The sequence below is a fragment of the Cryptomeria japonica genome, chromosome 2, assembly GCF_030272615.1.
Source record: "Cryptomeria japonica chromosome 2, Sugi_1.0, whole genome shotgun sequence".
NCBI classification, from domain to species: domain Eukaryota; kingdom Viridiplantae; phylum Streptophyta; class Pinopsida; order Cupressales; family Cupressaceae; genus Cryptomeria; species Cryptomeria japonica.
Window position 1 is genome coordinate 600,788,328 of NC_081406.1, and position 116,145 is coordinate 600,904,472.

A 116,145-nucleotide genomic window follows, 5' to 3' on the forward strand; every position below is an offset into this window, starting at 1 on the left:
CGTTCCTCTTCCTAGACTCAAACTCTCTTTGGATACTACCTAACCCTTCAGTGTCCTTGGAATGCTTCTGCTTCTTCAACATCTTGTCCAAGGCATCACTACTGCCATCAAACTGGCCTTGAGCTCATCCGAACACTTCTCAAGGTCATTTCAGAGAATCTCCATTTCTCCAACTAGCTGCAAATATTATTCATTCTTTACTTCTAGCCTAGATGCTAGATCTTCACACCAGCACTCCTTGGTGTTATCTGCCTGAGACTTCAACTCTGAGATGCATTTCTCAGATTCCTCAAGGCATTTTGTCAGCCGATTCTTCTCTACTATAGCAGCATTCTTGAATAGCTTGTATTCATTTCTCAAGTTCTCCCTTTCACTTTCCTTAGAGTCCAAGACTAATTTCAAATCATCAGTCAATCTTTTTGTCTCTTCTAGTTGAGAGGTCAATAGGCCAACCTTTTAGTTTGACACATCAAGGTAGGTTCTCAACTGACTGCAATCCTCATGAACTGATCTTTTGTAGATTTTAAAATCATTTCTAACATTTTGAATCTCTTCTAGAGCACTTACCAGTTCACACTCAAGATCTAGTTCTTCATCTTCTTCTTCTTCCCCATCACTATCAAATAGGTCTTGATGGCTAGATCTATCTGCCTTGTCTCCTTCTTCCTCATCATCACTGCCAAACACATCTTGTCGATGGGATCTATTTTCCCTATCACTTTTAGATGTGTGCACCTCATCTTCAGATTATTGATCCATGAAGAGGAGGGGTCCTTCTTCATCAATGGTGCGGCTGCTAGTGGATCTGCCTTCATCATCTGCACATGTATCTACTACATTGTTCTTCTCACTTCCACATACTGATCCAGTGGTGCAAGGTTCATTTCCATAGAGCTTCCTTAGTCTATCCCATAGACTCTTTGCCAATTCACACCTATCCATCTATGAGGAGACATCACCGGTGAGCCCACTGAATATAGCCTTCATGGATTCTTCATTGCACATGCATCTTCTTTCTTCTTTAGATCCGGTGGGAGGAATGACATTCTTAGGGAGACCATTAATAATAGACATCCATACATCAAACCATAGAGAGGATAGGAAGACTTCCATTCTACAACTCCAAATAGAATAGTTTGAACCATCAAACATAGGAGCGGGGATTGACACTAAACATACCATGTGTCCTTAAGCCATAATCTACCCAAGCTAGAGAAAGACCGTTTAACTGGGAACCTACGCTCTGATACCAATTGTTAGACACAATGCAGCACTGAGAGGGGGGTGAATCAGTAGTTCTCAAACATTTTCCCTTTAGCTATCCTAGGTGTGTATACTTGTTATGAGATCTAACACAATGCAGACTTACAGGTTAGTGGGGAGACCAATACAAATGCAATCACACAAGAGAACATCACATAACACCAACATATGCAAGGAAAACCCAAGATGGGAAAAACCTCGGTGAGCAATGTTGTTGGAGTCTACTGCTCCAATCCAACCTCACAATGAAAAATTTGTTACAATGTTTAGGGCACCAACCCAAGGAGCTATAACCCCTGATTTAGAGCACCAACCCAAGGAGCACCAACCCCTAACTTGTTTATGGGATACAACTGAAAGGAGCACCAACCCCTACTAGATTTATGGGCCACAACCCAAAGGAGCTACAACCCCTGCACCCAACTTCAACTCAGTGGTCACAAAGATAGCTTAAAATACAAAAGTAATTATCCTGTTACAAGTTAATCTTGTAACCATTTCATATACCTTACTCTTCCAGTGAGCTACCTTCTCTTCTGCACCGACTCACTCTTCTATTGCTCTCATCTACTGATTCACTATCGGTTTACCTCTATTCTCCTTCTTCTTTGTTGGATCTCCTCCTCACTACTCTTCTCTTTATCGGTACTATGCTCTGTCGGTTCTCTACCTACCTTCTCTACAACTTCCTTCTCTTCTGCTCTGCTGGTGTGAACACTACTGGTTCTACTCTTCTACCAGTTGAAAACTTCAACTTGATTCACCCTCACACTCAATCTCTTCTTAGATATACTTTGTGCACTTGATTGATTTTCTCTCACATGCAGAAGTAATACACTTTGTAGTAGCACAATATTCTTCTATTCAGCAGCAACTTAACTATGTCTTTGACCTTCATATTTATAGCCTGGTTTTCCCGCCAAAAGCCAATTCAAAAAAATGGGCGATTAGGGTTTCCTCATCAACCTTGAGGCAAACCAAATCCAATCAGATCCTTCCCGATCTGATCTCCCAGATAGCCAACTGTACGACTCTTCCATTAACGCGCCTTCTTGATCACGTCTTCCATCTTTGGCGATCTGGTTTTTCCCTTATCAGCTGATTTCTTGGTCAAACAGCAAGATCGGTCTTGTTGTTTCTTTCATCCACCTCGATCTCCTCAATCACTCTTAGTTGGCCCTAAGTTGTCCTCCAAACCTCGAGCCACAAACCTTTGCAACAACTCTGCAACACGTCCCATGATTTGTGGGATCTTTCATTAATGTCGACCAACTCTGCAACTACCCCATCGGTGTACATTCCCTCTTCATCCAAATGCAGGTCCGCCACCTTGACTCCATGTGGCATCCATATCAATCAGCTGCTAGCTTGACTCTTCATGTCGGTCCAAATAGGATCACCAACCAAACACTCTACCGGTTTCTCTTCTCTATCGTTTTACTAACCCCGTTGGTATCTCACACTCTACCAGTTAACTCCTCATGTCTGCTCTTTGCTGAACTGTCGGTGGAATACCAAAACTGGTCTCCAGACATGTCTATGCATAGAATGGTCATTCCCATCAAGTGGGAGGTCAATTGTATCTGCACCTTGTCCCTAGTACCGGTGGACTTACATATCGGTAAGCACTCTTGATGACACTATGCCATCAACCTTCAACAGACGTCATTTTCAGTCTTGCCATTCTCCTCTGACTACATATTCTCAGCCTTGCCTTCTCCCTGATCAGCTCTGACCATATCACAACCAGTTTGTCAAAGTGACAAACACATCACTCTTAATCTATACCAGCATCTCAACATGCCTTGTATGTTGGTCAATGTATAACCCTGATTTCATGCACTTAAGGCATTCCTTTGTTTCACCGATAGATCCAGTGTGGGCACAATCACTGTTAGTCATTGTTGCTCATGATGATTGCATCTTCATCAGGTGGAAGTCCTGTTGTCATGCAACCTTACAGCATACATGTGACCTGTTCATTCTTCTCTTCTAGTGTTCATGTGATTTAGGTAACATTCTGCCTCTTCATCACAAACAACATCCAAGCACCTTGCTCATCCTGCTTGTCCACTGGTCATGACCTTTGCAGGCTGACAACCACTCACTTGGTTGATTTGACTTCCCCATGACAACACATCACTTACCAGTTGACATCCTTTCCTTACCAGTGATACAGTGTACCGGTACCGATCACCTTACCATTCCATCCACAAAAGTCAGACACCAACTTGTGTACGGGTGACTCTCAGGGCCATCTTCCTTACCTTACCGGTGTTCTGCAACACAAGATGATATCAAATATATCTCAACCTATACTCCTGCATGATAGTGTTGCACATTCATCTCTCATACTGGTAGTCATCCCATATCGGTTGACATCAATGACAACACAATGCCAACAGAGACAAGGCCTAATCCTATTGATGACCGGGAAAGATTAGCAACTAGAATCTTTTAGAAATTAAAGTATGATAAAAATTTTGTTTTTCCTTTCATAAAGTTTAGCAAAAATCATAAAGAAGGGAGTGAGAATTGTCTTTTTCATCATGGTGGTTCTCCTTCTCTTGGAAAATGTAACTCATTTAATGAAATTGTTCAAGAACAATTTGATAAGGCTCAAATAAATCTTTCAATTGATATTGCTCTCTTTCTTGGTGAGAAAGTAGTGCCTTATCACTCTTCTCACCCTTCATGTTTCTCCTCACCCTATGACACTTGTCATTAACTTAATTAGTGGGCTCTTTTTCATAAGAGGTGATTCTTTTTTAATATCAAACATCTTGGGATAGCATGTTCATCATTCATTCTTCCCTCTATCTTATTTATTTTCTTTCTAAGGTTCACTATTCCCTTTAGGGATTGCATTTTTCATGTTTTGATATGCTTTCTTTGGAATGCTATGTCTCTTATGATTAATCTCTCCTTAGGTGAGTATGTTATCTTTCATTCTGATTCTCTCTCTTTCTCTTTGAAGATTACCACTTCTTTAGAGTTGAATTTTATATATCTTAATGTATTTTCTTACATTGGATACGTATTCATGTGAGTATATCATACATTGGCTTATGTCTAATCTCTCCTCAGAGGTTGTGTAATTCTTCTCATTTTCCCTACACTTGGGGGGCAACGATTTCTCTATCTTGTTCTTTCTATGGATCCACTTTTCCTTTGTTGAGTGGCATTTTCTTATGATTTGATGTCATTTTTTGTGTGAAGTTGTTGTTTTCTCAAGGATTCTCTTTTATGCAAGAGGTGTATGTCCTTCATTACAACATCTTCTTCACTTGGAAATATATATCTATTATATAAAATTACCCCTCACATTGGGTCAAAAGAGTGTCATCTGTCATCAAGAATCCCTTTCACCTAGCAATAGGAGGAAGGTATGCATTCTTGTTCTCCTTCCTTTCTTTTGGTAGAATATGTTATGTTTGTTTAAGAACTCCTCTTGGAAGTAGATGTCTTTTGAGAAAATATATCTTCTCCTCCAAGGATCCTCTTTACACTTGTTACAAGATATCTCTTTTTCAATTATCTTTTCCTTGCTTTAAGAGTATTCCTTTTTTAGCTTGGATAAATATGACATTCTTGCCTAAAGGATATCTCCTTATTGTTGAAGGTGGGTATCCTTCTTATATCTTTCTTAATACATCAAGATAGGTCTATGTTGACATTTTAAGGGGGGTGGGGGGAGGAGGGCACCTATATTGCCCTCTTTGTATCATATTGAACCATATTTTTGCATGTCTTAAACAGGGTGTTCAAACTCGAAAACGAAGAAAAAAACCTCTTATATGAGATGTTTCATGCCCAAAACCAAATGAAGCATTTGATATATGTCTTGGAAGGGGTATACATCATCAAAACTAGAGGAAAAAAACTCTTACATGGGATTTCCTCGAAACTAGGCATGTGTCTGTCTTGTATGGGGTTACACATTCTTGAAACTAGAGAAAACAAACTGTTAAACGAGATGTTCCTGGAACTTGACCTGCCCCTTGGCATTTGCATTTACATTATATGTCTTAAATAGGTTGATGCATGCTCGAAACCAGAGGAAACAAACTCTTATACAAACTCTCCTCCCCAACATGGACCACCTAGAAAAACACATCTAGAATGTGTATCCATGTCCTCTCTCTTTCCTTCTTCTCATGAACTCATAGCTTTTTTATTAGTGGTTCATGGATGATGCATGCTCTTTCTCTTTTATGTGATCACTTGTGTTCTTGAGATGGCATTTTTCAAGAATGATATTAGTGGTTGAGACATTTTGATATTGAGGTCTCTTCGACTAGTTGACTTGAGGTCTTGTTTTTGGTTTTTATCTTTTGTGTCTTTCGTTTGTCTTTTTTATTTTTGATTTGTGTTCCCTTGCATGCATTTGAGTGTGTTAAGATCCTAAGATTGGGATCTTGGATCCTCAAAATTAGTGATGTCTTATATTCCTTGTGATTATGCTCCTCATTCCTCTCCTTCATTTCTCTTTCATCTACTTTACCACGAGTATTTGTGTAGGCTCATACTCCTGCTAAAGTGGGCACTAAATGTATCATTTTAAATTGTCACCAAGCCAATTTACACCTCATGTTTGTGCCCCTACTTTAGTGTATCTCCTCTTCATCTTCTATCAGGGTTCATTCAGTATCTTAACTCTAGTTTTTATGCCACATACACCTACCAAATGATCCTCTAGGGCCATGTCCTCCTTCCTAGGGCCAATTCAAGGTCCCTGCGGGGGCTCTGGTCCCCCTCAATGGGACTCAATTTTTATGGGGAGGATAGGACCTATCACTCTGGCAGGAAATAAAATTGGAGGCTCTATGTGACCATTGTCGGTCGGCCTAATCGGTAAATTGACATAGTTAATCATATATAAAGGCATTTGATCAACTTAATTTCATCCAAGCATCATAAGCATTCAATCTAAAGCACTCAAGCATTGAAGTGTTCATCATCAAGCATTTCCAGAGATCTGCAAGGCTGCATTTTCTTCATTCAACCATTGTGGAGCAAGTTACAACATTCATATGCAAGCATGTATGTGTGATTAGGTTTTTGCCATGTTTATGCCATTTCATACAACATACATGTGATTACATTTAAGAAGCAAAGCATCATTATCAGTCATTGCAGATCTGAGGTATATCTTTCTATTATTTATTTCAGTATTTGCAATATTTCATTCAAAGTTAATTCCTAAACCAGGGCTTGACTTAGGCAAACCCCTTTTCCCTACCTATTTGCCTTCTCTAGTGTGCCTAGGAGCATGTACGGAGTTGCGATCTTCAAAATAAATTTTATTTACAATGGCGAATCAATCCCCCATTGGACTGTGAAAAGTGCGGAGGACCAAGGCAACTAGCACACCGGTCTTGACAAATTAGGAGCTCCTTTCGGGAACAGGTCTAAATCCTCTTACAATCCTCAAATCCAGGTTCATGGCTTGATCCGACGACTGTAGCTAACTATTCATGCCTTTTTACATCAAATCCAACACATTTACCCTAATTTCAACATCTTCAATCAGTCAATTCAACTCAAGGGAAAGAAGAGGCACACTTAAACCCTTCGAATATGATCAACATTTAGACCTCTTAGGTTTAGATCTATTAAATTTCTATCTTTCCCCAATGTAATGGTCCCTAAACAAAATTAATGGTTTTCATCCCTCTTGTGGTGGAAACCCTAATTTTCCATATTACATTCACTAACATTATTCACTTCTTACTAATCATTCTTCACTTTCATCATATTTCATGATTCATCTATCATTTGTCTTAGACAGGATGTATCCTTCCTAAAACCAGACAATCACCTATCTTTGTCTTATGCAGGATGTGTCCTTCCTAAAACTAGACTCTTTATCCAATCAATCCAATCAATCCCATCAATTTAATCAATTCAATCAATCTACAAATCACCCCAACCATTTCTTCTACCTAATCAAGCCCATACATGTCATCAACTAACCACTCTTCTATCTTTCATATAAAATTCTTCTTCTTTCAAGAGATTATCTGTGCCTTTAATGCACAAACAATCTCTCAAGGGGCCATTATACCCTACAATTGTTGGGGCATGCTTGGGCATAATTTTTCATTTTTTCTTTGAAACAATGTTACTTCGAATGTTGTCTCAAAGAGGGGAAAAATGTAGACACTTAAAAATGTCCTATCACTAACATCACTATTTATTTCTCTTCATTAATTAAATAATTCTTTAATTATTTAATTAATCTAATTATGTTCTTCTGAATTAATATTTCATCACTTCTTATCACAAATTAAATATTCAATTTCTCTCTAAATCATTTAATCATTTAACCTTCCTCTTTTAAAATTAATTAAATAATTTTATTATTTAATTAATTATTCTTTAACTACTTTAATTAAAATAATCTTTATTATTTTAATTAAATTCAATTTCTAATTCCCCATAATTAAATAATTTCTTCAAATTATTTAATTATCTAATTTAATCCTTTCTAATTAATTCAAATTTTCAAAAATTTAAATTCTCCCAAATTCTAATTTCAAATTAATTTCATTTCTCAATAATTTGCATGTCATTTTGTATACTTGAAAACCAAGTTCAAAATTAGTGCAAATTCATGCCAAATCTCCTACAACACATGCCTAAACTCTAACTGCCACTGACTCTAAGTTCAACCAATTAGCTTTTTTCTGATTAGTCAATCAATTTAGTCAACTGATCAGTTAATTCAATTAGCTCTTCAATGACCTTTTTTAACTCCTAATCAGATTTTTCAAACAAATCCATCAATTTTGTCATCTCCTTAATCTAATCAGTTAACTGATCAATCAAGCCAGACATCTCTCAATTAGTTCTATGATGCAACCAGTTCTCATCGTAATCATCTTCAATCAACTTTGTCTCATGAAATCTCAATCGTTGACTGAATCAACTTCCAAAACAATCTTAGTCATTCAATTTCTCTCACCAAACTCTATATAAATTTAACATTATTCTCCCTTTTTGAATAATTATGATCTTTGAATTCTTGTTGTCTTATTGCAAGTTAGCAGTGCAACTTTGAGAGCCAGCACTTCGTAGGAAAGAGAAGAGCAATGGAAGTGACATGCATCAAATTGATAGGGAGCTTAATTTGATTGTTTATTTCATTTTCTTGTTGATTTGCATGTATACTTTCATTGATGCTATGTTTGAAATTCGTTAATTAGAATATAGGGCTTTTGTGATTCCCCTATTGATCTAACTTACTTTGATTTTAGGTGTACAACACCACCAACTCACAATACAAGCACTCATTCAACTACATGCAATTACTAATAACAACATGCACCACAACATGAACCAAAGATCCTAGCGTTGCGACATGGGCTCTAATACCAAATGTAGTGGGCCCCATTTGAAGGATCAAGGAAAAACTTAGTTGAACAACACTTTTTTGAAATGACAACCAACAACACACTAGATATGATAAATTTATTTCACAATTTCATTACAATTTGCACACAAGTATCACAAGAACACTACAACACTAAAGAATGAGTACCCAAAACTACACCAATGCATTATCAAGGTGGCACTAGTGGAAGACTAAAATCCATGGGACAACTCACCACAATGTGATGCAGTCGAGGGAGGGAGATCCAATGAAGGACAACCCAACCTTATAGCTTACACATAAATCATGCACAACATATTGGTAACCAGTAACATAATGCTAGAAACTGTAGAAATAACAACCAGTAACATAACAGAACACAACCGGTAAATAACTTGAATAAATCTTATTACAATCTGAAGAATTACACATACCACATGTTGGATCGTAGTCCAAGATACAAATAATTCTCAAAACATAATTACAAGATCCGCAAATCATCCTCATATCAAATAAACTTTCGGGAACAATCTACCACTTCTACCCTAATCCGGACTTCGGCCTTTTGGCTTTAGTCCAACCGGATCAGAATCCTGTTGAATCTACATCTTCGCTCGATCTCAAAACTCTATCTTCTATCTTCTAAATTTTGTCTGTCCAAATGATTCGCAAACCTCCATATATATGCAGCCCACAAATAATTATAACTTAATCAAGCCGGCCCAAAGACCAACCGGATCATGAAATGTGCAACGGTAACATTACGACTCAAATCACTAAGAGCAACTCCAAAGCATAAAATGATGTACGGGCCTCCGAAAATACCAGCCAAGGCCCAAAGAAACAGCTCCAACGATCCGCAAGTCACGGAGATCAACCGCAACCTGAAATCATCTTCACTCAACACACTGCCAGACTAACCGGTAAGAATATATCAACCAGAAGAATACCAGAATCCACATCTCACCGAAAACAAAGCCAAATGCTATGAAACTCGAACACGAAAAGGATCACGAACACAAGGGAATAAACCCAAAATCACAATGCTAAAAACTCAAACCAAAAGAAATGCCACGCTCTCAAGCAGTTCCACTAAAAATTGCCCAATCGACAAGAACTAGACCGGTGCTCCTGCATCAAACTCTCAGGGTTAATTAAAAAATGAGTCCCATCACTTGATTTGGTTCGACGATTTGTCAATAGCTACTTGCACCTACCTCAGGGGGTTCGACAATATAACTATAGCTTTCGGTTGCCTCTCCACGGTAATCTAACAGTCCCAACTATGGCCTACCTCAATCGACAATCTGTTCAAGTCTCCACCCACTAACTGCCTCAAGCTCAAGCTCTAGGATCGGTGGTCTACCTGTGAACAATTCTCTACCTCACATTCAGTGATCTCAACAAGCCCACAAGTTGCCTCAATCTTCTCTCCAACCAACCAGTGCATAACCGGGTCTTCCTCCAACAACAGGTTCACAAACAAGCTCTGATACCATTTGACGTAGTCAAGGGAGGGAGATCCAATGAAGGACACCCCAACCTTACAACTTAACACATAAATCATGGACAATACATCGATAACCGATAGCATAATGCTAGAAATCGTAGAAAGAACAACCAATAACATAACAGAACACATAACCGGTAAATAACTTGAATAAATCTTATTACAATCTAAAGAATTACACATGCCACATGTTGGATTGTAGTCCAGGATACAATTGATGCTTACAACATAATTACAAGATCTGCAGATCATCCTAATATCAAATCAGCTTCCGGGAACAATCTACCAGTTCTACCCTAATCTGGACTTCGGCCTTCCGACTTCAATCCAACTGGATCAGAAACCTATCAAATCTACATCTTCGCTCAATCTCAAAACTTTGTCTTCTATCTTTTAACTTCTGGTTGTCCAATTGATTCACAAACCTCCATATATATACTGCCCACAAATAATTACAACTTAATCAAGTCAGCCCAAAGACCGACTAGTTCATGAAACATGCAACGGTAACATGTCGGCTCAAATCACTAAGAACAACTCCAAAGCATAAAATGATGCGCAGACCTCCAGAAATATCGGCCAAGGCCCAAAGAAACATCTCCAACGATCCGCAAGTCACGTAGATCAACCGCAACCTGAAATCATCTTCGCTCAACACACTACCAAACTAACCGATAAGAACATATCAACCGAGACAATACCGAAATCCAAATCTCATCGAAAACAAAGCCAAATGATATGAAACTCAAACATGACAAAGATCATGAACACAAGGGAATAAACCCAAAATCATGACACTAAATACTTAAACTAGAAGAAATGCCATGCTCTCAAGCAATTCCACTGAAAAATTGTCCAACCAGTAAGAACTAGACTAGTGCTCCTGCATCACAATGAAACAACAAGAGAGAGAGAAAGAGGATGACACCTCAATCAAAATTAGCAAAATCCATGATCACTTTCTCTAACAAATGACAATACGGTGGGATGAGGGAATCATCAAACTCCAATCTGCATCAACCACACTAACCAAATTAAATCCAAAAAAATACGACACGCTCAAAATATCAACACTGACAAAGGGAGTCTAGGAGCCCACATTGCTTAATGATGAATCTATCAATTTTTGTGACAATAAGTAGGATGAGGGCCTAATCATCTCTATTCCACTCAACAAGACCATGTTACTACTTATCAAATTGCCATTAGTTTTTATATTCAAACTCATACTATATATTCTAGTCGGTTAGCACTATCGAATCATGCAGTCGGTACACATAGAGAAGTCAGTATGCACAGTCTAGTCGGTTACAAAGGAAAGCAGTCACAGAACGCAGTATACACCGAGCTGTCTACCAAGTATCCTTTTGTGACTACCGAGCAGCAAAGTTGACACACCGAGTTGATATTCACCGAGTGAAACGTGTTACCAGATTCATTGAACCTAGACATGCATATGAAAACGTGTTACAAGATCGAGGCACATCTAACCGTTATTACATTGGAAATTGCACTAGAAGATTGCATATGATTTTGAGATCAATCTAACCAATGAAATATTTTATTTAGTTATTCATTCGAGGAATCTTGTTTGTAAGATTGAAGCAATGAATTGGATCACCATTTTAAGAGATCTATTTATACAGCATGAGTTAAGTGTATGAATGCATGAAAGAAGACTGTTACAGAGACACAGAGGTCACCGAGAAGGTTTTCAGAGAACAGTCAAAGAACAGAGTAAACAAAAGGGTTTACCGAGTTACTATATGGGTTACTGAGGTATGCTATAAGCAAGGTAATCTTATTCTAAGCACATAGAATCTGCTATAACATTTCAGATGTAAAGTTGCAGATATTTGTAATGATTTTATTGTAATATTGTGAAGTTGAAAGAGAAACCTTTAACAGGGTAAAAGACTCTAATCAAGTCTATAAATTGTAAAGCCTCTAACCAAGTGCAGCATTCAGAATAAATGTTGTAAAATTCTTTAGCAAGGTAGATCTAACAGATCTTGTTACTCCTAACAGGGTAAGCTATCAGAAATAGCTAAAATTTAGCTCTAACCGAGCATTCTTTATTATTGCAGTAGTGAAGTTGTGGGTGCCATCCCCACTGCAGTTTTTCTCTCTAACCAAGAGTTTCTGCGTAACCAAAATATATGTGTTATGGAGTGAATCATGTATGATTGTTATCTATGTGTTTTAACTTTATTTTATGTTACTGCACTATTCTGTTTATGCATAACAGTAAAGTTATTATTCAAGAAAAGTTTTGGAGTACTGATTCACCCCTCCCCTCTTAGTACATTAGCTTTCCATATTGGGCCTAACAGACCAAAGAAAAGCATCCAACATGATGTTCAATCTACACAAGAGGTCACTCAACTAGGAGGCAATAACTCTCCACTGAAAAGAAGAATGATGAGTCACTTCCAAGTAATGACACACTTTCCAAGGCATGGAGATGTCCTAAAATTTATTGTAGGACACTCATCATCATAATTATCGCCCAAGAAGCCTATGGAGACTAAGGAAACCAAGTCACACACTCTAGGCCACCTTGAGGAATGGTCAATAATAGGTTTCGATCATTTGAATAGAAAAATTGGACACCCTAGGGACACTAACACCCAAGTAGGACACTAGCATACCATATTGGTGTAGCATCCTAAATTGTACTCCCTTGCAATTTTGACCACATCTTCAACCTCACCTTGGCATTCGCGCTCTGAGGCCTGAATAGGACTTGATTATGCTCTTGCTTTACACATTTATCAATATTTTCACTAAATACATCATCTTGCCCCTTTTTCTTGTGCTTGATTGGGCAGGACCAGGGTGCCATGCCTTGGTCCCCTCTCAGGACTAGGATGTTATTCCTTAGTCCTCCCAATTAGGGTCTCTTAACGATCTTCAAAGTTGAGCGGGAAATCTAGCTTTTTGTTGGCTCATATTAAAAAATTAGTTTGTTTTTCAAGTAGGCAAGTTAAAACGAGGTCTACCCCTCTCATTTTATGATCATTTGATGAGGCACACACATGATATTGAATTCCACATCAAGCAATCAAGCATTCAAGTTCAAGAAAGCAAGAAACTAGTCTTCATTCAAGCATTAGAGAAGAGATAAAGTCAAGATTCAAGCATTGGAGTTGACATTCATATTCTATGTTATTGAAGACTTCACGAAACCCTAATTCTGTGTGGAAATAAGCAAAACTTCACAAGGAGGTACATCATTTTTTTTCATTCATTATTTAGAATCTTCCTCAAAAGGAGAATGTTTCCATTATTGCAATTCAATCAGATTTCTTTTCTATTTCATGGTTAATTCCAAAGTTGGGGTTTGACCTAAGGCAAACCCCTATTCCCAACCTATTTTCCCTCTTTTCTATGTAGGAAGCAGGTACAGAGATGTGATCTTAAGGATAAGCTTTATTTATAAAGACGAATCGATCCCCCATTGGAGTGCGAAAAGTTGGGAGGACTAGAGCGACCATCATACTGGTCTTGAAAAATTTTGAGCTTCTTCTGGGAATAGATCTGAATCCTCTTATAATCCTCAAATCCACCTATTCATGGCTTGATCCAATAATTGTAGCTTACTGTTTATGCATTTTTTACATCAATTCCAACACATTTACCTTAATTTCAGTAAATTTAATAATTCAATTAAACTCAAGGAAAAGAAGAGGGCACATTCAACACCCCTGGAATTATATCAACATTCAGACATCTAAGTTTAGATATATCTAATTCCTATCTTTCCCCAATGTAATGGTACCCAATTAAAAAATAGTGGTTTTCATACATCTAATGATGGAAACCCTAATTTTCACCAACACAATTGGTGTCTGGTTTGGGCGTTGGAGTCTTTGCAACATATTGTATTCTTATTTATGCACTAATGTATTGATCAACACAAGAAATTTGGAGTTAGGGATCGGTCAACAAGACACCCTAAATGTAGATAAGACACCTAGCCTACAACACCACAAGATCTTCAACACAACATGACTGACTTGAGGGAAGAAATTAAAAAATGACTTCCCTGAGCACTAGACACCACCAAAACATGAATGAGAAGATGGGAGAGTTTGTAGTGACCTCACTATTAGTCCTAAATCTTTCCCTAAGCTAGAAGATGCAAGAAAACAAAACTACAATGGTTTATGAAATTCACAACACTTTACAAGACACTCCAAAAGGCCTCAAACAAAACAAAAACTTCACTTCATAACATAGTTTGACACTAGGGGTTGACACGTTGACATGATGGATCTATAACACCATTCAAGACAACTGTAACACTCACTAGATTTATTTTAAACCCAAAAGAATATCCCTACGCTCAATTTAACCATTTGGTGACATTCAATATAGAAGGAAAAGATGCAAGTTCCTTATACTCGAGATCAACACTAAAACATATAAACTAAACTTATCATTTTCATTTACATTTGATTAAAAATTTCTCTTGAAAGAGGTCCAATAAATAATAATATAAATCTACATTGCATAAGACTCAAATGTCTTTGAATTATGCATTTACATGACTTTAACACCAAAATTAATGAAAGGAAAGATGATAAGAGAAAGTCCAATATTGACTTTGATGTCAAAGTCTTTGGTCCCCAAATATGGTTACCACGCTATCCAACCATGTGAAACCTATAGGTCCACCCCACTAGTTATGGAGATAATCACATGTCCCAAACACATACAATCACATAATACACATGGGGAGAAAGGCTTGCACTGACACCCATCATGAACAATACATGGCATACAATAACATGGAGTAAACACTAAAAAATGAAAAGGGATCCTACATCTCTTAGGTGCTGCTCAAGCTACATAGGTGTTAGATATCAGAGACCACAAAAGGGGATTTTCATCAGGTACCACAAAGGAATGGCTTATGCATAATCAAGTGGTCCTCTCAAAGGGACAAGGTGACTTGATCATATGACTAGATCAATGGCCCATGAATGGCCAAGTCTTCCCAAGTTATTTTTAGTCTTTACGAGCACTCAGGGCATGAGAGGGGCACACATTATCTTGGTTCATTATTAATCATGTTTCATTAGTTTTCACTTTTTACTATACTCCCCAATGAGTTATCCTAGTTGTCACTCTATGCTTGACCCTCATTGGAAGCGACCCTCATAACCAACTCTAATAGCTACACCCTATGCTCTTCACATTCTCCAAGGAACACAATACCAAAATTAAACAACAAAATTCTCACAAATTTTCACAACAAAGGTGTACTTTTCTCAAATCTCAATAATCACATGCAACATGGATCCCAATGGATCCAAATTCATAATTTACACGATGTAACTTTCATTTCACATTACAATTCAGCATAATTTTTCAAAAATTCAAGTTTTTCTCATTTTCACATTTTCATTGAAACCAACAAAATTGTCAAAAATCCATTAAAATAGCTCAAAATTCATCAAATTTTTAAAATATCAAAATCTAAACTTGAAATATACCCTTTTGGTTCTAAGGTTCCCAACATTCTATCATAAAATCAACACTTTGACCAATCTCTAAAAAATTAGATAGGTTGGGAAAATTTACAAAAAAATCTCAAAACAATTGAAATAGTTTATCAAATGCAAAACTTTGAATAAAGGAAATTATTTTCCTAATGTCTTAAACCATTTACAAATAACTAGAAATAACAGTGGACCTATATGGAGGAGAAATGAAATTCCTACTTCAATTTTATCTCAAAATTCAAACCTCAAGCTCTTCACACACACAAGATGACAACTCAAATCCACATAACAACAAGAAAATATTTTGAACTCCTATCCTATTGCCACAGATTTTAGTCCAATCCATCCACAAATGAAAATCCAAGCAAAAGAGCATTTTTCTTTATCGATATTTCTTCCAAAATTGACTAAATATAGAAATGAGCTAATTTTCTTCTTTTTGAAACCCAACTAATTTTCCTTTTTGAAAACAAATAATAAAATATAATTACTTTTAAATTTCTAAATGATTATACTTTTCCCTAATTATTGTAAACATATAAATATGAATATACATAAGCCACATTTTGATTTTCAAATATTAAATTGTCATTTAAAAACCACAAAACCTATTTTCATATTAAATTTAATGAAAAAATATAAAAAATATACACTCGAACTTTCTTTATGGGTGGAACACTTAGGGGTTAGGGTTTCTAGATCAAATATTGATCACTATATTTGGGGTATAACACTAGTCGCAATACAAGAAATTATACCAAAACTGAGGACAGCGTAAGGTATAATAGAAATTGGCCAATGTGATATCTCATAGTAACCACCATCAAGGTATGATCAAACCTGTCGAGCCAAGTGGATTTGATACCCTATACTTGTAAACACTCAATACGCACATGCCAAGCATATCTTCTCAACAAACATAAAAATAATTGAAGAAATGAATGATCACCTAATGGGGTCTGACATCATATCCAATCTTTTTATATATTTGGGTGGTTGCAAGAAGTTGAGTCCCACTTTTGGGCAAAAAGTGGAAGTGTTTTCTCTGTTTTTCAATTTTTTTGTCAATTGATGTCAAAATTTGATCCACTTAAAGATTGAATCTCAAAAAACTTCACTAAAAGAAAATGTAGTGCTCGAAGTCTACTTTTCAAATATGTAATATATTTTAATACCCACATGGTAGAAATCGCTTTTTAGTAGGCATGTTTTAAAACCGGTTTTTCAAAATGCATGTTTCAGGACCATACCACACGTGTACGACCACCCTTTTTTGATGCAAATAAATGAATTTTTGCAAATCCTTCTAGGAAACGATACCTAAGACACCAAATGTTGATGATAATATTTTTGCTTTTTTTTTGTATTAATTTTTAATTGACAATAAAGTATATTTTCAAAACATCGGGTGTACGACCACCATAATTTGATGAAAATTTCATATTTTTCAACTTTTTTTTTTAATATTCAAAAGAATTGTATGTAGATCGATAACACATAATTTATTTATTTTTAAATTCTAAAAACAAAAAAGTTATTAAATTTTTAGTGAACCTCGGTATTTTAGGTTTAGGTTCTATTTTTATTAATAAATAATACAAAAATAGTAAAAATAATCTTATCACTATGAAATTTACATTTTTGAAATCGAGACATTGAAAACTCTAATGGGTTTTCGTTTCGTCAAAAAAATCAATCAGAAAGGCCCTCAAAAAATTAAGCCAAGGTAGAAATCTGATGTCGTTTTACCTTAGCCATTTTTTTGGAGGTCCAAGCATAGGCTTGGTGGGACCAAGCCTATCCCAAAGAAAAAAACAATGCTAAGGGTTGTTTCCCGCCCCTAATTTTAACAAACGGGCGCCTGTTTCGCTTTGTACCGTTGAAAGTGAAACGAGCACCCGATTCTATAACGGGCGCCCGTTTCTGAAAAGATCTGTTGGACAAGAATCTGGCCCACAAGCACAAATCCCAATGATTGAATGATTTTTCAATCATTGCCTGACAGGTACGATCTGCAAAGAGAATGTTTTGATTAATCATTTTCTTTTTTTGTCTTATTGTCGATTTGGTAAGGAGATCGATTCAAATTCAAAATTTGGTGCATCCATGGGCTCAAATCAATGCAGGAAGAGGCAAAGGAGATTGCAGCAAATAGGGAGAAGGAGGCAATACGTCAACGAGAGAGAAGATCAAGAATGAGACAAGGAGCTTCAAGTTCCACAATCATTTTAGAAGAGGAGAACATCAATGAGACCATAAATGCTAACGAAGGAAACACAATAGAACCATTTAATTTAGGTGCATCTTCTAATCCATTATTGGATACATGTGTGTCTTCAAAGCCCTATGTTTTTTCTCATGAAGAAATTGGTGATTTAGTAGAAGCAGGTTACTTATTAAATCAAGCGCCAATTGAAAATCAAACCCCAAATGAAATTAGAACTCAAGTTGAAACTGAAATTGAAATCCAAATTGAAACCCCAAATGAAACTAGATCTCAACTTGAAACTGAAATTGAAACCGAATTTGAAACTCCAAATGAAATTGAATATCCACCTGCAACTAAAACCAATAATGTGGATGTAGACATCGAAACACCAATTGAAAATGAAACATGTTTGAATGATAATCAAACGAATGAAAATTTTGAAATTAAAAGTGATGTACTAGACATCCTTCCTGGCGTGGTTTCATGGAGACAGATTAGGACACATGCAAATAGATTGTTTAGACATTTTTTATATAATAAGAAATTTGGGTTTCAATGTCAATTAATGGTACAACTTATTAAAATGACTAAAATGTGAAAAGTGATGAAGAAGTTAGGCTTTTATGTCAAACCCAAGAAGAAGGATGAGTCTTTAAAACAAGTTGTATCGACTGTTGCTAGTGCCTTTGATACAATCGAAAAGAAAAATCATTCTAAAGATAAAAATGCGGCACAATGGGAAATAAAAACATCTTTAGTAAGCCAAACAACTTATGATAAAAGAATGATGAGTAACATAGGTAGATATCTTAATATTCATTGTAAAACTTTGTCAAGAGTTGTAAAAAGAAAAGTTAATTTTGAAAGTGATCCGACAAACAATTTGCAGACTTTTAGTGGTAGACTACCAAGGTCTGATATGAAACTTACTGGTGAATTCAAAACTTTGATCAAAAAATTCTGGCACGATAATACGAGATTATCACCTAATGTTAGAGATGTTCTTAAATTAAGAGTTGGGTCAAAAATTCATGGTCCACATCCAAAACACCTATTGGACATGACTCAAACTGAATTGTACAAGAAAAAATTGGATGATAAGGTGTTGACTATTAGCATTTGTCAAAGGTCTTTTGAAAAGTGTAAACCTTGGTATGTTCGAATGAACAAGGAAAGAGACACATGTTGTTGCAAAACTCATGTTCAATTTCGCTACCATTATGATGTATTTCGATATATACGTGTTACCATGCATAGTAAAGGAATGTTACAAGAATGTGGTATAAATATACCACCTGAAACTATAAAGGAGGTTATATGAAGTTTGTTTTGCAACCCACCAAATGAGCAAAAAAAAAAATTCAATGCATGTGTTTCCAGTGTATGTGATATATGTGGCAATCTTGCATTGTTGGATGAATGTTTGCATGAAAATATTTCAAATGATTTTGGACAACAATTAGTTGATGTTAAAAGATTTAAAATTGTTGAGTATCCACTGAAGGATGGAAAGGTTGGAAGACAGTGCGATCTAATCACTGAAAAAGTTAGTGTTCATGCATTTACAAATGAATTTAAGAGTAAGATTGTACCTTAATATGTTAAACACTCTCAAAATGCTAGATGGCTCGATGGTCAGTTTCGAATATGTAAGGATACGTTTCCTGTTGCTAGTATAATTTCAGTCGTTGACTTTGCAGAGAACTACACGCTTGCACCACAAGATGAGGTCCAATCACAATACTACAATTCAGTGCAAGTATCGATTTTTGTCCATATTGTCTATAGGCATGCACCAGATAGTACAAAAGAGGATCGTAAAATTTTGAGAGAGTACCATTTCTATATGAGTGATAATAAATTACACTCCTCTGAGTTTGTCCAGTATTGCTTCAAGACCTTTTTTGAGAATTTGAGGGAGAGAGAAATTTAGATGACACAACATCTAATATGGTCAGATAATTTCACAGGGCAATTCAAGAATGCTAGAATGTTTTATTGGTTGAGTAGGATTCATGAGAAAACTAATATTGAACACGTGGAGTTTTTTTGAGGCTGGACACGAGAAAGGAGAACATGATGGTGTCGGTGCATGTGTTAAGAGAGACCTTTGCAGAGAGCAACTCAAATTCGAGGAAAAAGGCTAAATTTAAAAATGCAAGTGCAATTGCGGATTGGTGTAGTGCAACTTTATCCATAGGATCAAGTCAGAACTCTACAAGTAGACATTTCTTCTGGCTAGTTAAAGAGGAGAATATCCTTCCAAGATATGATTGTGATACAATCAATGGGTCAGCTAGATGGCATTCATTTAAGATTTCTAATTCTAACACTTGGACTATATGGACTAGAGAGCTTGCATGTTTTTGTCAATTTTGTGTTGCAGGTGAATGGGAAGAATGCAAGAATACAGAATGGGTTGAAGAATGGCTACACAAATCCTTAACACCTAGTGAGACACAATATCAAGATGTTAGAAAAAATGAAGACCCAGATCATGCATTTACATCTGAAGATTATGATCATGTTTTGGACCTCATACAACCTGTTAATTTAATTCAATTTCTTGTTTATAACTTTAAATTATATATTTTTATGCATTGTCATATAATTTATGATTGTATTTGAATTATAAATTCTAACAAGTTTTATTTCTACATGTACTTAAATTTGTTTTCTAGGATATGTGCATGTTGTTGTTGCACCTAAGGATAATGATGAGAAAGTTGAGTATTGGCTAGCTAGATGTGTATAACCTATGAAAAAGTTGATATGTGATCAAGTAGATGATGATGGTTTTCAGTATCCAGTTGGGTTTGTTGTGGTAGTTGGCACATGGCTACGCAAATACTTAACAAGAAGGAATGGCTTACCAACTTATGAAGACTACCAATCAAAAAAGAAGATTATACACTATTCTCATTTGGTGGTGGCAACAAACATCAAATTATAAAGATACAAAGGTAGACCTGCTAATAAGGTATTGTGCACACTTTCAGTAGAAGAGCATGAGGCAATCATAAACGCATTGCAGAAGAGAGAGGATGCAAATGGTACATTAGGTTGAATCAAATTTATATGTATGTAAGTTTGTGTAAATTGTGTGAACTCTTTTATATTTAATTATGATAATTGTTTTTTTTCTTAATGTTATTTTGTGCACATTGTAATTGTGTTAAAATCATTCTAATTTTTTATGATATATTTATTTTTTCGTAATCTCTTCATAGATTAATTGTAAGTTCTTGATTTTATTATTATTTTAAGAATAGGATATTATTGTAAATTGGGATAATTACTGTATTGAATTATAAACGGTTGCACCATAAGATGATCAATCACAATGTAAAAATATAAAGTCATAAATAGATCATATATAATCACTAGAGGGCACCAAATCACAAAACAACATCACATATATAATCACTAGAGGGCAACAAATCACATAACAAGACCTGATATCATAATAGCAACGGAATAACATAATAAAAAGTCCTATATATAATCACATAACAATTCCTGATGACATAATAACAAGTCCTGAAAAAATAATAACAAGGAAATGACATTAAAACAAGTCCAAATAACATAATAACAAGTCCCAGGATAACATAACAAGTGTCATCATAAAAAGTCCATAATACAATAACATGACATGATCTAAAATATATAATCTAAGAACTCTCGTGCATCTCATTTGCAGTCCTCTTCACTCCACGTGAAGGTGGTTGAGATGAATCATCCTGTTGCACGTGGTCCTGAGATGCACCATCTTGTGTGTGTGTGTAGTATCAGTGTCTCCACCCTCCTGTACATTATTAAAATATTTAACATGAGAAGAAGTTACTTTCATAATTCACTTATAAAGTAATTAAATACTGAAAACTTAAAATAAATTACCATACGACCGTGCTCTACAATGCCCTCACTGGTACGTGGAGGTCCACTATCATGAACAAGAAAAGTGGTTGTAGTCAAGTCCTATAAAAAAAACATTGTACATCAATTTTGATAATCCTTATAAAAGCCAAGTACACAGTACAAACAAATTAGAAATTATTTTTCTAATCATCATCGCAAATGACAATGTCGACGGTTGCATCTAGCTCAATCTCATAGCCATACCAATACTGGTAGTGGTATCGACCTGAACAACATATATAAAGCATGAATAAAATTTTTATATATACATAAATTATAAAGTATATATATATATATATATATATATACACACACTACAAGTTTATTGCAGAAAAGCATACATATGGTGTGTCATGTGCAGGCAAAGTAACTGATGGGTGAAGTCGTACATGTGATGCACCATCAAACAATCCAGAAGCCTACAATTGCAAAAAATAATGAACATGAATCAGATTGTACATAAATTAGTAAGCATATAAACACTTCAAATTAATGGATGAAAAACATACTAGTGGTATATGAGGCTGAGCCTCAGCGGTCGACGGGTCACATGAAGAACTACCCACCTCAGTGCTACACGAATTACCTTACAAAATTGAAAAAACATATACACATCATTACATTAAAAAATTTATTGCTTATTTTAAATGTACATATCAATACAAGGTATCTAGATGAAAGTGCATACCGTAAATGGGGCACCGACATCTCTAGGTATCAAGGTAACATGATGTTGATTCCTCAATGACGTGGTATGATCCATCCTCTGTTTAGAAAAAATTGACTCGTGTTATGGTTCATATGTGTATATATAAGGAATTTAATATTGTATTGTAAATTATATAAATAAATTTGTACCTCTGTAGGTTGATCATCGTCTGCCCACAGGGGATCAACATATGAAGAGATGGCATCAGCATGTGCAGCCTCCTCGGCATCATCATAACTAGCATGGGCAGCATCAACATCATCAAAATCACCATCTCCTCCAAGGGCAACTTCACTTTGTGGACCCGTACACACATTCCCGCATCTCGTGCAAACATGTGCTAAGTTGGGGGCAGCCCTCACTTCACACAACTGATGTACCAAATTGCCTAACAAGACACTCGATGAACCAAGAGAAGAATTCAATGCTTGATGATGGATAGGTGTTGGAACAACCAGTGCAGGAAGAGGAACCAAGGGATCATCACGCACACGGTTTCTAACTCTGTCGCTCAATTTGGCCCCCGGCCTATCTTGGGGCATGCCTCTCCCGACCCCCTGAAATGATCTAATATCAAAGTAATTGGGTTTTTTACCCATTTCAAATTCGGCCCACAATTTTTTCAAAAAATACACGGGGACCTCATGATTGGAGTGTAGCGGATAGTCAAAGAACATCCACCACCGCTCCCAAAAGTGTTTAGCTATGTCTGGGTGCCTACACCATCGAATTCAAATTCGTGGCTTCTTTGGATCTATCTCTTCACCCGTCTTAGGGTTCACAAAATATTGTTTCAAATTTATTTTTATTATTTTTAATTCATTGACTTGTTTGTATGATAGGCCATCAGGGTAAAATGCATGCAATCCCTCCCTCCAACTACGATAGCTATCCAGCTCGCTATCTAAATCCTGTACAAACTGTACAATCCCTTGCATACTATCTGCAAGGCGTAACAACTATGGAGGTGGATGAGGCTCACGTCTAATGGTGTGGATATCTCTAATCAAAGAATCAATATTCCTCGTAATGGTCTGCCTCAACTGATCGGGTGGAGGTGGAGGTGGAGGTGGAGGTGGCACTAGACCTAATAGCTCATCTATCTCAAACTCATCCATTATGTGAAAATAATTGCATATATATACAAACATGAAAAATTTACAATTACTATTTAATTTACATTTCACCTTCCAAAAACACTTATATTAAATAAAATTTACCAACTTAAATATAAAAAAAGGAAACTCACATAGATCTATATTATTAATAGGTGGGTCTATTTTAATAATAAGCATCATTTAAGAAATATTATCCACTTAAATCAAAGTATAAGAAATATTCTACAAAATAAAACATCGTAATTCCCATGCAACTCAAACAATACTTTTTAACATCTACAGATGCATTAGTATAAGTTCCATCAAAATCATAAAAATAATCATGAGAGAGAGAGAGAGAGAGAGAGAGAGAGAGAGAATACATAATGAATAAAATGACTCCACTGATTTAGATAATGAATAATCATCTCCTCTAGACTCCACTGAGGGCTCATTCTTGATTAAGATTTTTTTTTAGTTGGCATTTTGGGCCATCATGGTGCATTTGTATGTTTGTTATAGAGAGATGGATGATTAAAATACCAATGATAGTTGTACTTTGGTACCCATAATAGTTGACCATCTTGTCATGAGAGGCTTCTAATCATAGTTTAATGGTAGAGTTGTGTAGTTCATCTTTTCAAAGAAGGTAACTTCCATGGAATTACAATTTAGTGCCCTTGCAATATTTAACCATTATCTTCAATTAGGCTACCACTATATATTTTCAACTTGATAGGAATCGATTCAACTACTCTCTTTTGGTTTTAACTAAATCCATTAAAGTCATAAGTTATATCTATGAACTTGTCAATACATGTACTGCTTTGTTGTGTTCTTTGCTAGAATCATGGGATGATTTAGTGATCGCAACTAGTAGTACTACACTAAGTTGAAGCTTGACTAAATAGTAGGTTCTCTACTCTTGGAGGAGTTAAACAAAAAAAAAACTAATTTTTTAAAAGGATGCATTGGTTATTAGAGGAAGATAAAAGGATAAAGCAAAGAGAAAAAATAAGAAAAAGGACAAAGCTCCAAATCTAAAGTGAGATCTAAGTATCTAAATAAATCCTATGTTAAACTTTATAATTATGTCAAGAAAATCCACATAAAAATGAATGCAAGAAAAATATTACAAGAATGAATTAAATGATGATTTAGATTCAATAAATTATTAGGATGACAATAGTGATATAATTGTTATATATTTGGAATGCATATATGTGAGGATACATGGATGATTAAATATAGAGATTCTTTCCACATGACATTCTATTTCTCATTGAGGCATAATTTTACATTTAATGTAATATTTTTTAAGTTCAAAAACATCTTTAGATGCACATTGCAACATTGGTAGAAGGTGGACTTTAGGAGTAGCTGAAATTTAGTATAATAATGTCATTTTAGAAACAATTGGGATACTTCACCAATAATGTCACTTTGATGACAAGTTGAAACTTTGACAACTTTTTATGACACTTTAACAACACTTAATGTTACTTCAATAAGAGCTAACATTTAGTGGAAATCTATCACTTTGGTAGCCATTGGACTTTATGGACATACTACCTCTAGGTTGGAATTTAATATCTAGCATCTCAATTACTCAAATTAAGAAAAAATGCTTTCAACAACCATGTTTTCAAAGCAAAATAGGAATGACTACAATTTTTTCTTTGTTGAGCAGTATAAACAATTGAAAGCATTGCGTCTTGGAAAGGATAGGGAGATCACTAAATTGATTGGTGATTCGTGGAATAATCTAAAAGAAGAAGAAAAATCCATGTTTTCAACAACCATGTTTTCAAAGCACAAAGTTTGGAAAGAAGAAAGTTTAGTAGTAGGAATGTTCCACATGTTATTAAAAATATAGGGACTTGTAAACTCAAATTGGATATGGGATGTTGACATTAGGAAGTCTAACATTGACTATGTATTTAGTCTATGTGGTGGTGCAATTAGTTGGATGAGTAGGTGACAGGTTGTGGTTTCTCTTTCCACTATTAAGTCAAAGTATATGACATGTTATCATGTTTGTAAACATATAGTATATCTTTAGAGATTGGGCTAAGTTAGGAAGTGGTGAGGATTAATAGTGATAGTTAGAGTATTATCAAATTTAAGAACCCTATTTTTCACACACACAAAAAAATCACATTCATATTTATTATCATTTTAAAGTTTAATTTAAACATAAATTAAACATCAAAACATAAATTAAACATCAAAACATAAATTAAACATCTAACTTTTACAAAAGAATCCTATAATTAAATACAACATTTAGAAATATAAATTTAAACATTCAAACTTTTACGCATGATTAAAATAGAGAGAGAGAGAGAGAGGGAGAGTAGGTAATTTGAGATACAACGAGTTAGAGAGAGAATAGATAATGAGAGATAGAGAGTAGGTAATGATAGAGAGAGGGTAATGAAAGAGAGAGAGGGTAACATGTGAGAGAGAGAGAGGGGGGGGTAATGTGTGTGTGAGAGAGAGAGGGAGAAAGAGGGGGTAATGTGTGTGTGTGTGAGAGAGAGGGGGTAATGAGAGATTGAGAGAGAGAGCGTAATGACAGAGAGGATAACGTGTACGTGTGTGTGAGAGAGAAGGGGGGTTTATTGTTGATTTTCATCTAGGATTTATTGTTTGTTAATTTTTTAGGGTTTGTTGTTCGTTTATTTTCTAGGGTTTATTGTTTTGTTTTTTTCTATCTAAGGTTTATTGTTCATTTTTTTTGTTCAGGGTTTATTGTCTATTTTTTGTGTCTAATGTTTATTGTTCGTTTACGTTTTTGTTTTTTGTTTTTTTCCTACGGTTTTAAGTTTTTACTATTTTTTACTTTTCATGTTTTTTGCAATATTTAAAAAACTAAAAACTATTTTAAACATGAAATTAAATAAAATAAAAAATGTTTTTCAAACTTTAAAACACTAAAATTAAAAAATAACAATAAATTAACATTTTTTTTTATAAAAAATAATAAAAATAAATAAAAAAGAATATAAAAAACAAAACAACGTACCTACGAGCCCCAAGAACATGAGAGGTGTGGCTTAAGGGGGGGTGTTGGTGTTGGAAATAAGCCACACCCGAACCGACGATGGACTGGTCCAAGAGGGGCTAGTAGCTCAGTGATAGAGCACTCTAGCAGTGTATGGAAGGTCTTAGGTTCGAGTTCTAGCTGGTCCATGTCTCAACAAGAAGGAGGTAAAAAATGGTCTGGGGGATCAGCTGGGATGAAAAAAATAGGTACCTGTGCTCCTCTGAAACATTTACCCATTTTTGAAACAGTGAAAATGATGGAAAATGGTTTAAAATAAATAAATAAATACATTCAAGAAACAAGGGCCCGTTTTTTTCAAATCAGGCGCCTGATTTAAAAAAAATGACAACCCGTTTAGCTTCGGGAACCCGAACCAAAATTGGCACACGTTTCCAAAAAATGTGTGCCTGTTTTTGAATGCCTCGAGCATCCGAAGCGAAAAGGGTGCAAATCGGGCACATGTTTCTAGCGAGCTCTTTTCCCAACCCGCGGACTTCCTCGAGGTTGGGACCCAACTTTGTGAATTTACCCATTTATAGGATAAAACCATGGTAGCATTTAATTACAACATTGTTATTTATGCACGTAACCATGAATTGAAGCATGATAATCATAGTTCAAGAAATCCGACAACACTTACATGCACATTTCCCAAAACATATCCATAATGAATCGTACTTAACAAATATCATCAAAATACAAACATTTAACCTTACAACATTCACCATAACATCATAACACTTAGGCAAGGCTAAGTACTCATTACAAGGAAAATAAGATCAGGATCTAGTTCATAGATTTAGAATGAAAAATTGTAAAGTTGTGTGCATACCTTTAAAGATGAATGAAATTAGTTAAGGGTGATGGTTCAAAAAAAGTAAATGCAACATTTTAAGGGGTTTTTTGTTGAATTAAATATTGAGCTCTGATACCATGTTGAATTTTGTAACACAAGCACCTGCAAGATCAAACGACAAACAAGAACACCTTCCACAAATGAGAGATACACAAATGAATGTTATATTACTCAAAAGCAAAGAATACAGAATAAGTTACAATAGTACAATGAGGTGCCTATAAAGAAAACACAAAGCTAAATTTAGGAGAACTAAAGTGCAAGAATGAGGAGCTAAAAAAATCTCAACTCTAGCTAAACTATATACATAGAAGCTAAACTAGGTGCACAACTAAAATAAGAACTCCTAAGTGAACTTAAGCAAAAAAGCATAATTAGTAAAAAAATAACTAATAGTTAAATATACTCTAACACCCTCTCTTAAGTGAAACTTAAGGTGAGTTAAAAAACTCTAAATGCATGAATGCAAAAATGGGTCTCGGCAACAAAAGAACTGATTAGCTACCCATGTACAAAGCAATGAAGTCTCTCTAAGTGGAGAAAAAGAGAAAAACCAAGTGGGAAAAAACCACTTTCCAAAAGCGAGAGATGCAATGCATGAAAAGAAACATGAACTACTAAAAAAGGAATGAAGGACTAAGAAGCCTCCAAGAAAATGTCTCAAAAGAATACGAACATTAAGAACATTCTCAAAGCACAAAGAAGTTGCAGACAACTGTCGAATGATAACTACTATAGTGTTGAATGAAGAACCTCTCTGAAACCAAGATGATGATTGGGAACAAGAAGACAACAATCTACATGACTGCCCCCAACAACACTACTCAAACAATCAGATAGCAAACAAAGACAAAACATCTAGCAATCGAAGATACATATGGCACATGAATCTACATGAGTTACCTCGATGACACTACTCAACCATGTAAGAGAAAACTACTAGTTGAAAATACATGTGCCAATAGTCTGAATACATTAATCAATAGAAGATGGAACATCACCTCCACAAAATTGGAATGCAAGAGTGTTTAACTCCAAACCGAAACCAAGGAAGCATTAGCACCAATAGTAGAAAATAGCACTGATAAGGGAGAGGCATGACAGGTCCACTGAAACTATAGATTTTTCACCATGAAGTACATGAAGGAGAATTTGAATGTGCTCAAGAAAGTACCTGCAATTGAAAAAAGGGCATGCAACTAATGCACACACTCATGGTACAATCTAATCTCTAGGATTTGATGTTGTTGTGGAGGGACACTCACCAAATAAAGGTGTGATGGAAAAAAAAGGCACTACACAACCCCCCACGACACTTTATAATAAATTGCATGTACAAAATAAGACACAACAGAATGTGCAAAATCCCCAAAAACCATACACAAGAGTGGCACTTTATCTCAGTGTGTGCAAGAAAAGAAGTGCTTGAAAAGGACGTTCAAAATGCAAAAATAGTGCATAGTTCTACAGATACATGTAGGACAACCCAAGAGAAGCCATCCACTACAAACAAAAAGATTCCAAGAGCCAAAAAAAACCAAGTAATCAGCCATCAGGTGAAAAACACAAAAGATTAAATAAAAAGTTACCTAGAGAAAAATCTAGAAAATATAATAGCATACCTAAAGAGATTACTCAAAGAAATTTTCAATGATATCCAGAAGTCAAAAAGTGGAGTCCGTTTGTCCAAGTTATGGCCTTGGAAGCACAAAAGAACAAGGTTGACTTTAGAGACCTATAGCAGACACCGGGAGAAAAATATGATAAAATCACCATCATGAGCCAATGATATCTTGGTTTCTCGATTTTGACTCTACATGACGAAGTTATGGGCAAAAAGCTAATTTCTACTTTTTATGGTTTGGAAGGCTTGAAGGGTTTCCAAAAATGGAAATTTTCCAAAAATGGTAAGTTTCCAAAAATAGAATTGATGAAATGACAATCGATCTTAGGGTTTTTTGATGTTGTGGATGCGATAGTGATGCCCGTTTGGCTCCAAAGCTGATAAAAATTTCAATCACAATTAGATCCATAAAAAACAAATATGTGACCCTACAATGCTTCTAAGCAAAGAAACCCACAAAACTTGAGAAGGGGCTTGTCGAATCCATGCTCTGAAACCATGTTGAATTTTCAAAGCTCTAATACTATGTTGAATTAATGATTGAGCTCTGATACCATGTTGAATTAATGATTGAGCTCTGATACCATGTTGAATTTTGCAACACAAGCACCTGCAAGATCAAACGACAAACAAGAACACCTTCCACAAACAAGAGATGCACAAATGAATGGTATATTACTCAAAAGAAAAGAATATAGAATAAGTTGTGTAATAATACAATGAGGTTCTTATAAAGAAAGCACAAGGATAAATTTAGGATAACTAAAGTGCAAGCATGAAGAGATAAGAAAAATCTCAACTCTGGCTAAACTAGGTGCATAAAAGCTAAACTAGGTGCACAACTGAAATAAGAACTCCTAAGTGAACTTAAGCAAAAAAACATAACTAATTGTAAAAATTTAACTACTAGCAAAATATGCTCTAACATTTTCTTGGTATTATTATGGATCTTATGGTTACTAAAATGGATATCATGGGCTCCTTCCAAACTTTGCAAATCGCTAAGCAACCTATATAATCCCAATAATGAATTAGTCCTATATAATCCTAACATTTCATTTACCTACAAGATTTCTAAAATTGCTAATCCTACCACCTTGCTGAAGCCATAGGCCCCTTCCAAAATTTGTTGAAGCCATGGGCCCCTTCCAAACTTTGCAAATCACTAAGCAACTTCGATGCAGAAAGGTGTGGATTGAGGGAGATTCAAATAATATTATTCAATTTGTCTTAAGGGGAAAAGTTCACCTTCATGGACGATTGAAAATATTATTAATGCCTCCAAGAATATAATCAATACTTTCAAGGAGTTTTATATTTCTCATAACTATAGAGAAGGTAATCCCCCCTCCCTTTAGGTGTGTGCCCCTGGTGATGCTTTTGGGTCGATGCCTAATGACCTCATTTCTCGAGCGGGCGGGTTTCCTCTATCTGATGCATTTGGTGATCTGAAGGTGGATGCTTTTGTCGATAATGGTGCAGACGGTGGTGTTTTGGTGTCTGCCATTGAGGTTTTGGCACCCTCTGCTGCAGATTGGGTTGCCCATGGCTTGGTGCCTGCAGTTGTTCCCGTGTGCAACCCCTTGGCTTTCAGGGTGTCTACTAACACTGAAAAGGAGATCATCCACAAATCCTCTGTGTTTGAGTCGCATGGACTGATTTGCAGGTTTCGGGGCTTTTGGCCAAGCCTTCCTCAACTGCACACTTGGATTTCCCAAAGCTGGGAACCAATCTTAAAGGGTACAATAAACATTAATCCTTTAGCCAAGGGTTTTTTTATTGCTAAATTTGAAAAGGCAGAGGATAGATCAAAAATTTTATGTAACAATCCTTTCAGCTGGGAGGATAAATTTGCTTTGATGGTTAAACCCTGGTTCTCAGATTTTAACTCATCTACTGATTCATTTAATAAGATTCCTATTTGGTTTAGGCTCCCTAACCTTCCCCTTCATCTATGGATGGACTCTCTGCTGGAGGAAGTGGGGGAGGCTTTAGGCGACTTCCTAATGATTGATAAGGATTCTTAATATATATATATATATATATATATATATATATATATATATATATATATATCATTCTACTTATGCTCGGATTTTGGTTGACACTGATGTTCCTAAAGGGCTCCCAGCTGAGATAAAGATTGACTCTTCTTTGGGATCTTGGGTCCAACCGCTCGACTTTGAGGGTATCCCCTTCAGATGTCAAAATTGCTTCCAGATTGGGCATGTTGATGCACGGTGTTAGTCAAATAAAAAGAAAAAAAGATATGTTTCTTGGTGGAAGGGTGCCTCTTCTGAACACTACTTTGTTCGAAAGAAAAGCTTCTCTCAGGTGGTTGCTCAGGTTCCTCAGGCCAATGTGGGTGAAGGTATTGTGCCTCTGGTTGTTGCCCCTAGTTCTGGTGTTGCTTCGCCTCAGGTGTGTGTGGATGCTTGTGGTGGCATCTCGGCTGATCAGTTGAAGGATGTTGGATCTTCTTCTTTGGTGGATGACCTTCCCGCTTCCCAGATTGCCGCTGGATATTTGTTTGGTCCTTCTGATTCTTAGATTTCTATTGTCCCTGCCTCTCCGGATGCCACCTTTGTTCCTCTTGGTGGTGGGAGGTCCCCTATTCTGGACCTGCCTTCTTGGCAAAGGACTGCTGCTAGGGTTGAGGAGGGATGGATTACCGTTAAGAGTAAGAAATATAAATCGTCTCAGTCCTCTTTTGGTATGACCCTTCGATCCCACAAGTGTAGATAAAATCCTTGAACCATTTGGGTTGGGTTGGGGTTGCTTGTTGGTCTTTGGTTTTTGCACCCCTTTGGTTCTTGTTGGGGGTCCTTCTTATGTTGTCCCCCATCTTTTGTATGGTTTTTCCATGTCTCACTTGTGTTCTGTTTCATTGGGTGGACTTCCAGGCTTATCTTAAGGTTCGGGTTTCAAGTCCTTCCAAAACCTATTTTGTATAGGGTTTCAGGTCCCTTCAAAACTTGTTTTCCCTTAATCAAAAACTATAGAGAAGGTAATTGTGTGGCAGACTATTTCGCTAACACAAGGGTTAGAATTAACACTAGGAAGGTGTGGTTTAATGAAGACACCTTGGATTTTGAGGTTCGATCACTCCTTATGCATGATCGAACACATGGCAGATATGAGGAGATCCCTACTATTTTCGATGATGAAATTTATTAATTTTATCATCATTTTATGGCAAGCATTTGGCTTGGATGCCTTAAGTTGCTATTATTACTGCCAAACTTCGCATGCTTTATGGGCATTATTTGATTTTGAAGTCGTTGCTGCTTTTTCTACTGCAAACCCTGTTCTTCTGAAGTTGGTTGTCTTTGAGCTGAGTTTTAATACTATGGGGGGTCAGCGATGTCGGGTGAAACCTCCTAACTGTGCTAACTGGAAGAAGAATCCTACCATTTGGCATAGATTACAGAAGGGGGGTGTGGTGACTTTTCTGGAGAAGTTGCATGGGCACAACCAGAGTGCTACGAGACAATTTGTGAAGGGATGGAAGGATGGTAAGGTATATCTGTTTGGTATGGTGACTAAGATTAATGAAGAACTTATTGTTGAAGTGACGGGGATGTCTACGGAGGGGATTAAGTTTTACAGAGATAGAAAAATCTCTGATGCTGTTGTGAAGAGATTCCCCAAGAAGGAGAATGAAAGTGAATGCCTGGTGAAAGCCAACAAGACATATTTTGAGCTGAAGCAGATTAAAGCCATATGGCGAGGGCTTCTGAAGGTGATTATGGATTTCTTCACTCTGGACGACAGGTTCACTAAAATTTACAGGTATCACTTTGTGTTCCTTAACCATTTCCGTCATAATGAGAAAATACTGTTCCCGTTTTATTTGTTGTCTTCTTTGAATGCAAGTATTGCCGATTTCAAGGAAAACCCCCATGTTAATCTTGTTTTACACCAAGTTTTAATTGCTCTGTTTTTTTAGCATTTGAAAGCTAGGGCTTCTGAAAACCCCAGTAAGCCATCCCCTGTTTCTACTGAAAATATTGACAATAGTGAGGAATTAGAGTCGAAAGGATGGGAAATTGATAGTGATGATGGGGATTATGCCCCTCATTCTAGCAAAAAGGCCAAAACCGGGGTGAAGATGGTTGTTGTGGGTGTGAGTATGGGTTCACGTGGTGCTAGTGGGGAAAGCTCGAGTAAATGTTGTAAGGGTAAATCTCGAAAAGCCACTTTGAAGGTTTCTAATAGCTCTGATGACCAGGATTCCATAGACCAAACTCAAAATGTTGAGGTATCATCTTCTTCTCATGGCTTAGAGAAGAATTCTCAAGATTCGGCGGATTTTTCCCCTCAGGATTTTCATCCTAAACAGGAGATACCATTTGATGTGCTTAATGTCACCAAAAACTGCTCTTTGGAGATTTTCCGTCTTTTCAGATGGGTATTCTATGAAATCAAAAACATCAATCTTAAGAAGTGGTCTTTATCTTCCAAGATGGAAGTAATGCAGGCTAATGCTAAAGATTTGCTACATAGTACTGTGAGAGGTCACCCTATCAATGTCGTTAATTGAGGGTACTTTCGTTGGTGTTTTGTGGACTGAAAGTGAAAAATAAGAGATGACAGATTGTTTGGCCAAGAATATGGGAGCTACTCAACGTGTTAAGGAAATATCTGACAAAAAAATTATGGATATGGAGGCCAAAATTGCAAAGTGTGAGACTACCCTCAGGGGAATTATGGAAACTAGTCAAAACATTATGAAGGCTTTTGCAAACACTATGTCTACCATGGTCAACAAGCTGGAGAAATCTCACACGGACAAGGTTGTTATGGACATGGATAAGGAGATGGTTGATGGTGTTGATGATTCAGGTCCTCCAGGAAAGCGCACTCGTGCCAGTATGAAGAAGAAAGCCATTGAGTTGCCTCAAGACATTATGGACTTGAAGTATGTTGCCATGAAGATGCACCAACTTAGTGTTGATGTTGAGGAGAACCTTAAAAATATGGGTTATTCTTTTTCTGTTGCTGGTTTTGTGGTGTAATTTTGCTGGCCTTTTGTTGTTTTTGTGGGTTGAGCAGTCTTTTGTTTGTCTTCTGCTGTCTCTCAGTCCTATTTGGTTTTTTTTGTTGTAATTTTGTTATGACTGAGCTCTATTTGATCTATCTTTTGTAATCTTTTGTAAAGGGTTTCGGGTCCCTTCAAAACCTTTTTTTTCCCATAATAAAAAAACAATGTTTATAGAGTTTCTATGTTTAAAATTGACTACATATTTAGCAAATTATCTTCCATATGAACCACAAAAACTTTTAGAAAAAAATTTTGTGTCAAAATTTTGTTTTCATTATTCTTTATGGTGTAAGGTCATTAAACTTAGTAAGATTTGATTTGTTGTGAGCTCTCTCTAAGCCAAACAATCGTTAGAAGTAACACAAGACATTAATTCAATAAATTTAATCATACTTTAATTGAAATCATTTGCAATTTTAGCATTTTCATATTACTCATTCCTCACATATATAACATTTAATATTCTTCACTTTGATTTTCAATCTTAAAATTATGACAATCAACTTAATTATATATTTAATTCATAATTGTAAAATCAAAAATAATATTTTCATAATTTTATATATATATATATATATATGCATCATTTAATGCTTCCTAACTAATTCACTTTGTTAAATGCTTGTAATTGTGATAATTTAATTGAAATAGATTTCAAATATCAATGAATACTTATTCCCCATATGATAATAAAACTCAATTGTCTAAAAGAATCATTTATTCTATTTGTATTAATTCTATTTGTATTATTTTTTATATTTGGCATGGTACATTATTGAATGACATGTACCACCTTAGGTTCCATGATTCAAACCTCCAACTTAATTACAAAATGATGTGAGAGCCCATGATTTTGTTGACCACTCTAATTGACTAAATGAATGCCCAAATAAATCTTGCATGACAAATTTATTTGACTCTTTAAGACTAAATGAAAAATGCAGAGTATAAACTACGATTGGGTAGTAGGCTGATGTGTGGGCTTTGGTGCCGGTAACTCTTGGTTTGCTATAAAATATTTAACCATGGTTAAAGATCGAGCAGGTTGGTAGCTTGGTACTTCATGCCCAGCTCCTCTCACAGTTGCAAATGTTAATCCAGCATTGTAAACTGTAGAGTAGCCACCTACATCATTATCCCCATTCATCCATGGACGCCAACCTTCTTTGATCTTAAGCTTTAGTGCATTTAGAGATAATCTTGTCCCTGTCACAGGTACTATTGAATCTACATCACCACTGCAATTTCAAAACCAATCACATTAGTTTATTTAGCAATTTGAAAATCCGTATAAATAGTATATTTTAAGTTTCGATTTGTTGAGGTCGTTCATTTGAAACAATGATAGTTTTTCTAATAGAACTAATCTAAGGTTTAGGGTTTAAAGTTTTTCTGATACTCTAAAATTATTATGATTTCAGATGAACCATCTAAATAAGTCAAAACTTACTATAATTTACATACGACTGACTAACGAGATTCTCAATCATTTGAACAACCATCTAAGAAAGATTACTACGATTTCAGGTGAACCATCTAAATAAGTCAAAACTTTAATATAATTTACATACAAGTGACCAACAAGATTCCCACTCATTTGAACAATCATCTAAGAAAGATTACTATGATTCTGGATGAACCATCTAAATAGGTCAAAACTTACTATAATTTACATACAACTGACCAAAGAGATTCTCAATCATTTGAACAAACATCAAAAAAAGATTACTATGATTTTGGATGAACCATCTAAATAAGTCAAAACTTACTAGAATTTATGTACAACTGACCAACAAGATTCTCAGTCATTTAAACAACCATCTAAGAAAGATTAATATGATTTTGGATGAACCATCTAAATAAGTCAAAATTTACTATAAATTACATACAATTGACCAATGAGATTCCCAACCATTTGAACAATCATGTAAGAAAAATTACTATGATTTCAGATGAACCATATAAGTAAGTCAAAACTTACTATAATTTACATACAACTGACCAACAAGATTCTCAGTCATTTGAACAACCATCTAAAAAAGATTACTTTGATTTGAGATAAACCATCTAAATAGATCAAAATTTACTGTAATTTATATACATGATCAACGAAATTCCTAATCATTTTAACATCATCTAAGAAAAATTTGAAAAATTTGAAAGAGAAAAAAAGAAAGAAAAAGAGTTCAAGAAAACGGTGGAGTTTTTTGAGCATTATCAATCTTCACAAATAGGCTTAGCTCCTCTATCCATGCCAAATTCCTTGTTGTAAGATCAGTTTCATTCCTAAAGGATAAGGACCCATTGAGATATACCTGTAAACCAGCATACGCAATCCTTTTGATAAAATTTCTTTATATATTGGAAGCACTGTGCGAACTGAATCGAAATAGGCAATCGACCTGTTTATATCACAAACATAGACTAGGACATATTTTAGTGACATGAACCTTAATTTCTATCAAAAGATAAAAAAAGTGCACTTTTATATGTCTCACAACATACCCGCATAAGCTGTATTTCTTCATAGGTATAAAATCACGGTTTACGTGCATTGCATGCTGAACTTCAAGGAGATTTAAGTAGGACTCCGTATAGAGTTCACTACATGGATCATACAGTCCATCCAATCCATTTGCCTGCATTGTCATTTGTAACAATAAATGAGAGTATTATATTTCAATTTATTCTTTGGGATAAGATAAATTTGTTTTTAAGTGATCGTAAGTTTTGTATTGGTAAGTTTCCACAGGTTTTTAAAATCAGAATAAGTTAAATTGGTAATTAAATATTTGACGATTAAACTGATATCTATTTTTAGAGAAATATATGTAAAATACACTGAGAGATATCTTTTTCTAACCTTTTATAAATGAAATACAATAACAACACAATTGCATTGGATGACCAATGAAAAACAACTCACTCAACCTACATGACTATGCCTGTTCCTTTCCTAACAATCCACAATTCCTTGACCCATGAATGGAAACTAAAATTTCAATCAGTTACAGTTACAACTCATAGATTGCTGATTTATTAACAAATGAAAAAAAATAAAAAACTTACCGTGGAAGTGTTCACAGCCTTGGAATTGGATTCGCTAAGAGTACACAATGGAGCATAAATATTATAGGGATCTATATTTCCATACTCCTGAGAAGCTTGAATGGAATAATTAGTGCATAGATTTGAAGTTGTGGCATATATGCTTGAAAAATCACAATATTTAAGAACTCCATGGTATACTCTATCAGAGATCAATGCATGAGACCACAGATAGTCTATAGACCCTTTGTTATCTGTGTTAGAATTCATGATCCCATTTCCAATCTGCACAGAGTGATAAGTCCAAGTTAAGTAAAAAACAAAAGTGAAGGAAAAAAACCAAAGAACAAAAAATTTGATTAAAAGTTTTGAGACAATTAGAGGCCCAACCAAGACTCCTTTCAGCTTTATGAAAGATGTACGTGAGCTATTGTACTCTAAAATTAGGTCTACCAATTGTGGAATATAATTTCCTGCATTCTCAAACAGAAAAAAAGGTGATCAGATATGTATATTGATAATTGTTAAAAGTATTTCAATCAATCTTGTTAGTTTTTAAGAGAGCTGAATGCATCATGTAATAAGTATAACCAGTGTTTACTTACCAGCATAGCTTTCACCTGCTATGTAGAAATCACGATGTTTGTATTGGGGATATCTTTCAAACCAGTTTAAGAGAAAGATATAATTGTACTGTGCTGAAATACATAACATGAGAATAATGAGATTGGTAAGCATTCCTTGTGGGGTTTAGATTTAGGTTTGGATAAATACAAATGGATGTAAAATACCTGTCATTTGATCACCACCAATATCGTAATCAGAGGTTGTATTGGAGTATGAAAATCCAACACCAATGGGTGAATCCAAGAACACCACATTTGCAACTGTAGATTGACAAGCAATGTGAGTCTACATATCAAAAGTTCTGTCAAGTGTTTAATCAATGTGTTCACCTTCTTCTTGTCAATGTATGTTGTGGTCAATGTGTTGATGACACAATTTAATAAAAATTATTGATACAAAATAAATGAATATGAAGATTTAGAAGTTTTTTCAAAATATAGATATGCTAGTTATTTAATTGTATCTTTATATAGATTTTTTAAAGATACCTCGAGGTATCATTATGAAGATAATTATTCTATTTATCTATTATTCTTATAATTAATATTAAAACTATGATTATTATATGATTATATTATTTATGTCAAATGTCATATCTAATTGACCTTAATAAATATTGTTTTTATTTCCTACTTTCCAATATTATTAATTATCTCATTCTGTTTTTTAATACAAATTTCATTCTACTTTCTAATATTTTTCACATTCTAATAACACTAAAAGAAAATGATTTATTTTTCTTTCATGACTGACCTTGGTTCCATGCGTAGGGATTAGTACTAAGTGTCTTCCTGTCCGAATTGATACGGAAAGGACCCAATTCTTGAAATGCTCCATATCCTAGAGAAGAACACCCAGGCCCTGTTCAACACAATTTCTTTATCTTAACATCATATTATCTAATTATAATAAACTTATAACTAGCATACTTATATTTTTAAAAATCTATGCAAAATATGCCAAAAATTGCATACCTCCATTAAGCCAGAGAATCAAAGGCTTAGAAGAAGGCTCATCAACAGCCTCAGCTAAGTAGTAAAAAAGTGCCCTTCCTGTCTTGGCATCCACATTCACATACCCAGAATACTGTTTAAATCCCACATCTTTGGGCTGCCCAGGAAGAGCATGAATCAAATCTTTTGCCTGGTTTCTTTTGTAGTTCAAGCTTTCCACTCCAAAATCAAAAAAGTGGGCATCAATGGTTGGAGTCTTCCATTCCAATTTCTCCTGGCTCTGTGAAACTGAATCTCTAGCCTTGAGATGGGCTTTCAGAGCATACTGCTGAGTGAGAATGGAGCCATGGCAGCCGAAAAATAACACAGAAAGTGCAAGAATGAACAACACCACGTACTTTCCCATGACTTTTTACAATTTTTAAGCCCACTCTGAAAGGATTTTGCAACGTGATTGCTATTTGAAGACATGGTATTCCGGAAATCGGGATAATCTGATTGCAATTTGCCTTATCAGAAAATTGATTGTTTGGAACGGCCTTCCATGTTTTGTTCCGCAAATGAATGAAAGGAGCTCTGTATCAAACTGTGAGTTTCAACCTTCACTAATTTTCTTGTTCTAAAATCACATAAACTATTCTAGATTTGCTCTTCTGACGTAGGACTCTGCTAATTTCAATACTTCCTTTAAGACGGCGGGCTTCTAGAAGGAAATCCATAGAATAACAAACGCATTGCGTTCCTTATCTGGTAAAATGCGTACATGCAGGGATTTTTCGATGCTCTGTTACCATAATGTTGTTAGTTCAGCCTTGTGATCCACTATGTTTGGAATTTTAGTTTTTATGACAAGGAAAAACTGAAAAGGGATTTTTTCGGCTAGCCTTAAAGAGAACACACTAAGCTCTGACTAGTCAAACGTCCGTCTTCCGTTTCCGTTTCTGTTTGGTCAGCGTTATCACTCATAGTCTGCCTCATGATTACTGTTTTGTGATGTCAACTATATCTTCTAATTGTCCGCAATCTCTCTCACTACAACTTACCATGTGCAGTGTATAATACATATAACTAAAAATTTTGAAAATTCAAACCTATTAAATATTTATGACTATTTATATGCAACAAAGAAACAATATCTAGCAAATTTTTTCAATTATATATATGTAAGTTGTTAGAGTTATCTTGTATTAGCTAATAATTATTTGTTTAATTATTAGTCTATTATACTCTACACTTAAGCTAAACTTAAACATTTAATAATTATTCTAATTATTAAATATTCTTTATCCCTTTAGGGTTTCTTTAGGGTTGCACATCTTTAGGGTTTCATATTCTCCTGTCATAAGGATTGTATTGTAATTTTCTTTTTCATTCCCTCTCTGAATGATAATCTTTTTTTTCAGAGCCTTTTTTGTGTTTTGTCTTCAATCTTCTCTTGTGACAGGTATTTTGCTTATAAATGCTCTTGGCATCTCAGAAGTTGTACTTTCCCAACTTCTTCATGGTATCAGAGCCTACATCTGTTGCTACTTGTTCCTGATTTCTTTTCAAAAGATTTTCTCTGAAGGCAAGGGTTTAAATTTTTTTTCAGAGTTTTTTAGTTTGAAACTAGGGTATCTTTTTTTGTTTTTGGGCATTTTGAACTCAAACAAATCTCACCATTGAGCTTTGAACACCCAAAAAAACCCATTTTCATATAAAATTTGTCCAATTTAGACAAATCTAGCTTTGGAAAAAAAAATGATTTTGGCCCTTACATGCACGTTTTTCGAGACAAAAATAAAAATAAAAACAAAAAACTCAAAAAAAAATCATTTTTTCAGGCTTTTTAATAGCATGCCTAGGCCGTTACCATTACCGCCAGTCGTTGGCGGTTTGTTTAACCGCTGCGACCAGCTCTACGGTCGGTGGTTCTTCAACCGACCCGCCGCCTCCGCCCAGTGGCCACTACTCTACCCGGCCTGCCTCCACCCAGCGGCCAATCTGCTGCCCAACACTCTCTATGCCTCCTGCTCAGTGCTCCGCTGCCCGGGCGCTCTGCCGCCTTGCCTGCCCCGCACCTCCGCTATCGCTCCACACAGACACCACCTCCCTGCCACCAACAAAGAGAGATTTTGTTCCTTGGAGGCGTTTTTTGAGAGGTAGTTGGTTTTTTGGTCATAACTTGAGCAAACGAAGTCAGATTTTCGAAAACGAATAGGCGTTGGAAAGACCTTTCGATCTCTACTCAGATCTGAAGGTGAGATTTGTTGTTTTTTCATCTAGTACCTATTTTTTGCCCTCCAAGTCAGCACTCTTTTCTACACTCCGAGAGCCTTAACTTGGGCAAACGGACTCCATTTTTGGAAAACGTATAGGCGTCGGAAAGGTCTTGGAGAGCCCTTCTCAAATTTGGAGTTATTTTTTTTCCAGAAAAATCGTCAGGTACACAAGATAGTGTTTGACGCATTTTCTTTAATCGTCTTCTTTTCTGGCTCTCAAATTGTACTGGTTTTTTTGTTTTACATATTGTGGGGGGTGTTATTTTTTATACTATTTTTTGTAATTTACTTCAAAAAATTAGAACACCTAAACTCAAAAAAAGAAAAAAAACCCCTTCTGCATCTTTTGTCTAGTCTGAAAGATCACTTAATTAAAAAAATCAAGACCGGTCCAAGTTCAAGTACAGTTACATATGGCAAATTCTTCAGTTTAGCTTCTTACATCCCAGAACTATCACCTCTGAAAAGCTCGTATGACGAGGCTTCTCAAATCAAGAGGGTTGTGGTCTTGTTTGGATGCGGATTAGTCATTGTTGTAGCGTCCTTTTGAGATTCTTCTGCACTGGAATAAGATGGATGAGGCTATGGGTGTCAGTTCCTTATATATTTCAGACAACTTGCTTTATCACCTTGATGGTTTGCTCACTCCTCAGGCAATGTGGTCTAAATTTGAAACTCTCTTTGGTACTATCAATGAGTTCAGAGCATTACAGATTGAGGCAGAGTTTTTCCTTGTTACCTGATTCTTTTCCTCACATTGAGGACTTTCTGAACAAGTTTAAAACCACCAGATCTATCCTACACAATTGTGATAAAAACAAGACAGACCCAGAGTGTATCTATGGGTATGTGCACAAAGATGGTGGTCAAAAAAGTGGACACCACCCAAAAAAAACATGGAAAAACAAGCAGCGCCTACGCGGTTCTAAAATTTGAATTCACCGCGTACGCGCTTAGGTTTGTTGTTCCCCAGCCTAGAGAAGGTAGCACGTACGCGTTGCTTTTAGGAAAAGAAGCGTGTATGTGCTACCTATAAGAAAATGAGCGCATACGTGCTACTTATAGGAAAATGAGCGCGTACACGGTAACCCAAGAGAACCGCGTACGCGGTGCCTGTCAAAAAAAGTTTTTAAAAAAAACAAGGTCTTATTTTCCCATGAATAGCGCATTTTTACTTTGTTTTTCTTCATTTTCTCTCCTAAACCATGAACGAGGTGCTAGATTTATTCTCTAGACTATGGATCAAGGTTAGTTTTTGTTTATTTTTGTCTTTCTTTTCCGTTTGTTCAATTTGTTTTACATTTTGAATTTAATTTCATTAATTTTGATTAGGTTTTTTCATTTTTTGTTTCAAAAATCGGATTCTTCTAATCCACAACAAGAACAACCAAATGCACCTCCTAAAAACCCACAAGATACACCCCCAATTCCTCCTTTTGACCGCACACCCGAAACATAGGAGCAATTAATTAATCAATTAGGACAAAATATGTCTAAAATCAATAGACTGATTGTTAAATTGAAAACATCCAAACTTGAGCATTATCAATCTCTCGCCACTGTCGGTATTTTGGTATGGTTTTGTCATTGATGTCAACACCTACTAAAACACTAGCACTTTGGAGATCCAGCAACATTCACCGGCAAGCAAGTAACTATTGCACAATTACTGGTATATGGTTCACCGACAGGATATAATGTTCACCGGCAGGATATAATGGTCACCGGCACTTGGAATGATATGGAAGACACTTGGTAATGATGAAGACATCATGTGGACACTTTGTTTTGAAGAATTAATCATTGGTATATTCATATTTGCATATTTGTTGTTACCGACAAATAAGTCCAGGGTTACCTAGAGTTACACCGGCAGGTTTATCTTTTCCAGATCAGCATGGCATGCTATGGAGATGATTTATTATTGTTGTAAATGCATTAAGCCGACATGTTCAATCGGTTATTGCATCGGATATTATATTGTTTACAAATAATTTTATTGTAATATCTTGTAGAGCCGACTTACTAAAATTGGTCTTAGGTTATGGTATAAATGTAAGATCTTATTTGTAAGATCGAAGGGGGAATGCGAAAAAGGATTGTGAGAAGGTATATGCGAGATTAAGCAGAGGTATACACGAAGACATCATTTGAAGGTGAAGCTAGGTTTTTGTAGAAGCATATCAGCACTACACCAGTACTGAATCCAACATATGAAGATGTTATTTTGTGCAGTACATTCTTATTGGATTTAACCATCCAACTATAGTCAGTGTGACTCCCATTGTGTGATTGAGCAGTGAGCTCTAGGCTGTTGGCCTTTCTACATGTGTAGACCCCATTTATGTACACTTACTATCTGCAGTAGTATCATCTGACTGTGGGTAAGGTTTCCCACCGTGGTTTTTCCCCTTACAGGGTTTCCACGTACAAATATTGATGTTATGTGTTGTGGATGACTTTATGTTTGTGTTTCATGCATTAATCTTTACCAGTATAGCAATTTACTGTTAACACTGTCTATCGGCATACTTAATTGGTTTACCAGTATTAAGCATTAAGTTGGTTTAATGGTTTTTTATTTGAATTTATTAGACAACTGATTCACCCCCCCCCCCCCCCTCAGTTGTCTCTGAGACCTAACAGCCACTAGCCTATAAACATTAGCTAGTGGTGTCATAGTTGTTTCTACACAAATTACCAAATGGGGAAGCTTTAGGGATAGGTGTCGTCAATTCTATGTCGATGGGCTATCATACGAGGGAGTAAAAAACAAAAATATTAGTAAACAACAAATAAGTGCCCTTTTCATTGATCCCAAAACTGGTCAGTCATTACCTCTTAATGCAAAGAGGTTTCTCATACATTGGTGTACCAATGTGCAAATGAAGAATCTTTTTTGGCAGTGGTGGTGGATGGTCTTTGATGATCCACCTTGTAATAATTATGAGGTGCCATTATATTTTTTGAGAAAAGTATAAGTTGAGTTTGTGCTCAATGTGCGCCCAAACTATTTTGACATGAGAGAGTTCTGTGGTAGAGGTGGTGGCTCTTCCCAAGATAGACCTAGATCCCTAGGCGATTACCTGCGGAGAGTCGCCGCCACCTAGCATCCAAACCCAAGGTGCATCAGGCTATCCCAGTAGAGCTGAAAGAGTCGATGGAGCTACAAACTCTTCAAGCGGACACAGTGTTGACTGGTGCCATCATCCAGCATGGGGCGTTGTTAGCACACCCTATTGTATTGGATGATGAGCCATTAGTTGCTCCAAGTGGTGACAGAGAGCCCATCTAGCATATGTGTGTCAGTTGCTTGGGGATATGCTCGGAGATAAATGATACAGTCGGTGCAAATGGATCCTCATCTCATCTGTGCATGATTTGCGGGAGTAGATGTCAAGCCTGCACAACTGAGGATTTCGCGCTGATAGATGAGTTGATGGACATGGTGTTTGCCCATGAGCGACAGACGCAAGTGTGTTGATTTGAATTCATAGCATTTTATTTATCAGTCACTTAAATTTTTAATTACATAAATGAATTTTCATTTATACATCGATTTAAATTGAGACAAATAATATGCATTTCAGGATGCAGCAGTGGTATCCCATACTTCTCCCCCATTTACTATAGCTGCAACTTCGATGCCTGAGGTATAAATTTTGTAACATGTTAAAATAGAATAGTACACTTTGAATTCAAAAAAATACAAGATATACTATCTTTAATGCTTGGTCCAATTTTTGGTTTGTAGGTGTTGACAAGGGACCAAATGTCCCAGATTGATGACATCACGCTCTCAACAATCGATTTTGGCCTACAAGGCTATACGGTATCATATTTTGTACAACTCTTTTTATGTATTGTTTTGATGGAATATGCAAGTCATTTCATTTTAGATTTTTAAAATTATGTTTAATTTATTATCTATACTAATATCTCATGTTAATTTTGTTTTTTTAGGTTACCCCCTCCGCGTCTAGGGCTCATCCTAAGAAAAAAAAAAATCTCGAAGATGCCAAAACATGGGAAGAAGGTAATTGAACACATTTTTAGTTGTATAATTGTTTGAAAATGTTGAAATCAAGTCTTCGTTAGGGTTTGTAGATTGATTAGTGTTTTTTGTCTATTTTACATGTACAGCGGCCATTGAGCTATGTGGATTTGTTGAATGCACCTGATTCGCCCGTGGATCAAGAGAGGGCAGAGGTATGTATCTCTACTTTATTTTCTTGATTTCATGATTATATGCACGCATACATGTGAACTTGTGATATATTATAATATTATAATTTTTTTCATACAGGAAATATCCATACCTATTTCATCAATGGTGAACCCTCCTCTGTGAACTGGAGAAGCATCTTAGGATCCGGTACACTTTTTTTTATATGTAAATTTAGTTGTTTTTAACCTACAATACTTATCATTATATTAATTGTATTTAATCTTTGAACATTTTTTGTATAAGTAATAGCGACAGTTTCTCCATCGATGGTGAGTCATCCTCAATCCATTGGAGAAGCATCTCAGGCACCGGTACGTCATTGTTCTCTATATTATAGCTTTTAAGTGTTTTTGATATATTTTTGTTAGTACATTGTATTAATTATACATTTAATCTACAATAGATCCCTTCGCGATACAACCATAACGTGGATCCATTTAAGTATGTCTTCAAGAAAACTCCTAAGAGTGACAAGGAGAGGAGAGCGAAGACATTAGCTCCTAGATCAGCCAATGAGGTAATCTACATTTCAATTGCAAAGGAATTATAGTTAAATGTATAGTTATGTTGTTAATTGTGAACTATTTTCTACAAAAGAATTCTAACTTGGTTTTTGAATTGTGGTTTTACAGCCATCTATAGAGCCGCGTACTGCATCGAAGAGGCTTGATTTTGATGATCCCCCACAAGTTTAGGATCACATAGTGTTAGTTTTGGTCATAGAATAACCAATACATGTAGATATATTCTACATTTTTATTGTATATCGATTTGGACATGGCATATGCCACATTTTTGTAATACTTGTATTGAGTAGCATTAGAATCTTTAGTACGTGATTTTGAACCAATAGGTTGATATGCATCAAATAGATTTCTCACAATAGTTCTTTCACTGTTACTTTCAGATGATCTTAGGCCTAGAATTTTCATTGTCTCTCTAAAATTCAAATTTTTAATCATTTGAACAATTAATTGACATCTTGCGGTTTGATTTAAGTTTTCAAAATAGTTTTGCTATATTTTTTTAACCATTCTCCTATAAGTTCGTTCATTCATTTTATTGGGCATTGGCTTCAATATATTCTCATCAATGTCAATTAGATACTTTGGTTTCCTATGAATGATTTTAGGAAGTGTTAACATCGGTGCATTATGTACATTCAATTCATCAAATAGAGAAGGTGTATGTTCATCATTTAATTGATTATTCAACGTGGTATCTTCTTCAATTGCATTAGGTTCATATGGTAAATCAAATGTCTCTTCTTCAATTGCACTAGGTGCATTATGCTCGTTTGGTAAATCGAATTGAGATGTTGAGGATGACATACCTTTTTCTCCCATTGTTCTTATGTCACGTAATTTCTTCATACACTACCTTTGTCTTTCCTTTTCAACCTCTCGTTGTTCCATCATTCCTTGCTTATTCTTTCTCATGGTTGATATCGGTTGTCCTAAATAGAATCATATTACATATATATGTAAACAAAAGTTCATAAACAAACAAATAACCATAAATATGCATCTTATCACTATTTTTTGGAATCAAACTATTAAGCAATCATAATACTATTGACAAAACTAATAAGAACAACAATTCAATTATTTGAAATCATGCAAAAACAAAAAATTCACTTACTTCTATGTATAAAACAATGATAAAAGTGCAAACATAGTTCCAGTGGGGCCTTCAACGACCTCAAAAACTTCTTTTGAGGTCGTTGAGGCTCTTGGGTAACTAAAATTATCTATGTACTGCATACACGCTACATTAATAACCGTGTACGCGTTGTTAGTCCATAAAATGTTGGCAAGCCCAACGGTATTTTTTTCCCATTTTGTACTAATAAGTAGTGTGTACGCGCTTCTAAGCCTAAAAAATGTTATCGTAGTGTAGCGAATAATGGGCTCAATACCCCATACGCACTTATAAGTAATAAGTACCGCGTACGCGCTCCTACGTCTTTAAAAAGTTATGGCAGGGCAGTGAACTAATAGGTTCAGTACCCCATACGCGTTATTGGTAGTAGAAAAAATGTGAATGAAAAGGGAGGGAGGGAGAGAGAGAGAGAGAGAGAGAGAGAGAGAGGGGGGGGAGTAGGGGGGAGGGAGAGAGGAGAGGGGGTGGAAGGGAAGGATGGAGAGAGAGAGAGAGAGAGAGAGAGAGAGAGACGAGGGGAGGGAAGGTAGAGAGAGTGAGAGAAGAGAGGGGAGGCAGGGAGAGAAGAGAGGGGAGGGAGGGAGAGAAGAAGGGAGGGACCTATAACGATACCAAACAGCACACCATAAGACTTATAACGACACCAAATAGTGTCCTAAGGGGTCATAGAACACCATATGACCCCTTAGAACACCATATGGTGTTGTTATGGGTCATTGGTGTTCTGAGGGGTCATATGGTGTCCTAAGGGGTCACAGGACACCATATGACTTCTTAGGAAACAATACGACCTCTAACGACACCTAAGGGGTCATATGGTGGGCTAATAAAATGATATATTAAATTTAAAGTTATGAATAGAACATCATACAAAGAACAGCAGTAATTTAATTTTGATATAGCTAAGTTAGACCATTGTCGGCATAAGAGAGACTCCAAGCGAACAAACAATGAGGCTTCACTAAAAAGCAAGTGTAAGAGCTTGACCTAACCCTAAGAGTACTACCTAATTTCTAGAACATATGATGTTATTAAATTTGCAAGGTTATAGGATTGATCTCGATTGTGACTATAGGAATTATAGAAGCAGAGAAAGAGGGAGGGAGAGAAGAAGAGAAAGAGGGATGGGGTATGGAGGAAGGAGAAGGGGAGAGAGTGAGAGAGAGAGATGGATAGGGTATGGAGAGAGAGAGAGAGAGAGGGTGAGACCATAGGACCTATAACGACACCAAATAGTGTCCTGAAGGGTCATAGAACACCATATGACCCTTTAGAACACCATATGGTGTTGTTATGGGTCATTGGTGTCCCGAGAGGTCATATGGCATCCTATGACCCCTTAGGACACCATATGGTGTTGTTATGTGTCGTATGGTGTCTTAAGGGGTCATATGGTGTCCTAAGGGGTCACAGGACACCATATGACCTCTTAGGAAATAATACGACCTCTAATGACACCTAAGGGGTCTTATGGTGGGATAATAAAATGAGATATTAAATTTAAAGTTATGAATAGAACATCAGTAGTTTAGTTTTGATATAGCTAAGTTAGACCATTGTCATTATAAGAGAGACTCCAAACAAACAATGAGGCTTCGCTAAAAAGCAAGTGTAAGAGCTTGACCTAACCCTAAGAGTATTGTCTAAGTTCTAAAGCATATGATGCTATTAAATTTGCAAGGTTATAGGACTGATATCTATTGTGACTATAGGCATTACACACTTGATTTCTTTCATGGGTATGTACCGTTCCAAGCCGTTTGACAAGTGATGATCATCATATACTACCACTGCCATGCATACAACAAACTTTAATTTCTTTAGGTGACAGGCGTTGTGTAACAACATGGGAACTCTCGCATACCCACCACTATCATTCTCCAGGACATCATCTATGTTACTCTCCCTCTTTCTCTTCCTATTGGTTGTTTCCTTCTGAAAAACATATTGCAGGTACTCTGACTCATCATGTTGCTTTGTTGACACTATTCGCCACATTTGCTCTGCTCATTAAAAACACATTCGATAAGAATATTGCTGTAGGTTTCCTTGTTTGTCACGGTAATGCACCCGTGGTTCAATTTCAAACCCTATTCCTCCTATTCAATATACACACACAAATCCATCAGTCAATTTTCTTAGGAGAGCATACATGATAAAAATCAAAGAGGAAGTTGCAGACAAGAAATAAATTCTCTTACTTCTATAGAAGTGTAGACACAGTTGCAGTGGGGTATGGAGGGAGGGAGAGAAGAAGAGAAAGAGGGATGGGGTATGGAGGAAGGGATAAGGGGAGAGAGGGAGGGATGGGGTATGGAGGAAGGAAGAGAGAGAGAGAGAGAGAGAGAGAGAGAGAGAGAGACAATACACTTATATGTGTATATATATACTTAATATATTATATATTATTATATACATACATACATACATATATATATATATACAATAGCGCGTACACTCTGTTTATAGTAAAAAGAGCATGTACGCGCTTCTTACACCATAAGTACCCCATACACACTTTTGACTGTTTAGGCTTGGAAATAGGCCTGGATGACAAAGCTACTATTTGGAAGTTTGATTTCCCTCCATTTCTCTCATTTTTGACGTGTTTTATTTTATCAACTTGGTTTATCGACTTTGTCATCATCAGGTTTACACTTCATCAAGTGGGCATTTTTAAAATTGTCACTATATTTTCACCCATCTTCTGAGCTTTCTAACCATATAATTTTTTTTCGATTTGAACAACAATAACATATTATTATTGAATTTATTTTACCAATTTCTCCATAGTTCTCACAGACATAGGTGCACCATTTTTTTAATAACTATTGATATAATTATCCAAATTTTAAAACTTTATATATTATTTTAGTGCACTTGATTCTTTACAAAAAAAATTTAAAAATGTATTTTCGATTTGTTTAGTACAACTTATGCTTCACGCACGAACATGTACCTAATTTTTCAGGATGTTCTCGATTGGAAAACTCATTAAAAAAAACAATACTCAACAAAAAAATTATAAAAAAATTACAAAAAAATACACATCTTCTAGTGCTCACTCTTAACTATCTTTCTGCCAAAGGATTTGTCAAAATACTAAATATAACTATGAATTTTTTGATGTGCACGTCAGACACTGTTATGTTTTTTCAGAAAAAAATCAAGGTCTTTTTTTCGTGCGCAAAGGATTTGACCCCCTTAATCTTATCCAATTTTGAAAACATTTAGTAGTTTGGAAACTAGATTCAGAGTACTACAATATTTTTTCTTTGATTATCTTCATATCTTGAGTGGATGACTTTCAAATTTTGCCTCCAAGTTCAGGTTCACCTGATTTCAGAAAAGAAAAAAAAAAAAAAAAAGTGTCCACTTATACCCCCCTTTTTTACCACCATCTTTGTGCACTTACCCCTACTTGATTCTCTCTAAGCTTCGAGGTCCCTATCATAAATTTTCTTCCACATTTTATTCTACTCTGGATTATTTATTTCGGGGCTTCTCACCACATGACACACTCACCATAGCTTGTTACCTCACTTGCTCACAGTACTACTTTACAGATTGCAGTTGGTGACTTAGCACAACTTTCAGTTTCAGGTTCAGGTTCTGTTCCATTGACAGGTGGTTGTTTTAAGGATATTCTTTTGGTTCCTGACATTTCGATGAACCTCCTCTCTGTTTATCAGATTTGTCATTCTAGCTCTGGTAAAACAGTTGAGTTCTCACCACATGATGTGGTTATTAGAGAGCTCCATGATCCTGATTTGGTTGTGGCTATTGGCAGTGTTGATCCTGATTCTCGGTTGTACCGGTTTGATGGATTTAAGAGTCCCGATGGTTCAGGTGTTTCTCTTGTACCACATGTAGATTCAGTGAGCAGACTTTGGCATAAACTTTTTGGCCATGTCAACTACAGATACTTATAGCAAATGAGCACACAAGCACTTGTTATTGGGCTCCCTTAGATATCCTGTACTGATGGTGTATGTCGAGGTTGTGCACTTGGCAAGCATCACCGTGATCCTTTTCCTACAAGCAGAGCCACCTGTGCTAAGGCACCCTTGGATTTAATCCACATTGATCTTATGTCATTTCTGACTCCATCTTTTTCAAGGTCCAAGTATGTGCTCACTTTCATTGATGACTTCTCCAGACGTACATGGGTGTACTTTCTTAAGTACAAGTCTAATGTCTTTGATTCATTCTGAGTCTTTAAGAAATTTGTAGAGAAGCAATCTGGTCTTTCTATAAAGAGGATACACACAGATAATGGGAGAGATATATTTGAATCAGGCTTTTACAGATTTCTGCATAGAGCATGGTTTGCAGCATCAGTTATCAGTTCCTCACATCCCTCAGCCGAATGGTGTTGCTGAGAGAAAGAACAGAACACTAAGGGTGATGGCCAATTGTATGCTTCAATCACATTCTATGCAGCCTTCTTTTTGGGTTGAGGCGGTTAATTGTGCCACTTATATTCAGAATTGGATGCCTCATAAGGCATTGCGTCAGTTGACTCCTGAGGAGGCTTGGTCCCATGTCAAGCCTGAGGTTTCTTCATTCTGAGTTTTTGGTAGTGAGGCTTGGGCATTTATTCCAGATGCTCAGAGGAAAGTCATGGAGAGGAAGAGTCGACCACTCATTTTTGTTGGCTACTATGAGGATGTTAAGGCGTACAGGTTGTTTGATCCTGATTCCTGAGAGGTCCTATTTAGGCGGAATGTCCAGTTTGATGAGCACCTTCCTCAGATGGATTATCCATCACCAGCTTCTCCCTCACTGCCTCCTCCTCCCTCTTCATATTTTGAGGATTCCTTCTTCTTTGAGGATGATGCAGATGATGGTCCACCATCACCACCACCACCACCACTCGTTGCTCAACCTTTGCCCAAGCGGGCCCGGTTTACAGTTGATGTTGTTGGTTCTATGGCAGGTGATCCTTCTGACACTCATCGTACTCGTGCACAGACATCAGGTTCTAGTCTTCTGAGTCATGTCATTTTAGATGATCCTTAGAAATTTTCAGAGGTGACAGGACACCCAGAGTGGGATAGGGCCATGGATGAGGAGTATTCTTCCATGATGAAGAATCATACTTGGGATCTTTGTACTCTTCCGAAAGGAAGAAAGTTGATTCGGTGCAAGTGGGTGTACCGTACCAAGTATGTTTTAGATGGTTCTATTAATAAGTATAAGGCTCATCTTGTTGCGAAGGGTTTTCTCAGGTGGAGGGTATTGATTACTCCTAGACCTTTGCTCATGTCGCCAAGATGAATTCTATTCGCTTTGTACTTTGTCTGGCAGCTTCACGAGGATGGACAGTTTTTCAGATGGATGTGAAGAGTTCTTTCTTGCATGGAGACCTTCAGGAGGAGATCTATATGGAGAAGCCTCAGGGATTTGTGCAAGATTCCTCTTTGGTTTGCAGACTTCGACACTCATTATATGGTCTCAAATAGGCTCCTCGGGCCTGGTATGAGAAGATCGACTCTTTCTTGCTCTCCACACTCTTTACACGATGTAATTTTGATCCTACAGTATACATTCAACATCAGGGGGATGATATAGTTATTCTAGTGCTCTATGTTGATGATCTTATCATTACCAGTAGCTCGTCCTCCTTGATTCAGGATATTCAATGAGCCTTGATGGAGCAGTTTGAGATGATAGATCTCGGCCTTTTGCACTATTTTTTGGGCCTACAGGTTATTCAGTCTTCTGATGGGATTTCCATACTTCAGCAGAAGTATACTCTTGATATGCTTCACAAATTTGACATTCTTACTTGCAAACCTGCACCCACACCGTTTCAGTCAGGTGTTGTTTTGTCTACCACTTGTTCTACACCTTCTGTGGATTCTACCTTATATAGGCAGTTGGTTGGACGTTTGTTGTACCTGACACATACGCGTCTGGATCTTTTTTTTGCAGTTGGTCTTGTCTCTCAGTTCTTCCATGATCCTCATGAGAGCCATTGGCAAGCAGCTAAACGTATTTTGAGGTACATTCGGGGCACTACACAATTTGGCATTCACTATACTTCAGGATCCCCTCACATTGTTAGCTTCCTTGACTCAGACTGGGTTGGTGCTCAAGATCAAAAGTCTACTTTTGGCTTTGTTTTTTGTTGTGGTTCTGGTCCTATCACATGGTCTTGCAAGAAGCAGTATGTTGTTGCATTACCATCTATAGAGGCTGAGTACCAAGCAGCGGTGTTAGCTAGTCAGGAGGTTTTATGGCTTCAACAATTGATGATTGAGTTTGGGTTCCCTCCTGACAGTCCCACTATTCTTTGGTGTGACAATCAGAGTGCCATTCACATTTCCCGCAACCCAGTGGAGCACCAGAGGTCTAAACACATTGAGCTTCACATCCACTTCATTAGACATTTGATTCGGGATGGCTTTCTCATCTTGGAGTACATTCCTACAGAGGAGCAGGTTGCTGACATCTTCACTAAACCTTTTGCATCTTCATGCTATCTTTAGTTCTGCTCTATGCTTGGGGTGAAGGAAGTTGTGCTTGGGGGGTCTCATTGAGGCCTTCCTTCCTTCATGTTTTTTTAGCATGCTTTTTCCCATCTCTTCTTGGAGTAGAGTTTTTCCTATGTGGTTTTCTCTATTTCTCCATTTCATAGAGATTTGGTTGTGATTGGGTACCTCATCAGGCTTTGTTGCCAGGACCCAATTTTTTTTGCCTTCTTCATGTAGTTGCATTTCACTTTCCTGCATTTAGTTTTTTAGCTACTCCCTAAGTTCATCTTAAGGGGGGGTGTTAGAGTTATCTTGTATTAGCTAATAATTATTTGTTTAATTATTAGTCTATTATACTCTACGCTTAAGCTAGACTTAGGCATTTAATAATATTGTAGATATTTAAATACTCTTTATCCCTTTAGGGTTTCTTTAGGGTTTCTTATTCTCCTATCATAAGCATTGTATTGTAATTTTCTTTTTCATTCCCTCTCTGAATGATAATCTTTTTCTTTAGAGCTTTTTTTGTGTTTTGTCTCCAATCTTCTCTTGTGACGGGTATTTTGCTTGCAAATGCTCTTGGGATCTCAAAAGTTGTGCTTTCCCAACTTCTTTAGCTAATGTAATTATAATTAAATAATAAAAACAATACATTCAAGATAATGAATATGTTTTTTTTCAAATTTTTAGACAAATTTCCTCTTGTTAGTAAGTTAGCAAGTTAACTTTCTAAAAGTCAAAAAATCACTTTTCCAATAGTTAGAAATTTTAAATGTTTTTGATTTAAAAAGCAGCGTTAATTGAGGCGCTGACCCTTTACATAGCCAGAGACTATCAATTTTAAAAAGACCAAGCAGGGGTGCAAACCCCAAAAAAACAAAGTCGCATAGGCCAAACAAACCTATCAAACCGGCAACAATCCAACCCAAATCAAGAGTGGGGAGAAACACCCAAAACTTGACAATGGGGGGTTGGGAAAGGGGGAGAATTTTCCTTTCACCTACGACAAACAACCGTCCAGGCAACACTATCAATAGAGATAGAGTCACTGCCAGACTGTTGCTGCAGAACAACAACAAGAGCCGAATCACCATGAGAACAATGAAGGTGTGGAGCAGGAGCAACAAAAGTAGGAGCCAAGGGGGCAGAAGATTCCACCGCAACAATATCATCAACAAAAGTTTCATCAGCAGTAAGGGGCACCTCATCTTGAGAGGAATCAACCAAAACAGAGTCTGAAGCATTAATTGTCAAGTGATCTTTCGTAGCATCCTTCCATCAAGTAGCAGCACCTTTGCGATGAGAGAGAGAACAGTCTGAAGCAAGGTGACCCGTTGAGAAGCAACTTTGACAGCAAAAGGGGAGGCTTTCATAATCTAGCGGTTGAGTCCAAGGCCTATCTCTAACCATTAGAACCACATCCCTGGGGAGGGCCAAAGATATGTCAACATCAATTAATATGCGAGTAAAGGTAGAATGACCCATGGAGAACGTGGTATCATCAAATTTCAAGAAGCTACTAATTGAGTTACCGATGGCCTCAAAACAAGAGGGCTCCCAAAAATGGAGAGGGAGATTGGGGAGGCGAACCCAAACCGAATGAACAGAGAGAGATTCAGTAAGGGGGTTGAAGGAAGGAGTTCAGGGCTTAATAGAGAGAAAGTGATCCCCTTAAGTCCAAAACTTTCCCAAAATCGTATCACGATCATGAGTAGAGGTAAAGGAAGCAGTGAAAAATACTTTAGCACAAGGGAAAAGATCAATGCCATGAGAAACGATAGGCTTCCAAGAATCACTCACCCAGCGATGAAGGTTCGGAATAGAAGACCAAAACCCAACAAATCTGCAGACCAAAGCACTACATTGATAGAAATCAACATTCTCCACAACCTCCTGACCACAGACCACGACAGGAGAGGTCTTGGCACAAGGAAGAGGACGAACCCCCTTAGAAGGTTGGACAACAGATCTAGCCACACGAGCAAAGTTACGCTTCTCAGCAAAGGGTCTAGGCAGAGTATTTTCACCTGTAGAAAGGTCCTCAATAGCACCAGCAGTAGCCTCAAGGGCATCCAAATCCATAACTGGATCACAAACACTAGGTTTGGGAGGAATAAAATCACCAACATGGATCTTTGCACCCAAACCCCCGACATCAAAACCCAGAACCGTAGGAGGACCATCTGCAGCAGCAGAAAATGTAGCAGTCAAAGAATGCACAGTACCAACACCGGAAGCAACAACGAGTAGGGGAAACTCATCGATCCCACCAACAACAAACTAAGGTACCATTGCAGAGGAACACCAAGCAGCAACCGCAAGGGAGGAACCGTTGGGCAGAGCAACAAGCGGAGGGGAGGAGTCGTTGGGCAAAGCGAGAGGAACCATTTTTTTTTTTAAAAACCACAATTTTGAATCACTCTTAGGTGTTTAATGTTAAAAACATACAACATATGCATATTATCATTATTTTTAGGATTTTTAAAACTTTAAAAAGTATAAAAGTTCACTTTGTCAAAAAATTTGTAACACACCAAACTAAAAAAATTGTTGTGTGAATATTTATAGGTTCGAAAACCCTTATTTTATGTGATAGGCCTACATATGTCTAAATGGAAGCTCTAAAATAGTTGGTCAGCATGCATCAAAGCAAAATAGAAGGGAAATTTTTGGTCATAGCTATTTGATAATCATCTATGAAAAATGTGGAAGTGTTAACTAAGTGTGTAATGACTATAGAATATCTATAGAGTTTGATTTGTTGAAATGACATCAAAAAATTTCAAGAAAATGTAACAAAGGCAAATTTTGTTACCTTTTCCTCCAACAACCTCTATACCCATGAAAAAGTGAAATCTTTGGAACTACATATGGACTTCCATATAACATGATGGAAGGGGACAATTTTTAGATGTTATTTGTAGAGATTCTCTAATCAACATAAATGCTAAATTTGGGAATAAAATGTATTAGAGAGAGATTATCTCGTACCACACAATGATTTCAAGTTCTACATATTTAATGTATTTGTTGAAAGGGATTTAAAAATCTGCAAATGAATGCTTTCTATAGGAGTAATTTTAATTTCCATGACCCTAATTATCATCCTCCTACTTACACATCCTATTTAATAGATAGGTTATGGACCTCCATTGAAGAAAAATACAGATATTATTGTTTAAAATTATTAGGGAAGCTTTCAAGAAAATGAAAATCGTATGTGTAAGGACAAATTTCACAACCCTTGCTAGTATCCTCATAAACTATCAAAAATAAGAATTTCAAAACAACATTTGGACATTAATCAAAGATGCAAGAGACTCCTTTTTTTGGAAGGGGTTTTGGAAAGCTTTATGTTTCACTCTCAAAGAAAGTATATTTCATCTTAAATTTGTGTTATGTGTATTATGTGTTGAACATTTTATTCTTTTTTTAATCCAGTTCATATTTGAGTATCTTCTAACTCTAGTGTATATGCCTCGATTTATATTTTTTGAAGTACTACTTAAGGGGTGTAATTGAAAGAATCATAAGTCTTAAGATTATTTCCCTAAGTTTCTATTTAATTCATTTTTATATTCTCTATGGAAACATGAGAAGTGATTGATATCACTCTTTTTGGATTTTCCTCTTTTCTTTCGCGATTTGTGTCCCTTTTCTATTTTTTGTGTACCCTATAAAATTATAAAACCCCATTATTCAAGGAAGCTACCCTATAAAACATAGAAGAAGATTACTAGTCCAATAGCAATCTCTCTAATTACTAGAATACTTTTTACTACCCATTAGGGGAGTCTATGTCATTTGCAATGAAATATCATCATAAAAATTTTAAATTGTGAAAACTTTGTTTACCAATATGATGAAAGGTTATTTAACTTTATTTTAATTTGTAATACCTTAAAACCCACTCCAAAAGCCTTGAATCTTAATTATAAAAAAAAAAAAGATATTTTTTTAGAAAATTTAAATGTTATATTTTAATGAGTTATAAATTATATAAATCTTCTCAAATTTTAAAAGAGCAAATTTCATAAAATTTCACATTCACGATTACTAATATAAAAGTAATGATTTTATATCTCTTTAAATATTATTATATTTATCTTTCATATAATAATTGTTAAATATTTTATTTAAAAATTATTTTTTCTTTATATTTTAATTATATTTATTTCTAAACTATATATGTATATATAAAATTTGAAGTTATTATTGTAGAAGAGATCTTAATTCTCATCAACCTTAAAATGATCATCTTTTTGAATTATGCAGAAATTGCAAACATGACAATTTCATTATTTTTTTACTCACATTGCTACTTAAAAATATTAATAACTAATAAAAATGAATTTTAAATGCATCGTCACATTGAAGTTGATGTTAAAAACCAATATACGTGTAAAAAAAAAATTATAAAAAATTAAAAATAGAAATAAATAAGACCAAGTGCATCTAAAAATAAATTAGTAGATTAAAACAGAAGCTAAGAACAATCATATGATAGAATAAAATAAAAAGATTACAAATCTTTAAAGTGACTCAACTTCTTGGTTCCATTGATTAGAATTTAAGATTGTTTAATATGTTATAATGGTTTCAAATATTTATCAAGCGATGGAAGGTAGTCAAACTTTTTTTAATTAATTGTTTTTAAAATTTTATTCTATTTTTTAAAATCTCTATTATTATTATTATATAGAAATTATAATTTAAAAAATAATAATAAATAAAATTATATAATTTTTTAGTAAGTATTAAATTATAAAATCTCTCATTCTTTAAAAATATATATTTCATTAACTTTTCATATTGTAAATTTATTAATATGAAAGAAAAAATGTATATATTTTTTAATTATATATATATATAAATATAAATGGGGTAAAATTTTTATTAATAATCAGAAACCAACATTACACAAGAAAGCCAGAGCCACAAGGTTCGAAAAGAGAACAACAAACCCAACCAGAAATCATCCAACTTCATAAGTATCCATATCCTCAGCAAAGATCTTATGCAAGTCTTGACGTAATCAAGGAAAAGATGCTCCCAACCCTCAACTTTCCAAACATCACCATGTTCCGAAGCCCACTTAGCCAAATAATCCACAGCTCTATTCCATTCACGAGGAATGTGGATGAAAGACACCCTCTCCATCATAGCACTAATTTGAAAAATTTGGTGCACAATTCCTTCCAGCTACCAATTAATCCCACTCACCTTCTGCTCAATCAACAGATTAACAATAATCTGCGAATCTGATTCATAGATAACCCTACGCAACCCCAGCTCATATGCACGCTCCAGGGCATAGAAAATTGCTAGTCCCTCCATAAAATTAGTAGATTGTTGACCTTTATGTACTAAAAAGAAGAAAACCACATCCCCCATACAATCCCTACCAACACCCCCAATCCCAACAGGACCCGGATTACCCCGAGAGGAGCCATTGGTGTTAATCTTAATGAAGTCATCCTGAGGAGGCAACCATCTTCCCACCCTTTTAACCTTCTGCTTAGCATGTCTAGCTCTCCTGACACAAGTTGAGACAGGAGACGTCTCCTGCAAACCCAACCTACTCACAATATCAGCCTCTCCTCTATCCAAAGGAAAATTCACCTCACATTTAGCTTCCACCATCTCCTGGATCATGCCAATGATTCTATTCCATACGTGTTGAACTAACAGTCTGACTTCCCTAAAGATCCTCCTATTCCTCTTTAGCCAGATTTGCCAAAGTATGAAAATTGGCCCAATGTGCCAGACAGTCTAGAAAAAAGAGAACAAAATAGGAGGCCTGCCCAAACTACTCCAAAACTCCACCAAAGAATCTGCGTGAACACAGGGGTGCTTCCACACCCCCCACCAGTAATGCCAGAGTAGCAACGAGAAAGGGCATCTGAAGAACGGGTGAGAGGAATCCTCCTCTCCATTACCATAAAAAACAAAGATGGAAGGCTCGTGGAACCCAGGCTTGCGAATATTGTCCCAAGTTAGACATCTATTCAAAGCCAAAAGCAAAACAGTTACACTTAAGCCAAGAAAAATTGTTCCAAACATATTTCCACCAGTGCACCTCCTTCCCCTCCAAGCGACAGAACAACAACTCCTGGTACCCAATGGCAACAGTAAAAACACCCTTAGGATTCAGGGACCAAGCAAGTCTATCACTATCTTTAAGGGAACTATAGTGTCTATTAGCCAAAATGCCATGAAGCTCAGTGCAGTCTTCCTCCATATCAACAACCGGCCATTCATTATGAACCTTCCACCGCACCATCTCTAGTTGCCCACACCTATAAATAGACTTAAAGTTGCTCACTCTAGACCACCCTGCCTCCAGGAACCTTTGGCAAAGATTCACTAAATTAGGAAACTGATCAATAATGGGGGGATAGCCATCCCAAGAATCAAACCAAAAAAACACCTCTTCCCCCCTCCTACAGATCCAAAAAAGACCTTTTATCAGTGTAGCCCCTTTCTTGAGAGAATTCCAAATCCTAGAGCCTTTTCCCGCCAGTAGATATCTTGGGATTTCCTCCTTCGGGATCCTCTGCATATACTTGAAAGACAAAATCCTAGCCCAACCTCGATCTCGTTCAACACACCACCTCCAGTACAATATAGCCGCCAAAGCCTCCCTAAATAAAGAAGACTGCCTTAAGCCAAGCCCACCCAACTACTTCGGGATGCACACCAAGTCCCATTTGACAAGACTCCATTTATAGATGGACATGTTGCCTGCCCATAAAAATTGCCTTGCCAAAGCATCCAAATCCTTCACAAACCACTTTGGGGCCACTTGGAGTATGCACCTATAAATCGGAAGAGCATGGACCACTGATTGGATCAGTTGAACCCGCCCAGTAAAGGATAACCATCTATGAGTCCAATGCTCAACCTTCATGCAAAATTTGTCCAGAATACCCTGCCAAGAGTCTCTGGGAGGATTACCAGCAAAGATAGGTGTAGACGTATAAAAATGACCATATTCCTAAATGAATATTTTATGTTAATTCCTCTATTTAATTAAATCCAATTTAATTAAATCGCCCACATTCCTCTATTTAATTAAGTAAATTATTCAATTTATTTAGTTAAATTCACTTAAGCCCTTTTTGCATCATTTAATTGAATAAATCATTTTATTTAATTAAAACCCTTTTCTCTACTTTTAATTAAATTCACATTTAATTAAATAGTTTATCCCAATTAAATAAATCTAATTTATTTAAAATCTCACTTGCATCCTAAACCCTATTCCTAAATTCTTCTAGAATCCATCTAATCCTAATCAATTAACCCAAACCCATCAATTATCCCCTTTCCCTAAATTTGAGGAGGTCACTTCTCAAATTTGGAGTAAAGTCTTCAAAATGCATTAAAGCCTTTATCCATTCAACAAGATTGAATGCCCCCAAATTTGGAAGGACTCTTACAAATTTGTCCCCAAAGTCTTCAAACCATTAATGGTTAACAAACCCTTAGTGGCATGGTTAGAGATTTTCTACCTAACTTAACCTCCATCTAACCCAAGGGTCTCATCAAGCATTTATTGCTTTGACCATGGTTATTCCTTTAACCCTTGCACAAGAGTTTATCCTTTGGGTAAAATCTTTATCTAATGGATAACCTTAACCTAACCTTAACCCTTACCCCCTAGGGTAACCATGAGGTCTTCTCAAGCATTTAATGCTTCTTACATCTCCTCTCAACCAGCCTTATGTTGACAATTGTCACCATTTCATTGGTGAGAATTGTAAACATGGATTGATAGCTTTCAATCTTGGCCCTTGATTAACTCTTTCAATCCTGACCATCCATTGCCCTATTTTTGCTATAAATAGAGCTCTCCTTCCTCCATTTTGGGGATCCATGAATCTAAGAAATCTATTATCTAAAATCCATGCAAGATTTAGTATCTCATTTATGCTCAATTTTAGCACATCTAGTCTCTCTTTGCAAAAGGAATTAATCTAATAAACATTTTAGACTACATCCTTTTATCATTAGCTTAAATCATATAGCTAGTATATCATGTTAGGATAGTATTACTACTAATCTTGTCATCTTATAATCTAGTTTATTGCATTTGTAAGATCATGCATAGATAGGATGCATTCTCATGTTAAAATCAATCAAAAGCATCCCTTGTTCTTGCATTTGTCATCCCTAAGCCACTTTGCTCAGTGATCTGAGAGCAAAGGCATTGGCTTGAGGGACCTTGTGAGATAGAGAACCATGGAACCATCCTTGAGAAGTTGAGTCATTCTTCATGACTCCATAACTTGCACCAAGAAGTCATGTGGGTGTGTGGACAAGCCTCTTGGAGCTTCATTTTTCACATTTTGAGTTTCATAGCCCCACTTTTCCTGCATACATTTCTGGCTTCCACCGCGAGGCTCTACCTCATTAATCAAATCGGTTTTCAAAAATAAACACTTTTGCAGGTACGCGGGAAACAGGAATTAGCGCGTAGGGAACATCCCTTAGCGCATTTGGTGGATCTTTTAGCGCATCCAGTGTATTGTTTAGCGCGTGGGATCTATTCCCTAGCGCATGTGGTCTTTACCTTAGCGCATCGTCCCACACTAATACTTTCCTGTAAGTCTCGGTGCGGAAGAAAAATAGAGTAGCGCACCTGAAACACAGTTCAGCACGTCAAGCCTTTTTGATAGCGCATCCGGATTACTTTATAGCGCGTACAGTTTGTTCTATAGTGCATCACAAACTAAGGCAAAAAAATAAAAGCTGTAACCGAGTGCGAAATTAGACTTGTTGAAGTCCACATTTATCTAACGATTTCGCTTATTATTTCGCAGGGTTCTAACAATTTTCTTGCAGATAGGAGCTCCATTTTCAGGATCATTAAGATAGTTTAGAGTTTTTACTAACTTAGATAAGTTAGTTAAAATTTGAACCTTTTTTAATTTTTCTTAAAACTGAACTCACATTTCGGTTGGGTACCTAAAAAGAACCACAATCAAAATCTTTCTTGCTTTCATAGGAGAAAAACTTTCCTTTTTGGGTTGTTAAAACGAACAAGACAATCTTTCATTTTGCAAAAAGCTTTAAAAACAACTTCACCATCCTTTGGTGTTTAAAAGGATCAACTTCAATTTTTTGCAAAGTAAAAGAAACCACATTTGTCAAAAAAATTTCAAAGAGGGAAGTCCTTCCCCTTTTATCGATTTCTTTTGTTGACCACCAAGATCGAAGTTCTACTTTGTTGACCAGGTTCTTTTCCCAGATTAGAAAATCATTGCTTTGAAAGAATTAAAATAAACACCATGTTTTTGTGGAGCAAAATCTCCATATAGATTTTAACAGATCATTGCAATGAAGAGTTAAAAAGAACACTTGTTTTCTTTGCTACGAAAGTGGAAGGAATATGCTCTCCCCTTAACTGGGTGATAAAAAATCCAGACCACTCTTACGCTTTCAACATTTATTGCATTTAAATCCTTTAACAGGCTTGCCTTCTCGAGGGGTTGAAAAACTCTTAAAGCCATTCTTTGGCTGATGTGAAGGAAATGACCTAAGTGGGAAACGACTTTGACGCCAAGTGTTCCAACCCACTATAATCAAAAGTGGAAAGCAATGAAAGTCCTTTTCAACAGTTGCGTGCAGCGATTAGCCTTCCCCCAGTATCCTTGAGATATGTAAAGCCTTTGTTCTAAAGGTTGGGAAGCCTCCCAAGGGAGTTTATCACTGATGGCCGAACAGGAAGCTTGATTACGAACCTTAACATAGAAACTTTAAGCCGAGTCAGTAACCAGACATTTGTAATATCATAGTGTAAGGGTGGGGAAGAATCCGCCCCCAAGATCACTCACCATATATCTCCCAAGATAACTATTCAATTGTGAAGCAATTCACTTTGAGTTAATTTCTGGCAAAAGGCAAAAAAAGGGGCACCCTCGAGGGGGTGACACGGTTGTTTGAGCTAACGAAGTATCGAGACTAGTGGGCTATGGTATTACTTATGACCCTTGAATAAAGAGTCTTTTTGAAGTGTATTCTTTGTATCCAAACCTATTGAAACATTGGGGATTTGAAAACATCCTCGCAAAACATACACTTATTGTTTAGATTAAGCAAAAATGGTTACTTCTTTGGTGTTGTGTCTTTATTTGTTACTTCAAAAAATCATCTATCATCACTGACAACTCAAGGTAAAACTCCAAAATTGCAGAAAACAATCAAGTCAAGACAGTTTGGTGCATAAGAGCAACATCTTAGCGCTTTGGAACCATACTTTAGTGCATCAAATCCTATCTTTAGCGCATAAAGTCTTAATAGTAACGCTTCACCAGAATCTAAAATCAGCAGTAGCAGTTAGCACGTTCTGAAAATAGTTTAGTGCGTTGAAGCATCAGCTTAGTGTGTGGAAGTCAACCTTTAGCGCAGAGAGTATAAACAGTAGCGCGTCAACGGCTCATATTAGCGCATGATCTTTTAAACCAAAGCTGAAACAAAATTTAACCAATGAAACCAGTTAGCACATAGCAGGGGGCAACATAGCGCGTGCGGTCTTTTCCTTAGCGCTTTGAGAACATTTTGTAGCGCATAGCGTCTCTATTTCAGCACGTGGGCAAAACCAAAAAAATAGGGGGCAAAACAGAGGTCAAATTGGAAAATTTTCAAAACATTTTCGGAAACCTCCTTTCATCAGCCTTAACTTCGTCAAATGAGAATACCAAAAACAGAGTATCAAAAGCTATTTCCAAGCAAATTTCCATCAAACAAAAGTTGTCTAAATCTGAAACTGGTTGCATGATAAACATATCTATCCTATCAAAATCAAGAAACATCATCACAAGTGGCAAATAGGTCTTTTTTTTATCACACGGATTTTTATCCCAAAACACACTTGTTTAAAACTCCAAGTTGTCAAATTGAATTTCCATATCGGGAAAGCTCTATTCCATATCATTTGACGCACTTTGTCGTGAGGGGGCATCTAAACCTTCACTTTGATAAAGTAAAACTTAAGTTTCCAAAACAAGATAAACTGAATCCAAAACAACTCAAAAGGAAACCATTGACCGCTTGTGCATGACTAATCCTTATATTCTGAGAAGAAAGAATATTTATCATAACACCAAGTTGAAGAAACAGCAACCAAGTTCTTCAAAACTTGCCAAAAGAAATAAATTTTTACACATCAATCGTCAACTCTTCAAATCTCATTGAACATTCCTTCGTCATGTGCGATTGTATATTCAGAACAAATCAAACGAATTTGACAAGGAACCTTTGAAGACTAGAGAAATCTATCAAAAATCCGCGTTCAGTCAACAAATAAATCGTGGAGGAAAGATCAATCCAGCATTCTTTCCCGACGAGTGCATCACTTATAACTTCCCAAGGTTACCCCCACCAACCCCCGAATATTTCTAAAATGCCTATTGTCACTCGCTCTCAACAAAACCAACAAAGAGAAACACCACCAGAATCAAGCATGAATCGAAGATTATCTAATCCTTTTGAAGGTCCACATCTAGAGGACACTAAAATTTCTGAAAAACTTCTTCAATAATGACAAGAAAGCGCTTCATTTCAAAAGCTTGTGGAAAGACTCATGGAAAATGACAAAGAGAAATACCTACTCATGCTCACAAGAAAAGGAGTTAAACTTCCGGAGGACTTTGATACAGACATTTTTCGAACAAGGTCTCAACATTACGAATATCAAGAATGACAATGAGAGGAAGAGATGTGTGACCCTGAGCAGGATATTCCTAAACAAAATCTACAAGAACAAAATATACCTGAGCAAAACATCCCCGAGCAAAACATACTATTCCATACCCCATTTTAGCCTAGAATTAATGCAAGAGAAGAATTATTCCCTTGGCAAAACAATGTACCTTTGATTGCTCTTACTCAGCAAATGAAAATGTTACAAAGACAAATGCAAGACATGCGACAAGGTAGAACAGTATGGTACTCCTTAAATGAAATTTGTCCTTATCCATTTGACAGAAGATTGAACATGATACCTTTTCCTCCAAACTCAAATGTTCCCAAATTTGACAAATATGATGGAAAAAGCGATCCCCGTGATCATGTTCGAGAATTCTGCATAATGAGTCTTGAATTCGCTCATGATGATACCTATTTGATGAGGTTATTCCCAAGAATCTTGGGAGGGCAAACAATGGAATGGTTATCTAAAATCACACCTCCCGTCAGATCATTCGATGAACTAGTCAACAAATTCATAACTCAATATTCCTATAACATTCAACATGCTATCACCATGTTAGACGTTTGTAACACCAAACAGAAAAACAATGAAACATTCATGGTTTTCCTTCAACGATGGTGGTGTATGGTTTCAAGATATCCTCGAGATATCCCTGAAAAGGAGAAAATGGAAATTTTCATTGACAACTTGAATGGTGAGATGAGTTACAGGTTCAAACTCCAATGCATACCATCTTTTGCTAAATTAATTGAAAATGGCATTCAAGTGGAGGAAGCATGTGTCAAGAAAGGAACACTAAAGTTCTTCAAAGAAGGAACAAGTTCATCGCATTACAATAACCAAAACAACAACAATTTAGACAAATCCAGATTCCGGACCAGAAACAAAAACAATGGAAATGAAGGAGGCAATGAATCACATGATCCAAAATCTAAGCAGCTCGTGCTCGCATTATCAGGAAATCCTCAAGCTACAAAGAATCCCAAAGGTGCTAACCCAGACACTAACACTTACACACCGAATACCAATCAAGGTCAACCCAACATCAACAACGCTAACAATGCTCAAAACAATCACACAAATCGAGGGCCTAATAACAATTCATGAGGTAACACCAGCAATTTTCAAAAACATGTCTACACACCATTAGGACAATCACTGGAGTCGGCATTCAGAGAACTCCTGGCAAACAAAATTATCTCCTTACCAGCAATCAACAACTATGAACCACAAATCAAACCACCTTGGTGGAATGACTCTCACTTTTGTGATTTTCATCGCAACAAAGGTCATCAAACAAATAACTGCATGAAATTGAAAAACATTGTTTAGGACATGATTGATAGAGGTGATTTAACAGTGGATGGTCTCAAGACAAATGGTGACCATGGAGCCTTTAAAAATCCTCTTCCAAACTCCAAAAAAGATGGAGCTTCAACCTCAAACGATATACGTGGGGCTCGTATCAATCACATATACAATAACACCATCAATCATATATCGGCTGTAGACAATCAAGTTAATGCCATCACAATCAAAGACAGGCGTGAACATGAATCCGTCAACATGACAACCAGAGCTCAAAAATATGTCTTGAAGGGACATATACCAACAACAAACACCATACCCAAAATTCAATATGACCTAGTCAGTCAACTATGCAAAACTCCTGCTCAAATATCTATACTTGAGTTGCCAAAACTTTTGCCAAAACACAAAGACATATTGGAACAAGCGTTACTTGAAACAAATGTACCTCAAGATCTGGATGTTGACAAATTCCAAGCCATGGTGGCTCATATGACAGGACCTCATAACCTCACTTTTTTTGAGCATGATAATCTCTCATTGAATCATCAACATAATACTCCTCTCCATATTGAAGTCATAGTCTATAAACATCGGGTTAAACTAGTATTAATAGATGGAGGAGTTGGACTTAATATTTGTACCTTAAAGCTTATCTGTGCATTAGGCTTCTCTGAGGAGTCTATTGATCCACATAAGAAGATCACTATAAAGGCATATGATGATGAAGAAAGATCATCTAAAGGAACAGTGGTGTTGCCAATTCAGGTAGGACCGATACAAAAGGATACCATGTACCAGGTCTTAGACATAGACCTCACATACAATATCTTATTAGGTCGACCCTGGATACATGAAATGCAAGCGATGCCTTCTACATATCACCAGTGTGACAAATTTCCCTATAATGGCCAGGAGGTTTCTATATCAGCTGATCATAATCCATTTCAACATTGTAATGCTATGGGGGCAGCCCAAGACAGCTTGGTTCCACATAATAGAGAGAAACAAAATTCATTAGCACGAGATCTTCAACAAGAAAAGTCTAAATCATTACTTAGATATTTCAAGCTAAAAATGAAGATAAAAGAACAAGGCATGGGAGAATACTCTTTGGAACCCATGTGTTTGGCCAACTTACCAGCATCACCTAGATCTCATGGATTGCCTACTGCATCAACACATCAAGCAACTCAGCCCATCACCAAGTTTGATGGCACATTCATTCAACTTGGCACTCTAGCACATGAATCCGAGGAAAAGGATATCCTTAGTTGGCTATACAAAGATGAGGAAGAAGACTGGGTGGCTACTATGAAAATAGCTATACCAACACACCTATATGGAAAAGGCTACTTAATCATGTAGCAAATGGGATACAATGGCACAAGACCTATTGGTAAGCATCAGGAAGGTGTCACAGAACCATTGGATCCTCCTTCACAATTTAGTAAAGACAAGAAGGGATTGGGTTTTGAACTCACTCTACTACCAATGAAGGTACCACGCAAATATCAAAAACCTCGGTGGAAAGCAAAGAAGAAGTACAAAGAAGACTCTTGGAAGGAGGCACTATTTGAGTCAACAGAGACAATACATAAAGAACATGAACATCAAGAACGAGAACAATGTCAAAAACACCCTGTCAACCAAAAGAAGGAAGCATCTATTGTAGAAGCACATCATATTCAAGAAACAACATCCAACAAAGAAGACTCCCCTCTGGATTACATCATTCCTCCCCGAGGAGAGATAGTATATGAATAAATGCAAAGAGTGGAAGCAGGATCTGACACAGAATCAGAGAAAACTATCAAACTTGTCTCAATTATCAAAGACATGTTCTCACCCTACAACATACCAGTTCACAACACTGCTAGAATCTGGGATAATACCTCTGAGACTGATTCCAATGAATATGAATGGGGTAGCTGTTCTAATATTACTGAAGATATTTGTGCAAATGACAGTAATACACCCATCTCTCAAGAAGAACGCGGCACAGAATCTAGACCACTTGAATTTGGTCCACAAAATATCTATGACACCAAGGAAAATGAGTAGCAACATTATGCGCAAGTCTATACTGAAGATGATACCATCAAAGACCTCGACGAAATCCTTAAATTCTTTAACACATCAGCCGATCAGGATGATATTTCCATCCTGACACTTATAGCAGCAAAACTTGATCCGCCAAACGATTCCTTACCACTTGTCTTTCCTGACCTCATAGACTGGGACGAACCTGAAACTCACGATATACCGATATTGCCAAATGACGAATCCATTATCCATTACTTATGTACCGTTAACCTGGAAACAAACTCTACCAGTGAACAAAGTAACGATGTCTGCACTTAGGGGAGTGCCAAGTCTCTCAGTCGCAAAAATGAACCAAATAAAAGATCTACTGCTGAAAACCAGTCAATGGCAGCAATAGATCACACAAAAGTAAAAATAAAGGACGCATCTGAGGGTGAAAACCTTTTTAAGGCACCTAAAGATGGGAGACTTGACACTCTTCCTGAACATTATCACGAGCAATCACCCATATTGATTGAGCCCACTCAATCAATCAACATTGGTACTACAGAAGTAGCCAAAACTATACACACCTTGCAGAATCTCTGACAGAAACAGAAAGATCAGAATTTATCAATTTTTTTAAAGAAAAGCAAATCAACTTTGCTTGGTCATATGCCCAGAATTGATCCACAATTAATCATGCGCCACTTGTCCATTGCTCCAGGAGCTAAGCCACTCAAGCAAAAACTTTGAAAGATGAATCCACATGCGACACTCATGGTTAAAGCTGAATTGAAGAAACTATTAAACGTTGGATTTATTCGACCCATTGACTACGTCAAATGGATTTCCAACATTGTACTAGTATCAAAACCAGATGGCAGCATCAGAATCTGCACTAATTTCAGAGATGTCAACAAAGTCTATCCAAAGGACGACTTTCCTTTACCCAGTATCGACATAATTGTAGACCTCATAGCAGGCCATGCAATGCTATCACTAATGGATGGTTTTTCAAGCTATAATCAAATCAAGATAGCCCCAAAAGATCAAGATAGAATAGTGTTTACTTGTCCTTGGGGAACGTACTGTTGGAATGTCATGCTTTTGGCTTAAAGAATGCAGGAGCAACTTATTAACGAGCAATGACAACAATCTTTCATGACATGATGCATACCTTCATGGAAGACTATGTAGATGATTTACTAGCTAAATCCTTCACCAGAGAAGAACATCTAAGCATCTTAGAAAATATTTTCGATAGATTGGAAAAATTCCAAGTCAGGCTCAACCCTAAGAAGTGTGTCTTCGGGGTTACCTCAGGAAAGTTACTAGGCTACATAGTTTCAGCTAAGGGTATTGAAGTGGATCCAGCAAAGGTACAAGCCATTATGGAGATGCCACCACCAAAGAACATCAGCCAGCTCAGATCTCTACAAGGACGACTCCAATCAATCAGGTGATTCATCGCTCAACTAGCAGATAAAAGTCTCCCATTTAATCATTTGCTACATAAAAATGTACCATTCAAATGGGAAGCCAAATGTGCAGAATCTTTCTATCAAATCAAACAGTATCTAATGAATCCACCAGTTCTAGTACCACCAATAGCAGGAAAGCCACTCATTCTATACATTTCAACAATAGATATATCACTGGGGGCATTGTTAGCACAAGAAGATCAACAAGGCAAGGAATGAGCTATATACTACATCAGCAGGACATTGAATGGATATGAATTAAACTATACATTCATTGAGAAGGCTTGTCTAACAGTAGTATTCACCTCTCAAAATTTCCAACACTACATGCTAGCTCACACAATTAAGCTAGTTGCAAAAATTGATCCTCTCAAATATTTACTCAATAAAGCAGCTCTTACATGCAGATTGGCTAAGTGGGTCATGATCCTCAGTGAATTTGATATCCACTACACAGTCTGTCGAGCTATCAAAGGACAAGCAATTGCAAATCAACTGGCTAAAGCACCACCACTTGGAAAACAAACTATGGAGATTGAATTTCCAAACAAAGACGTTCTTACTATCTCCCCCAAACAATGGACCTTATATTTTGATGGATCCTACACACAACATGGCTCAGGTGTTGGCCTTCTGTTTATCACTCCTGAAGGACACACAATACCAAAATCATATAGGATTATGTTTCCATGCACCAACAATATTGCTGAATATGAGGCATTGGTTATAGGTATCAAAATGGTCGTAGAATGGCGGATCACTGAATTAAAAGTCTACGGAGATTCACAACTCATCATCAATCAAATCAACAATGACTATCAGACAAAGGACGACAAGCTACTACCCTACAAACGAATGGTGGATGATTTCAAGCAATATTTTGTATACATCACCTTCAAAAAAATACCAAGGTTGGACAACAAAGAAGTTGATGCCATGGCTACTATCACTTCACTACTACAAATTCCAGAGCAACAGAATCATTACGAGTTCCTGGTAGAGCAAGTGTTCTCCCCTACGTATGACTATTCAGAATCCCATGTTATCTATGCCTTGACTAGTTTCGGCTCTCAATTATATGGACCCATCTACGACTATCTTAAGAATGATATCTTATCCATTGACTTATCCTAAAACCAGAAGCGCAACTTTATCCGGCAAGCCGCCCGTTATACTCTTACTGCTGATACTTTGTACTGTCAAGGTCTAGATGGTACTCTTCTTCGTTGTCTTGATCATAATGAATCTGACTCCTCTTTACATGAGCTTCACGAAGGTATCTGTGGCACACATTCAAGTGGTACTACTCTTGCTAAAAAGCTTCTAAGAATGGGATATTATTGGCCAACAATGGAAAAAGACTCTTATCACTTTGCAAAAAAGTGTCCTAAATGCCAAATCCATGGCAATCTTATACATGCACCACCACAAGAACTGCAACCATTCACAACATCCTGGCCCTTTTGTCAGTGGGGACTAGACTTGGTTGGTAAAACTCATCCTTCATCTTCAAATGGACACAAGTTTATTATAATTGCAACGGAATACTTTACAAAATGGATAGAAGTCGTCCCCATGACCACAATGACTGGGAAACAAATTGCCTCTTTTATCCTTAATTATCTGATCTGCAGATATGGTATTCTGAGTTCCATCATCACAGATAGTGGATGGCCTTTTAAGAACCAATATGTGCAAGAACTATGTGAAAAATTCAAAATACAACATCGTTTGTCTACACCTTACTATCTACAGGGGAATGGTCAGGCGAAAGCATCCAACAAAACAATATTGAAAATCCTAAAGAAAATAGTAAATGACACAGGCAAAGATTGGCATATACAACTCAATCCAGCACTTTGGGCCTACAGAACCAACATCCGCACACCTACCGGAGCTACACCATATTCATTGGTATATGGATCCAAAGTTATTTTACCTTTGGAAGTAGAAATTCCATCTCTCAGAGTCTCTTTGAAAGGCTTAATCCCAGATGAAGAGTATTGAGTTAACCGACTACAAGAGCTCGAGCTTCTAGATGAAAGATGTCAACGTGCTTACACTCATCTTAAAGCATATCAACAATGTATGTGCAGGAGCTACAACCACAAGGTCATTCCCAGATTTTTTAAAGTTGGGAACCTAGTACTCAAAGAAAATCCTAAAAATCAGCAAGATCGAGAAAAGAAAGGGAAATTTGAACCTAATTGGTTAGGTCCCTATGTCATCATATCAGCCTATGGATCAGGCACCTATCAGCTAACAACTTCAGAAGGAGATGTGCTCAATGAACCAACTAACAACATTCATATGAAGAAATACTACACTTGAGTAATGCACGGAAAAGTCAAAAAAAAAAAAAAAAATCAAGAAAAAAGTAAATAAAAATGTGCAATAAAAGCAATTGGTGAAAACCTGGCAACAGGTGCTATTGTGAGAGGAAAGCTCCTCTATATCTATCCATACCATTATCTCCACAGTAAAGCACTATCGGCCATCGCCCGACATTTTTAGCACAATATCCATCCAGGCCATACTTAGCATAGTCACTATCCTGGTTTATCCGCATATCCTTTCACCCCATCTCACCATGGTTTGGTAATCACTGTACATATCCACATTAGGAAGTACACTTGACTAGGGGTAGTAATCAAAGTTTGCAACACGTTCAAAACATCAAAACTTGCTGCAAACTCAGAACTTCATATCCAGCAAAACAACACTCGTACAATCGCAAAGCAAAACATTGATCGCTTAACAGGATTCACAAAATATGATGGATGATTTTCTAAAATATCAAATGTTGCATCTTGCATAAAGTTTTGACTATTTTTGCACTTTAACTTTTTGAATTATTGGATCCTCTAAATTTTCTCCACAATGCTTCAAAGCTAGAGAATGTCATAGGGACTCCAATATTTTCTTAGTTTTCTGTCTGTGAGGTGATCATCTGTACTATGTAAATACTTGTCTCGAGACGTGATTCACAGCATATCACTGAAGACATGATTCCACTTTACGCATACAAATGATTTACTCTTGTCTGTTTATACGCAATCCGCACTCAGGTCGTCCTGGTTCAATTATACCTTGACGCTTGTGCTATCTTGCAAAATCAAAACTCATGTAAATTTTTCTCAGATCATTATGGTTCAATTATACCATTATGCTTGTATAAATTTTCAACATATCCCAAAACAAATCAATGCTCAATGATGATACATACAATGAAAGAAAACAACATGTGGCTATACAGGGATGACGAATGCAGAATGAGGATGCTCAAAATCAATAGTTGCATATCATTTTACAATTAGCTGCATATCATTTTACAATTATTTGCATATCATATCATACATCTCATTTTCAAGATACATCTCACAGCATCATACATTATCACATCATATTCATCAAATATCGCATCACATACATCTATCTAAGCATTGTATCATCATAGAATAAACTAAAGCATATAGAAAGCATCATCCATAACACATCACATGAAGATCAAAGAAAATGGTGTCATATATATCTCGACAAATGAGCAATATACAAAATATGTCATATCTATGCCAAGTACAATACAATGATCAAAATACGATGGAGACAATGTCTCTCACGTATGACTATCTCCTAAGGGAGACGGTCTCACTGAAGATGTCCCAGCACCTGGATCTCCAGGTGGATCCTGTCTAGGAGGCCCTGTTGCACCTCTGCTCTTCGTCCTCGACCCAGTCTCTCGAGATCGACTAGATCTCGACTGTGTGAAACTCTGCACTCGGCACTCCCTGGGCACCACATCCTCATAATGTCTCCTGTAATACTCCGCCTCATTGTCTCTCAAAGCCAGCTCTCTCAAGGTGTCTCTCATCGGGTCACCTGTTGCCACTCTCTCCAAAGCCTCTGCTTGAGCCTCGGCTCGACCCAACCGCTCCAAGGCAGTATCTCACTATGGTCAACTGTGTCATCTGACGCTGATGCGCCAGCATCTGTGTCTGCAAATGCTGCACTAACAACTGCAGCGATCTAATCTGTGCATCCTCTGCATGTGTCAGAATCCGCACCTGCAAGGGTACCTGTGAAGGGGTACCCCCTGTCCCTCTAATTGTCCTCGGTGCTGGTGGAGGTAAAACATCTGACCTCCTCCTCTGGGCTGGTCATCTAAAATCATCATACCCTCCCACCGCTGCTAACACCTCGCCAACCCGCTCCTCCTCTCCGGCTCTGATAGCCAAACCTCCTCTCCCCCTATCCATCGCTACCCATTGCCCTACTCTCTCACCCTGTATCCCTCTAGCACCACCATCTCCACCTCTCTCTCCTCTCCTCCCCCAATCAAGTCTCCCTTGATTCAATCTCCTCCTCTCCCCTCGCCGCCCTCGGTCACCTCCTCCACCATCTCCGCCATCACCTCCTCCTCTATCACCCCCCCTCATCTACCTCCTCATCATCATCAAAAGATGGAATCATCTTAGCTGGATCAGATATCCTAGCCACTGCTCGTGCTACGAAGAGTGCTGCAAACTCGTAAGTCATCCCTGCATCCACGATCTCAAGGGCATAATCCCAAATTTGGCCAACTGCATGAAAGAACTCCTCCACCGCCGCCCTGCTATCAATCGTTGGTCCCTAATCCAGAATATCCTGTCTTCGTTGAGCATAAAAACAAGCTCCCTGTGGCATCCCCTGCTGTTGACCATACTGCCGCAACACCCGGCTATGCAGAAACCTCTCAATCACAAAGGGCGTCTGCCCTATCAAATATCTGTTCATAAAGACATAGGGCATCTCCATCCCATCCTCAGCCCATACCTTGCAACCTATATATGGTCGCCAGACGACCGTATCAATGTCATCCAGCACTCTCCTCCAATGCTCTAGTTTTCCTAGCTTACGTTGGACAACTATCCCTCTGTACCCATATGCGTACGCGCATCCAACAGGCCTATCTCTATCTGCCAATGGCCTAGCTACGGGGATATGCTCCCATGCCCATACTTGTAGCAGTGTCACTCCAGCTGATAGACTGTCATAACCCAAATACACTACCTCATGTAAATCCCTATATAAGTGGGTCGGCTATGTAAATCGACAACCCTGTGTCACCATGTCCTCTAGCACCAATCCCCATCCCACTAATAGTCCCTTAGACCTACGGTCGAGACATAAGAAACCACCTATAAAGCCTGCCAACACTGATGGTAGAGGCGCGTAATCCAAATCCAAAAACTCCTGCCAAGGGATCTCATACCCACAAATAGTGTCATCCTGAAAAATCCAGTGGAATGCCTCAGTCCCACCTTCCTTCGTCTGCTCGTAGGGTAGCAATGCACCTACTACAGGAATCCGCAGAATCCTATAGCAATCCTCAGGCATCATTGTAATCTCGCCTGTCGCCAAATGAAAGGTGTTCCTATCGCTATGCCACCTCTCTGCCAATGTTGTCAATAAACCTCGGTATATGATAAACCCAGGCATATCTAACAAAGAGGTCAAACCACACCTCTCAATAATGTCTCTGTCAGCCTGTGTCAATCGTGGTATCAAGGACCATGGTCTCGGAAATCACTCACGCAACTGTACCACTCCAAGACGCTTCTGTCAAACAGCAACGCAAGTCCAATATTAGTTCCCTCATCACCACATGGATATCAAAATCAAATTCATCTCAAAAACTTGAAAAATCTGAAAAAAAATCTAAATCAAGTTCCACATCATATCAATCCATCAAAACATATCAACTTGTAACACAACTCAAGTTTCACATTCATATCAACTTGTAACACAACTCAAGTTTCATATCAACTTGTAATACAACTCAAGTTCGACAATCTATATCAGCTTGTAACACAACTCAAGCTCCACAATTCATATCAAACACATTCATATCAAAAACTTGAAAACTTTGAACAAATTTAAATCAAGTTCCACATCATATCAAAATCACATCAAATCTATATCAACTTGAAACATCCCAAACCAAATCAAGTTATCTCAGAACTCATATTGGACACACTTATCACACCAATGGCGACAGACACGAAGACTAACAAAACGCACTTATCCCGGTAGAACTGGCATCACCCTACCCATTTTCTTCATTCCCAGATCCCACTATACCAAAATTTTTCCTATATGCACTAAAACATCTTGTCTAGGCGCTAAGCTGCTTCTCATGCGCTAACCTGTTTTCTCAACGCGCTACCCAATCAACCCTAGGCGCTAGCAGAAACCTACGCACTACCCTTTTCTTCCAAAGTGCTACCTAACCTACCCTATGCGCTAAAACTACCCTATGCGCTATTCTATATTCTCTACACGCTACACACTTAACCCTATGCGCTAGGTCACACCTACGCGCTATCTAGACCTACCCATGCGACCCCCTAAAGCCCCTATGCGCTGGATATTTTCTATGCGCTACCCATTTTACCCAATGCGCTACCCTATGCCCCCGATGCACTAACCTAATCCTATGCGCTACCCTTACCTAACGATGCGCTAGCCTAAACTTTTCGGACGCTACCCTCTATTATTAAAACCTATGTGCTACAAAAATTTTCACATGCGCTACCTTTTAGACCCGACGTGCTAAATCATAAAAATCCGCATTTAAAATTTCAAAAAATGACCAAAAACGACAAAATAAAAAATCAAACAGGGGTAAAAAAGGTTGACTTACCGGTGGTCCATACGCAGCAGGCCTCTGATACCTCCTAACGCGCTCTAATCGATGAGAAGAATACGGAATCAGCATGTTGACTTCTCTCCAAGTGTCACTTTCTCCAAAGTCAACAAGCACAAATGATACAAAAGAAATCACTTTTTCCCTTTTATAGGGTAAAACAAAATTAGGGTTACATGGAGGAACACGAAAATCGCTTGTGGTGTCTCATGCCAACCTACCCAACATCATTATCGGGAGATGAATCAATTTTTGCATTCAACATAGACCAAAATTTACAATGCTATCAAAATTATCCAACTCAAATCAATTTTTCAAAATTTTTGATTCATCTCCCGAGGGGGCATTATCAACATCGTTTATCAAATCTGGGGCACGGCATAAAAATTGATCACAAACAAATCATAATGACACATCATTTTCTTTGAATCAACATGTGCACACACGTCACTTCAAAGAGGGGCAAAATGTAGACGTATAAAAATGACCATATTCCTAAATGAATATTTTATGTTCATTCCTCTATTTAATTAAATCCAATTTAATTAAACTCACCCACATTCCTCTATTTAATTAAGTAAATTATTCAATTTATTTAGTTAAATTCACTTAAGCCCTTTTTGCATCATTTAATTGAATAAATCATTTTATTTAATTAAAACCCTTCTCTCTACTTTTAATTAAACTCACATTTAATTAAACAGTTTACCCCAATTAAATAAATCTAATTTATTTAAAATCCCACTTGCATCCTAAACCCTATTCCTAAATTCTTCTAGAATCCATCTAATCCTAATCAATTAACCCAAATCCATCAATTATCCCCTTTCCCTAAATTTGAGGAGGCCACTTCTCAAATTTGGAGTAAAGTCTTCAAAATGCATTAAAGTCTTTATCCATTAATGGTTAAATGCCCCCAAATTTGGAAGGACTCTTACAAATTTGTCCCCAAAGTCTTCAAACCATTAATGGTTAACTAACCCTTAGTGGCATGGTTAGAGACTTTCTGCCTAACTTAACGTCCATCTAACCCAAGGGTCTCATCAAGCATTTATTGCTTTGACCATGGTTATTATTTTAACCCTTGCACAAGAGTTTATCCTTTGGGTAAAAGCTTTATCCAATGGATAACCTTAACCTAACCTTAACCCTTACCCCCTAGGGTAACCATGAGGTCTTCTCAAGTATTTAATGCTTCTTACATCTCCTCTCAACCAGCCTTATGTTGACAATTGTCACCATTTCATTGGTGAGAATTGTAAACATGGATTGATAGCTTTCAATCTTGGCCCTTGATTAACTCTTTCAATCCTGACCATCCATTGCCCTATTTTTGCTATAAATAGAGCTCTCCTTCCTCCATTTTGGGGATCCATGAATCTAAGAAATCTATTATCTAAAATCCATGCAAGCTTTAGTATCTTATTTATGCTCAATTTTAGCACATCTAGTCTCTCTTTGCAAAAGGAATTAATCTAATAAACATTTTAGACTACATCCTTTTATCATTAGCTTAAATCATATAACTAGTCTTTCATGTTAGGATAAAATTACTACTAATCTTGTCATCTTATAATCTAGTTTATTGCATTTGTAGGATCATGCATAGATAGGATGCATTCTCATGTTAAAATCAATCAAAAGCATCCCTCGTTCTTGCATTTGTCATCCCTAAGCCACTTTGCTCAGTGATCTGAGAGCAAAGGCATTGGCTTCAGGGACCTTGTGAGATAGAGAACCATAGAACCATCCTTCGGAAGTTGAGTCATTCTTCATGACTCCATAACTTGCACCAAGAAGTCCTGTGGGTGTGTGGACAAGCCTCTTGGAGCTTCATTTTTCACATTTTGAGTTTCATAGCCCCACTTTTCCCACATACAATAGGAATACCCATGTAAGTCAAGGGAAGAGAACTGACCTAGAATCTCAAGATATGAGCAATCCTCAACTGAATAGTTCTAGGTGTGTTGAAGAAGATAATTGAAGATTTATCCTCATTGATCAACTAGCCAAAAGCAACAAGATAGACATCCAAGATTTTACGCAGATTTATAGCTTCTCTGATCCTAGCCAGTCCCATCAGAGCCACATCATCCACAAACTGCAAATGAGACTAATGAGGTATGTCATTACCCCAACTCTGACCATGAATAAAACCCAATCCCACATTATACTTAATCAATCTCCCCAGACCCTCAGCCAAAAGAATGAATAAGTACGGGGAAAGAGAGTCCCCCCGACGAAGACCCCTGGACGCACTAAACAACTAAGTATGACCTCCATTAATTGGCATAGAGAATGAGGTACACGAAACACAACTCATAACCCATTGGATCCATTCATCAGCAAAACCAAAGGCCCTAAGAATCTTCTGGAGAAAGGACCATCAGACTCTATAATAAGCCTTTGCCATGTCTAGCTTGATAAACATAGCTTTTTCCTTGGAAGGAAGCATAGAATGAATGGCCTTAATAGCGATGACCACTCTATCCAAGATTTGACGGCCCTGCACAAGCCCATTCTGCTCTTCAGCAATGACCCCCCCAAGCCAATTCTTCAACCTTTCTGCTATCAGCTTAGAAATAATCTTATAAATCACATTACAAAGAGAAATAGGACGGAACTAGTCTAACCGGTCAACCCATCACACTTGGGGATGAGCGCAATGAAAGTCGCATTCAAATCCCGAAGCATCTGCTTACTCCTCTAGGACCCTTGGACCACCTCCAATAAGTCCAATTTGATAATATCCTAGAATTCTTGATAGAACTCAATCAAAAACCCATCTAGTCCAGGAGCCTTCCCCTTCTTCATGTGAAAAACAATCCTCTCAAGTTCATCCAACAAATTAGGTCCCAGAAGTTGCTCATTCATCTCCCTAGTAACTAGAGAAGGAATACAAGAAAGAAATTGATTTTCCTCTTCCGAATCCCCTTGATAATCCTCACTAAAAAGGGATTGGAAATACTGCATAGACTCCCTAGAAATCTCCTGCAAGGATAAACACTGCTCACCTCTATCATTAACCAGAACAAGGATGGAATTGCCATGTCTTCTTTCTTTCATTGAATTGAAAAAGAACACAGTATTCTTATCCCCCGCTTGAAGCCAATCAATACGAGCTCTTTGTTTCCAGTAGATTTCCTCCCTAAGCTCCCACTCCTCTAAATCCTTGACTACCCTAACTTCCTCCCTAAACAAGGCTTCTGACAATCCATGCTCTCTAATCTCTCTAGTAATGTCATTCAACTCTAATTGAGCAATTGCCTTAGCATGAAAAATATTACCAAAACACTGACAATTCCACCATTTAAGCAGAAACTTAACAAATTGCAGCTGGTTGGCAAAAGTGTACATGGCAGTACCAAAGGCTAGCCTCCCTTTCTTCTTCTTCCTTTTTAAGAAATAATTTTTTATTTTTAAATTTATTTTAAATATTAATGTATTTTTTTATGAAAATACAACTAATAATTAAAAATTATTTAAATTATTTTTATTTTTTATTTGTCTTATTAAATTTTTAATTATTAAGCAAAAGGCGTATTACAATGAAAACATAGGGAATTGAAAATGTTCATACATAAAATTCAATTTTTCTCTTAAGGGTAGAATAAAAATGAATATAAAATAAAGTTATAATGATGTGATAATATAATAATAATAATTTAGTCTTAATAATATTTTTTACTTTTTGCTTTTATAAAGAGTTTATTAGGAATATAAAAATATAATAATAAGAACATGTTAAAATATAATAATATAATCATATCATATTAATAATTTAATATTAATTACAATATGCTAATATAATATTTTTTTACGTAGAATAATAAACAAATATGATGTCAAGTAGAATAATTAGATTATGAATCAAAATCTTTCTTTTATTATTATTTTTTTAATGTTACTTTCTTTTATTACATACTCTATCTCGTTGAATTTATTCTAATTCTTCTACTTCTTCCACCCAACCTTTCTAATAACCAGCGTCATACTTTCATTCATCAAACCTCCTGAAATGTCATCATTGTCGACACCCTTTACCATGAGGGCTTGAATGGTACTCTTCTCAAATGTCTAGAAAGTAAGGAAGTTTAGACCGCGTTGTGAGAAGTTCACGAAGGTATACGTGGGAATTACTCTAGTTGTCCAACCTTAACTAAGAAACTAATGAGGATTGATTATTATTGGATATGACCATTCTTTTGGATCACATGCCATAAACTTACATTTCCATATCTAGTCTGTTAGCTTCGATCAAAATGTTATCCCAACCCCGATTTTGGAATCAACCATGAACTTGAATTGATAAATGTAATTGAAAAACAATAATAAATACTTTTCTTTTGAGGGAAAGGCTAAAAATATTTGAAACACTAATGATATATCTCAATGAAATTGTTTTGACCTTCACAAAGGAAATAGGGTTTCATGCATGTTGTCTTCATAAAACATAGATCATGGATGTCATCTTCAATGTCTAAAACATGACTTCACTTCTACTTTAATGCTTGATGAAAAACTGATTGCTTTCTCCATTGAATTTGCTAGAGTGTAGATCTCGACTTAAATTCGTTAGGTTTAAAATGAGAGGGTTAGACCTCCTTTTAGACATGTCTACTTGAAAAAAAAATTAATTTTTTGAAGTAGGTCGACACAGGAACTATTGAAACAGAAGGTGACAAAACAACCGGTGTTAGGTTTTCCTAATTTTGACAAAGTATTTCAAGTTGATTGTGATGTTAATGGGAATGCAATAGGAGCAACATTGAGTCAAGAAGGAAGACCAGTAGCATATTTCAATGAGAATTTGAATGATGCTAAGAAAATATATTAATTCTACGATCAAGAATTCTATGCCATATCTTATGTCCTCCTTTGATATATATGTTCATGATTGTTCTAGACTAGTGATGTGTTGAATTGCTTCATGGCAATTGAATTAGATTGCTACATTGAGATGTGTGCTTCCTCCTGTGCCTAGATGAGAGAACCTTTGCATGATTGATTTGAATACTTGATTCATTGGATGATTGTTTTGGCATGATCTAGACCTAATGTGTTTTTATTATTGAGATGGACCTACTTCATGATTTGGTATTATCATATGTGAAATATTGTTTTGAGTAATGATTAGAATGGGATAAGTGATGTTGACTAGATTAGTTGATTAAAAGTGATAAATTATATTTTATGTTATTTTGAGTTGGTGAGATATCATGTTACTAACAATGTTGGAGTAGCTAAAATGTCATATATCATGTAAATATGAAGAGCACTACTTAGGGAGGGGAATGGAAGATAGACTCAATTGAATCCCTCTGTTGATATTGGTTACCATTGGCTTCTCTTTATCCAAGGTCAAAGAAACTAGTTAAGAAAATTGATAAACTTTCATTGGACTATCAATCCCCATTTGCATCAAGTGGTCTTAGGGTGGATTTATAGGAGTGTTGAAGGTTCTAAATTTTTTTATGGGTATGAAGAGAAGTCTTGCAAGTGTAGAGTTATGTGAGATCTTATTAGATATTTATGAAAATTTAGAGAAACGAGTTCCTATTTTTCACAATGAGTTGAGATAGAAGATAGTGAGGATGATTTATCTGTTGTCCTAGAAGTGATATAAGCACTAATAAGATTCCCTTAAGAAGGAGATTTTCTATAGTGAATAGAATGGAGAAATTTTTAGAGCAACTCCAAGTTGAGCCTTAAAATGAGATAGTTGTGTTGACTACTATTTGTTAATTTTTTTTAGAAAATTATGAAGAATATAGTAGTGATAAATAATTTACAATAGAAGAAAAATAAAGAGAAGATGAACAACCTCGAGATGAAGGAGAAGACCATTTATTGAGAGCTCCAACAAGTATTAATAGAGGGACTAAGTTGGATGTTTTAAATTTCTCAAATACCTTAAATCCAAAGAATTGGGAGATATGAATAGCAAGTTAGAAGACTATTTTGAATATAAATATGTTCATGAGCCTCATAAATTTAAGATGGCATAGACTAATCTTGACGGAAATGTAGTTTTGTTTGGTGAAGAGTTTCATTTAGACAAAAAGTAATAAAGAGGGAAATGAGAGTCTCATGGTCGAATCAAATGATTTCTAGATTAAAAGAAAAAATCTTCCTAGAAATTGTGATTTAAAGTTGTTGAAAAGGCTTCAAAAATTGAGAAAAATGAAAAGAACATAAGGGAATATACATCTGATCTCAATAAAGTTCTAATTATATTAAGAAAACAAGAAACATATAGAGATAAAGTAGCAGGTATGTAACTAGTTTGAGATTCGATATTCAAAATGAAATGAGTATGCTTAGAATTAATATTGTGGAGGCATATTAGTTTCTCATAAATAAGAATGATATTTACAAAAGAGGAGTCATTTTATGACTATATACAAATCTAGCTTGGTATGCAAGTGATTGTTGATATAGTGGTAATACAAATAACCTAGTCTTAGTGAAATGATAGGGTAGGGTTAAAAGAAAATTGAACACCCTACTCCATACAAGGTCTTGTTGTTTCTACAAAATAAACATTAAAACTAGTAGTGAATGAACAATGGTTAGTGAGTTTGTAACTTAGTTCATATAAAGATGATATGAACTATGTGTTGTTATGCATATGTATGCTTTCCATGTCTTTGCTAGGAAGACCATGATAATTTGATTTAGAGATTGCATATGATGGAAGGAATAATACTTATGTCATTATGACGGATGGATCTTGAAGGTTTATTTTTTAATCAATTAAAAGAGAATGGAGAGGTAGACAATAGCCCACATATATGTTTGGATTATAAAAGTTGTAATCATAATCATCAATAGTAAAAATTAAAATTGCAATTATCACTAGTAGTGGTGCAACTTTATAGCTATTTTATTATCAAAGTATCATTTTCAGAAATCTTGTAGGTAAATAAAATGTTAAGATCATATATGACTCATTAATTAGTGTAATATTGATAGAAATAAAGAAACTTGAAATTAAGAATATTATCTTAAATATTATTAATTGTTATTAAATTATATTTTAACATGTTTTTAGAGTTCTTACATCTAACCTTCATCTACTAAAACAAAATTATGAAGTATCTTCCATATGAATCAAAGAAACATTTAGAAAGAAAAAATTGTCTCACAATTGTATTTTTCATTTTTCTTTATGGTGAAAGGTCAATAAACTTAGTAAGGCTTGATTCATGAAAAATCTTCTCTAAGCCAAATAATCCAAAAAAAAACACAAATAACACAAGAAACTATTCGATAAATCTCACCATATCTAAATTAAAGTCATTTACAATTTTAATATTTACATATTACTCATTCCTTACATATATAATATTTAATATTTTTTCACTTTGAATTTTTAATAATGTTTTCAATAATATTTCAATAAAATATAATTTAAAATATTTAAAAAACATTAAAAAAAATTAAATTTTATAATCATAAAATCAAAAATAATATTTACTTTTCAATTAATGCTTTCTAATTATGATAGATATTTATAATTGAAAAAATTTAATTGAAATAGATTTCTAATATCAATGAATAATACTTATTCCAACATTTATATAACTCAATTGCCTAAAAAGAATCATTTATTCTATTTTATTATTATTCTTTATATTTTTTATAGTACATTATTGAATGACATGTACCACCTTAGGCTTCCATGATTCAGACCTCCAACTTCTGTTAGGAAATACCTAGAGTAAATGAATGCCCAAATAAATCTTTCATGACAATTGATTTGACTCTTTAAGACTAAATGAAAAATGCAGAGTATTTTAAACTACGATTGGGAAGTAGGCTGTTGTGTGGGCTTTGGTAACGGTAACTCTTTGTTTGTTACAAAATATTTAACCATGGTTAAAGATCGAGCAGGTTGGTAGCTTGGTACTTCATGCCCAGCTCCTCTCACAGTTGCAAATGTTAATCCAGCATTGTAAACTGTAGAGTAGCCACCTACATCATAATCCCCATTCATCCATGGACGCCAACCTTCTTTACTCTTAAGCTTTAGTACATTTAGAGATAATCTTGTCCCTGTCACAGGTACTATTGAATCTACATCACCACTGCAATTTCAAAAACCAATCATATTAGTTTATACATATATTTGAAAATTCCTAAATATGGTATATTTTAAGTTTTCATTTGTTTAGGTAGTTCATCTGAAGATTACATTAGTTTTTCTAATAGAATTCATTTAAGATTTGGGATTTAAGGGTTTTCTAACATTCTAAAATTATTATGATTTCAGATGAACCATCTAAAAAAGTCAAAACTTACTATAATTTGCATACAACTGACCAAGGAAATTTCCAATCATTTGAACAACCATCTAAGAAAGATTACTATGATCTTGGATGAACCATCTAAATAGGTCAAAACTTACTAACTGACCAAAGAGACTTCCAATCATTTTAACAACCATCTGAAAAATATTACTATGATTTCAGATTAGCTGTTTAAAAAATTAAAACTTACTATAATTTATATACTATTAACCAACTTAGGTAGGTCCCATGAGGAGGCTTAAGCTCTATTTTTAAGGAAGAGTCATGTTTGCTTACCCCCTGTCTTATCAACTTTGTCTGCTTAAATTTTAAGCTGTGAGAGTGTTCCCATGTAAAAATTTTATTAGGCAAAAAGGATAAATTGGAATCTTCACCTATTTTAGTGGAAAGCAGCTGCTTGAAAGTTGAAAATAAGCTTTGAAAAAAAAAGGGGGCCCCCTTTAAGCAGAAAATAGAGTTAAGCATAGAGTTAAGCAGTCGCATGGGAACATGAGGGACTTAAGCTCTATTTTTAAGGAAGAGGCGGTCCCATGAAAAAAAAAAAAAAAATTTGGCTACCCGATTAATTAGAATCTTTTCCTAAAAAATAGAGCCCCTACCTTCCCCTACCTTTTAGGCTTGAAAATCTAAGCTGGTGAAAATGGGGAGGGGCTAGAAATTGCCCCACCAACTTAGGAATGTATTGTCATTTGTCAATTACATAAATTTTAGAAAAAAAATTAAATTTGTTTACTACCAATTTACTTAAATTTAGGAGTTTAAACTTAAGGTTAATCTGCACTACAAAGTAGCTTTAAAATATTCCTAAAAAAGCTCAGCAACTCCAGCTCTATTTTTTAGGAAGCCCCCTTCTATGAGACCCCACCCTAAATTACCCTTTTTTTTCACAATTTTAAAGTTGCATGGAAACATAAGGTAAGGGATTATTTGGAATCTTTTCCCAAAAAAAAATAGAAGCCCCTATTTTTTAAATAGAGCTCTAACTTAGGTCACTTGTCATTTTTTTCTTTAATTTCAGAGTTGAAATTTTTAAGCTGAACTACACTACAAAATTCATGAGACCACAGCTTTAAAAAAAATTTAAAAATTCTCACCAGGTCCAGCTCTATTTTTTAAGAAACCCCTCCATGAGACCCAACCTTATATACTGTTACCCAAAAGATTTCCAATCTAAAAAAGATTTGAAAGAGAAAAAAGAAAAGATAAAGACCCATTGAGATATACCTGTAAACCAGCATACGCAATCCTTTTGATAAGATTTTTCGATATATTGGAAGCACTGTGCGAGCTGAATCGAAATAGGCAATCGACCTGTTTATATCACAAACATAGACAAGGAAATATTTTAGTGACATGAACCTTAATTTTTATCAAAAGATAAAACAAGTGCACTTTTATATATTTCACAACATACCCGCATAAGCTGTATTTCTTCGAAGGTAAAAAATCACGGTTCACGTGCATTGCTTGCTGAACTTCAAGGAGATTGAAGTAGGACTCCGTATAGACTTCACCACAAGGATCATACAGTCCATTCAATCCATTTCCCTACATGGTCATTTGTAACAATAACAATAAATGAGTATTATTTTTCATTTTATTCTTTTGGTTAGATAAATTGGTTTTAGAAGGACAAAAAATTCTATATATAGATTACTGATTTATTACCGTGGAAGTGTTCACAGCCTTGGAATTGGATTCGCTGAGAGTACACAATGGAGCATAAATATTATAGGGATCTATATTTCCATACTCCTGAGAAGCTTGAATGGAATAATTAGTGCATAGATTTGAAGTTGTGGCATATATGCTTGAAAAATCACAATATTTAAGAACTCCATGGTATACTCTATCAGAGATCAATGCATGAGACCACAGATAGTCTATAGACCCTTTGTTATCTGTGTTAGAATTCATGATCCCATTTCCAATCTGCACAGAATCATAAGTCCAAGTTAAGGTAAAAAAAAAAGTGAAGTAAAAAAACAAATATCCCAAAGGCAAATTTGATTAGAAGTTTGAGAGAATTAGGCCCAACCAGGACTCCTTTCAGATTTATGAAAGATGTACGTGAGCTATTGTACTCTAAAATTAGGTCTACCAATTGTGGAATATAATTTCCTGCATTATCAAACAGAAAAAAAGGTGATCAGATATGTATATTGATAATTGTTAAAAGTATTTCAATCAATCTTGTAAGTTTTTAAGAGAGCTGAATACATCATGTAATAGGTATAACCAGTGTTTGCTTACCAGCATAGCTTTCACCTGCTATGTAGAAATCACGATGTTTGTATTGGTTATATCTTTCAAACCAGTTTAAGAGAAAGATATAATTGTACTGTGCTGAAATACATAACATGAGAATAATGAGATTGGTAAGCATTCCTTGGGGGTTTAGATTTAGGTTTGGATAAATGCAAATGGATATACCTGTCATCTGATCACCACCAATATCATAATCAGAGGTTGTATTGGAGTATGAAAATCCAACACCAATGGGTGAATCCAAGAACACCACATTTGCAACTGTAGATGGACAAGCAATGTGAGTTTACATATCAAAAGCTTCCTCAAGTGTTGTCTTTCTTTACAAAAAAGCATGCCAAAGGTTGATATTTTCTACTTATATGAGATGAATGAAAGCTTTTTTTAAATAAACTGGTTATTCATATCATTGCAGATTGAAAATCTCTGTAAGAGACTCATTTCCTATCTTAACACTTTAATATTTGTTAATAATTTGTCAAAATGCTTGTGAATGGCATGAGTGTGTCAATGTTAACAAAAATTCTTACGTTTTAATACAAACTTTACAACCATTTACATGTCAATGAGTCAGATTGACTGATTGTATGTTGCAGTCAATATTATGATGACACAACTCAACAAAAATCATTGACACTCATCCTGATTTTCTTTAGACACATTTTCATGCTGTTATTAAACTTCATTTTGATTTAGTAAATATTGTCTTATTTCCTACTTTTCAATATTTAACTATCTCATTCTGTTTTCTAATATAAATTCCATTCTATTTTATAATATTTTCCACATTCTAATAACACTAAAAGAAAATGATATCTTTTTCTTCTATAACTGACCTTGGTTCCACGCATAAGGGTTAGTACTAAGTGTCTTCCTATCAGAATTGATGCGGAAAGGACCCAATTCCTGGAATGCTCCATATCCAAGAGAAGAACATCCAGGCCCTGTTCAACACAATTTCCTTATCTTAACATCATATTATCTAACTATAATAAACTTAAAACTAACATACTTAGATTTTAAAAAATCTATGCAAAATAAATCAATATAGATTGCATACCTCCATTAAGCCAGAGAATCAAAGGCTTAGAAGAAGGCTCATCTACAGCCTCAGCTAAGTAGAAAAAAAGACCCCTTCCTGTCTTGGCATCCACATTCACATACCCAGAATACTGTTTAAATCCCACATCTTTGGGCTGCCCAGGAAGAGCATGAATCAAATCTTTTGCCTGGTTTCTTCTGTAGTTCAAGCTTTCCACTCCAGAATCAAAAAGATGGGCATCAATGGTTGGAGTCTTCCATTCCAATTCCACTTGGCTCTGTGAAATGGATTCTCTAGCCTTGAGATGGGCTTTCAGGGCATAGTGTTGAGTGCGAATGGAGCCATGGCAGCCAAAAAATAACACAGAAAGTGCAAAAATGAACAACCCCACGTACTTTCCCATGGCTTTTTACAATTTTTACGCCCACTCTGAAAGGATTTTGCAACGTGATATGCTATTTCAAGACATGGTATTCCGGAAATCAGGATAATTTGATTGCTGTTTGCCTTATCAGAAAATTGATTGTTTGGAACGGCCTCCCCTGTTTTGTTCCGCAAATGAATGAAAGGAGCTCTGTATCAAACTGTGAGTTTCAACCTCCACTAATTTTCTTGTTCCAAAATCACATAAACTATACTTATATTTGCTCTTCTGACGTAGGACTGCTAATTTCAATCCTTCCTTTAAGACGGCGGGCTTCTTGAAGGAAATCCGTAGAATAACAAACGCATCGAGAGCGTACATTGCGTTCCTTATCTGGTAAAATGCGTACATGCAGGGATTTTTCGATGCTTTGTTACCATAATGTTGTTAGTCCAGGACTCCAGCCTTGAGATCCACTATGTTTGGAAATTTAGTTTTTATGACAAGGAAAAAGTAAAAAGTCTTGAACTTCAATAAAAAGAACTTTTTTTCATTGCTCTGTTATCATAATGTTGTTGGTCCGGTAGATATTAATTTTAAAAAAAATTAACATTTATAAATATAAATAAATGACAAGATTTATTATTTAAAACAATTAAAATGGATATAAGGACCATATTACATTGATCAATTGATGAAACATTAAAGCCTTATTTACAAGATAGATATACATACAAGAAATTGAATGTAATTAAATCTACAACTTAGTAATGGAATCTAATAAAACATTTCTTTCAAATGAACAATTAATCAATCCTAATCCATTAAACACTATGCTCTATGCTCTTTCCTTATCACTTTTCTAATTGTATTATATATTTGATTATGATAATTGATCAATCTTAATTCATGATTCAATTGTATCAAATACAAAACTAAACTCTATGATTTCATTTATAATATGGTTATATTTTTTATTTAATATTACTTAAGTGATCTAACAATGACTCTAAAAATTCATCCAATACAATAGTAGATTTTGGAAATTCAAATACTCTAAACCTTAGAGTACATAAACTTGATGATGATGGCTTTAAGATTTAGCATTATAGTTCAATTTAATGTTCGATTAGGTTTAAGGTTAGTGTTTAATTTGTGCTAAGGTTTTATAAGTGTAAGAGTGCAATTCAGGTTTGGGTTCTATTTAAGATGGATTAGATTATATTAGTTTAAAAATATGTAATGTGGACATATTAATTAGAAATAAGATCTTATCACAATTCACCGCAAGGAGGTCCCACAACCTCTATTTGAAGAGACATCGTCTAGTCTAGTAGTATATATGGATCACATCCCATTAGATAGATATTTGTATATTTAAAGATGTAATGTAAGTTAGAGAATAGTGTGAGAATATGAAATAAGAAATGTAGGAGAATAGATAGATAGAGATAAGAGAGATATAATGTATAAAGGAGATATAAGGATATAGTGAAAAACATAATCCTACATATATGGACATGAATGACCAATGATAATATAAATACATTGGATTTCTACATGTATATATGTTATGACTTGTAAGCACTTTATTTTTTGTATTCTATTAAACTAATTACTATATAGCATAGATTAACTCCTTACTCCCTTTGTACTAAGTCTGGGCTATAAATACAACACACAAATTACTTGAGGCTTAGAAATCCAATCTATGTTCCCCCTTTTTATGGAGACTTTGTACGTGCATTTTCATTTTTCATTTTTTAACTAATACATTGAGTGTGTGTGCTTTTGAATGCTAGGTTTTTAACACGTGATTTTTTTCTCAAGGTATATATTGTGTCATATTCATGGTATGTTTTTCTATTCTTTTGTATGGCATATATTCTCAATACCTTTATGCATATTTATTTCTCTTATGCTTACGTGGAAATGTATTATTCTGCTATAATTTTTCCTTTCAGCAATGATATTAACCTCTTAAGAATCTATAGAAAAACACATACCATAGGATTTCAAAACTTGTAAACCTAGTTCATTCATAATTTGGATGGGTATGAGATTACTTGAGGCTCCAAATATAACTTGTAGTTGCGAACTAGCCATGCATTTATTAGAAAAGTTATATGAAAAGGATCAATGTTCGACTAATTATTTACTAGGGTTACTACTATGTATAACTCAAGTGCAATTTAAGAATTTTTCTTAGGAGTATAAATGGGAAAGATCATTAGGTTGGTCACAAGTCTTTTGAATAGTGATATAAGATTAAATTTTTATTTATGTTCATAAATTCTAAGGAGATAACTTGTAGGTGCCAAAAACTTCATTTATATCTTCACTTGACCTAGATCAATGGGTGTGTAACTAGACAAGGGAGTGAACTACATTTTTTAAAATATTTTTTATCAATAATGAAAGGAATAACGTGACTAGAAAACTTGAACTCCTTACCTTTGATGATGTTGTTGTTTTCCCTAGATCAACTTTGTTCTCTCTACAATAAGTTATGAATTTTATTTTCTTTTTCACTTGAATCCCTTATCTTGGAATGTTTCACAACACCTAATTGGCACCATAGGATTACGAATCATAGGAAAATACCTCTTTATACAACATATTGTATAATAATATTTTTCTTTTATATTATTTTGTTTAAATAGTATCGATATTAGCGATTTGAACTTATCTTTTGCTTCTCTCTCTACTTGTATGGTAAGAATATTATGATTGATAGCATCATTAGTTACATCTATTATAGTGGGAAAATGTTTATTCCTCAACTAATATCTATTTTTCACGTGCATAATAAATACATCAATAAGAGCTTTATATCTTAATTTTGTGGCTTAAACTTCTTATACTACTAGAACATGAGATCCTTAAGATGCCCAAAATCATGGGTAGGAAACTCATAACTATAAGGTCTACCATCAAAATCACATTGAAAATTCTCACTGTCTACACCATGAGTTGCGCCATGATCCACATAGTATATTTCTTTGTTGATAGACTCATATTAAAATTTATCAAATTGATCAATATCATTATCTTCATCATTCTTAGGGCCATTATCTTCATTAGGGAATTCCTTCTCTTTTACCACCACAAGTGTAACGATTCATTGAATTGGGTCATTTGGTAGATAGCATGTAACACACCATGGTGAATCTTCTTGAATATTTGTATTGCCTCTATTTAAATAATAACAAATTTATCCTTCTTTGATTATCTAAAATTTCCTTATTTTGGAACCATTTTTCTATCATTTTATTGTGGGATTTTTTACCAATCAATATTATGAGACCTACTTTTCAACCACCAAGCTTCATCAAAATGTGTGGTGTCATTATAATGAATAACGTATTCTCACTTCTTACAACCTTATAAGATAAACCTTTCATTGCACTCATAAGATTATCAAGCTTATCCTCAACTATGAGAGGTTTACTAGAAATACCTATACCTAGTTATGAAATATTCATATCATCCCTTTTAATATTCAGGTACCTAACACTCTCATATTGCTCTCAACATTGATTGTAGTGGAGTAAGATTCTCGCAAAGTTTGAGGGTTTTTATCTTGAAGAGAATAAATCAACATGGCTTCAAAGGTACTCCAACATAGTAGTAAAGATTTGACTCATTTAGACTTAGTTTAGGTGGCAAATTATTCATTCCATAAATAATATACTATATTAAAATCACTTTCTTTATTGTTTTCAATTCAAGTATAGAAAATTTTGGATCAATCTTAATCCCATAATTACAAATTGAACACTCTCATAAATTCTTCCCATAAATTAATGATATTTTCTAGAAAGTTCTTGTACTATTCTCTTACACTCTCTTCCAAAAATAACATAAATAATTTCATGATGATATCAAGTCATCTTCAATCTCATACTCATGTGTGATATTGATGAAGTGCATTGGGTGCTCTTGATTAGTGACAACCTTGTTACCTTGGAGCTTAGGTAATTTTTCTCTAACTTTGTGTGGTATTTGATTGGGGTAGTTAAGGATCCCATATAAATTTGGTTGCTTGGATATTTTCATTTCTAAGGACTATATTTTTTTGTGGGAATCTTTGATATTCCCTCCTAAATTAAGTTTTTACTTTTAAAGGGTTAATGAATTGCTAATTATATTGTTGAATTAGAAATGGTTGATAGGAATGTTATGAGCATAATTTTGATTCTCCTACTAGGAAAAAATCATGTAACTGGAGATGTTGAGAAATTTGAACTTGTTGGAATTTTATTGGTTCTTGAAGTTCTTTTTGCCTTTGTCTAAGGTGATTAAGTAAATCTAATTCTTGGTCAATTACCATCTCTTTATGAACACATTTTGAATATATAGGTTCACTAACATCGTGAAGTGTGGTATCATACTCAAGGTCATTTCTATTTGAAAGAGTAGGGGATGTAGGACATGAGCCAACATGTTTTGCTATTTTATTTGAGCTAGGCATACCCAAAATTTGAGCATGTGCATCATTATGTTTTTCTCTAGATTTATTCTATAAATAAGCATGTCATTTCTTTAAATATAATATCCTTGCCATTGAATTATCCTATGATTTATACATTAATTTATAGGTTGAATAATATGGTGTACAATTACTAGTCTCTTGAAATGAAGTAGAGGTGCAAAATATGCTTCCTACACTAATCTATGAGAGAAGATGAGTGTAAAATTAAACTAGTTTATCATATTATAGTTAAAAGGAAATAAACACAAAAGTAACATACCATAACACATTGATTTGTGTAGGGATTAAAATTGGGAGAAAAATCTCACACTCCAAAGTAACAATATATCATTTAGTAATCAAAGGGTGCAATAGACTTGCGGAGTCAATGCCTTTATATGGGTATTGCCAAGCAAAGATCTAGAATAATTATGATAGCATAACATTACCTATAAAAACCACTACACAAACCTTCATATCAATCTCCAAATAAATTAGAAATGCAATAAATGAAGTTACCACCAAATGATAATTAGAAAACCATGAGTAAAAACCACCCAAAATTATGGTTTGTGCATCTCTAGTTAAAAGTATAACACCCAAATCTCATGATGAATTGATGAGCTAAAAATAACATATTCCTTTCACTTGTCATATGGTGATCATATTAATCTAATCATCAGATTGGGTGCACTTCATTATCTCCATTTAAATATGTTTCAAAAGTTGATCAACAAGTATAACCCCTCTTATAGCTCTTTTATATGTCATAGATGTTTTCAAATTTCTAACATGGGGAAGCCCAAATTCTAGAATCCATAACTTTTGATCTAGGAGGATAATTAGGCCCATTTTTAATTATTATAAGTGGGGTTGAGACACATTTCCTATATTATCCCACTTTTATAAAACCTTTCAAGAATAAAGGGAGTACCACTTTCTAAGGGCCAAGAGGCCCATAGACTATTGGCAATTGACATGCATCCGGTGAATTCTAGTGCATGTATAATGGTTTAGGATTGTCATTGATGGAAACTCTTCTTCAAAATATCACCCGGTAGCTATGGATTTTGATATCTGGTAGAGGAAATGGTCCAATAATCTGTCTCTGGTATTTCAGGATAAGCATAGCACTTTTGGTTTGGAATCTTTGTGGTGATTGCAATGGTGAGCTTCATGCATGGGATGATAGGGCTAACATATAGAAATCATTTAGACATAATTTGGTTGATCCGCATATGTTTTAGAGATCCGGTCTAAGATGACACCCGGTTACACATTACATTGCATATTGTGCTTGGCCGACTTGATGAATGTCTTATTTTATGATTATAGATATATATTGACTGATGTAGAAGATATTTTGGGTGATGGTATGAGCGATTTGTGATCGAGAACCCTTTTTGGTGCAATTTCACATGCATGTTCTTGATCTGATAGCTGACTAAGAAGCAGAATAGAGCAGAGTTGGAGAGGTGTTACAGTCAAACTTCTTGCACTTAACCAAAACTCATCCAGACATTTTTTGATGTTATTTTAGAGTTCAACAATTGAATTTATCATTGCAATTGAACTGTAATTCAGTTAGACTTCCATATTGTAAATGAACCTTTGGTTCTAGGCAGTGTGCCTGAATGCAAGTGCATTCCCCTTATATAATATTTATGTACTCCTGAGCACAGTATATGAATATTATGGGTTCCAATCCCACCGTGGTTTTTTCCTTTACAGGTTTCCATGTAAAAATCTTGGTGTTATGATTTTGTGGTTGATTATCTTATGTTTCTGCATTTTACTTTCTTGCATTTGCTTCCGGTGGTCTGAGAATAAGCTTGAAAATTTATTTACCAGTAGAACACTGATTCACCCCCCTCCCCTCTCAGTGTTCCTTGATTCCAACAATTGGTATCAGAGTAGCACCCCAACTTTGGCATTGTTGTAAAAGGGGGAGAGTAGAGTGAAAAATGTACATAATGATACAGGCTTTTGAGTTTTTGGTCTAAGGGGGAGCCTTATAAATTTTGATCTAGTATACTGGTCTCAACACTTAGATATTTTTCATGAGTGTTTCCATCAATGCCAAAGGGGGAGATTGTTGGAAATTGACACTCATTCGGTGAATTCTAGTGCATGTATAATGGTTTAGGGTTGTCAGTGATGGAAACTCTTCTTGGAAATATTATTTGGTAGCTATGGATTTTGATATCCGATAGAGGAAATGGTCCAGTAATTTGTCTTCGGTATTTCAGGATTGTAAAGCGGAAAATCGAACCCTAGGTGTTCCCCCACTCCATGGAGAGAGAAAGGAGGTCACTAGGATTGACGGTTTTCACTTAGGAGAGACTTTACATTCAAAAGAGGGGTTGAAACCCACAAGATCCAATCCCACACAATGCAAGACTAGATTCTAAATGAGTTTCAAGGGTTGAGACAACAAGGATACCCTCTTTTGTAAAGAATGTAGATAGAAGGATTGAACTAGGAATGTATGTAAAAGTAAGAAAGATTCGCTTGTAGACGGAGATTGGGACACGAGATGAAGCTACAGACCTGAAATTAGCAGTAAAATGTCTAGACGATGCTATCCTGCAAGTTTGAGCGAAAGTTGACGGGACGATGGCACCCGGAGTGCACACGGTCCTCCGAAAAATCCGTGAAATGAAGGGGGATCTGTTCGTCTCTGCACAAGGATTCCAGATCTTCAATTACAGTCGCGTACCTGCAACCTACACACAGAAAAGAGAGGACGATTGGGGGGTTAGGGATTAGGGGTTTGCCTTCAGGTCAAACCCTGATTTTGGAATTAACCAAGAAATGAGAATGTTGTAAATGTAAATGTTTGTAATGTAATCAAGTACTGATACCTTGTTGTAAGAATGTTTGTATTCTCACATGCGAAGGTGTAATGATGTTGTATGTTGTATGTTGTATGTTGTAGGTGATCTCCTCTTCAATGGTTGAATCCTTGTCTTGAATGCAACACCTAGCCTTGAATGGAGACCTAGAATGCTCAATTGCTTGAAGGGATGCTTGAATGTTTGAATGTTTGAATGTTTGCCTATCGCTTCCGCGTCTTGCACACCTATCTTTTTCCTCTTTTCCTACCACCCTTTCTGGGAGGGGAAATGTAATTTATATACTTGTCAATTAGGGTTAGGAGACTGATTTTTCCGACCTTAGGCCGACCTAGGAACATCATTTTCCAAATTGCAAACTTGAAGACCCGATGCCCAACAAGAAACCGGGCCCAAAATAGGGCCAGGGACTAGGGCGCCCAACGCCATGGTCCTGAGGGACCAGGGCGCTAGGCGCCATGGTCCTGAAGGACCAGGGCGTTGGGCGCCATGGTCCCACCTCCCGGGACAGCAGGGTGCAAGGAGGATCAGGCCAAGGTGCATAAAGATGCAGTTTTTGATGTCGTAAACAGGTTTCGGGGTCTCCATTCAGGTTCAACGTTGCGCCGCCATTGTGAAGACCCAAATGCAGTCGAAATTGCAAGTGTCGCAATTTTACGACGCTACAAGGATAAGCAAAGCACTTTTGGTCCGAAATCTTTGTGGTGATTGCGGTGGTGAGATTTGTGCGTGGGATGATAGGGAAGACATATAGAAATAATTTAGACATAATTTGGTTGATCCGCATATGTTTTGGAGATCCGGTCTAAGCCGACACCTAGTTACACGTTACCTTGCATATTGTGCTTGGTCGACTTGATGACTATCTTATTTTGTGATTGCGAATATATATGACCGATGTAGAAGATCTTTTTGGGTGATGGTATGAGCGAGTTGTGATCGAGAACCCTTTTTGGTGTAGTTTCACGTGCACGTTCTTGATCCGATAGCTGGCTGGGAAGCAAAATAGAGCAGAGTTGCAGAGTTGTTACAGTCAGACTTCTTGCACTTAATCGGAACTCATCCAGGCATTGTTTGATGTTATTTTGGAGTTCAACAACTGAATTTATCATTGTAATTGAACTATAAGTCAGTGAGACTTCCATATTGTAATTGAACCTTTGGTTCTAAGAAGTGTGCCTGAATGCAAGTGCATTCCCCTTATGCAATATTTATGTACTCCTGATCATAGTATATGAATATTGTGGGTTTCAATCCCACCGTGGTTTTTCCCTTTTCGGGTTTCCACGTAAAAAAATTGGTGTTATGATTTCGTGGCTAATTATCTTGTGTTTCTGCATTTTACCTTCTTGCATCTGCTTCCGCTGGTCTGAGAATAAGCTTGAAATTTATTTACCAGTAGAACATTGATTCACCCCCCCTCTCAGTGTTCCTTGATTCCAACATAGACTTGTAATGCTACTTGAAATTTTATGTGTTCACTAGTATCATTAATGAATCTACAACATTCTACAAAGTTGCAGTGTCATAAAATTGTGACCCTAGCAATTTACGACTGTATTAGGGTCCTCACGCATGCGAAATTGAATCCTCTAGCCTGATCGGAGATCAAAGAGTGCTCGGCTTGCGAAAACAACTTCTTCCTTGACCTCTGCATCACTCTATCCGCACTTTGCCCTGGAGAAAGGGGTAGGACAGGGGCGTGGTGCCCCTGTCCCCACCCGTGTCCTCCTAGGATAGGGGCGTGGCGCCCCTGTCCCTACCCTATTTTGGGGCAGGACCTTTCTATAGCAAGCATTGTAGGTTATGCAGTGAGCGGGAAATCTCCCCGATGTCGGCCCGTGACAAAATTCAAATCCTTCAAACATGTATTTAAGGGGCATTCGTCCTCTCATTTGCATAAGTTGGATAGGTCAAAGTTGGATATGTTCAAGCGATTAAGCATTCAAGCATTCTTTTCTAGCATTGAGCATTCTCAAGTCTCCCTTCAAGGATAGGTGTTGCATTCAAGTCAAGTATTCAACCATTGAAGAGGAGATTGATTTCAACATACAATTCCATACAAACATTTCTATCAACATTGCTACTACAACCTCCCTTGAGGTGATTTACAATTCAGTCTTTCATTTACATCTACTTGCAAGTACTTTCTTTCATTACTTGGTTAATTCCAAAACTGGGGTTTGACCTAAAGGCAAACCCCCAATCCCAACACATTTCCCTCTCTTTTTTATGTGTAGGTTGCAGGTGCGCAGTTGTACTTTCGGATTCGGGCTTCATTTGTAGAGGTGGAAAAACCCTTTTCATTTTGCGGATTTTTCAGAGGAGCATGTACATTCCTGCCACGATCCAGACAACTTTTTGTCAAATTTGCAGGGCGACTTCATCTCAGCATTTTACTACCAACTCCAGATGCACAACTTCATCCCATATTCAGATCTCAAGTTATAATCGATTCTTTGTCACATTCGCACTACTTAATTCAATCAATTTCCTTTCTAAATCAAACAAAGGAATAAGGGGATCAACTTAACATTCTTAATTCATTCAAAATTCAATCTCTCATGTTTGTGTGGAGATTGAATCTAGTGAATTACCCCTTATCTTCCTAATGTAATGGTGAAAAGTTCTTGAAGGATAGTCAATAGTAAAACTCTCATCTCCCTTTGAGGGAAAGGGTTAGTTTTCCTCTTGATCTATCACTCATCATTTTCCCACCATTACAAAAGCATCAACTATATTGAGCATCACCTTTCCATATATTACCATGATACGAATAAAATGATATTTAACATCGATGTTTTTTATCCTTACGTTAAAGATTGGGTTCTTTTCCTACCATATGACACTCTATCACATAGAATTGTAATAGCTCCTATAGTCAACACCACTTTTGAACACAAAAATTTTAAGCCACATATCTTTCTTAAAATAATGAGTAGTTGTCACATAATCTAGTTCTATAGTGGAGAAAGAAATCATGGTCTATTTCTTTACTCATCCAACTAATTGCACCACCAAACACGTAGTAAAAATATATTCATTATTGGATCTCTTACTATCAACATCCCCTTGAACCCAATTAGAATCCACATGTCCATGAACAATCACTATGTATCATTCCTTTATAAAATTACCATGACAAAAAATGGAGTAGTCAAAAGTGTCCCAAAGATATATAAAGATTGTATTCACTGCCTCCCAATGTACTAAACCAATATTAACCATGAATCAACTCAAGACTCCCAAGTGTTTGGGTGATGTATCCAGTCTAGCATAGACCATAGCATATATTTTAATCTCCTAATGGAACTAGCATATTATTCTCAAGACATATCATTAATCTCATCATAAGGATTTAGATACTTCTCTATTGATGACTTAGTTCCTATCAAAATGAGAAAACATAAAGTCCTACAAGCTATCATGTTGACTCTCTAACACCAAGTTCACATACTTAATTTGGACAAAGTAAAGCTTTATGCTTTATCTATCTCTTATAATCTCCATACCCAAGATGAACCTAATATCTCAAAGTTCTTCATCTCAAACTATGTTGAAAGATGAGATTATAAATGACAAATTATGCCTTACCATTATCGAAAATAATATAGTATCAACATAATGTGATAACAAGGATGCAATAATTATCCATCTTATAATGGATATTATAATATTTTGTTTTATATATTAGAAATATTAGTCCTAATACAAAGTATTTAAACTTTTAGCACCACATCCTAGGTGATTACTTAAGACTATACAAATATTTAAACTTACAAACCAAATTTTCTTTACCTTTTTTAACATAGTGCTCTTGTTTTGTCATTTAAATTTATTTCTCCAAAATATCATGAATGAAAGTTATGTTTAGATCCACTTACTCAACCTTATGGTCAAACTATAGTGCAATAGATAACACAAAACAAATTGATTTGTCAACTTAGCAATTGAAGAGAAAATCTCACCGTAATCAATTCCCTCAATATCAAATGAGAACACATAAAGCCTACAAGTTGTCATGTTGACTCTCCAAGACCATGTTCACATACTTTCTTTGGCCCAACCAAAGATTTATGTTGTCTTTGTCTCTTCCAATGTCCATACCAAATATAAGCATAATATACCATCTTTTATCTCAAACTATGTTGTATGATGAAATATCAATTAACAAATCACATTATTTTCATTATTAAAAATAACATATCATCAACATAATGTGATAACAAAGATGAAATCATTGTCCATATTATAATATGTACTATAACAATTTGATTTAAATATTAGAAATATTAATCCTAACACATATGAATCAAGCTTTTGGTACCATTTCCTAGGTAATTACTTAAGACCATCAAAATATTTATTTAACTAAAAAGCCAAAAATTTTGTATGTTGATATGGTTGTGTCATGTAAACTTATTCCTCCAAATAACCATGAAGGAAACTTGCATTACCATCTAGCTGCCAAGGTTAAGGTCAAAATCTATTGCAATAGATAATAAGAAGAAAATAGATTTCAACTTAGCAACTAGAAAGAAAATCTCACCATAATCAATTCCCTCAATATGGGAACATCCCTTTGCAACCATTAGGGAAAGACAATTAGTCTAAGACAATTAGTCTCATGTGTGATTTTTATTCAATGCAATTGTCTCCTTGTCAATAGCCACCCTATATAACTTAGAATCATCCATATTTAATGTACCAAGTTCATAGTTCTAGGCTCACCTACATTAGTAATTAAAACAAATATGTGCATACAATCAAGAGAATTATACTTGTATAGTTGATATGTGTACTAAGTGGACCTCCTTAAGAGTTTAGGAGGAGGTTCTACCTTTGTAAGCCCCAGTCTTTCATGTGTTTGTTGTTACTCATTTTTCTTTGATGGGTTCCATTGTTGAAAATTGATTTAATCAAATGGAATTTTGGGTTGAAGTAATTTAGTTTAGTTGTGCTTAATGATAGTGATCTTACTAGGAGTTGGATATGTTAATTTTATTTGATTCGTATATCATGAATGTGTCTTAAATTATATCAATCAAAAGATATGCAAATTAAAATTGGAGAAGATTCAATCTCCTAATGATGTTGTACCAAAAGAGAATGTTTGGGTTATCCTACATTCACTATTAGGTCATAAATGTATGCTTTGAATTATATAACTTTTTAGTTATTTGATTAGACTAGTGGTCTTGTAACAAATAGAAATATCTATATTAGATGGATTAATTGATAGACATGTGTTATGAAAACGATATCTTATGGATGATGTGCATTATGATGAATGGATTGAAATTTTCTTACTATTTGACTAATGTTCATATTTATATATTATGTTGATTTCATTCCAAGTTGCTTTAGCTTTATGATGAAATTTTTAGTGAGTGTAATGGAATATGTAGGCAATTCCATGGCCAATGGAAAATTTTGGAGGTCACCTAGAAATCCTATTTGTACTTAACTAGTTGAGTTTGACATGATCTATATGGAGAGGATAAGGTCTTCCATGGCATATAATTTATCCTCGTGATCAAATATGAAAATTATTGTTCATAATGTAAATTTTGTCCAAGTTCTATGTTGTGAAATGCATTGTTGTGTTATGAGGAGATCATGTATTTTGAATTTTGTGTCAAGGAGTTAGTGGAAGAATGTGTTATCTTAAATTTCAAACTTAAATTTATATATTATAAGATTTAAATTTATATATTATAAGATTTAAGGTGGTTTTAAAGTGTTATTTTCATCTCATTTTGGGTTTCCTAAGGTCCTAGGTCATAGAACTAGGGGTTAGGGTCCTTTTGGAGGTCATAAAGTGAACTATGTATTATTTTTGAACTCCTTTTCATGACATTTTTAAATTTGACGAGATTTGAGCATGTTGGTTAAGCCTAAGTTGTGAACATGCTTTACTGGGACACATGGAAGACTTGGATGAGAAATTGGCCCCCATTATCTTGCTCACACATTTGGAAGATCAAAATTGAAAAAGTGGTCACATGAAGATTGCTCGAACACATGAGTGAAGAAGATTATATAGGGTTATTTTAGAAGGTTAATTGTGAAGAGTCACCTTCACATCAGATTACGATTTCTATTTAATTCTCAAGTTTGAAGAGAAACCTTGGGCTTTTTAGGTATTCATTTTTTTATATCTTGGTTTGTAAATAGGAGAAGGGGACGGGAGTTTAAAATAAAATTTGTAAAGGGTTTGGCTTGAGGAAGGAAGCTTTGAAGTGGAGTTCATTTATTGATCTGCATCCATTCTTCATTAAGATTATTTGAAAGGTTAGAGAGTTCTATTTTAATATTATTGTCATGTTTCTTATTTCAATGATTGGATAGATGTATTCAATAGTGTTGCATGTTAATGTGCTTATTCACTCGGTTTTAATTAATATGGTTGATTTATTTTTTAGAATGAAATGTGAGGGGAGACAAATGGTATCCTCATATCTTTCTATATTGAATCTTGAAGAAGGTTCAACCGTAGTAATTTTGGTTTCATGGGTTTTTTAATGCAATTTTTTATGTGATATGTAATGGACATCTGAATAGATTTTGTGGTGTGAGTGTAATCTTAAGAGTTTTTTAAGGACCTCCTAGCTTGGGGGTGGCTCGTGAGAAGGCTTAATGCTAGGAGGCCAGATTCTCATTAGGTCATGCAAAAGATTTTGTGTTAAATTTTATGGAGATTTTAAAAAAAGCTATGGTGATATCCTTGCCAAATGGAAGGACATTCTTCATTGTGGTACTTTGTTTCATCGTTGTGCACAAATTTATGAGAATAACCTTTAAGTGATTTCTGTGGGATTTTTGTTGCAAGTTGTAAATGCCTTCAATGTAATTGTTGTTCAAGTGAAATGAGTTACATTATAAGTGAGTTATAAATGAAATGGATTCTATTAACTCTTTCTAAAAATGTTCAGAAAAGTAATAGTAGCATAATAAAAACTATAATAAAACTAGAAGTTAAATTACTTAACAGTTTATCTTAAATTGTTCCTTCCAAGAAAAATGTTTTCCTATGCAAACTTTAATGAGATATATGAATCTAGCTTGTAAGATATTATTGGTTATAGTTTATTATACTTTAGAGTATATGATACTCATACAGGAAGGGTAAAGATCTACCCTTTGTTTTATGTTGCATTGGTGTATTACAAGAACAGTTTAAGTATTTTCTTAGTCTAGGAAAAAAATTACACAAAGAGCCTCTTTTATAATTGGTGGTATTCACCATGTTAGTTTACATAAAGGACCTTCAAAAAATGAAATGAATGAAGAGGTCTTAAAATTATATTATATTATTAAGAAGCTTGACTATCAACAATCCGATTTTGATGTACTTTGAATATTAGTTTTGTGCTCACTCTAAATTATTATTTGACATTTCTTATCTCACCGACCTTTGCTCCAAAACTACACATAATAAAGAAAACGACAAAATAATACAAAAAATAGAAATAATTATTATATAATTAAAAGTAATGCAAATAAATAAAAAATTAAAAAAAGAGAGAGAAGATAAATCTATTATTGGTGGGATGCCATTAGTTTTGTGCTCACTCTAAATTATTATTTGACATCTCTTATCTCACCGACCTTTGCTCCAAAACTACACATAATAAAGAAAACGACAAAATAATACAAAAAATAGAAATAATTATTATATAGTTAAAAGTAATGCAAATAAATAAAAAATTAAAAAAAGAGAGAGAAGATAAATCTATTATTGGTGGGATGCCACACCCAACCATAAGTTCATTGCCTCTCCTTTCCTACTAGGAAGGCTCAATCTTGTAGTCGCCATGTAAGGCTTCCAAACCCCTCGTATTCTTGTAACAAAGATAGATACCACAAAAAAAAAAAATGAATAAGAGAATGAAAAATGACTAGTGGCCCTCTTGAGGTTGATATTTTGGGCAAATCTCCCAACTCTATCACGCTATAGACTGATCTTATTCTACACAAATGACAAAAATCAAATACTTGAAAATATCCTTATAAAAAATATGATAGCCTACATAAGCTTAAGCCATAAGAAAATTTATAAGATTTGAAGAGCCCATGTAAATTTAAACCATAAACAAAGAGTGGAGATTTGGGGATCCTGGATGAATTTAAACCATAATCAAATAGAAGAGAATACAGTAGTTGTGACCTAGATAGAAATATGTCATCTTCAACTTTAGTTAGGGGTAGAAACTTGTATATATTTATATGTATATGTATATGTATATACATACATGTCTACATATACATATATGTATATATACATACATGTATATATACATACATACATGTATGCATGTATGTACATACATACATACATACATGTATGCATGTATGTACATACATACATACATGTATGCATGTATGTACATACATACATACATACATGTATGCATGTATGTACATACATACATACATACATGTATGCATGTATGTATGTATATACATACATACATGCGTATACGTATGCATGCATGTATGTGTGTGTGTATACATGTATATGTATATGTATATGTATATACATATACACATACATATACATACATATATACATACATATATATTTGTATATATATGTACATATACATATGCATATGCATATGCATACATACATATATGTGTGTGTGTGTGTGTGTGTGTGTGTGTGTGTGTGTGTGTGTGCGCGCGCTATTATGTATGTGTGTATATATATATACATGTACATGTACATATACATATACATATACATAATGAACAAAACAACAAATACTAGCATATAAATATAAGAAGTCGTATCTAGTTCAACCCTTTCTCCTTGTAACTTCGCTTATTTTAAAATTTTGTGGAGGGGATGAAGTGTAATATGTGGATGCATGGAAATATAAGCCCTTACTAAAATTATGAAAATTGAATTCTTTGGCCCTTGATAGACTTTTCTGAGCCATGTTTAGTAAATCATTGTTAGCATAATACATTGTTGTAGTCCAAATTATGTTAGCTTTTGATGCAATGAAATATAGGGATGATTAATCTCATCAAAGTGGTAGATAATCAAGGCATAACACACATGATTGTGAATATGCAACTCCTCAATCAACCGTCGAACATCATTTTTTTGCCAAAGGCTTGGATTGATAACTCATCAAAGCTAATGCCTCTACACAACAATTTGGAATGAATATGGAGGGAAGTTCAATTATAGTTGATTATATTAGTGCTAAATTTTATGGTTATATAATTGTATTCAGTGATTTTGATCTAAAATACAATTTAGAAAGATAAATATTAGATAGATCCTAAAGAATTGTAGTTAAATACATAATTTGTAATATATGTTTAACAATGAAATATATTTAATATTTATAAATCAACTTTAAATAAATAACTCATAAAAAAATTGCTAGAAAAATAAAGTTAGCAATTAAAATTAGGTCAATCTTCTGGAATTTTAAAATCTTTTTTTTTTAAACAAATAGATGAACATTTGATAAGAATAATTTGAAGGTCACACAATATACTGAGAGGTTTGGGGGGGGGGGGGGGGGGGGGGTGGGGAATTGAATCAGTATATCCCAAATTTTAAACATTAATTCTCATTAATAGCTTCTCCAAGCACGAACCTTAAAAAATCATTGTAGCTCTATCAAATCTTCTTAATGATGTAGTAATTAAACGGCATGTAAAAACACACATCCACACAAAGAACACTAGATATATGTGGATGGTGAAAACCACAATGAGAATAGTTGATTGGATCTATTGCACAAATCCAACCTCGCAAAAATATTGAATCACTTAGAACTCAGAGTAGGCACCAACCTACCAAAGAAACCAATCCCAGTTGTGTTTGCAGGCACCAACCTACTAGAGACACCTGTCCCCAACACAAAGATACAAGCACCAATTCAATAGGTAAGACAATAATCCTATCAAAATACAAAGATATGAATTGTAGACCTTCAAGACTGAAAACTCAACTTGTGCTTGATTCGATCATCCTTTAGACACTCCCCCACACTACATATGATATTATTGTTAGGAATTGCATGCAGAAAATATCAATTATATGCAGATAAATATTAAACACAGAAATAATAACAACAAAGAAACAATATTTAGCGTGGTTCACCCAATCTTGGGCTACATCCGCCAAACAAAGAGTCCAATATTATCATCCAATAAATCAAAACCGATTACAACTAGCAATCCCCTTGCAACTCAATACCGCTGCAAAATGCTACAAAATTCTCTGTAGAAAACCCTAACCCTTAGCCTTTTTATCAAGACTTATGTCGGTTACAGAATTTGGGTTACAACATGTCAGCCAATAGATAAATATCACTCGACGCCTTTATAAAATAATAAGTCTTTTTAGCCTCGCAGGGTGTTGCCCCTCGACCCCACCCTGATTGCGATAGGGGGCTAGCTAGGGGCACTGCCCCTTGACCCTATCTTGGGGGCGCTGTCCCCAAACCCTCGTTGAAAAATATGGGGTGAAACCGTGCCGATAGAAGCAGGGAAAATTTAACCTCCAAGTTTGATTAGGCTCCATATAACAACAATTATGAATTCACACAATGATTGGAATGCAACTCACATTACATCAAATTTGAATTTACATCAATCATTTTAATAATTACATCGAAGCCCTAATTGTTTGTGACAACAACTAATACCTAGGACATATCCTATATCGTTATCTATATGCATCACAATTTCAATTACATTCATATGTTGGTATAAAACATAAAAACAATATCTGCAAGTCGGCCACACAAAAAATTCTTATCAAAATGTATAATAGTCTAGGTCCAAAATCCCACACACTACTCCAAAACAAAGAACACACTATGCAATTCCCAATGTAGCCCTATCTGGTCCCAATTGTTATCCACACACTACTTCTAGTGAGCACACACTACAAGCCTCAACCAAATCGAACTAAAATAACAATCTGATTAATTAACTAGGACAGTGACCCTTTTGTCACTTCAAACTTCCAATCCACTATACATCAACTCCAAAAACTTTGGGTTATGATGAATCATATGTAGACATACTCTCCTTTCAAACTGCAGGACATAACTCACAACTGCGAAGAAATATATAACACAACAAGTTACCAGAGCAAGCTCGTTGTTTGGGTAACTTACCTAAAACATTCTTGATCATAGTTCTAGATTCCTTCCACTAACATGAATATATGAAATATGATACAAAATTCATTCCTCAACTAATTACATCGCCATAGCTAGCCATATATACATCTGCAAAGCAAAATGCTCTGAAATGACATGGCAATATTATGCATTCTTTAACCTTCTGGATGCCATTGCATCAATGACATAACTAACTAGCACATTTCAAACTTCTTTGACATCAAGGACAACAATACTTTGACATCAATGACAACATTCCTTTGACATCAGTGACACCATATGTTCAACATAATTGTTATTTTAGTGTTGCTATATAAAAATGCTTTTATGTTAATTAATTGTTTGATATTTATTTTTTGATTCATAAGATAGGCATAAGGGAGTCGTAACCCATACAATTGATTATGAATAAATAGTTAAAGTACACACCCTAAGGTGCATAATGCAAGCTATAATGCTTACCATCTGCCAAAAAACTATTGCCCCTACAAATCCTACTAGCCCATCATAACATGGGTTCAGAGGCAAATTGCAATTCAAAAAATTCCCCCTCTCTTAAATGATCTTAGCATCGTTTGAATATTTTGTTGTGAAGATTTCTTCCTCTTCACTTCAATCCAATATTGATTTATATGAGGGGGAGTATCCATTTTTTTCTCCACCTGACCTGTTGAGGTGTTGTCACCTTCTTAGGGAGCCATGGACCTTGAGGAAATTGCAAACCTCATCCTAAAATCATTTCCAAAGCCCCCAGAACCATCAACAATAATTGACTTAGGAGTTGAAGAACCATCAGAAAGATGAGAAGTCATATAATTGTCTTTTACTAGAAAATTTGTTGAGTCCTCATAAATGTCTTCTTTAATATGAACTCCATGTGAATCCCTTGAAGACATAACTTGCACATCTAGAGATGAGGGAAGATTAGATTTTTCTTTGGCCTTAGGAAGACTATGTAAAGAAGCCATAACATTTTGAGGTTTAGGTGCAATAATATAATGGTGGGGCTCAACCCAAATTCACTAGGTAGGTTTGTCCCTTGAGGCCTAAACACTTCTCACATGAGCTTCTTTTTTTCATTGTGCACTAGTGTGATCTATTGAGAAACATTTTCTGCACCTGAAATGGATTTTTTCATAGTCTACCAACTACCTCTAAGTTTTTTTGCCCAATTTTTTAGATCTATCTCAATAGGTTGAACTTTAGAGATGTCCAGTTCAACACATAAACATGCACATGTATAACTACCATAATGAATTATTTCCTCAAAGGAGTAATGATACTTCCCAAGGCAATTACCAATAGCTCACAAGCAATCAAGTTCCTGAATTATACGGGAATGTATGGTATATGTAGCCAAAGTAATGCATATGCAGAGGAGAAAGATTCAAAGCGAAGGTCGGAGGATGGGAACCAAGGCTTTAGACATAAAAAAAAACCATTGAGAAACCACTGACAATTTTCTAGCACCTTCCTTTTATCTTCAAGAGCATCAAATTCAAGGATTAAAAAACCCCTAATGCACGGGTATATACTTAAGTTGGGGTCCCATGTGTAATATCCCTTGGCTAATCTGACCCTGTTTTGCGTATTTGAACCCCAAGGAATATTGTCAAACACTTGGCATACAATGTTTGAAGCCGCTGTAGTGAATTCTTTATTTGTCTTCTTTGGGTTTGTAGGCTGCAAATGAAGTTATGGAAAGCTTCTAACAATGCAAAGTTGTTATAGAAATGATATACTAGCTGTTTTAGACCTTTCCACACATATGTAATGACTGAAATTAACTAGTACAGCTAGTTGACATTAAGACAAACACTTGTCATGCATCCCAATGTATACCTACAGCCATTAGGCATTTAAGCAAACAATTGGCATGAAAGCTAAGTGGCTGATCAATGTTGAATGTTACCATGAAAGTGGAATATGCAAATTATATCTCCATTAAACATATGCAACCTCCAAGTATTTCATGATATAATCATAATAGAAAATGATGCAATGAAGTAATGATTTTCTAATACAATGACCATAGATAGAAAACCTGGAATTTCAATGGCTGCCTTGATATATTGGTTTGATTCTCCTCATATGCAAATCCCTTGTCAAATATATATAGATGTTCAACCTTTCTAAATCCCCTTCTATAGAACTCAAACTACTGTAGCGCACTGTTCACGGCACTGTAGCACACTGTTCATGCGCACTGTTCACAACACTGTAGTCTCTTTCAATCTGCAAACAAACTCTGAAATAAACCCTCCAATCAGCTCAATATTGACTTCTAAATGAAGCCAACTCTCACAAGCATAATCAGATGATATTGCACACCCTCTATATGCTGTTACAATGAAGAAGCCACGCTCTCCAATGCTGACAAGCCTTGAATCCTGCAGAAACCCTTGGTATTCTACACTTCAATGCTCTAGAGAAACTTCAATCAAAAACTCCAATCACATAATCCATCCCCCTTCTCTTCTTTTCAAAAGCCTTATATATATTTCCCATGAAGGTTCGATTTTCTCCCATAAGGCATTAAATCAATTAATGATATTAAATGACATTTAATGATATAATATTTTCACTTTGTCATTTAATATTTTACCTTGGTAAAAGAGCCACAATTAATTAATTAAATGGTCCCCTTTAATGATACTTGGACTCTTACTTAAGTTATAATATAAAATTATATTATAACTTAATAATATAAGCTCAAAACATTAATGTTTATTTAAACTAAATAAACATTAATATCTCCATTAATATTCAACATTTTTGAACGCCGTCTGAATTGGGAGTTGACATGATGAAGCTGCATATGACCATACCCCCTTTACTAAAAATAGCAGGGATCCATCTCTAACATCCCAAGACTTACTAAAAATAGGAAGTAGAGCAAATGATGTCCGAATGATGCCAAACAAAGACCAAACTGAAGCACTATGAACACTGGAGATGATATCAATCCTCAAAAGACCCTCTATCCAACACATTAGCCTACGAGGGTCAGGATAATAGGCTAATCTCACAAAATCCAAGTTTGCTAAAATGGGGACATTACAGTCCGCCCCTCCTGAAATTGCTTGTCCCCAAGCAATATCGACTGCGAAGAAACTCCTCCACCTGGATCCCAAATGAAGACCTGTGTAATGTCCCTGGTATTACCAAGCAACTCCTGTAATGCCCACACCAAGGGCACAACTAGCAAGACCTGCCAAACTAAATCAACCTCAACAACAGGTGTCACAAGAACATGAACATCAAGTGGAAGCAACTCTGAAAACTGACAATGTTTGCTTCCCAAAACAGGGAACATTAACCGGAACTCGGATGCACACAAAGGATCCCTCAACATACTCGCTAGTGTGCCACATAGTATACCTGGATTCCAAATCCAGGGTAGAAATCTGCCATGTAAACCTCCCTCAAACTTTCACTGCTCAACACTGATCGCCACTTCACCATGCGAGATGTGGTGAAGCCAACCCATGAGACCTATCCAAACTGCAACACTAACTCTGTCATCACCTGGATCCCAATGCAATCTATACACACATCCATCTGTACTGTGAAGATAGGAGTCCCTGGAAACATCTGCTATGCAACATCTCTCCACAACCTCTGCTAAACCCTCATGGATGTGATATCCAACCAAACCATCATGCCCATTGTCACCATAGTCTCTCTGAAGCCATGTATCCAAAGATAGCCTCTGTGTCATAGGAGTAACAATCTCCACCGGATACACATCAACATGATGGGAAACTGAACACTGCTCGAGCAAGTAGCCACCAACAATCAACTGAGTCAGGTACTTGCAACTGCTAGTTCCATCTACTGAAAATGGTAACTCTCCATCCCACAATGGATGGTATAATCCTGAAGCCAATCCACATCAATGCATCATCAAGTCCTCCACATGTGGATCAAAAGAAAAGTGATGAGCACTCCTCACTGTGTAGTTGCGATAAAACGCTCCAACCTCGGTCAAGGGCTCATCTCTAACAATACTGGAATCATGAGATGGCTCCAATCTCTGACCCCGAACAGTTGATTAGGTAGGGGCTCTGATAACCCTCTCTACAAACCCAATCACAAAATCTCTATTAGGAAGCATTGTAGTCAGAGTATCAATAATTACTCCCACACCACGCCTGATGGCGAGAGAACCTCGGATGAGAGTATCCTTGGTGGCTCCAAACGGACCCTCTCGAAACTCAGGACTCTCAAGAAGGTACTCAATAAATGAATCTGTGCAGTAAAAACAATATAAGGCTGAGTCAACCTTATCCTCTAAGACCTGTAGCTGATCACTCTGACTCTGAGAAACAATAAGCTGGCATCCAAAATCAGCTGCATGGGATGAAGTAACAGATTTGCTTCCAGAGAGGGAAACAAATCTACATGAGAGCCATACTCCCAACCAGATGACACTATGCGAGTTCCATGTGAAGTGGATGGAGTAACGTCGCGTACTAACACACAACTCTCTGGAGAGTCCACCACTGCCACACAAGAGCTATCAACAATCTGACCTGTATCATCTGTCATAGCACTAACCTCGGGAGAACCCGATGCAACAAGTGGTTCTCTGCTGCTCTCAACCCAAATACTTATCCCAGCTAAGTCACCTGTACCTGCATTAGTGACAGATGTAACCACATCCTCAACATACCCATCACTACAACCCGTGGATGTAAACTCATCACCAAGTGATGCTATAGGAAACTCAAGTGTATCCACAGATGGTGAAGATTGTGCTAAACTCAACGCCACGGTAAGTTCCTCAACCTGTGACTGTGACTCACGAAGGGCCGATTGAGTGCTCTCCAACGAATCCATAGTCACCACAAGCTCATGGGTGAGCTCATCAACCTCCTCCTCCTTTCCCTTTAGTGCATCGTAGCAAGTGCAATCCCACTCGATAAGATAATCCCTATCAGCAAGTAACTGCAAGTAATTCTGTTTCATTAACCCAATAGCTGCTCGGAGTGCATGGAACTCTGCTAGGGAAAGACTACTATCACCGTGCTCATATGTCTCAGGAGTAGTCCAACTAAAGGTCGCCAACATTTGTCGAGCGACATCAAAATGCTCCAAAGCTGTAGCAATTATATCATCATTAACCTTCAATTGCCCAGCCAGATGATGATACCCTTGTGACTCATTCTTTCCACCCAAATCTGCATTGTGGTATGAAACCGAATCAACATCACTCACCTCGTGATCAACAACATCATGTGTGCAATCAATTGTGCATACATCAATATCTAAGGTACTGCTGCTATGTACCTCGTAGGATGGCTCAACTGGCAAGATAGAAGTTGTTGTTATGACAATATCTTCACACACTTCCACTTCCAATGTAACTACATGGCCATCCAACTTATGATTCTGGGATCCTATGCCAAAGCATGAATCTTCAAACTTGTTTTCTAAGGTCTGATCTGAAAAATCAGACTCTAAATGACATGAATCCACATCACACATTACCCCATTAGTACCCAAATCTCGAGTACCTTCATGCGACAACTTAATAGAAGCATCATGCACATGTGTAGTCACTGCTCTCTCATGCTGATGCAAAATTTCATCACTGCTGTCATGTAGATCAGAACTCTTATGAGCCAAAATTCCCATGCAATCCTCATTCTTGACACTTGTATCACGAGTGCCAATACTCAAGGTCACTCCCACAACACTTTCTGAACTTTCCATGACTTTCAAATCATCATTACGCTCAAGTGTAAGGCTGCTGTCATGAAAATCAGACTTGTTATCATGACTGATAACAACTTCTTGAGTGTCAATAATCACCACATTCTCTTCAAGTTTCACCTTTTTATCCTTAAAAATAGATGTCATATACCGAGCAATTCTATCAAGTTTTGCAGGGTGTGAAATCAATTCATCCAGCTTCTTCTGGTTTTGTTTTAACTTTTCCAATGAGGAATACACTTGCTTCATATTCTGGTCCCACTGATTCTGGGTACTTGAAGTAACCATGATTAACTAGCTGAATCAATCTACCCAATAGGTTGGCAGGAAACCGCTCTGATACCACTGTAATATCCCTTGGCTAATCTGACCCTGTTTCGCTTATTTGAACCCCAAGGAATATTGTCAAACACTTGGCATACAATGTTTGAAGCCGCTGTAGTGAATTCTTTATTTGTCTTCTTTGGGTTTGTAGGCTGCAAATGAAGTTATGGAAAGCTTCTAACAATGCAAAGTTGTTATAGAAATGATATACTAGTTGTTTTAGACCTTTACACACACATGTAATTACTGAAATTAACTAGTACAACTAGTTGACATTAAGACAAACACTTGTCATGCATCCCAATGTATACCTACAGCCATTAGGCATTTAAGCAAACAATTGGCATGAAAGCTAAGTGGCTGATCAATGTTGAATGTTACCATGAATGTGGAATATGCAACTTATATCTCCATTAAACATATGCAACCTCCAAGTATTTCATGATATAATCATAATAGAAAATGATGCGATGAAGTAATGATTTTCTAATACAATGACCATAGATAGAAAACCTGGAATTTCAATGGCTGCCTTGATATATTGGTTTGATTCTCCTCATATGCAAATCCCTTGTCAAATATATATAGCTGTTCAACCTTTCTAAATCCCCTTCTATAGAACTCAAACTACTGTAGCGCACTGTTCACGACACTGTTCATGCGCACTGTTCACGTCACTGTTCATGCGCACTGTTCACGATACTATAGCGCACTGTTCACGACACTGTAGCAGCAAATAAACCCTTTGTATGATGTTCTCAGTCTGCCATATACATATGCCCTCAGCTACGCCAATAAATCTGAAAATAAATCTCCAATCAGCACAATGTCAACTTCTGGATGAAGCCAACCCTAGGAACAACTTCAGATGAATATCTCACACCCTCAGATTGCTGATGCAATGAAGTCTTCACGTTCTCCAATGCCGATACTCTGGACAAGCTGCAGAAACCCCAACTTCTTCTCCAAAGCCAAGAGACAAGTCTTCTCATCAAAAATAACAATGATCAATTCTCCCCTTCTCTTCTTTTCAAAAGCCTTATATATATTTCCCATGAAGGTTCGATTTTCTCCAATAAGGCATTAAATCAATTAATGATATTAAGTGACATTTAATGATATAATATTTTCACTTTGTCATTTAATATTTCACTTTGGTAAAAGAGCCACAATTAATTAATTAAATGGTCCCCTTTAATGATACTTGGACTCTTACTTAAGTTATAATATAAAATTATATTATAACTTAATAATATAAGCTCAAAACATTAATGTTTATTTAAACTAAATAAACATTAATATCTCCATTAATATTCATCATTTTTGAACGCCGTCTGAACTGGGAGCTGACATGATGAAGCTGCATATGACTATACCCCCTTTACTAAAAATAGCAGGGGTCCATCTCTAACATCCCAAGACTTACTAAAAATAGGAAGTAGAGCAAATGATGTCCGAATGATACCAAACAAAGACCAAACTGAAGCACTCTGAACACTGGAGATGATACCAATCCTCAAAAGACCCTCTATCCAACACATTAGCCTACGAGGGTCAGGATAATAGGCTAATCTCACAAAACCAAGTCTGCTAAAACGGGGACATTACACCATGGAGGGGGGCATCCTAAAAAATAGAGCTGGAGCTATTGAGATTTTTTAGGAGAATTTTAAAGCTGACGGTCCCATGAATTTTGTAGTGTAGCTTAGCTTAAAAAATTTAAGCTCCAAAATTTAAGGAAGTCGGTGGTCTCATGAATATAATATTTTTGCATTCGCATAATAAAACAAGCAAAAATAATTTATTTCCCTCTAAAACTATTTTTTAATAGAGATTAAACTTAGATGTTTGACAAGAGGCAAATACCATCCCTAAGCTGGTGGGGCAATTTCTAGCCCCACCCCTTTTTCACCCGTTCAAATTTGCATGCCTAAAAAGTAGGGGATTCTATTTTTTTGGAAAAGATTCCAAATAATCATGTAGCACAAATTCTTTTTATTCATGGAACCGCCTCTTCCTTAAAAATAGAGCTTAAGCCCCCCTCATGAGACCCCTGCCTTACTTCTTCCTTTATATCATCCTTCTAAATTTCCTATATCCATGCATATAGATTGCATAGCTTCTACCTTGATTTGGTGAATCTATAAATGAGGGTGTGCTCCATTAGGAATTCCTCCCTAAAATTCTCTGAATTGATTCTAAATGCTTAAATGGTAAAGTGTCCAAATTGACCATCGCCACAAAAGGAGGAGAGTAAAGGTAGGGATTCAAAAAAAGATTGGGGAGATGCAAATTATTCTTTACCCATGTGAAACCCTATGAATCACTTGAAGCCAAAGGGGAACGTATTGCCAAAGGAACCTTGGGCGATCAAAATTGCATGTCCTCGCTGACAAGATCATTAACGCAAGCATCCAGGGCATCCTTGAAGTTGTGTAAGGTGCCAAACGACCGCAAGGAGGAATGAGAGTAGGTGTGACACAAAGTTATACGAAATTTATTACAAAAGTACGAATGAGAAAGGATGAATTTTATTATAGATGTTATAAGAAGTACATAATTTCTCACAATATTAATACTAGAAAATATTTTAATATTTTTGTTTAAATTGTATTCATTACTATAATATTGTATTATAACAAAAGTTTAAAAAATACTTTTGTGTTTACATTTTTGTAGTGAAGAGTAGAATAGTCATAATAAAGATAAAGTGAGTTCAAATGGTCTAATATTTTAACATTCACAATGTTACATCTCTCTTGTTTTCTGATATTTTGTTATGTTTTAATACACCGAGATATATGATGTTGTTTAATATCATTGAATAGTGGTTCAAAATGCATATGTGAATGGTTTCATTTGAAGAATCATTAAGTTTTAATGAGCTATTTAATCATGTTTATACATGTTAAAGCTAATGATGAGATTTTAGCCTAATTACATTGTTTTGCCATAGTGGATGCAGGTTATTCATCATCCTCTAGGA

The 116,145-nt window shown here is 35.8% G+C and overlaps 1 protein-coding gene across 1 annotated transcript; it reads right to left on the reverse strand.

Moving 5' to 3' along the window:
- Positions 1–34,876: 34,876 nt before the first annotated feature.
- Positions 34,877–88,857, reverse strand: LOC131062975 (uncharacterized). The gene is made up of 24 exons (XM_059215519.1): positions 88,284–88,857; positions 88,060–88,167; positions 87,389–87,484; positions 87,209–87,301; positions 86,994–87,076; positions 86,624–86,887; positions 86,370–86,503; positions 86,180–86,266; positions 84,452–84,733; positions 84,295–84,361; positions 74,399–74,587; positions 73,838–74,022; positions 59,505–59,724; positions 58,649–58,990; positions 55,226–55,705; positions 38,817–39,123; positions 38,596–38,703; positions 38,007–38,102; positions 37,821–37,913; positions 37,606–37,688; positions 37,237–37,500; positions 36,673–36,806; positions 36,483–36,569; positions 34,877–35,405 (listed from the first exon to the last, which is right to left on the reverse strand). The coding sequence occupies exons 1-24, from the start codon at positions 88,666–88,668 to the stop codon at positions 35,120–35,122; spliced, it is 4,473 nt and encodes a 1,490-aa protein (XP_059071502.1). The 5' UTR covers positions 88,669–88,857; the 3' UTR covers positions 34,877–35,119.
- Between the last annotated feature and the right edge of the window lie 27,288 nt (positions 88,858–116,145).

What these genes read in the sequence shown, in the direction of transcription:
- LOC131062975 (XM_059215519.1), bottom strand. Translation starts at nt 88,668, where the DNA reads ATGGGAAAGTACGTGGGGTTGTTCATTTTTGCACTTTCTGTGTTATTT. An exon ending in TTTGGAGAGAGTGGCAACAG is followed by an intron (nt 59,725 to 73,837) that starts GTGACCCGATGA and finishes GTCTATTTATAG; the next exon opens with GTGTGGGCAACTAGAGATGG. An exon ending in GTCGCTTGGAGGGGAAGGAG is followed by an intron (nt 58,991 to 59,504) that starts GTGCACTGGTGG and finishes TTGGGTTTGCAG; the next exon opens with GAGACGTCTCCTGTCTCAAC.